The sequence below is a fragment of the Mytilus trossulus genome, chromosome 6, assembly GCF_036588685.1.
Source record: "Mytilus trossulus isolate FHL-02 chromosome 6, PNRI_Mtr1.1.1.hap1, whole genome shotgun sequence".
Classification (NCBI taxonomy): domain Eukaryota; kingdom Metazoa; phylum Mollusca; class Bivalvia; order Mytilida; family Mytilidae; genus Mytilus; species Mytilus trossulus.
This window is the reverse complement of record NC_086378.1, coordinates 31,491,510-31,635,688: the sequence shown is the minus strand read 5'-3', so window position 1 is coordinate 31,635,688 and position 144,179 is coordinate 31,491,510. Positions and strand designations below refer to the sequence as shown.

The 144,179-nt window shown below is 31.5% G+C and overlaps 6 protein-coding genes across 8 annotated transcripts; 2 read left to right on the top strand and 4 right to left on the bottom strand.

Moving 5' to 3' along the window:
* Positions 1-24,582: 24,582 nt before the first annotated feature.
* On the bottom strand, positions 24,583-75,867 carry LOC134722486 (endonuclease/exonuclease/phosphatase family domain-containing protein 1-like). The gene is made up of 17 exons (XM_063586108.1): positions 75,683-75,867; positions 62,041-63,399; positions 58,964-59,015; positions 58,254-58,361; positions 56,475-56,603; positions 55,081-55,216; positions 53,426-53,479; positions 52,085-52,225; positions 50,179-50,356; positions 41,567-41,953; positions 34,715-34,766; positions 33,877-33,984; positions 31,502-31,630; positions 29,982-30,117; positions 29,405-29,458; positions 26,431-26,571; positions 24,583-24,935 (listed from the first exon to the last, which is right to left on the bottom strand). Exons 2-17 carry the CDS (start codon positions 62,973-62,975, stop codon positions 24,766-24,768), a joined length of 2,910 nt encoding a protein of 969 aa, XP_063442178.1. The 5' UTR covers positions 62,976-63,399; positions 75,683-75,867; the 3' UTR covers positions 24,583-24,765.
* Positions 75,868-78,682: 2,815 nt separating this feature from the next.
* LOC134721116 (regulation of nuclear pre-mRNA domain-containing protein 1B-like) lies at positions 78,683-97,488 on the bottom strand. 2 transcript variants are annotated; one of them, XM_063583869.1, is made up of 10 exons: positions 97,266-97,488; positions 95,249-95,378; positions 93,982-94,088; positions 92,641-92,706; positions 92,373-92,462; positions 90,724-90,839; positions 89,821-89,947; positions 85,613-85,788; positions 84,375-84,548; positions 78,683-83,318 (listed from the first exon to the last, which is right to left on the bottom strand). In XM_063583869.1, exons 1-9 carry the CDS (start codon positions 97,414-97,416, stop codon positions 84,387-84,389), a joined length of 1,125 nt encoding a protein of 374 aa, XP_063439939.1. In that variant the 5' UTR covers positions 97,417-97,488; the 3' UTR covers positions 78,683-83,318; positions 84,375-84,386. The 2 variants fall into 2 exon arrangements, with proteins under 2 accessions (XP_063439939.1, XP_063439940.1); XM_063583870.1 differs by lacking the exon at positions 92,641-92,706.
* Positions 97,489-97,666: 178 nt separating this feature from the next.
* LOC134721118 (DNA-directed RNA polymerase II subunit RPB3-like) lies at positions 97,667-116,323 on the top strand. Its single transcript, XM_063583874.1, has 8 exons — positions 97,667-97,825; positions 101,702-101,751; positions 102,830-102,951; positions 103,399-103,527; positions 107,751-107,799; positions 111,521-111,689; positions 114,017-114,054; positions 115,888-116,323. Exons 1-8 carry the CDS (start codon positions 97,740-97,742, stop codon positions 116,064-116,066), a joined length of 822 nt encoding a protein of 273 aa, XP_063439944.1. The 5' UTR covers positions 97,667-97,739; the 3' UTR covers positions 116,067-116,323.
* LOC134721117 (serine/threonine-protein kinase Nek7-like) lies at positions 104,615-120,882 on the bottom strand. Of its 2 annotated transcripts, none has more exons than XM_063583871.1 (4): positions 120,780-120,882; positions 107,111-107,296; positions 105,816-105,990; positions 104,615-105,512 (listed from the first exon to the last, which is right to left on the bottom strand). In XM_063583871.1, the coding sequence occupies exons 2-4, from the start codon at positions 107,237-107,239 to the stop codon at positions 104,908-104,910; spliced, it is 909 nt and encodes a 302-aa protein (XP_063439941.1). In that variant the 5' UTR covers positions 107,240-107,296; positions 120,780-120,882; the 3' UTR covers positions 104,615-104,907. The 2 variants fall into 2 exon arrangements, with proteins under 2 accessions (XP_063439941.1, XP_063439942.1); XM_063583872.1 differs by having other exon boundaries at positions 107,111-107,269; positions 120,780-120,880.
* Positions 120,883-126,134: 5,252 nt separating this feature from the next.
* Positions 126,135-128,703, bottom strand: LOC134723321 (small ribosomal subunit protein uS17m-like). The gene is made up of 2 exons (XM_063586940.1): positions 128,495-128,703; positions 126,135-126,435 (listed from the first exon to the last, which is right to left on the bottom strand). Exons 1-2 carry the CDS (start codon positions 128,612-128,614, stop codon positions 126,172-126,174), a joined length of 384 nt encoding a protein of 127 aa, XP_063443010.1. The 5' UTR covers positions 128,615-128,703; the 3' UTR covers positions 126,135-126,171.
* Positions 128,704-128,802: 99 nt separating this feature from the next.
* On the top strand, positions 128,803-132,598 carry LOC134721114 (cysteine/serine-rich nuclear protein 3-like). The gene is made up of 3 exons (XM_063583868.1): positions 128,803-129,090; positions 130,808-130,924; positions 131,778-132,598. The coding sequence occupies exons 1-3, from the start codon at positions 129,054-129,056 to the stop codon at positions 132,296-132,298; spliced, it is 675 nt and encodes a 224-aa protein (XP_063439938.1). The 5' UTR covers positions 128,803-129,053; the 3' UTR covers positions 132,299-132,598.
* Positions 132,599-144,179: the final 11,581 nt, after the last annotated feature.

Here is a 144,179-nt window from a genome sequence, read left to right as displayed (position 1 = left end):
ATTTTGAATTTTTGGAAATACTAAGGCTTTTCTACCTCAGGCATAGATTACCTTAGCTGTATTTGGCAACACTTTAAGGAATTTTGGCTCTCAATGCTCTTCAACTTCGTACTTTATTTGGCTTTTTTAAACTTTATGGGATTCGAGCGTCACTGATGAGTCTTTTGTAGACGAAACGCGCGTCTGGCGTATATATAAAATGAAGTCCTGGTATTAGTAGCTATGATGAATTTTATACCCTCACGACGATTAGCATTTCAGCAGTGCCTGATTAAAGTGAAATATATTATCCTATAAGACACGATATTCAAGATTTTGCATTTCCATTCATGATGTCCTTGATATAGAGTCATTGCTTACAAGAAAGCTTTCAACCAAAACTTTTCAAAAAAGGTACCTTCAAATCATATCTCCGAAACATTTATTAATGCAAACACGAATTTGTTGACGGTTATAATTGGGGCCTATTAAATTAGACTTATCATTGCTTTTAGAGGTTTGTATTTCTCAATTTTTTGTTTTATATATTTTTGATTTCTGTGTACTGTTGTTTATCTTTTGATGGGTTTTTTTGCCAAGTATTTGTTTATCATGAATCATAAAACTGTAAATCGCAAGATTCAAAATGACCTCTTTTTTGTTGAACGCTAGGTAAACATTGAAGGCAATGAAGCTGTGTTGCCGACATAGATCCCAAGGTATACTTTATTCTGATGAAACTACATTCGGACACATTGAAAGCTGAAATCATTTTATATTAGAGACCGATCATCATGTACGTTACCAATAGATAATTAACGGTTGCTGCTATCTATTTATTTCAGTTTGTCTCATTTCTATAATTACATTTCAATTTTAAAGAATCTTTTGGTTCTATAAGCTATCGTTTTTATGTAGTATAGATTGCTAAATATTTCTTAGAAATTATCATATCTATTTTCTAAATATTCCATGTCCATTCGAACTTGGTAATACTTTATTTATTCTCCTCATCTACATTGTTATCTTCTCAATTTTAAGCACTTGTTTCTGTCTTTATCTTGTTTACTTTGTTTGATTCGAACTTTCTGTTGTAACAAATTACTAGAATTTGTGAAACCTGAAAGAATAAAAGGCATCTTGCAGCTCAACAACAGACATATGGCTATACACTATATCAATCAATTTGTCATTACAAATGATCAAAGCCCTAATTAACAATATAGACATAAATATGTCACATAATTTTTACTAGCGTTATGAACACTACACACTTTTCCTATGATTTTGATCTGATGAATTAAAAAAAGTGTTCATTGTTGAAGGCGGTAAAGTGACATACAGTTGTTAATTTCTGTGTCATTTTGTCTTTAGCAGAGAGTTGCCTCATTATCATGGATACCACTCATTCTCTTCTTCATATCTTAGTAGATAAGATAAAGTCAGGTCTTAGAAAACAGTACGGACACTATCATGATTTTGGTTGTACTTTTAAGAATATGTGTAGCACAAACTACCAGGGATATGTTGCAATTGTCATAACCTCAATTTTGTCCTTTAATATGAGTGTTTTTGTTCTTGTCAGGAGAATCACTATTGATGCAAAATGTAGATCAGAATCTGCTTACCTTTCCGGTTTACCTTATATCATCCGGTTTTGTTTTGGTCATGTTGGTAAATCTTACTTGACATATTCTTAAATTTTAGTACATTCAATTCATTTGAGACATTTTATATTAATCAAACTGTAACGATTAAAGAACTATTTGAAACAATATTTTGTCGTATACTCTTCTTCACAACTTCTTCCTAACCAGGAAAATAGTTCTAATTTCTTATATGTACAACACATATGATTTGATATACATATCGAAAAAAAAACGAATATATAAAAAACTCATATACATATAACAATAATTTTTGTTACCGTTAACATATACCACATTACCTGAATCATACATGTGATTGTCACAAGAGTTAGGACAACAGATTTGTATTTGTCTGCCTTTTCCCAGAACGCTTCTATGCAACCCTGTAATTAAATTAGTTATCTACAGCAAATTGCAATTTCTAATTACAGTACGTTATAAACATATATTATTAAATCATTTGTCCTTAACTTTGTACTTTAGCTTTTATGTTTGTTTGTTTTCCTCACATAGTTTGGTGAATATAATGGAATTTTATGCTATTGTCAAAAAGTGAGAGGTTTCTCTAGCAAATTAAACTGGGTTTGGTCCACTATTTTCTGTATTAGAATATGACAATTGTTTCCCATTCGTTTGTTGTGTTTGAGCTTTTAATATTTAGAGATTTTTTCCAATTTGAATTTATTTGGAGTTAGGTTGCTTTACTCTTCTAAATAGGACTGTATCAAGAAATAGAACAGAAGTTAACACTTTAATATACAAACAGAAGCGTACTTATTTACAGACAAATTATATTCAATGATTTGGAATAAGATTTCTATATTTAAGAAATTGTAATGAGATTTGCTATTGTAACTGTTAGTTTAACGTTACAGTGGTGAAGGAATTTCTAATAGTCATGCTCTTTCAAACTCATAAAATCTTACATAACTTACATATTGCTTTTCATTCCTTTTAACTATTTGAACATTAAAAATGTTTAAAGACGTAACTCAACGCTACATTAGGAACTTCATAACAAAAAAGCTAAAACGACATCTTAGTAAACTTTCCTAGAGGGTAAGGGCTCATCAATTTCGTTGGGGTTAAAAGTAAAATCATAAAGATACTGAACTCAGAGAAAAATTGGCACGTCCCTAATAAAATGGCCAAAAAAAGCGCAAACAATCAAACGAATGGATAATAACTGTCGATTCCTGACTGGGTACAGACGTTTTTAAAGAAGAACGTGGTGGATTAAACATGATTTTAAAGCTAGCTTAACCTCCCACTTGTAAATTTAAATTGATTTGCATTTTGAATGTAGATTTTTCATTATCTTGATAAACAAAGAAAGAAATTAAGATTTGAAAATGTATTGCCATACACAGATTTTGTATTTTAATGTCTTTGAGTTGATAAGAATACACGATGAATGGTTGATGCAATTTTTTTTGTTTTAATTAACGTTTTAAGTATCAAATACCCCCAAGTGGTAGAATGAAGTTAGTTTTACTATGTATATTGTACAGATGCGCATTTCGACAATACATGTCTCTTCAGTGATGCTCGTGGCCAATTTTTTTTCAAACCACAGCTTATATAAAAGGTAAAACCATTAAAAAAAATGTGTATTTCAAAACCTTTCAAACAAAGGAGGATCACATGCAGTTTAGTTTATTTAGCATTGTAAACTTTAATGCAGTGACCTTAGCATGAGTATACTTCTAACATACTGACCCTCTTATGGACATATTCTGTTGCTCTACAAGGTCCCTGAAAACCTCTTGGGTGAATTTCTATTGCATTACAGCAAGCAATCGGAAAATTAATTTCATGTGGCAAAATAAATGAGTGGATTGGTTCTCCCCATCTCTCATCAAAAGAATGCGACAACTCAAAATCTCTGTATCCATATAAACCACAACAGTTGAACTGAAACAGCAAAAGTTATAAAATATTTCAGTGTGTACCAAGTCAGGAATACGGCAGTTGTTTATAATTTTTCTGTTGTTTGAAAGCGTTTGATTTTGTCAGTTCGTATGGATTTCCACTATTTGAATTTGACCTTGGACTATAGTCGTTAAATTTTATTTAAGTATTTCTTAGTATGTTTTGCTTCGAACTTATCGATGAAGATAGTTCTTGTTACTCGGTTTCAATCAAAGAATGAGTTGTTGTCTTTTTTTCTTCTTTTATTTTAACATAAATGAAATTACATACAATTTCCTACAAGCATTCGTTTTAAATGCTCTGGTTATTTGAAATTCACCTTACATCTCCCCATGCAGGGATATTAAACACTTTAGATTGATATTTTAATATTGTATCGCATGACAATTATTTACATTGATTCAACATATTGAAACGGATAAAAGATGATGAAACTAACGAAAAACAGGATGGAACAGAATTGTTATCCAATTATTGAACGTATGCATGTTTGTATCATAATAGTTATCAAAGGTATTGTAATTTAGTTCGCAACAATAAATTCAGTCTTCTGTTTATCAATCTTTACGCATCCATATCTTAAATACTTAAAAATAAAATTATCTCGGTCTGTTATGATATGAAAATATGGCAGCTAATTAATTGGCATGTTTTGAAGCCGTAGTTTACCGGTGATTGTCTCCTTAGTAAACAACCAACAAAGAGGCATGGATATTGAGCACATATATAATAAGATAGTGATTTATTTCAATGACAAATCAATGCGACGGTTTTACGTGAAAATTCACGCTGAATTCACTGCATACGGAACACTTATCGGCAAATTGTTTACTGGAAGAAAATAATTAAACAAAAAGTAAATTTCTTCTGAATTTGGACAAATTATAGAACTTTTTTTAAATATAATTATGTGGACATAAGCTTAAGAATATAAACTAGCCATTTAGTTTTTAAAACATATGCATCATTTTTTTTTAATTTGAAATTTCATATGACTTTAATATAATGATAATTTCACATCACACCAAAATTGCAAAACGTAACTCTACAGTTTTTACTAATTTTACCTGTTGCATGACAAGGTTCCATCCAATGCTTACAGAATCGTGGTACGGAAATCCTCTGTAAGATTCATCTAAGCTTTTAAAGAAGTGCAAATATATAAGTTTATTTGCCTGAAAGTAAAGCGAAGTTAGTTCTAGACCATTGAATATAGACGAAAACTTCAAAAATATGAAGTTTCTACTATAAGGTCATATCCAATCGTTGTTGTTGTTTATATAGTACAATAATAAATTGAAAAATTGTTAACGAAAGAGGGACAACAGATACCAGAGGAACAGTCATACTTATTAATCAAAAATAAACTGAAAACGCCATGGCTTAAAATGAAAAATGCAAACAGACAAATAATGGTGCAAAAGAAACAACGTGGAAAACAAAAGACTGAGCAACACGAAAACACGAAAAAAAATCACAAAAACTATAAACTCCAAGAAAAATTCAAAAAGTCCCTAATCAAATGGCAAAATCAAATGATATATAACATAAAACGGATGGATAACAACTGTCATATTCCTGTCTTAGTACATGCATTTTTAAATGTAGAAATCTACAAAAACTAATGGGTAATCCAGGTGCTCCGGAAGGGTAAGCAAATCCTGTTTCACATGTGGCATCGTCGTGTTGCTCATGTTATTACAAACTATGTAGTCTAATTCGGTAGTTCACATTTATGAAAAGGTAAGGTGATTTTTGTAACGACGTAAGAACCATATCAGAAATCATCTGTGAAATAGTTATTCCATAACGGTCAACCGAATCGTGATGGCGTCCGTGAAATTTACGAAGGGGTGATATGAACTTCACCATTTGGAACTCTTGGTTTATTAGCTTCCTTGTGAGATGCAACCCTTTATCAAGGAAATCATGATTGAAAATACAAGCGCGGAAATATCGTATCAATTGGTATCAATTGGGATATATATACTCCGTGTAATCTAATTACTACCTTTCGAAATTGAAATTGATGTGATAAACAACAGTTGGAGTAAAATAAATGCCAAATATAGTAAAGTCACTTACAGCAAAAGAGTAACAATCTCCTGATAAGTATGCATTACTTTTCAAACAATTCAATAATCAAATTAAGTCAAGAATTTAAAGGTTGACCAAGCAAAATAAGATAATAATATTTGAATCTGCGAAATCTTGGCATACAATGATGACATAATCTTTATAGTTAATTAAATGACTCTGTAATATTGTCAGTTTTAATTTTCAATTTTATATGATTGTGTAGATTGTTGTTATCTATAGGATGAATGTTCAAGACAATAGCTACTGTACGGCTTATATATCATAGTATTGATTAAAAAAGCACACATTATATATATAAATATATATAGCCCCTATAAAAAAACTAATCAAAAATACATACGATGGTTCGATCAGCTGAGTATAAAACAACTGCCGTAATCTGTATTAGAATGAGTATAGATAGAGCAACCACATACTGTAAAAATATTATATAATAATAGCGTGCAGTAAATATTTTGGTTTTGGAAAAACAATTTTAAGTCTGGAATGTTTATACACCATTAACTCAGAATGGCTTTCTTTCAGACTTATCTTATACATATGTATGTCTACATCAATCCTCGTATCACTATCAGAATAACAGATTTTCAGTTTCTCGGCTTTAACATGATGCAAATATGCTTACACTCTTTCTTTGTTGTGATGTTACATTATTGTTTCAGATAAAGGTGAAGGTTTGGTACCACTAAAACGTTGTAACCCACTCCAATTTTTTGCACCTGTCCTTAGTCGGGACCCTGATGTTGAGTAGTGGATCATAAGTGTTTCTCGTTCTTTTATTTGTTTTCCCGTTTGAATTGTTTCACACTACTATTTTTTATTTATTTATTTAATTTTACTCTTTTTTTTTTGGGGGGGGGGGGGGGGGGGGCTTTATAGCTTTCTGTTCGGTTGAGCCAAGTCTCCATGTTAAAGACCGTACCTTGACCCATAATAGTTTACTTTTTTAAGTTGTGACTTGGATGGAGAGTTGTCTCATTGGCACTCATACCACATCTGCCTTTATCTAATAACTGACACATAAATGTAAATAACATGTATAAATAATATATACAACTCGTCTAAACATCAACCCAACAATGTTAGATCTTTCGCAATTTTTTGGTTCTTCCCTCGCCGGGATTCGAACCCATACTACTGTGATATCGTGACACCAAATCGCCTGCACTGCAGCCGTCCCGCTAGACCACACGACCACCTGGGCTCTATAAAAGAGCTTTCGCTGGCCATGTGTTACCTTTCCACGTCAGTGTTAATATCTAGCGGTGTACTACAGTACATGATATATAAGGCATGAAGATGTTATTGTTACAGATCAGCTAAATTATCTATAGTAAAGGATCCTACAAATAAATGTAAGATACAGTCACAGAAAATAATTATATCCATAAGTACGTCTGAGTCAGTGACAACCCTACAACAGATGTATCCATCGGATCGCCATCAATGATGGTGAAACATGGCTGCGTACATAATGAATAATATATATATATACAGACAAACCTCTGCAATCGTATATGATATCGTTTATACTATAGATTTAATATATTTTTAATGCTTTTGTTGCTTGGAACAGTCAACGAAGCTGTTATTCCTGCTGGCTCCCTTGTTTCAATTTTCATTGTTGACATCTCATTCTAATAAATGATTGTAGATATAAGAAGATGTGAATTATCATTGATATGGTTATATTTGTAAATTAACTGTTTACAAAATTTAGATTTTTTTTAAATCTTAGGCTTTTCTACCTCATGCATGGATTACCTTAGCTGTGTTTGGCAAAACTTTTAGGAATTTTGGTTCTTAAGGCTCTTCAACTTCGTACTGTTTTTGGCCTTTTGATTTTATTTTTTTTTATTCGAGTGTCACTGATGAGTCTTTTGAAGACGAAACGCGCGTCTGGCGTATATTCAAAATTGAGTCCTGGTATCTTTATGAGTTTATTTACAACCACTGTGTCGATGCCACTGCTGGTGGAGATTTATTTCTCCGCGGGTATCACCAGCCAAGTAATCAGCACTATTTGTGCTGACATGAATTATCATTGATATGGTTATAATTTATAAATTAACTGTTTACAAAATTTTGAATTTTTGAAAATCTAAGGCTTCTCTACCTCATGCATAGATTACCTTAGCTGTATTTGGCAAAACTTTTAGGAATATTGGTCCTTAATGCTCTTCAATTTCGTACTTTATTTGGCCTTTTGAACTTTTTTTGGATTCGAGCGTCACTGATTAGTATTTTGTAGACGAAACGCGCGTCTTGCGTATATACAAAATTAAGTCCTGATGTCTATGAAGAGTTTATTTTATATACGTACCGTCATTGGTAAACGTCTGGACTTCTGATACGTTGCGACAAATCCAAGTATTGAAACGGCAAAAATCACTGCACCAAACATTAAAAGAAAAATTCCGCATGCTCTAACAAATCCTGTAAAATCCACGTCAGCCAGTGGGTCTGAATGTGTAACATTTGGTGGGTGTATAATTTCTACACCTGGGAAACGGTTGGTAACTTGTAAAAAAAAATGATATAAATAGTTCATGATAATGCAATTGGAATCTTTTTCCTTAAGAAATATTTAACAGCTCACTAAAATAAAAATTGATAATTCAAAAATGAAATGAGATAACATGATTTAAAATGATTGGTATACACTTGACCCCCATTTATTCGTCCTTAAGTTTGTCCTTTCTTTCTGTCTTGCTTTTCTGGATTTACAATGTTGAACAGCTTCATTGAATATTGTACAAAATCACAGAATCTTACTAAAATAATGTAGACTAGAATCTAAATTACATTTTTTATCCGGGCTTTATTGTGGTTAACTTTAGAATTTCATGAACTCATATGCGTAAAGGAATATGCGTGTATTCCTATCTGATTAAATAATAATTATACTGCAATTCACGAGAAATTTTATAAAGTGTAAATTCAAAATTGTTTGACCACTTGTACATTTTGGTTATATGAATATATATATTCTCTCCCTAAACCAAATGTTATAAATGTAAATTGCAGCCATCAGAAAGCTATATATCTTGTCCATTTTGCAAGGAATGTTTTGTTTTACTTTGAATGTAGGAGTAATATGACTGCGTTTACGTTTAGAAGTTTTCAGTTTGAATTAGAAAAAAAAACATTTGCACTTTTCTCGTTTCTCTAAGGATTGGCAATTAATTTTTTTAACGGACAGTTTCAGAATTTGTGAAAATAAATAAACACGTTACATTTCTAGCTGCTTCAAATTATATTTCTTTCTTGTTTGAAAACGCTTTTACAGAATTGTTTTAACTTTACATGTACAAGCATAATTAAACACACAAGTCTAAAAAAAAATAAACACAACTAAATACATATTTTTTTAAATTCAATCGACTTAGTCGATATGTTAGTTTTCTCTGTACTGTGTTCGATTTTTTTTTATCAATATTCATTTTTTGTTCATTTTAGTCGGTCGGTTTAACGTCACTCACAAAAGTTATACTAACATACATAAGTTTTATACAATAAGTCTTTTTAATTGGAAGGTAATTTATTTTTTTGTCTTCTTATGAGTAGAGGAATATGCTGCGCATCCACTCAATATCAAACTGCTGGTTAGATAAAAGGTTACATAGAAACGGACCAAAAGAGGTTAACTTATTGTCTTGAGAGGCAATACTATATTAACGATTACGTTACACTATATCTAACGATTCAACCAAACAGTCTGCTTGTAACTATTGAATTTCTGATTTCGTTCAAAAGAATACTTAACGTTTTATCTTAATCATAGATTATGTCGATGTAAGATAGAGAATGAATATAAACTTGATTGTTATGATAGTTAAATAATCAAAAAAAACATCAGTATTGAGTTATATGCGTTGGTTTGTCGGAAAATGGCATATCCTAAATAAAGGCATTAGTAGAATCCGCAGTTCGAAAGCTATAAATCGATTGGAAGAAAACAAATCCGGGTTACAAATTAAAACTAAGGGAACCACATCAATCATAAGAGGAACACAATGGAACAACAGAAACACTGAAGTGCAACAAACATGAACATGATACTTCAACACACACAGAAACGAGCTATAGTATAACAACTTTTATCTTCCTGACTTGCTGCAAGACAATTTAAGAAAAAACGGTGGGTTGAACCTGGATTTGTGGCTAGCCAAAACTCGCGCTTTGTCAATGTTAAATATAAAACTAAAATGACGACATTACATGACAGGACTACAGTAAAATTAAATGAAAGAACATTCAGAACAGAGAAATACACTAATAAACAAAACAATAGCACATTTCAATATGCTAATAGTTATCAAAGTACCAATCTTGTAATTTAATACGCCAGACACACGTTTCGTCTACACAAGACCCATCAGTGTCGATCAGATCAAAATAGTACGGAAGCCAAACAAGTACAAAGTTAAAGAGCATTGATTGTCCAAAATTCCATAAAATACGGCTATGTTTATTTATTCCTGGGATGAGAATCCCCTTAGTATTTAGAACAATTCATACTTTTGCAAACAGTAAATTTATACAAATGACCATATAATTGTTAGTCATGTCAACATCGAAGTGCTGACTAACCAAAGAAAAAAACGAACACGTAAAACAACCTAGGACAGTACATAAAAACAGAACAAGAGAAGCACGCAACGTCTTGTCATACGACTGGATCGACATCACACAATTAACGTCACAGGTAAATTTAAAAAAATGGATATGGTTCAAGATCAGTTTTGTAATTATGGTATTTGATGTATTTTATAATAATTACAAGTCTATTACTATAAAATTATGTTATTATTTAGATAAATAATTGTATTTTAGCTATGTCTGTATTTCTTCCAGATCAAACTGGAAAACAAATAAATCGTGTAACTTAAAACCTTCAATCAAATCTATCAGAAAGTAAGCTTTCGTTTACAATTCTTTTAAATGAAAACACCAAATGAAAAATGAATATTAATTGCATATCTATAAATCTAAGATACAGGTTATACATTCTCCTGTCTTTAATTGATTTTGTATACTAGATACGTGACAATGTTATATAAAAAAAACTAGTAACTTTAGATAATATTTTTACCCTGTAGAAGAATTACATTTTTTTTAAAGTTGTATTAAAATCACAGCGAGAACGTGAAATTTTGAAAATATTTTATATTTTAATAAAGCATCAAACGAATAACAATAACATTGCCTGTTTAATCCATTTCATTTCGTAAATATATATATAAAAATCAAACTTTAGTATATTGTCACATATTTTTAATCTTCATATAATCTTCTTTTTATATCGATGACACTTATTTAAAAAGTAAAAAAGAAATATTACATTCTTGAATTGAATGAAACAATATTCGTGCTACCGGTCCTTCAATTGGCAGTTCACCTGTACTTGTATAATACATAATTGAAACCATAGCTAGTTGTGGTATTGGATTAGTATTTGGAAACAAACTAAAACGTCAGAATATAATTTGCCTTGTTTTTACATAAGGCTAACTAATATTAGAACTGTTATTAAAATCACATTTATCCGTGACCTAAAATGTATACAAATTAAAAGTGAACTCCCGTCAATAAGTATAAACAATTTATTGAACGAAAATTGGAAAAAACTGTGGAGAGTTTAAGATTGGAAAGTGAAACTTTTTTTTTCAGTTTACTCAACTTTCTAAATTGAGGTACATTTCTCATTGGTTCATCTTTCTCTAAGCATATTACCTAGGGGAAGAAAAGCAATACATCTATATTTAGTTATGATTTTGCATACACCTTTTTGTAAGTACACCAAAATGGAACTAAAACTGTAGGAGATGTAGGTTGTACGTCAATAACACAGCAATCAAACAAAAAAAACAACAACAACTAATGACATTTAGCAGGCAACACAAAGATTTCAACAATACTTGTAGTTATAGGTGTCTACACATTATGTCAAATTCTTAATCATTACTAATTTATCTATATAAAGATTTTCTTATGGATTAATTTATATGAAGTTGGGATCCTGCTAACATATTTAACCCCGCCACATTCTCTATGTATGTGCTTGTCCCAAGTCAGGAGCATGTGAGTCAGAAGTTATCGTCTGTTTATGTGTTACATATTTGTTTTTCGTTCACTATTTGAAAATTAATAGGTTTTCTTGTTTGAATTGATTTACATCGTCATTTCGGGACCTTTCTAGCAATCAAGCTATAATATTAACGAAAGGTGCGACTAATTGACCAATAAGTTATCATTTTGTAGCACATGAGTTCACTTCCAATACTACAAATAAAGGCAACAGTAGTATACCGCTGTTCAAAACTTGTAAATCGATGGACAAAAATCAAAATCGGGGTCACAAACTGAAACTGAGGGAAATGCATTTAATATAAGAGGAGAACAATGACACAACATTAAAATGTAACACACACAGAAACGGACTTACCATTAGACAAAATTCGATGAGAAAAACAAATAACAAACCTTTAATCATTTTTCGAATGTTGTCTTTAGCTTTATCGAATGATGGTTTAATTTTCTCATTCATTTGGTCAAATCCAGCAATTAGAACAATCCCACCGATTACTGTTACAACTCCTGTAAACTAAAACGAATCAAAATAGGTTCTGTCATCATTTAAATCTTTACATTACCCTTCCGGAGCACCTGGTCATCTTTTCGGTTGTGTATTTTTGCACGAACACTATTTTCCTTTAAGCGATTTCTTTTCATTTGTACGGTCCTTTTATTTTGACTTGTATACTTAGTGTTCGAATGTTGATTTTCTCTCTGATATAGACACCTTCAAAAATGTTTCCATGCTAGATTCCTAACTATCTTTATTAATCGGCAAAATGACGGAATCCGCGCTCATTGTTATTTCAAATACCATATGTTTAATAGGACAGACAAGAAACAGCCAATGAAACGCATATGTAATGTATTTAATGATATGGCTAAGGGAAGCTCCGGATGATTGTACAGGAGGGCTCCAAGTGATTTTACTGTAAACTTGCAAGCGATTTTACAGTCAATTCAAATATCCGACGTTTAGAAAATGTATATATTTGGGTTTTTACTTGGAAAATGACTTTCAAACTTTCAGACAGGTAAGACTATATATCAGAAAAGGTACATATGAAAATTCTGAAAGTAACGATGTGTTTTTCGATTATTAAATATCTTTGATCGCTGCTCCGTCACAGTGATGCTCGATTTACTCGGAGCCACACCATTCTAATGAAAACGATTGTATACATATGTCGTTTATGAGACTGTTATTAAAGTGAGAGGGTTAGCGCTATAGAACGAGGTTTAATCTACCATTTTCTACATTTGAAAATGCCTGTACCAAGTCAGGAATATGACAGTTCTTGTCCATTCGTTTTTGATGCGTTTTGTTATTTGATTTTGCCATGTGATTATGGACTTTCCTAATTGATTTTCCTCTGAGTTCAGTATTTTTGTGATTTTACTTTTTATTATTTTATTGGTTAATATAAACGTATAGAATGTTTTGATTATCAAAACTTGAGGCAGGAAGGTTTAAAAGTAACAATTGAGTTCATCAAACTTTCCATCAAGCAGCTTTTTATTGTTACGAATGTCGGAGCCCCGCTTGGCAGTCTTCCGAATGACCAAAACGTTATAAAACTGTACAGTTCCGTTCTCACACTGTGAAAAAGGTTCCAGGATTATAATTTAATACACCCGACGCGCGTTTCGTGAACAAACTTAGTTGGTTTTATAATATAATATAATATAATATGTTATGTTTCAATTCACAAATCTAATCGTATCACTTACTCGTGATTAAAATAAAGCAGTAATTGAAACAATAATCACTTCTTATGTTGCTTGCATTTGGTTATGAGGACAACTCAGGAGCACATATGAATATTGGACAAATTTGACTGTAGCCAAGCATTGAATTAAGAATTTATTTATCTAATTCTATTAGATTCACATGTCAAAACCTAAAAAGGCGGACCATTGCTTCTAAAAAAACTATTGAGATTTAGAATGACTCCTTACTGCGTTAAGATAAATCTTGGAAGTTTGGGAATACATTATTGGAAAAAAATGAAGTTAAAAATGAAGTTCTGAGGTTTTAAGGTAGCACAATACAAAGATTGTATAACTCCAACTCCCAAGTTTTAAAATGCTGTAACTTTCTTAATAATGCTTGAAAATTTATAAAAGAGGTAGTTTTGGATAGCTAACAGATTACTCTTTCAAATAAATGCAATGTTAGCATTATGCAACAATTATGTAACCAATTATAATGTTAACTGTGTCTAAAATATTTTTCACCGAATTTCCACTTTCAAATGAAATTAGCTTCTGCATAGGTATCCCTAAAGGGTTGATTTTATTATATGTTGTTCCTATGGCCATTATCTACAAAAGAGTGTCTCAGATTTCAGATATAATGTATAGAACAAATTTTACACCTAATTAAACATTATCTTCTTTTAAGTGGTTAGGATGTTTACACTAATTAGAGATTTATGAGAGAAGGGAATACCATAGAGACAATCTGAGACACCCTTTTGAAGCCCATGATGTGTTGATTTAGATTTCGTTAAAATTTTCTGTTTAGTTAAAGAGATGATAGAGCTAAATTCATTCAAGTGAACTTACCCAGATTTTGCCACTAATTACATAATAATTTATTACATAACGATTGCATAATAAAAATATTGCATCCATTTAAAAGATTAATCTTTGATCTATCTATATATACCTTTTTTTATTATTGTCTATGCATTCATAAGAAAGTTACAGCATTTCAAAGGTTAGTGATTGGAAGTTAAAAAATCTTTGTATTGTGCTACCTTAAGGCTACGTTATTGGTTGATAAGCTGTACTCAATAGTATGTTTTGTTTATCAAATACAAACCGGTACAGGCAAATGATACTGACTAACTTATAGGAGCAGATATATAGTATGAAGATGGTGAAAGGCATTCAAAACATTGAATTTAGCGTCATATTACTCTATGACAGGGGTATTAAGTAGTCTGTAGAAGTGAAACCAACTTTACATATTTTAGTGTTGATATATACTAATTCATTCCAAGGTTTATCGTTACACACTTAATATATCACTGTTTTCCTAATACAATTGAAAACAGACATTTCTAGGCCATACAATTTTCACTTTAACATGAACAAATAATTCAAAGAAAGTCAAAAGAATGTTTTGCAGTACAAAAAAAATTGCCCCCAAATATATTTTTGTTATAAAACGTTTTTAGAATTTTTAACAGTCATCAAACACTAAATCCAATGTTGTATGTCACTATCTAAATACGACATTTCTGCCAATATAGGCTAATTATTTTTTCTCATGCTTTTCATTAATATTGCATTGAGATTTTATGAATTTCATTTTGTCAAATTAAAATGAAATATTATGACTTTCATGGTTCATTTACATTTATTACTTCAACATTTGTCTTTATTTCTTATCCAGGAATGAAACGAAAACACAATTTCTGCAAAAGTTTGAAAAACAAATGTATTCTTTGAAGAATTTTGCAGTTATTTAATTATTGTAAACAATCTCTAGATATAGGAAATAGCATTTCAGATCTACTTCAAAACATATTTCTACTTTCTATTTCAAAAAGTATAACGATAACATGTACAAAAAAGCACTCAAATATATGGTGGTTCCAAATCTATGGCAGATTTCTAATCTATGGCAAATGTGACGTCATGCAATCCCAAATCTATGGCAGATTTTTTACGATCCTAATCTATGGCAGATTTTTCACAATCTTAATCTATGGCAAGTTTTGTTATATTTTAATCTGTGACGGATTTTTGTTTTTTGGTAATCTATGGAAATTTTTGTGTAAAAAGGAAAACAATGCAGTACTAATATGACCAATGACTTGTCTTAAAAAAAAGGAAAATATACTACAACAGGAGCATTTATACAAACATTTCATAATGGTCAACAAAAACATCTCGTAAATGATGAATTCATATAACTTAATACATACTTCATGATTGGAATGATGCGCCCGTAAAAAAAACACATTTTTTAATATGTGCATGTTACCTGTTTAACCCATTCATCAAATGAACTAGTAAGTTTCTTAGCAAACAAGAAGTCAGGTTTTTATGTATAAGAAAAAGATAAATAAAACTGAACAGTTTAATCTTTCACATAACTTTTTTCATTGTTAATACTTTTTTCTTATTTGATTGCAATTGAAATCAAATTGGTATCTGGTTATTTGATGTTTCACTTATTAATCTTTCCCAGCAGTAAATATTTATTATAACTTCTTTTTCTAAAATATCCAGTAATGAAAACAGCGGTGTCCTTATTCATCACAGGCTTCGGTCGGTACAGCACATTGTAAAGGTCATACCTTCCTTTCAACCACTCACAAATTGTTGTCGAGGGGAATACCTTTATTTGTGATGTTATGAAAAAGGTTTGCCATAGATTTGGAGAAAACCAAAATTTGCCATAGATTTTAGTTGTTTAGCGTTTGTAACGTCACGTTTGCCATAGATTAGGAATCTGCCATAGATTTGGAACCCGCCATAGATTTGAGACCTACACATATGCCTACAATTGTTTTCAAGAATACCCAAAATCTTGTCTTATTCAACATACCCTTAAACAAAAATGCAGCATTGAATTTTAACTAAGATTTTGGCAGATGAAACATGGATTCCTACCCTGGCAATGAAATAAGTATGTTGTGGGTTCTTTAGGCATACCCCTTAATTAATAGTGCTAGATGTTACATGTACAAAAACGCTAATGAAATTGATAAAAACTTTATTCTCTCAAATCAGATATAAAAATTATGTTGTAATTAAATTTCCCCACTTTGAAATATAAATCAACAATATATCTAAACTTTATACTCATACTTACTAGCAATAGTATACTGCATATATAAATGAATATTTTACGTCTTTTTTCCATGATGATAAGTTTGGTGTAAATGATTCAAATGATTAAATTTTATTTTATATATATATTGAACTATATGTAATGAGTGTTTTGCTTGGCCAATAAATATGTAACTTATTTTGATTTATTTAATAAAGATAATTCTAGTTTCTAGATCAACATTTAGCACAAAGAGAACGGATTAATTGTCTAATAAATCAATCTTCCCGTTAATCAAACCTATTTCTTTTATTGATTTTTAACACGATTCCCCCAAAAAAATAATTTAAGTTATTGCTAAGCGCTAATGAAAAATTTTATAGTAAATTTCCTTGGATTTTTTTATTTATTTTACCTTATGCATTTGACATCGAACTACTTCAAGTTGTATTGGAACATATTATAAAATAGACAATGTGGTAAGATTGACAATGAGACAACTGTCCATTAGAGACCACAATGACACATACATGAACAACAATAGGTCACCGTACGGCCTTCAACAATGAGGCAAGCCCATACCGCATAGTCAGCTTTAAAAGGCCCCGAAATGACAATGAAAAATACTTGAAACGAGAAAACTAGCGGCCTTATTTATGTTCAAAAAATGAAACAAAAATAAATAGGTAACCACATTAACAAACGACAACCACTGAATAACAGGCTCCCGACTTGGGACAGGCACAAACATACATAATATAAGTCTTTTTTGGTAGACTTTTAACTGCTATTTAGTATTTTGTTGAAGGATATTTACATTGCATCCTTTTTTTTTAATAAGTTTTAACTGAGGTCATAACTAACAGAGGTTATCAGATTGATGCTGACAGATAACCATTATCTAGCCTTGATTATGTATATACTTATAGTGATACATAAGTTTCGTTTATGCATATTATTGTTCATACACAAATTAGTATCCGTTAAATCAAGTTATACCAAATAGACTTATTATCTATAAAGAGAAAGGAAGGTTAGTACTAAGTTTTATAATAAGTTCTGAGACGTTCGTGGCATATAAATGTTGAAAATATGCCACACAGCCCTATATTTTGACCTTTGAAAAAAAATTGAAGTGCATAAGAGCTTTCAATTCTAGGATATATATTTTTTAAGAAACTTCATTTTCAAAGTGATACGGTTTAGCCGTAAAAGGAGTTTCTACGAGAAATTGCATGGTATTTTTATTGTATGTTTACAAAACTGAAATTGCTTTCCATGAACAATTATGTCAGTGAAACCGTTCTTAAAATTGACGCAAAAGTGTATAGTTTGTGAGTATGTTAAGTCCGTTTAAGGTGGTACCTAACACTACAGGGAGATAACTCTGTAAAGTCAGCTAAACGTTTTAATTACCTTGTTTTGTAAAAGGAATATTAAGATTCTCAAAATTGGTGTTTATCAAACTGCTATATAACCAGTGTAATTTTTCTGACAAAACGGTTGGTTCAAGATTCTTTTAATTTTTATATTTATGTTAAAGGGTCAAAGTAAATACTTTCCCAAAATGTTATGAAAAATTAAACGAGCCAAATTAATTTTAGTGAAAGTGTTGGGTACCACCTTAAATGCAGAATTTGGTTAATTACTGATGTCAATTTTAAAGATTAAAACATTTTTATGATGGTACTGTTTCTATAGTGTTGAAAAAAATTAAACTGTTTAATCCTCGATCATTATTTTAAAGAAATAAATGAACAGGTGCTTCAATAAATTATGAATATGGACACATGTTACCATCTGGCATGGCCGATGTGAGCAAGAAAGTTCACTTACAAATATCACCAAAGTGCGTGGCCCAGTTTAAACATCTAAATCCTTTAGGAAAAGATTACTTTAGCCGTCATTGGCACAACTTTTTGGAATTTGAATCCTCAATGCTCTTCAACTTTGTACTTGTTTGAGCGTCACTGATGAGTCTTATGTAGACGAAACGCGCGTCTGGCGTATTAAAGTATAATCGTGGTATACCGTTGATAACTATTTACAACACTTGGTCGATCCCACTGGTGGTGGACGTTTCGTCCCCGATGGTATCACCAGACCAGTAGTCAACACTTCGGTGTTGACATGAATATCAATAATGTGGTCATTTTAATAAATTTCCTGTTTACAAAACTTTGATTTTTTCGAAAAACTAAGGATTTTCTTATCCCAGGCATAGATTACCTTAGCCGTATTTGGCACAACCTTTTGGAATTTTGAATCATCAATGCTCTTCAACTTTGTACTTGTTTAGCTTTATAAATATTTTGATTTGAGCGTTCCTGATGAGTCTTATGTAGACGAAACGCGCGTCTGGCGTACTAAATTATAATCCTGGTACCTTTTATAACTATTCCTATAATTAAGAAATTAAACAATTTGTTATTACTTTCATCTACGTTTATCTACAAACGAGACGATTTTAATTTTGAAATTAAAAACTTCGTCCACCTTAGTAGCAATATACCAACTTCACCTGCATATGGGATATATATTTCCCAACTTATACGATATTCAAGAGCTTGCAGTTCCTATTCAGACTTTGTTAAACGTCATCAGTGTCTGAGCAGAAAGTTGATGAACCAGGGGTATGTCAAAGAACGTCTCGTCCTTTTTTCTGAAAAAAAAGTTCATTGGAAGGTACCACGACCTTCTTGATAAATATTCCGTATCAACTTCACAAATAATACATAATGGTCTTGATGTATAGATTCTGCGTACTGATGCTGTTTATTATCTTAAAAAGTTGTTATATTGTTCTTTCATTTGTATCTGTTATATTATTAATATTACTTTTACTGTTGGATTGTTTTATGTGATATCCATTTAACGTGGCTCGGTACTTACACATCCTGTCAATGTGTTTGTAGTATCTTTCATTTTTTGCTGAGGTGTTTTGTTTATGCGACTTTTGGTGTTTCTTTGGTTCTTATAACGTGACTCTGTACTTTAACAGATTCCGTCAATATGATTTTGTTCTATTATATGTCATGATATATTTCTATTATGAATTAGAATTAGAAAATACGTAGTCCAAGATTACTCTGACGTCCGACGGCTGTTTAGCCAGACAAGATGGGGCCGTGGGACGTCAGAGCTTGTCCCATATGAAAAAGTGGATATTTGCCCACCCAAAATAGATGCGCTACTTCCTCGCTTCTGGAGCCGACTTTGGGCCTTAGAATTATATAAATCGGGCATCAATCTCTTCAGTTTTCATTTATCTCTTCATTTATGTAAGTTTCACCTACCTGCGAAACCTTTAATTTTCTATATTTTAACATTTTTCACAGAGACCCATGATTTCTCCATTTTTTACTTTCACTTTCAAATGGATGTAAAGTTACGAGAGATTTCATGGCCTCGAGTCTCAAATATGCAAATATTTATATTTTGTTACCTCCTTTATAGGAGATCGATGGATAACATTTAGAAGCAACCACGTTTTTTCACCTCCTTTACAGGAGATCGGTAACTAGCATTTAGTTCCGACCACGATAATAATCGGCAGCTCTCGGACATTTAGGTAACTTACAGCGAAAATGAACGAGGTGTTACATTATGGTCATTTGCACTGTTTTCTCGTGGTCACGTGATAATCTTTGTAAAAATGAAAGGCAACATGGAGAAATCATGGGTCTCTGTGAAAAATGTTAAAATATAGAAAATTAAAGGTTTCGCAGGTAGGTGAAACTTACATAAATGAAGAGATAAATGAAAACTGAAGAGATTGATTCCCGATTTATATAATTCTAAGGCCCTCAGTCGGCTCCAGAAGCGAGGAAGTAGCGCATCTATTGTGGGTGGGCAAATATCCACTTTTTGATATGGGACAAGCTCTGACGTCCCACGACCCCAGCTTGTCTGGCTAAACAGCCGTCGGACGTCAGGGTAATCTCGGACTAGAAAATACGTTGAACCACAAACGTCAAAATCATTCAATGCGTAGTGGAATGAACTATTTGTGGATTCATATAAATTCTATATATCTTTTGGACTATTTTAAATGTCGGTCTATTTTTGTTATTAATTCTTGCATACTTTTGATTTTTTAACCCTCTATGCTTACATTGCCCATGTGAAATTTTTAAATTGTTTGTATAAACATTAAACGACAAAAATATATGACGTATATAATTTTCTGACGTCGGACACGCGAATCAATGAATGTGTTTGTAGATAGATGTGTTTGCGTTCTGTTAAATTGTTCCCTTTAAAATTGTTACACGATGATGACTGCTGTACCCATATTCTGACTATATTATTCATTATGTCTGTTTTGTTTACGCATCATTGTAAATATAACGGAATTTGATGAGACTGTCAACAAAGTGAGAGGTATAGCAGGTTTAATCCACCATTTGTTACATTTTAAAATGACTGTACCAAATATAAAAAAGAAGATGTGGTATGATTGCCAATGAGACAACAATCCACAAAAGACCAAAATGACACAAACATTAACAACTATAGGTCACCGTACGGCCTTCGTCAATGAGCAAAGCCCATACCGCACAGTCAGCTATAAAAGGCCCCGATAAGACAATGTAAAACAATTCAAACGAGAAAACTAACGGCCTCATTTATGTAAAAAAAAATGAACGAAAAACAAATATGTAACACATAAACAAACGACAACCACTGAATTACAGGCTCCTGACTTGGGACAGGCACATACATAAATAATGTGGCGGGGTTAAACATGTTAGCGGGATCCCAATCCTCCCCTAACCTGGGACAGTGGTATAACAGTACAACATAAGAACGAACTATAAAAATCAGTTGAAAAAGGCTTAACTCATCAGATAGACAAAAAATACAAGTGGACGTGGCCGGGTACTTATACATCCCGACACAAAAAGACACAATGAACAGATCTGAGAGTACTCGCAGTTATCTGACAGCTAGTTCAGAGCCACTAACAACTAATAAAAAAAAGCATGCCTCTAAGACTAAACACTCAATCCGTACACATCCAACATACAATGGATTTAGTGTAAAGACGTCATAAACGGCCAGAGAAAAACAAGACCTTGTGCAATGCCAAGTTACAGGTATCGACAGATTGTAGATCAATGAAAATGTATGTGTATATAACATACTAGTAATATTTAGTAAGCTTTTAATCTACTGATAACAAAATCAATATTTATACCAATAAAAACAATAGTCAATGATCTTATTACAGTGTTGAATATGTAACCTTTTAGAATAAGTTTATTTAAAGGAGCAACAAGCTTACATGGATCATTTCTAAATTTCCGGGCACGGTTAACAACATTTCCGTAAAAATGAGGATGTGCTATCCCGTTTGAAATAAGTTTTCTACAGGTACAACCAAACTTCAAAACCAAATCTTTATATCTATGGAAAAATTTAGTAAAAGTTTTAAGTAAGTCAGGAATATGACAGTTCTTATCTATTCGTTTTTGATGTGTTTTTATAAAATTTACTGTTTGCAAAAATATATTTTTTTCTAAATAATAAGGATGTTTTGGTCCCAAACAGAAAACCTGGACGTTTTTAGACTTTTGGTCCTCGATACTGTTAATTTGTATTGTAGTCCTGTAATGTTGTGTTGTCATTTTAATGTTATATTCAACATGGCCATTAAAGCGGGAGGTTTTGCATTCCACAAAACCATTCCACAAAACCAGGTTCAACCGACCATTTTTTCTTTAACAAATGTCCTGTGGTAGCACTCCACAGTTAGAAAATAAAATTAAAAATGAGCCCGAAAATGTTTTATCATCTCCTATTCCTGGATGTCTAATACATTAACCTAACTGTTTGTGTTGTACATGTGCATATGTATGTAATCAGTATCTTCCATAGATTTGATTTTCAAAAGTTAAAAGGGTGAAAATAATTCCTTTCATGTGTATCCATGTCAACATTCTGCATTTATTTACCATAAAATATTGCAAAAAGGGGGATGAACATGTCAATTATCCCCCCAAAATTTGGATCAAACTAGAATTTTAATGCCTTTGAGTGATACCTTTTTAGAAACTGTTTTCATAAATCTTCCTAATGATCAAATGAAATGTCTTTCGCCTAAATTTTTCGTAAAATCCAATCACAAGGTTTGTGCGATAAAAAGTTGGAAAAAACATTAAAATAATTGCCGGACCAATGTATGGTATGGACATGCAAATACGGACTGTCATACAGAAAACAGCATATGTTACATACGTTACATAACCCTGATGTTCATATAAACCCAAAACAAAGGCTATTTTAATACTCAGCTATCCAAAAATGAATTTTATTGCACACTACCTCTTATATTTGAAAAATCCACAGGGGCCAAAATGCGAAACTACACACCTAACTGTGGAGTGCTACCGATACCAAGTCAGGAATATGGTCATTGTTATATTATAGTTTGTTTCTGTGTGTTTTGCATTTTAACGTTGTGATTCTTTTGTGTCGTTTGTTTCCTCTTATATTTTAGTGTGAATTTACATTATTATAAGACTTGTCACGGTACTGTAATTCTCTATCCCAAATTCATGAATTTTGTTTTGATGGTATATTTGTTATTCTCATCGTATTTTGTCTAATGCTTTGTTCGTTTCTGTGTGCGTTACATTTAAATTTTGTGTCGTCATTCTTCTCTTATATTTAATGCGTTTCCTTCGGTTTTGATTAGTGACCCGGATTTGGTTTTTTTCTATCGACTTATGACATGTATGAGTTTTGATCATCGGTATACTACTGTTGTCTTCATTTATTCGTTTAACGTCATTTTCACGTATATAAACGTAAAAACACAAAGATCATTTATATAAAATTTCGCGGATATTTTTATTATTAATATTTGTTCTAAGACTTTAAGCTATAATATGTTATTTCTTTGTGAGATGCATTATCATAGGAAAAACGGTTTCAGTACGATTTTTTTCCTATTTATTTTTATTTTATTGAACCCCAGGATCCAACTAATGTGTAATTCGCAGGAATATACCACAGTGAAATCGACATAGTGTTTATAAAGGTATCGAAGAAAAGTTTAGGCAACATGGGATATTGACTGAAGTGTAAGACTAGAGATATTCAAGCATATGCAAATCACATTAGAATTATACGGAAAATTACAAAAATACCGAACTTCGATGAAAATTCAGAACGGAAAGTTCCTAAGCAAATGGCAAAATCAAACGCTCAAGCACATCAAACAAATTGATAACTACTGAATAAAACAAGGTTTTACATATAGAAATGTCTGTAACAAGTCAGTATTATGACAGTTGTATTCCATTCGTTAGATGAGTCCAAGCTCATGATTAAGAGAAAACAGGTACTTTTGATATCAGGTTGTTTTCGGTACTCATTTAAATAGTTTGTGAAATGTTGCTTTTTGTACTCATTTAGATAGTTTGTGATGTTATTGTTTACCAGCACATTAGTTAATAATTAAATTGTATTCAAACTATTTACTAAGGTTTCAACATCACTGACAAAGATAACTTTAAATAACATGAATAATTTGTGTCTTTGCTTTGATCTTATTCATGCGCAATTTTTCTAAGGTTTTGGATTTTTATCCTTTTCATCTTCGCATTTGATTAGGACTTGCATCATTTTTTATTCGAGAATTACTGATTAGTCTTACGTAGACAAAATATGTGTCTGGTGTATCACACTATAAGCCATTTATCTTTGATAAGTGTTATTTCCTTTCTATAATTATTAATGTTTTGCTTGTATTGTTTTTAATGATGTATAATTACAAAGACCACTTTTCACGCTGAAAATAATGCATATGTCTGAATTGAATTTGAAATCATTTATTTAATAAATTTATCATAAAACAATATATTTCATAATTGCATTTAGACTACAACTGTACTCGAGGTAGAATATTGTCTCTTTTAAGTATTCTTATAGATTATAAATATAGTACTTTATATACATCCTTGATTTTTCATCCTTCTTCTTTATGAAAGACGTTACATGAACAGACCATGATTCAACTTCTCTGTCATCTAGGAGAAACACGATCAATAATAATAAAATATGTATTGCAAAATTCTTAATACATATTCAGATATGAGATATTTAAAATTCATTTACGGTTATCGTTTTCCTACCATATAACACACGTAAAGCGTAGTAATCGAATCAACACTCTATTTCGTAAGATCTTGTTCATCTGATGTCATATCATTTTATGCTTCAAATTAAATATTAAAGAGTAAAATTAGTATCCGGAATAACACTTAGATCTGCTGAGTCATAGTCTTTCCCTGTGTATAGCTCTGTCCAAACCGGGCAGTGGTCACTGACAACACCTCCCCATGACCAGCCGTTAGGTATCAACGGACTTGTCAAATTTCCCCTTATGACTCCGGAATTGCCTGAAAAATATTGATAATACCAACTGTGAATGACGAAGTTATATCAAATTTGAACGTGTAATTGGATAAAATAAATCTATTTTATTTTGAAAATTTACAAGTGACAACAGAAAAGAAAGGCGGAAGATGCAGAAAATGCTTACAACGTCATGGCCAAAAAAATACCATATATACGTCACAACAATTAATTTGTGACGATGATCTAATCATGTGATGCGCAGTTTATATTTCGTTTGTGGTGTCCTTGTTTGCTGTCTTAAGGTGGTATGGGTGCCTTCCTCCATCTTGGATTTTAAAAAACCGAGAACCAAAGGTCCAGATTTTCTATCAAGCTAGCACAATTTGATGCAGGAATACAGATATTTAAAGTGAATTTTCATTTAAAAGAACCAATTTAAAAGAATATAACTTATAAATATTAATATTTTTGCATATATTGATTATTTTTGTGTGTTTTAAAAAAACATTGAATTGGCATTTTAAGGGAAGGTAACTCTAAAACAGTGCATTTTCTGAAGGATTCTACATGGAATTTTCCTAATTTGTATTTTAGCCGGAAAAAACGTACGGTGACCCTATCTTTTCTTTTGATATTCCCAAAGCATTATATGAAAGCTATATTTTCCTTAAGTATTTAACAATTCTATCATTTTGTTTAGTTTCTAATCACAAAATAGTGTTTTTTCCTGTATAATCCATACAAAATGTGTCATTTTGTCACGTCCTGTAGCTTGAGAAAAAGCGCGGTGACCTATCATTTTCATTATAATATTCAACATATATCAATAGATACTACATTTTGGCAAAGTATGAACAAATTCTATCCTTTTTATTTTAGACCATCTTAAATTCATGGGATATGTTCTTTTTTATTCTGTGGATTACATGTTGTATATGTATTTCTCTGAGCTGAGTGTTCTAACGTTAATTTGTACTGTATTCCTGTCACGTAGTGTTGTCATTTGAGCGGTATTTTTAATATTGCCATATAAATGGGAGACCAAAAAAACAAGGTTCAACCCATCATTTTTTTCAATTTGTCCTGTACCAGGTCAGGAATAGAATAATTACGTTATCGGAAACAAATACACTTTTAATAGATAAATGTAGTTGATCATCTGTCTGCCTCTCTCTCTCTATATATATATATACCATATAAAAACAAAATGTTCTATTGAAGTCACTCGTTCTGTAAACAACCTTCCAAATGGAGAAGAATTCTAAAGTATAATGTACTTGTGTCTAGTCTATTTTGCCTTAATTCCACAACTAACATATGTTTAAACTAAACACACTTCTTTTTTATCTGGATATTTATTGATCATAGAATATTTTGATTGCTATTTATACTTATTAAACTCATTAACAGAAGCAAATATTAAGTTTCATACACTTTTATGAATACGTGTTACTGTTGTACCTTTTACAATATGATGCAATACCTGTAAATAAGCAAATCTCAATGTCAAGAGCAAAAAATTATATTCTTCTATACCTGAAAATGCCTTTCTTGTGCCGTTACTTATCCACATATGATCATAAGTTTGACTGCCTTTAGGATTGCTGTTGCTTATGTTTGTAAATTCACCCACTGGAAGGCAGTTGTCATAATCTTTCTTCCGTAAAATGTCAAAATCTGCAAAAAAACCATAACTGTCTTAATCAGTTTCATTTGATTTTATATTATTTTCTAGTTTAAGTTGTTTTCATGTACCTCGTGAGAGTTTAAACTTTTCTTCAATTAATAAGATAAATTTGATATAATCTAAACCTTTATTGAATGTTCAATAAAATTCACCGAGTAAACCACTTTGCTATTGGTGACCTCAAGACTCAAAACTAGTTATTTCAACACATTCTCAGTTTATAATTTATATACAACTGATGTTAAGTAAAGGCAACAGCAGTATACCGCTGTTCAAAATTCAAAAATCGATAGAGAAAAAACTCCGGGTTACAAACTAAAACTGAAGAAAACGTATGAAATATAAGAGAACTACGACACAACAGAAACACAATACCGAAATGTAACACACACACAGAAACGAACTATAATGTAACAATGACCATTTTCCGGACTTTGTACAGGGCATTTTATGAAAAAAAATGGTGGGTTTAACTTGGTTTTGTGGCATGACAAACCTCCCGCTTTAATGGCAGTGTTAATTATAACATTAAAATGACAAGATTACACGACAGGGATACAATACATAAAGTGATAAACAGATAAATCGGAGAAAATAGAGGACAGTGAAACAAACGAATAATAGCCATCAAAAGGTAACAGGTAAAAAAATATTTGTATTCGCCAGACGCGCGATATGTCCATACAAAACTATGCTCAGATGTAAAAAAAAAAACAAAGTTGAAGATCGCCGAGGGCCAAAAGTTCCAAAAATTTGTGAAGCCAGGGTTATCCGCCTGGGACAGAAACATCAATCTGCCTGGGATTAAAACATCATTATTATCAAGAATAATACATAGTTTTGTTAACAGTAAATTTTATGAAATTACTATAAAATAGGTAAACATGATTAAACTGAAGTGGTGACTATAGTGTGTGATAACATTGTGTGAGGGAATTCGACGTTTGCTGAACCACTGTTCAATCCAGTGCAATTTATGACAATACCACTGCATCAATCAGAATTATTTTTTTTGCAGTGTTTTAAGAAATGATTTTGCTTTGTTGTCGCGTATTATTTGTGAAACATTCAATGTTTTAAAAAGGCGAATTTTCTGTATAAAGTCAATGTTTATGTTGACTTTTGAAGGCCAAACTTTCTAAATACGCTAATGCAAGATCCAAAAACTATACCAATACATAACGACATGTTTATGAAATTATAACATATCTATTGGTTAACAAATTTTTATTCGTTATTGCAAAATAATGAACTTAAAATATCTGACAATTTCTCCCTACCCAGTTTACCCCTATACATTTTTATGATGTGTACTGGTCATTGTTATTAAATCGTAGGCAATTTGATTGGATTAAGTTGTTATTAGTTTACCTTCAAACTTGTTTATGCTTTTCATACATGACTATTGATTAATTAGATAGTGCTTGAATGTGTACGGTAATAAAAATGACCTTCAAACTGGACACTGGACGAGTCAATATTATGTTTTATCAATGAAAGTTAAGGTGTGAAAGGTAAGAATTGCAACTTATTCTATTTTCACAAAATTTTCGGAATATAAATTGAAAGGTTGTTTTTTAAAAGCCTATTGTGAAGATTAAAGAGAAAGTTTACAAATGATACGTTTTGTTCCATTAAACAAGTCATTTTCGTAAGAGACATGCCAAAATGTATTTTACGCACGACTACGGCAGGTAAAATTATTATTTATCATAATAAAAAAAAAGCATTTTACAGTCTCATTGGCATATGTTGATAACAATTAATCCCAAACTTAAGAAGTAAGTAAATGAAGTCAAAATATGTCCGATCTGCCTTTTTCTGCACATCAAAAGTCAAAACGACCGTTTTAAAGTCAATTTCGTCTACCTCACAAAATCTTGTAAGGCACTATAGCTATAGAATAAAAACGAATACGTTACAAAATCACAGCCCTGTTAGCCATAGTCAATGCACCGCCCAAAGTGATGTCACATTTAAATTTCTGAAACTTATTCCGAAAATTAAGAAAGAATTTGGATGAAATTCAATATTAGATTTGTTTGACTTATCTAACTTACATTAATAACAGTGAAAATTATAATACTAATTTATATTATATTGTAGTAGTAATAAGATAATTAATTGTATTATCTAGCCTGGTGGGTGTTTTGTTTGATCAAACTGTTAACCAAATATATCGTGTAATATCTTTTACGGTACCAATTTTCCTGTAAATTTCGTTGATCCAAAATGTACATCTACCAAATGAACTGGATGAGTAGTTATCCCCAACACAACACACAAATACAACAGAAAAAATACGATTTACAACTACACACGTTAAGACATTTGATAAAATCCGATGACAATAACATACACAACATCAAAACCCAACAAATTAATTTGGGATGGAAAAGTACCGTGCCACATCTTAAGGCATTACGAATTCACACTCAGCAAAACAGTCACATTCGGTAATAAAGAGATCAGACGACGTAATGGCAAACCACAATCTAACACGTGGTAAAAATGTCCATAGTTAGTTTGGACGAAGATTCATCGTATGGATCAACTAATTCGTGATGGTGTCCGTAACATTTACGGAGTGTCGTTTTTAATTTATCCTTCTCATAACTTTGTTGGAGCAATTTTTGCGTTAGAAGCACACTCCTGTATATGAAGTCGGCATCAATTTGAATATATGGGTTTTGTGCATCAAAACTGAAATTAAACACAAAGAAAAAGACATGAAAAATACTTAGTTTATAAAGTTCCTTCATCAAATTTCTCCTGTTCATTTTACTTATTGATTAAATTGAACTTTACAATTTGTTTACATACCTTCCTTTTGTGGATCTAAATTAAAATCTCCCAGTATGATAATATCTTCCTCTCCTGCAAACAGCAAGCGTTTTTAAATACAAATAAATTAAAGTTAACCAAATGTATTAAAAAAGTTTAGGACAACTGGAAATAATTTTACACTTGATTATTTTATGTTATACAAAGATACAAACAAAAAATACAGAAGTAATTCTCTTCTTGATTCAAATTATTGGCTCTCTCATCAAAGTTCACCTTCTATTTGAGGATTCTAACAGTGGTATAGCTGCTCTTTAAAAGTCTCGGTTCTTATTCATTAATGAGATTATTGCCTAGAAAGTAATGTTTAAAATGAGAAAGAGGCGAAGATGCCTACTAAAGTCAATAAAACGTTGCGAATTCAAGAAAGCATGGTTCCGTTTAGAAATTTAAGTCTGTTTTAAAACAGCCTTAATGGTAGCTTCGTTTATGATCATCTTTCCAAAGTTATCTTCATTCATTGTTATATATATCGGTTATCAAGCGAAACTACGACATGTGTATATGTGCTGTATACCACTTGCATATTAAAAAAAACATATAACCCGGTACTTACCCGGATACCGTTGCTCAATGGCATCAATCAGTTCAGGAACTTTATCTATCTCCTCTTGGAGTCTGCTTAAATCTTCATTACCTAAACCTGTCGCTTTTAGATGTACACTCACTATAACACAGTCAAATTTTTTAATCTATAAAAATTTTAACATGTTACTAATGATAGAAATTCACATAATTCAAGTTACAATGACAATACCATTGCAAAAATCGACAAAAGACGACAAAACGACAAAAAAAACCTTTATAAACACTACATAGAAAAAAACTAGAGACTTAACAACAAGAACTCCATTGAAAGAAAACTTAAAGTGATTTTAGGTTCACGACTAAACATATTCTGCTGCCCAAGTGGTAACCGACAGTATGCTTTGTGGCTTTCAAACTCATTTTGAAGTGAATAAAATAACATTCTTAAACCAGCACTCTCCCAGATTGACGTTAAAGGAACATTAGCTACAAATTAGATGAAACATATAAAAAAAATGTTTGTTTAAAAGATTTATAAAAGCTAAATATAGAAATAATATATCGCTGTCAACAGTCAGTTTGGTTCGATTTCATCGAAATACGCTATGATCTATAATATGTTGTATTTGCTTGCAAGTCAATAATTCAATATCTTTTTAATAGTATGTGTGCAACACGCAAGTTAAACTTTAGTGGGTACAGCCTGTGCATGTTTTCATCATGTCGCAAGTGTTCGTTCAGTAAAAAAACAAGTGTCAACATTGAAATGTATATCAAGCAAGCCCCCTGAAATAGCCATGTCGTTGATTGATCCGGCCTACAGAGATGCATTTCTAAATATAGTATACAGTAAAAACGCTTGTTTACATATATTTCTAATATATAAATCAAAGACCTAGAAAAATCGTCATTTTACGATCGGACTTATGGTACATTATAATTGGCCCATGCATTATAATTTAATTTTAGACTTTCATTGGATAAATGTTCTAGTGTGTTATGAATAAAATTTAAGTTAAATTGGTGAACATCAATTTAACAGTAAATAAACTCATCACAGAAACCAGAACCAAATTTAGCATATACGCCAGACGCAACGTATCTGCATCCATTTATGTGATTCTGTATTTCCTATCAATTGATTATTCTTAATAATATTATATAAACTGAAACACTTCAACTGCAGGAGCAGCAAGTTAATGGAGAAGACATTCTATACTTTAATTTTTGAAGTATCTGCAATTTTAATTTCACTGTATGTAACAGAGCTATCAATGATGTTGAACATTCAAACCCATAATCAAAAGATAGTAGACGGAAAAAAAAATCTACATAGATAGGTAATCTTAGCAACACCAACACAATGATTCTTTGATTACTCTCTGTGTCCAAAACAGGTAAACAGATCGTATCAAATATGAATCATAGGTAAATTATCTTCACAATAAACAATAAAAAGTGCTCTAACTGATTAGCAATTGGACATAGGATAAACCTGCTGATAAAAATATTTGTCTTTATACTAATCCACTAATCCAATTAACTTACCTTAAATGTTCCAATAAATGGCGCCCTTGTGAATGCTTTCGGTCCCTTTTTTGCCTTTTCCAGCAGTTCAGAATGATTAAAGGTTATTCCTTGCGAAGTGTCATAAAGGAAACCATTATATTCATTACTCTACAATAAGTTTAAACACATTGCATTTTGTAGATTCGTTTAAGGATATATCATAGTAAGCTTGATTTAATGTCTATCTTATTGTACCAACTAAATAAACCACAATAACAATAGCTATGCACTTTATTCGGTCAAACTGTGTGATATTTTTTTCCAATTTGTTTTCTCTTTTTTTCGTCGTAACTCGAAAAATATGTATTGAGATGCTAAATATATTTATCGAATGTTTATGAAATTCATATTATATTGAGACATGCTCCAATTGGGTATGGTATGAATTCTTATCACTGATTGTAACTTATCGAATCTATTATAAGTAACGCCTCTGAGACTGAGTCTGGTATTAATAATGGTAATAATAATTAATATTGGTTATCTAGAGCGGAACGTTAACATACTGTTTGGTCACATTTTGCGCTTAGATAACGTATGTTTCTTCGAGAAGAAAGAAAAGAATCCCCCATCCTTTCATTTCGCTTTACTCTTTACTCTTGATATCCCTCACTGAATGGTTGTTATTATCTTACTTTATTCATTGCATATTTCAAATTAAATAAACTGATCATAGATACCAGGACTAAATTTAGTATATACGCTCATCAGTGACGCTCAAATCCAAAAAAGTTAAAAAGGCCAAATAAAGTACGAAGTTGAAGAGCATTGAGGTAATCTATGCCTAAGGTAGAAAAGCCTTAGTTTTTCAAAAAATTCAAAAATTTGTTAACAGTAAATAAATAAATATAATTATATAAATGTCATGACAATTCATGTCAGCACAAAAAGTGCTGACTACTGGGCTTGTGATATACATTGAATGACAGATATCAAAGTTCTAGCTTAGACTGCTCATTAATAGCTATCCCACAATGACGCCGTGATCTTACACTAACACAGCAAGTCCGATTAGAATAACTATTTTACATCCCAGCTGTTTAAGTTTAGACGAAAAACCATTTACAATTCATAAAATCTAGTTTAGAACGCCACACAACATTATAATATACTTTATATATTAGTTTACTATATGATTTATACTCTTCATGACCCCCAAACACGATGTTTATATATCAAACAATGTCAACTCGCCCCACTTGCTAATCGGCCCACATTAAATCGCCACTTGATAAAAAAAATCGCCCCACTCTTTTTAACCGACTCGCCCCACTTTTGAGAAAGTGTAAAATCAAATTGAATAATCAGCCTGACAACTAACTTATTTAAAAAAAAAAAGGTTTAAACCCCACTGATTAAGAAACAGGTTTAAACCCCACTGATTAAGAAAAAGGTTTAAACCCCACTGATTAAGAAAAAGGTTTAAACCCCACTGATTAAGAAAAGGTTTAAACCCCACTGAATAAAGGGGTGTCAACTCGCCCCACTTATAAAAAGATCTTGCTTCCTTTAAGTATGTTAATAACTGTTAGTTAGTATCCAGTCGTCCTTGTGTAGTGGTATATGTCGTGGCTTGGTATGCTAAAGTCTTGAGTTTGAATCCCAGCATATAGACTGGATTTTTTTCTACGTGAATTTTAATAGATAGTTTTATACGTATAATTAATTATAAGTGTTATAGTGAATTTGACATTCCCGCCAAAATGAAACAGAACAAAGGAAAGCATGCATAACAACGAAACTCAAACTGGGGTGATCTGGAAGGGGTGATACAGCTCAGATCACCCCTCTTAGAACAAAGGAGCTGGGATGCAATATATATGATAGTATCGAGAAATCGATAACGAGACAGACAAAAAAGATTATTGAACGTTGGCTTCTTAGTATTACAATAGTCCGTTTTTCAGATGATTGCCATTAAGTCCTCATGGTTTGGTCAAAAATAGCTGATTTTGCATGTCATCGATGACCTAGGACACGTTCCACTTGTAGATTACCCCGCGTTATGTTAACTTTCTATTACCCACAAGACACATCACACTAGCAGGGCATGATTTTGTTTTTCGAAACTCTGAAGTTTTTCTTCATGTAATAGATTTGCAGTGCTCATTCAATAGTTACATGTATAGTTTTTGTTGACTGTTGTCTGTCATATCTTGGTTTCTAATTGGCCATTATTTTGTCATTGAATTAGGGTGCTTTTTGTCTCCCTTTTTTAATACTATTTTACCTTTTCGTTTACAACCTATTGTTTTAATGTACTTTCTGTTAATAGACACTCTAGATATGTCTCAATTCATAATTAACAGGCGCACTGAACAAAACTACTTATCCCCAAACAAAACGATATATACCCGATACATCCTTCCAGTGGCTTCAGACACCACAAACTTCCATTCTCCACGATGTCCATGCCATTTTTTTGTACAAGACAATGATGGAGTATTGAGCTCCTCGCATATCTATAAAAATTACATACATTTGTAATAGGTTAAAAAGAATTAGAAAATACACATATTAAGATCATATATTAGTCATGATTTGAGGCAAGTATTTTAATTCCATGCCTGTAACTATTTCAATTTTCTATTATTTTATTACTTAAACTATTCCTCTTTTTGTTCAAGTCGTGTACGATTGTTTGAATTGTTTTAGTAAGTTGTGTATAATTGTGATGTGTGCTCACAAAATTTTATCTTCTGGATACCACTTTTTGGTATGTTAATAAAGTATGCTAAGGTTGGTCATGTGGGTAGCTATAAAACCAATTTTAAACCATTTTTGCATATGATGTCTGTATGAAGTCAGAAATAAAATAGAGTCTGTTGTTGATTGATATACTCGAGCGTGTGGTTTTATCAGATCTTATCGATTTTTCCCTTTCTTAATTTAATTTCATGTTCGTTATTTTTGTCAGAACTTTTTTTGTTTTGTTGTTGTAATTTTTTTTTTAGTATAACGTACTCTTTCGTGCGTTTAAAACTGAAACGGCAGTATTCAGCTCTTATCGATAGTGAAATTTGCCTTTGTTAATGTTTTACTATAAAATATATAACTGTCCATACTATTTCTTAATTTTCATCTATTCTGAGAATACTACCAAGTACCAGAGTAGTAATTTGTTGTTCGCTGTGTCATTTTAATACTTTCTTCTGATAATTTACTTCAATATTATTATTTTTTTGGATATACCTTTTCTAATGATATTTTATCTGCAAGCTCTTGAAATGCAACCAAACCAAACCTAAAAGTAACAAATAATCTAAACCTATATACGCTTATATAAATGTTTGTCTTTTTTGACAATGATTAATTGGCAGTACTTCGCGTACATTGGAAAATCTTTCTCTTTCGAGCGTCACTGATGAGTCTTTTGTAGACGAAACGAGCATCTGGCGGAAATATAAATTTCAATCCTAGTATATATGATGAATCAGTTTATTCATATCATTTCTTTTCGATAAGTTCGATCGTAAATCATGAAAAGCTAAGTCAATGTTACTGTGACTTGTTTGCAAGTGTTGTTCTACACATTTTGCAGTTCATTAAAAATTCTGTATAGTTAAAAATCAGACATTGATTTGATTTAACATTCAGTAAGCTACAATGGAATGGAGTTTTTAAGGATTGGAAGTAAGCTTTGTTTTACCATTTCGACACTTTGATGACTTGCTTGAACTTGTTCTCTAGCAGTTGATTCACATTTATGACCAGTTAAGTTTGTTTTTTGTAAAATAGAATTAATTTTCATCAGGATTTACATTTACTCTTTTATCCCGGTTTTGTCTTTTCTCAGTCGATTTATGAATTTCGAACAGCGGTTTACTACTGTTGCCTTTATCATGTTTATATAAGTCACTAAAAATAATGAACATGTTATATCTAAAAAACAGAAATATTAAACGTTGTCTTCTTCTCGTTCGTTCTTATATTTTTATCAATTTGTACTTTATTCGAAAAGTGTGTATACGTCATTATCTAATACGACAGTATAATTAACATATCCCTTGTGCAAAGCTTTAATTCTGTCTGGATTGTGCTACACTATAGGGTGTTTTTTTTTTTTGGTTTTTTTTTCATATATCTACAATTCGGTCATAACTGAAAAGACGTGCAGATTTTCTAAATATAGATACCAAAAGATGTAGAAAAATCTGAAGTTTTATTGTTTATTTATGCCCGCGTCACACTGTCACGATTTTTACGCCGATGTAAACACGATTATGGAAATTTTCAAAATCGGGACTAATCATATCCAGATCGAGCTATTCGTTGTGCCGTCTTTAACCATCGTTCACCTTTTCTAGCCTTCGAGGACAACTTCGGGAAGGGTTCTAAATTTTTTAACATGTTAAAAACTCCCCGAAGGTGCGTCCGATGTTGAGGGTTCGTATTGAGTTCGTATCATCATCCTCACCATCGTAATGTCACCGGGAATGCATCTTTGAACATCGTATTGCATTCGTGTTTCCATCGTTTCCATCGGGCAGTTTTGACATTACGATGTCCAAACGAATGAATCACGAAGCTACCCGAAGGTCTTACGATGGCAACACGACTTCGTGACGACCTCGTAATCCCGTCGTGTTGCCATTGAATAAAAGTACGAAGGCGACAAGATGGAACTACGACGGCAATAAATCCAGCTTAATGTAAGTTAATTCTCGCGCTACAATACATTTAAAGTGCCATGCGCGATATGCACTGGTCAGTCTTATACGACAGTTAAAAAAGACGTTCACAAAACATGGAGCTTATATCATTTGATTCTATGAGAACAAGAAAGGCGACAGCGTTGTTTCTATTAATTCAAATGGAACAAGAAGAGCAGCTATTACAGGCTCAGGATTTACTTTGACAAGTAAATTATTATTTTTTGTCAATTTTTCATATCAAGTAACATAATGAAAATCAGAAATGCGCCTCGTACACCAACACTGCAGGTACACGTATATAGGGAACCGACTTTTTCTTCATTATTCTGCTGATTTTTTTATGTATCGTCTGAGTTGTTGTCACACGAATGTTCACTCCATAACCATTTTGTTTTCTACATGTATATATGTCATATTTAGCCGCATTTGTTGCTTTCCCCACATCCTTCCTTTTGTCTATATTTTTATGATATTCTGGAAAGAGCTCTTTTTGAATAAAAGGGATCAACGAACCCATTACTTTACCTTAAAGATAGATCAGTAAACATGGGCATAACTATGGGTGATTATTCAGACTAGTGCACACCTTTTACAGTTCAAACAAGGCAATGCCGAGCATGGCACCCCATGTATGTAACATATTTGGGACAAATATGGACACTATATCTGTATATGACACATGCAGAAAATGGTAAATTGAATATGCATATTTGATACATTAACTATTTTTTTTTACAAATCAACCTAAACATTCAGTAACTGGAAATACCTTTAGTATTGTCTTTAAAACCAGCAGTTCAAAAAATGAGCAACCAATTTCTTGTGTATTATGCTATTTGAAGGAGAAAAAACAAGTCCATCTGCATGACCTTGACTTTTGGCCTTGAACGTAAAAAATGTCAAATCATTACAAGGAGAAACACTATACCAAATGTAGTTAAAATCTTTTGAAGCATATTGGTTTTAGAGTGTCAACAAGGGTGATATTGCCTTGTATTACAACTGCTACCTTGACCTTTGAACTTTAAAGTCAATAGCGCTGAAGATATTCGTAACACCATATCAAGTTTTGAGCATTTCGGTTCTAGAGTGTCCATATCATTGTTTTTCTACACGCAACTTGCATGTAGTAAGCGATGGGATAATAAACTAAGTCTTTTAGACATCGTATGGTCATCGCGCCATCATCGTAATCCGTCGTGTAGCCTTCGTAATCCATCGTGAAGCCTTCGTGATCCATCGTGTAGGCTTCAACTTAGATATGAAGCTTGAATACCCGTCTTCGGTTAACCTTCGCATGTCCATCTTTTGTTATCGTATATCATTTCGGCACCATCGCATAGACTTCGTTATTCATCGTACTTGCTTCGGTCACTTTTTGGTATTTTAACGAGATCGGGACCAACTACGTACGAACTTACAATTTTCGCATTCGGGTGTCCATCGTATATAAAAATCGGGACAGTGTGACGCGGGCATTAAGGAATGACTGTAATATTTTTTCTGTGTATGAAGAAATAACATAAACAAGAGGCTCTCAAGAGCCTGAATCGCTCACCTGAATTTTTTTGGTTAAATCTCTCATCAATGATTATCTTGGCTCTTCAATTTATTTAAATGTTCTGTGATTCATCCTATTTTCTTCAAAAGCAAAAAAAAAAACCTTTTCTCCTATGTTCTATTTTAGCCATAGGAGCTATGTTTCTTAACATACAAGTAAATAAAATATAAAATTTATACTAGATACTCTGAAACTCATTTAGCCTAAGTTTGGCTGAAATTGATACAGCAGTTTCAAAGGAGAAAAGATTTTTTAAAGTAAGTCAACATGATGAACAAATTGTGAAAAAAGTCTTTAAAGGGCAATAACTCCTTAAGGGGTCAATTGACAATTTTGGTCAAATTGACTTATTAGTAGATCTTACTTTGCTCAACATGTTTGCTATTAACAGTTTATCTGTATCTATAATAATATTCAAGATAATAACCCAAAACTGCAAAATTTCTTTAAAATCATCAATTCAGGGGCATTATACCTGCAAAACCAGTTACCCGATTCGGCTGAAAATTTCAGGACAGGTAGACCTTGACCTAATAAATACTTTAACTTCTTGTCTTATTTGCTCTAAATGCTGGAGTTTTTGAGATATAAGCCAAAAACTGCATTTTAACCTGTGTTCTATTTGTAGACATGACGGCCATGTTTTTTGACGAAATAGAAAATAAAACACAAACTTTATGTTATACACCCTACTGATCATTCAGTTGAAGTTTGGTTGAATTTGGTTGAGTAGTTTTAGAGGAGAAGATTTTTTAAAGTTAGCAAATATGATGAACAAATTGTGAAAAATTGACAATTTTGGTCATATTAACTTATTTGTAAATCTTACTTTGCTGATAATTTTTGCTGTTTACAGTTTATCTTTATCTATAATAATATTCAAGATAATGACCAAAAACTGCAAAATTTCCTTAAATTACCAATTAAGTGGCAGCAACCCAACAATGGTTTGTTTGATTCATCTGAAAATTTCAGGGCTGATAGATCTAACCTAATGAACATTTTACCCCCTGTCAGATTTGCTCTAAATGCTTTCATTTTTGAGATATAAGCCAAAAACTGCATTTGACCCCTATGTTCTATTTTTAGAAATGGCGGCCATGTTTGTTGATAGATCAAAATTTCGGATACAATTTATAAACAAGATACCCTAAGAAACATTCAGTTAAAGTTTGGAAGTATTTGGCCTAGTAGTTTCAGAGGAGAAGATTCTTGAAATAGTTTATGACGACGACAGACGACGACGACAGACGACGGACGACGGACGACGACGGACGCCAAGTGATGGCATAAGCTCACATGGCTATGCCAGGTGAGCTAAACATTTGATGCCCACTGAATAAAGCGCGTAGCGGGTTATTTAACAGTGTGCATCACATTTTTTATGTTATTTCGAATAGACGGAAAAAAATATAAAAAGTAAAATCACAAAAATACTGAACTCACAGGAAAATCAATTTGGAAAGTCCATAATCACAGAGCAAAATCAAATAACAAAACGCATCAAAAACGAATGGACAAGAACTGTCAGATTCCTGACTTGGTACAGGCATTTTCAAATTAACAGTCATTTCTTATAATTTAATTCTAAATTCCATTTTAAACCGTACAAAACCACGAAAAAACGTTGATGACGTCACGGTCATATGCCTAAATTATGTCTATGGGCTAATAACAAAACAACGTCACACTATCAGAAGACGCGTTACATCCAAAATTAAATTATTTGGTTATAATAGTATTCATGCTCATTTTAATTTTCTGACGAGATGAACACAAAGAAAAATATTTCTTGAAAAGTTTGCTATTATTCTGACCAAATTAAAATCGTAAAAATTTGCATTTGTTAAACTCAAGAGAATTATGACTAAATAAACAATAAAACTTCAGACATTTTTACATCATTTTGGTATCCATGTTATAAAAATTTAAAAGGGTTCCGCGGAACCCAGTGTCTCGCCTACTTTTGCTGTAACTCCCAGGCTCAACAAAAATGAGGAAAACAATCAATAGAGATATTCCTCTTGATACTATCTTTTGATTGTAAGACGCTTCTGTCCAAGTTTGGTAAAAATTTCAGGATAGTTTATGAATCGAATAAATGTTTTAAAAACTTGCAGACTGTATGTAATGTTAACTGGAAGAAAAACTAAGTCCATTTATAAGTAAAATACAGATACTAAGATACCAAATGTTAACAAAATTTCCTTTCTTGATACTAGCCTTTGATCATAAACAATCTTCTGTCCAAGTTTGGTACAAATTTAAAATAGTATAAGAAAGTTATTATTTTTTTTTTAACATTTAACCACAGAGTGAATGTGTTGTTTCCTGGCAGAAAACCTAAGTCCATTTAAAAGTCAATTATAGAAAAAATGGATTTATTATTTTACAAAATTTACTTCTGGATACTATCTTTTGATCATTAAGAAGCGTCTGTCCAAAATTGATACAAACCCATGATAGTTAATGAAAGTTATTAAATTTTTTTAAACTTTAACCACAGAGTGAATGTAATGTTTCCCCGCAGAAAAACTAAGTCCATTTCTAAATAAAATACAGAACAAATACAGTTTAAGAAAGTTATTAAATGTTCAAAAACTTTAACCACACAGTGAATGTTTGTGGACGCCGCCAACGACGACTACGACAACGACACCGACGACGACGGAATGGAGAATCGCTTAGTCTCGCTTTTTAGACTAAAGTCGAAGGCTCGACAAAAATCGCTCATACAGTTACTTGGTAATATATTTTTGAAAACATCGATTTTGGTTGAAATGATAGGCATTTTTTGATTGAGAGAGAACTCACCTTTGTCTTATGACTGTAGTGTCTGAATGCAAATCCGGTGCAGTAAATGTTAATATTATCTTATGTATAGTATCAATTGAAAAAAGTATAAGTTGTACGTTTACATAATTTTGTCTTCCAGTTAATTTCACGTTATCCAATTATGCCTTTTTGGGTTGCTTATGAGCGTCACTGATGAGTCTATTGTAGACGAAACGCGCGTCTGGCGTATTTACAAATTTTAGTCCTGGTAATAATGATGAGTTTATTTACAACCACTGGGTCGATGCCACTGCTGGTGGAGATTTATTTCCCCGAGGGTATCACAAGCCCAGTAGTCAGCACGTTTTGTGCAGACATGAATTGTCATTTATATGGTTATATTTATACATTTACTGTTTACAAAATTTAGATTTTTTTAAAATACTAAGGCTTTTCTACCTCATGCATAGATTACCTTAGCTGTATTTGGCAACCCTTTTAGGAATTTTGGTCCTCAAAGCTCTTCAACTTCGTTCTTTATTTAGCCTTTTTAACCTTTTTTTGGATTCGAGCGTCACTGATGAGTCTATTGTAAACGAAACGCGTATTTGCAAATTTTAGTCCTGGTATTAATGATGAGTTTATATACAATATAACGAAACTTCAAACTATAAATAAAACATATTCTCGGCATCCGTTAATTTCTTTTTCATCTTCTCATATTTAGACATGCACTAACATTAACTCTAAAATATAAGAATAACCAAAAAAAATCTCAGTTGGAGATTTTGTTTTTTCAAAAAGCTAAAAACAAATCCTTAGAAGTCGTTTTATTTGGCTGTATCTGCACACATGAAAACAAAACCTTATAACTTTCATGCATGAAAAAGAAAGTAAAACCAAAGCGGTATCTCTAATATGGAATATAAAAAAAAAACTAAAAGGTGCCATCAAATAAAAATAAAAACAATCCCAAAGAAAGTCAAATAGCAAAAATATCCAACTCCAAAGGAAAATTCAAAACAGAAAGTCCTTTGTTTTCATTAACCTTACCCATTTTCCAGAATTGTCATACAAACAACTTCTCTCACTCCGGGGTTATTAGCTTTGTCCTCGTCAAATCGTTCCACATTCCAACTAGCTATCCTCACAACACCTTTGTTTTTATGTTTAAAATTAAACTGTGCAACTTGTGGTCTAGAGGAAGATTTTATGATCGTGATTATTGGTTCTAACAAATTTATAATGTTTTCCGTGGATTCAGATAAATGTTTGTTCATACATATAGTGTCAGTAACTTCGTAGTTACGTTTCACCTCCTTCTCTTCAACTTCACCACCCTGACTTTCAGAATCAAAACAACTATTCACTATTCCCATCTTTAAACAATAACATGAATGAAATTTTCCAAAGTAATGCGAAATCCGTCTATTAATATCCCTGTTAAATCAATCATAAAAATCAATAAATATCATAACATTATAAATTCCGTTTTATAACGTTATTTTACTAAACATTATATGCTCTTAAAGCCTCATATACAATTTCATTGTTTATATACGTGTATTTAAAATGCGTACTATCTTAAAGTAAGTCTTACTTTTCATTTAAACAGGAAGGTGTTTAAACGTGTACAAAATTTGTGTACAAACATTGGACATACTTTTGTAAATAATTTAAATGCCGATGTATATAGGCCGTTTATAGACTAAGTACAAACGTAAGCTTAATGGTTTGACCTACGTGTAATAATAAATCATTAGTAAGATTGTAATATTAAATATCTGAGTATAACAGTCATCATATTCATTTTTATTATTACAATTAAAATTTAATGTATTTAGGTCAATAGGATTTATGTGTCCGGGTATGATAGGTCATTATTCATGTTTTGAAGGTTTTTAACAATCCCAAACATTGATACATGTTAATTAAGTATTGAGTGCAATTCGTTTCATTCTAATTTGTTTTTATCCCTGTAGGTATGAAGGAAGCAATAATGAAATAGAAGATAAAAATATTGTCAACACAGATCAATCATGCTACAATTGCCAAAAGATGTCACAATCATATTTTATAATGTTTATTTCTTTTTCTATTAATTGCATATTACACTCGTGTGGTTCGAACAGTGATTAAAAATAATACAATAAAAAACACAAACAGTTCAACAAATTCCAATTATTGAACAGATTCTGTCTAATTACTTGTAACAATTAATATACCAGGCAATTCTTTTCTTGTTGTTTAATTAAGAATGGGGTTTTGGATCAAATCAAAACAAATGAGAGATATTGATAGTAAATCAAAAAATAAATTCAAATTGAAAGTTGTTCAAATTATTCAAGCAAAGTTATACCATTTATTTGATTTAACTTGCTTTCTTTGTCAGTTATCTTGGACCTTAAATTTCAAATACTACATAAGCAGTCTTTTCGATTTGATTTTTCCTTAAAAATCGGTATTTTCGTTTTGTCAATTCTCATCATTTATGTGTTGTAATTTTTCGTACAACGCTTTTTTTTTAACATGTTATGAATTAATACTACAAATTGGTCACTACATCTACATTTAAAATTTCGTTTTCTACATGCCAAGCCAACGATAAGTCACATGTAGATCTAATGCTCAACTAACATTCTCATAGAAAAAGCACTGTTTCTCAAATAATATTGGTTAACTACAATCAAATGCAATTTAAAGAAAGAAGAGTGATCGCGTAGATTTGGGCCTTATTTGAAAATAATTGCTGTACCTTTAATCTTTCAGATCTTATGTCAATGACCACAAACAATTCATTAAAAATGCTACAACTGAAAATATATCATCCTAAATTAATGCCTTTCATGAGTGCATTTGTGCCCTTTTTCAAAAAAAATAATTTGTGAATTGATTTGCGTATACTCAATCCAAGTAGTGTAGAAAACAGCTAACCTTTTCCACAATCTACTGATTGAGTTTTTGTTTATTATTTTAACTGCATTGTCACAAACATTTACCAGCTCAAATATTACTCTATAATAAATCCAACTATGAATGTGAGATAAAAACAAGAATCAAACAGAAACTTTACAAGAATTTGTTAAAGACAGCTAGAGGGAAAACATTAACTACAGGAAAAAAATGCATTAATAGAAAATCAAATCCAAGCTTTGTGAAAAAATGATATTTTAGGTGTCAATTAACTCAATGTATTCATATAACTAGAGCCTACCTCTGTGATACAAAATTTGTCAACTCAAGAATTTCAAGTGTTTAACAAAAAAAAGTTGGTAACTGACATGAGAAGTATTCACATTTGGTCTCTAATAATAATATTTGATGATATTCAAATAAACTAAATCCTTCTTTACAGATCAATTATATGTGAAAAGATGTTCTTACTTACTTCACAAGGAATGGTCCCGTTTTGCATGAGGTCACAATTGAAATTTCAGAGGAAAGCACGTAACCTAATGTCTTAATTGAAATTTTTATCTCAGACAAAGGTCTTCAACAATAGAAATGTGCCTATAAAATAGTTCAAGCTTTCAACTGTCCTGTATCAAGATAAGTTGGCAATAAATTCAGCAGAGACTCATTTGCCAACAACATTTAATTCTAATCAGGTCATGTGTTGTTCATTATTTTAATTTCTGTGTTAGGAGCAATGAATAAGAATCAAAATCCAATTTTCAAAGAGATAACTTTTAAATTATTCACTGCTAAGAGGATTTATTAGTGAAATATCAGGTCAACACATAACACAGTATGAATAATTTCATCAGCTAGATGGAATATTTAAACAAGAAAATCTCATAACTTTTTATTTGAGCAAAAAAATTATAACAAAAATCTATTGCTTCTTCAGCATAAGTAAATAATTATATTCTGATACATATAAAAATTGTTATCAATAACCCAGAATATCAATTCCAATTTATTCATTTTATTTTACTACTTTCCAACAAGCAAAATTTAAACCAATATACCCTGTATGTTACAATTTAGTTATAATTCCTCTTTCATAAGTATTTTATCAAAAAAATAATGTAATGTCCTTTTTTCTTGTGGTCATCGGACAGCAAATATATATCTTTTTACTGTATACCCTATCTAAATGGCCTTATATTTGCATAATAATATGTCAACATCTATATATAACAGAAAGCATAATTTAAGCAAGAAATGTGTATAATCCAGGCATTAACTTATTAATAAATAAGCAATTGCATGTGTCTGGCCCAAAATTTCTTCAAAGCAAAACTATAATTTTCTTAATCCTTCCCATCTTAATGTTGCAATGAAAAGGGCATAAATTTCTGATTCCCAACCCAGCTGTTTTCATTTTATATATCTAGTGGTTGCAATGATATATTATAAAATTTATGATTGTTGCAATTAAAAAGTTTAAATTTCCTATTTTTCTTAATACAATAGAAAAGCATGAACTTCTGATTCACCCACAAAATTTCTGCAATGAAAGCATATAAAGTTTCTTGATCTTTTTTCTCTTCCTGATTTTTGCACATTTTTTATTTCTTCCCTACCTTGACTGATTTTCTTACCATTAGATTTCTGCTATCCTATACTTGTATGAGTACATTTGGTGAAATCTTCAGAATATACTGGCCTTTAATTATGAACAGATGTTTATTATAAAAAAGAAATGATGACAATATTACAACAACCTACAATAAAATATGCAAAAATATAAGATTAACAAGTGTACAGGCAATTGACTAGATGCAAAGAAAGAATTTCAATTGTTACCAAAAGCATATTTTGGCAAATGAACAGTAATTGATAATGTTCAATATTCAAATCGACTTGAAATAAAAATTTCTGCATGTTTAAAGTTTAAGTTACATAATAATGCACTTATCTGTTTTATTTTGTTTTCTGATATACTTCTGAAGGAATATTCTCAACATAAGCAAATGAAATAGTAATACATAATATTTCTTCCATTTTCAGCTTCAGAGTTCAACATGTGCAAACTACTAACTGGACATGAATAGAAATAATTCCACTGTTCATACTGCTTTAATACTAAATATTTCCAAAAAATCTCATTAAAATATCCATTTTAAAATTGTAAGCTGGAAACATATACCTTCCTCAAACAGAAACTTCTGTACATTTATTCTTACCTTAAAATTTAATTTAAAAAATCCTCTTTGCATTGTTAACAGATAAACAATTAATAAAGTTGAAGTTTGCATTGCAAATTGCTACAAAAATATATAAAAATATGAAGAAAAAAATAAAAATACAAATGAGACATTTAAATGATAACATTGTATGAAAAATCAAAATGCATTACTGTCAAAATATCTCAAATATGTAAAAATATGATGTGGCAAAAATAGCAAAACGATTTATACATTATGACCTATATCATGGCAAATCAAATACAACAAGTTAACAACACTTCTTTGACAATTATTACAATGTTATATGGGCTGTTCCATTAAAACATTAAGAGCAGATAGAAAAAAAATAACTCACAAAAATACTGAACTCCTAGGAAATTCAAAATGGAAAGTCTATAATTAAATAGTAAAATCAAAAAGATTCTCTTTACTGGGCACACAGGAAAGGTCCTTTTAAACTGACCATACAGGAAAGACCTTCCTAAACTGATCATGTTATTACCATATTAGTTTTGCAAATTTTGGATTTCATCAGCAAACTTAATTATAAAAATATGGAGAAGCAGAATGAATCCCAGTGAGACAACTATACACCACAGTTCAAATGAAGTGGATGAAACCATTCATTACTTCTTAAAAAGATGTGAAGATATCTTGTTTTGTACAAGATTAAGAGCCACATTACAATAAATAGGGAATGTGTCCATGAGACACAGATGATTCCCCATTCAAGCTTGATCTGTATTTTGTGGTAAAAAGATTTATAACATTTAATTGAGGCAAACTTAAGTTAGAAAATGGAAACCAATTTTGGGACTTATGGACGAGCGTATATAAGAATGTACAGACGGATATATAAACAAGGGTAACATTTATAGCCCCTCTGCTATGGAGGTGGCATAAATATTAAATCAAGCTTAGAAGGTCAGAGCTTGCTTGAAAGCATTAATCTATTCAGAGACATTATTCAGACTCTGAACTGAAAAATCGTCACTCTTAATTTAAAATGGTGCATGTCAGATCTAGAATCAACAAATGCAATTTTAAAGATTGCCTTGACCTATTCAGGAATAAAGTCAAAACCCTCCCACACTCTAGATAGGCATGCTACCATAAATCCATTGGGGTTGTCTTAAACACTTAACAAGAATGTGTCCATAGTACACGGATGCCCCACTCGCATTATCATTTTCTATGTTCAGTGGACTGTGAAATTGGGGTCAAAAGTCTAATTTGGCAATCAAATAAGAAAGATCATATCATAGGGAACATGTGTACTAAGTTTGAAGTTGATTGGACTTCAACTTCATCAAAAACTACCTTGACCAAAAACTTTAACCTGAAACTTGCACTATTATTTTCTATGTTCAGTGGACCGTGAAATTGGGGTCAAAAGTCTAATTTGACAATTAAATTAGAAAGATCATATCATAAGGAACATATATACTAAGTTTGAAGTTGATTGGACTTCAACTTCATCAAAAACTACCTTGACCAAAAACTTTAACCTGAAACTTGCACTATTATTTTCTATGTTCAGTGGACCGTGAAATTGGGGTCAAAAGTCTAATTTGGCAATTAAATAGAAAGATCATATCATAGGGAACATGTGTACTAAGTTTGAAGTTGATTTGACTTCAACTTCATCAAAAACTAACTTGACCAAAAACTTTAACCTGAACGAACGGACGGAAGGACGGAAGGACAGACACACAGACCAGAAAACATAATGCCCCTCTACTATCGTAGGTGGGGCATAAAAATGTGTTTTCTACCTTATCATATGGTTTTATTGAACAGCCCTGATTATATACACTAAATCTAGACCTCATTAATTCTTGTAGACCAACTGATCTTTAGGTTTACGTCATAGCTTTCACTTTGTAGAGGGAAGAACATTCAGCAACCTTAAAGCACTGGTCATCAAGATAAAAAATGAATATGTCAGTTCAATGTAACAAAATCTTAAATTAATATCTTTATTCTAATACATTCAAATTAAAGGTTTGCAACTTAAATTTAATGCATTGATAAACAGCAGTGCCATGATACGCCCGTTGTATTGTGTGGAAGATTATGCAATAATCATAAATAGTTTCTTAGAAAGTTTTAAGCAATAACCATATATTGTTTTTAAGATACAGCGGGACATGTGACCCCCCCCCCCCCTCTTTTTTTCTTAAAAAAATTTAATATCACTAATAAACAATTTGAATCAAAACCAAAAAGTATACAGATCTTAAGATTAATATAACAAAGAAGTGTGTAAAGTTTTAAGCAAAAGTCATAAATCGTTTTTGAGATATGGTGCGCCATATGCATGTAAAAAAAAAAGAAACCCCTGTTTTAGTTACAAAGTGCCGTAACTCAAAAAGTTTTAATCTTAATTTCATTTTACCATCATAAGAAACAACTATATTAAGTTTCATGAAATTTGGATAAGTCGTTCTCAAGTTACGTTAGACATGTTTACGCTAGACAGACAGAGGGACAGGCAGACGGACTGACACAGGACATTTGTTTACCATAATATGTCCCTTCAAAATTTTGACGGTCATATAAAAATAATTTAAGATAATAACCATATATCTTAAATCGAATGCATATAAAAATATGACATGGATACAAGCATTTAAGATGATAATTTGATAACTAGAATCTTTATATGCATATACAAATATGACATGGATACATAATACTCTTGAAATGATATTGTCAAATATACCCACTGCACTGGTCCTTTTTATAATGAATAACATAAAAAAAGTTCACATATTTAAATCATATCCAAAGGAAATTAATTTGTTTACCCTTTTGTACCATGATACAAATCTAAACTCGCAATAGAATTCTAACTTTCAATGAAAATCTAATTTTAATGTTTGACTAGATAAAAAAGTTCTTGAATGCCATCTAAAAGTCATAATATACAAGAAATTCATAATTCAACATGATTTCTAAATAGTAGAAAGCTTATATTTTTTTGCCCATATAAATTATTTTAATTAGAGGAATTTCACTTTGTTTAGTAACAGTTTGTACCAAAAATATGATTTATATGGACCACAGTAAAGAATATTTAACAGCCCAATTGAAAAAACAAAACATAGGAAAAAACAGAAAAGATATAAATTATCATTTTCAATTAAATATCTAACTTTCAATTTAACCTGATCTTTTTTGTAAAAATCTTAACATCAAACATCTTAGTTTTAATATATTTTACTGCCAGCAGCTAGTTTGTTCAGTGTGGTACAATTGCAATTCTTCATATAAAACTTATAAAACATCACAATAAAATACATATAATACTGTTGCTTTACCATGTAGAGTTCTTATTGCAATAACTAATCTCATACATATTAACATGTAAAATGTGGCTTGATCATAATTTCAATAAGTCTAAAATTCATATCTTTAAAAGCACTGATACAAAAAAGTGAGATAAAAATTTAACAAATAGCCTTTCATCTTTCCTCATAATTTACATTTTCTAATTGTTTCCAAAAAGAATCAAATATTTTTAAAAATAATTTTACTATTTATGATTTTTTTTAAAAACAGCTTGCATGCAAAGTTTTTTTTTAAATGAGTTAAATAATACATGTAACAAATTATTGCATTTATAGCTTCTTTTTTAAGCTGTCAGTAGTTTCAACATATAAAAATCCTGTTATTCCAAACAACTATTTGGCAAATATTTGTCCAGATATATAAAATCTTTCTACAAAATTTTCTTTTTCTATGAGTATGTGTTTAGTTTGGCATCTGTGTTCATTAGAAATTCTTGATATATAAATATACTTGTCTCTTTTAAAAAATACTTTATAAATAAAAATCTTCTGTCTGAGGTATAATATCTCCTCTTTGTACAACCCATTTATAATTCTTGTCTATCAATTTACACATGCTTTCCCATAACTTTCTATAATTGATAGTTATAAGGTTAATAAATAACACTTGAATTTCCCAAATTCATCAGCACACTTGGTATTATGATCTGACACTGGGTAGGAATCCGAATTCCCTGGAGCAATTAAACAGTAAGAAGTTACAATGTAAGTAAAATCTTGATCCGATTTGCATTTAAAAATTATGAAAATTTGGCAGAAAATGGTTCTCTCTATATTTTTTTTACATTTAACATTGAAACCTTTTTTCTTTCAAACACTATGAAAAACTAACAAGGATTTTATTAGATTAACAAAAAAGGCTTTTTAAACTATTTGTAATAAAATTATAAAAGAATAGAGGGGTTTAACAGGCAAACTTTTTAATGGATAAAAATAGAAGATTCCAAAATATCTGACAAAAAGAACATCCTTAATTACTCCTCTGGTATGGGATCCCTCAGTGAATTTCAGATCAGGATACTGGTCAGTGGAAAACAAAACAATTATTCTATAATTGAAAGCTGGATTTTGTTTACTGCTGCCTTGTAAGATGAAGGCCTCTTAAAATATATACATGTATTGTATATCAATTGTTCATATGAATCACTATGTGGTTTTTTTTCACAAAATTCAAAATCAACCATCAAGAGTAAATTTGATGGCATCTGGAGTGATGGTTAAATCTGCTGTATCGAAATCTTTCCCTTTGTATAGCTCTGTCCATACTGGACAATGGTCACTGACAACACCTCCCCATCCCCAGCCTTTAGGTATCAGAGGACTTGTCAGACCCTCTCTTACAACACCTGAATAACCTAAAATAAGAAGAAATACAAATGAATTGTTATATAAAGTTCAAGATTATTCAAAATGTAGAGGTAATGTGTACAATCAAAGTGCTTTTAAGCCCTGACGGATAATAATTTTAATTTATTAATGGGAAGTGAAATTCAACATTGTATAAAGCATTGGTTGTAGTTGATTCAACTACAATAATGGACAATTTTAAAGATTACTTTAACAATGATTTCATTGATATTTTTAAAACAGACATTTGATTCCTGCACAACTTATGTAATATTCTTGACAAGAAACTTGAATATCTGTTCATTAACCGGATTTTTGTGACAAAAATGTCGGTTATTGATTTGGGGATGCTCGGCGGCAGGCAGGCAGCAATCAAATGTTTCCGTTCATAAACTCATGAACCGTTCAACCACAGCTTTTAAAATTTTGATATGTTGTTACTGACAATTAAATAAAGGTCAAGTTCAATAATGGCGATTTTGACTTTTACCGTTCAGGAGTTATGGTTCTTGAAAGATTGAAAAATGGTGTTTCCAGTTGTGTCCGTGCATTTACGCATGAACTGTTCTACCAAAGCTTCCCAAATTGTAATATGTTGTTACTGATGACTAAATGGAGGTCAAGTTCAATAATGACGATTTTGACTTTTACCATTCAGGAGTTATGGTTCTTGAAAGATTGAAAAATGATGTTTCCAGTCGTGTCGTGCATTTCCTCATGAACCGTTCAACCAAAGCTTTTCAAATTTTAATATGTTGTTACTGATGACAAAATAGAGGTCAAGTTCATTAATGACGATTTTGACTTTTACCGTTCAGGAGTTATGGTTCTTGAAAGATTGTAAAATGGTGTTTCCATTCACGTTGTTGCATTTACTCATGAACCATTCAATCTAAGCTTTTCAAATTTTAATATGTTGATACTGATGACAAAATAGAGGTCAAATTTGATATTGACGATTTTCACTTTCACCAATCATCAGTAACGGTTCTTGTGATATTGCCAGGACACAAATAAATGCTAATAAATCCTGTTTGCTGTCGTTGTGACAGCCTCTTGTTTTAATATTTCAATGATAGATTTCTAGAAATGTTCATAGATAGGATGTTTCACTGTTGTTTTCAGTGCACTATATTTGTGCATCTCAAAAGCACCTTGGAAGATTCAGACATCAATTCAGTATCAGAGGGTTTTGATTGCATTAAATTCCACTCCTGATATGATGTGCTTCTTGGGCTTTATGAATATACACATGCTCTAAATCCAATATTTTTTTCTGGCACATTATTATAACTATCGCTTGGGCAAAAATTATCACAAATATAATGCCTACCCATGTTAAAACTACAATAAAGTATAGCTTGCATTAATTACTTCCTAATTTAACTGATTGGCAGATGAAAACTCATGAATGTAAATTAAACACACATAAAGAATTTCTAACTTAAGAAGTCTTTATCCTGAATAAAACAACATTTTAATCAATTACCTTACTTCAGTGTTGAAAGTTGCCAGGTATTCTTGATGATAAACTTATGTTATGATAAATGTTGATAGTATGGTCAAATCATATGTTTTGGTACGTTATATGAATTTGTTTTAAGCATGCTTCTTCAATGGATATGGTGACGTCACAATGCATTCTTATTAGCATGAAAACCCATGAGACAAAGATAACTCTGATTCAAACACTCATTGATGAACTCCAAATATTTACAACCATAGCAAGGACATACCTGAAAATGTCTTTTTAGTGCTACTTGTTAACCATATATGGTCATACGTCTGACTCCCTTTAAGGTTGTTATTGCTGATGTTTGTATATTCTCCTACCGGTACACAATTTTCATAACCTTTCTTACGCATCACATCAAAATCTGAAAAACAATAAATATTTATTTCATTTTTTGTGTTTTTAAATTAAAATTAATTCTAAATTTTGTAATAAAAGAATGTTTGTATACCTGAATTTTAACTAATTGATAGTAATATTATTTTTATTACCTAATTTCATTACCTAAATTTCACCCCTACAAAAGTTTAATTATATCAGAATTTGTAAAATCAATAATTTTGTAAAAAGAATATGATCTGGAAAACATTATTTAGACAAACAAAAAAGAAAGAAGGTAACAGGGCTTAAAATTAGGGGACATGAAATGCTCTGTTTAGAATTACAGAATTGGACATTTCATAAAAGATTAATTAACGTATACAAATATAACCCCACAAGAGCAGAAATTTTTGTTAGATTATTCAAATAGATTACAAAAATTTATTTAGAGAGAAATGAATACACCAGAGACTGCTGCAAGTGTGTTTGTTTCATTTCAAATTTTAAAGTGGTAGGTGTTGCATTAGGCATTGTCAATGACAGATTATCAAATATTTTTCTACAAAAATACATTTTGCGGTTGGCTTGTTGACAACTTAGATGGAACAAATGCAGTCTTAATCATATTTCAGTATTTGCTATGGTTATTGTGTGATCTGATAGTTACAACTAACTGATGACATGCTCTGATTACCAAGTAGATGTATGGAATTAATTTTACCACCTAACCAATGCAAGTCTTAACTACTTTAATTGAGACTTGTTGTTTGATTTGATGTTTTCCTAGAGCTATGCATATTTCCCTTTTACCTTCATTTAAGGATGTTTGCTCCTCCATTTTTTTAATATTTTTCAAGATTTTTGGAATCCTCTGGTTTTATCCATGTATTGTCATTAAAAAAAATTGCCCACTAACCCCTACTTTTCTTTTCATAATTATATAACAAAGTTTAAAAAGACATATTTCAAAATTTTATAAAATTCTTGTAATTTTTTTATTGTTTTTGAAACAAATAAGATGTCAATGTCAAATATATGAAAAATCTAGAGAAAATTATTTCCTGTCAAATTTTCAATGGCTTATTTCTCGCAAAACAAGCACACAGACCGGACCCTCCATTTTTTTCTTCTTTTTCAGATTATTTATTTATATACTATCAATTCATAATAGTCTATTAGAAAGCTTGTTATTTTTTAAGAGACTAGCGAACATCCTTAAGAAACTCTGGCTTGCAATACATACCTTCTTTCTGTGGATCTAAGTTGAAATCCCCTAACATAATAATATCTTCTTCCCCTGAAAAATTACATCATCATTAACAGAACTGAAAATTTCATTTGCATATATATATCATCTAATATTATTACTTCAGTACATCAATTTGTAGTCTTGTAAAAGTAAAATCTTTTGTGTCATCCATTAGGCCACGTTTTTTTAATTTGTTGGTTTAAGGATTTCTCAATGAAAAAGTCAGGTCGGTCGGGCAGGAAAAAAATTTAAAAAAAACTTTCGATACAGAAAAATCTCGGATATTATGCAAAATAAATATATAGTTCTACTTTCTAATAATATGTTTCTTATGCTGTTTTGTCATCATCTCTTAAATTTTAGTTGAAATGTTATTGCTAGAGCTGTCATAAACATGGCACAACATTGTCTAATAATTTCCCGTAAAAAAGGGGGATGCACGGACAAAGACGAAATTAAATCGTCATTTCACAAACAAGAATAACAGATTCCCGTAGCTCTTTTAATCAATTCCAGAAAACTTTGTGAATAATGATCTTCAAGCACGAAAAATGATAAAGAAACAGTTGTAAAAACGTCATGCGAAAATAAGTTTCAACACACGTGTCAAAATTGTAATAGACTCGTCCACTGTAAAAACGAGAATATCGGATTAATCTGTTCCCGTTTTTTTATTTATCCAAATGGACGATTTATTTTTTTATTATCTAGGAAACAAGAAAATTGCAAATGATTTGTTAATATTCAGTAATTTAACTTGATGCTTTGAACTTCCACCTGTCCACATTTGGACAAGTCTATTTCTATGAAATGTTGCATCTTACAGACTGATGACAAATAAGCGAAACGAACTTGTTATGTAATTGGTTTTAAGCGCAGGTTTCGTTCCGCAAAATTATTTGCGTAAACGACATTTCAAGGTCAGTTAACATTGATTTGTCTATTTTTAGAAGGTAAACTGGAAGTTGTATTTTTTCCCACAGAAAGTATTATCAATTATGTTGGTGATTAATGCATTTCATTTCATAAAAAAAATAATATTTTAATTATTTTTCAGGGATAATGCGGCGGGAATAAAAAAGCTTGAAAAGTCTATTTTATTTTTATTCTGGAAATCGGCAAAATCGGGTCGGCATATCCGTAAACCAACAAATTAAAAAATCCTGGCCTTATTTGCTTTGTACTTTTATGTTGTACATGTATGTATAAAGTTGTAAAATTAGTGAAGATTAGAACCGTACATCACGAATGTATGACTACTTTTATAACTATCATCATATATGTGTGTTAATGGGAAAATTACAATTCTTTTATTTTTAAGATTTTGATGTCTCTATAAATATAGATAAATATCTTTTTGGAAATATAATGGTTTAGTTGGGTTTATGTTGTCAATTCTAAGTTTTCTTGTTGTGTTTCTTGACTGGGGTTTTAAATTTGAAAATTTAACTCTCTCAAAGGATAAATATCATATCAGTTGATGTAACGGTAGAATCTTTATATATAAGATGAGACCCTTGTTTGAGTTTTGACTGTTCTTTGTTTTTTTCATTGTTTTCATATTTTACAATGGTATTGTAATTTGACTTGTGTTTCTTTGACTTATTAATTTTGATTGCCATATCGTCTCCCTCTATTTTTATATCTACCTGGATATTGTTGTTCAATGGCTTTGATCAGTTGTGGTACTTGATCTATTTCTTTCTGAAGTCTGTCCAAGTCTTCATTAGCTAATCCTGTAGCCTTCATATGTACGCTCACAACTATACAATCAAACTTCTTCATCTGATAAAACGTAATTTTATTTCAGTCACTTATTATTTTCAATTCTAGACACTTTCATGTCAAATTTATTTTTGTTATTTAAAAAATATCTTAAAGTAAAGTATTAAATTTGCCAGAATCAACAATTATTTTATAGCTAAAAAAAACTCAGCTAAGATCATATACATTAGTAGAGCCGAGCCACCCAATAATTATTTGCAACAATTGACCGTTTCAGAATCTAAAGCATCATGGGTAATTTCATTGTTTGCACGTTAAAATGAAAATAACGTCACACCATTGGTCAAATTTCCATTGTTTATGATATTTTAAACCAATCAGGACGTTTTGGTGTACACTTTTGAAAATATTACCCAGGATGCATTAGACTCTGAAACGGCGAATTACAATGATAGATCAAAACTAGCATCTGCTGACTTACAACACATGAGTTATAATACATGTGTAATTTTTAAAATAACAGATTAACTTTGTATTGTATTTTCTATCATCAGAGATAATGCAAAACAAATGATGGAAAAACATTGATGAAACCAACTGTGACATTGATGCTGTGAAATATTTCAATATTATCCAATCATATAAGAAAGAAATCAACAAACAATACTACTCAATGATTAAGAATGAATCCACAACAGGATAGGTTAAACTATTTCACAACCTGTGGGAGAGGCTAAGGGCTATATATTTATCAACGTATTTACACTTTTAATGCCTTGTTCACACATACATTTAATTCGAATTGAATTTGAATCGAATGTGAATCGAATTTGCTAGTCGCGTTCACTCACTCCTCTTATTTAATTCGAATTGATTTGAATTGGCTAATTCGAATTATCGAATTCACATTAGAAATACACTTTCGTCAATACGAATTAAAAGTTTATGTCGTTTGGATAGTAAAGCGAATTTGACGCGCATTGTAATTCGAATTAGAATTGACGTTAGGACGTAAAACGTTTCGAATGTGAATTAAACTAATTCGAATTAATTAATGCAAATCAAATTAGAAATACGTGTGAACTCAGCATTAGTATTGAGCTGACTTTAGTCTCCAAATGACCTTATATCTGCTCCAAAATCACCTTCTGACATCAAGCACAATCACTTTATAATTTTGAAGTTATACTGTCTATGGGAAATTGTGTGATTTTACATAATGGCCTTTATTGTTTTAAGATGTTGTTAAGTTGCTGTATCAGAGTTGACTTAGATTTACAGATGTATATATATTATAAAAATACAACAATAATCATACCTTAAAAGTTCCAATAAATGGTGCTCTGGTGAATGGTTTTGGAGAGTTATCAGGTTTTTCCAGCAATGCCGAATGATTTAATGTTATCCCTTGTGAAACATCATACAGGAAGCCATTATATTCATTACTCTAAAATATAAATATTAGTTATTATTCCAATCTTTTTAAGTGGTGCATTTAAACTTCTCAGAAACAATCTGCCATAATTGAAAGAAAAACTCTTCAATTCATAAAAAGTCTTAACTATTATTAATTTAAAGAATTTCAATCATTGATAATGTTATGAAAATAAAAAACTATGTTACATAAAGCTATCATGACAGTTTTTGAAGTTAAGGTGGTACCCAACACTTTCACTTAAATGAATAAGGCTTGTTTAATTTTCATAAAAATTTGACAATGTATTCACTTTTACCCTTTTTAAACAAAAATGTAAAGAATTCAAAAATTTTGAACCAACCGTTTTGTCAGAAAAATTACACTAGTTATATAGCAGTTTGACAAACACCAATTTTGATCATTGAGAAGCTTGCTATTCCCTTTACAACACAACGTAATTAAAACGTTAAACTGACTTCACAGAGTTATTTCCATGTAGTGTTGGGTACCACCTTAAATGTCCAAGTTACTTATTCTATTGCAAGATACCCATACCATTAAGTGTGATGCTAAATTCATTATCATTATGCTTTCTTAATAAAATTTACAATTGAATGTACATATTCAGATTTGTTATAAATATGATGCTATTATTAGGGAAACAGTCTTATTTCAAATTCCATAATCACCATGCTATCTACAAATACTACTGGATACATAGTAGGGGGAAAGGGGGGGGGGGGGGGTAAAGATAAATTTTAACTGTTAACTGTTTTCAACCCACTTTGTTAACTGTTTATGCCAAAATCAAGGTGTTGTTAACATGTTAACAGACCCCCTTTTGTACCCCCTCATAGGTATAATTTTGTATCTTGAATAATCTCCCTATTCTACTAGAATATTACCAATTCCACAAGGGGGGTTGATTATCAGAAGAAATATAATATGTAATACTTGGATAAGATCTTATCTACAGTAAATATCTGATGAGTGAATTGCATCTACCACCTAAGTACAAAGTAATTAACACTGATATAGTGGTACAATAACACACTTTTGTTAGGTAAACATGAATACCTAGTAACTTTGCTACAACAATCAATTTGTCAGTTCTAATTATACTCCTAATTACTAACTATGAATGCTACAACCAATGTTGTGAAAATACTCTATACTCCTCTATATTCTTTAATAGTACAACTGTCTTTGTTTTAATTGCTTACAGCGATCATGGAAGTATTATATAATACTTCCATGCCGAGATCAACAAACAGAAATCCACTACATTATTCATTGGATGCCAAAGATTGTTGCCACAAGAGGGGAACTTACAACATTAGTATTGGCAGAATACAGCTGACTACTATAAATTAAATACCACACAGCTGAACAGGTCCCCAGCTTTGTTGTTCTTAACAGTCACTATAAGGGCGTATAGCTAACATGGCTAATGATTGAAATATTCAAAATAAAAATTGATATTAGCAGCTTTGTCAATACTTTGTACCTAAATATAAGGTCATTTTTTATTAAAACAATCAGTGATGATCCTTTTTTTATTATTTTGTTTCCTAAAATGAATGAGTTGGTTGTTACCGGTTTGTGTCTTCCCAGTATTTACGGTACTTTTTACATGTATGTAGTATCCATTCTAACCTATATCAGATAAGTTATATATACCTGATACATCCTACCAGTAGCCTCTGATACTACAAACTTCCATTTTCCACCTCGACCTGACCACTTCTTTGTACATGGTAAAGATGGAGTGTTTAGTTCTACACATATCTGTATAGGGGAAAATTTATACAAGAGTTATGAACTTTATAATAAACAAGTGCAGAGTCCCAAAAAAATCAATTTTCTATGTATCATTCCCAATTTTCACATTTTACACTACTTTATAAACTCTTTCATTTTGTTATCTACAGTCATCAACTTTTTTTAATTAATTCAGACCCTATGTTTTCTGTTCTTTGGTTGGGATTACGACGTTGTTGTTTCTTACACATTCTCCAATTTCCATTCTCAATATTATGTTTTTACTGCAAGATAACTTGGGATAAACAAAATTAGGAATGATAACACCTTCAAGACCTCATATTTGGTATTTGTAATAGAATATTTTTGTACTGGTTGATGCTGTTAAAATCCTATTAAACCTATAATCACCTATAATAATTTTAAATAGATATAGGAAGATGTGGTGTGAGTGAATGCTTAGTTAACAGTTTCCCCTCCTCCCCACAATACATCCTGACAAGATCAAGGACCGACCCCCCCCCCCCCCCCCCCAAATCAAGAGACTAAATTGGTTGTGGTAGTACCAGTAAACAAGAGCCATGCTGTGCTACATATAACTTCATTGTCCAATAAAAATTGATACAGACCTTTTCTAATGCTTTCTCATCAGCAAGCTCTTGAAATGCAATTAAACCAAATCTGAAATTAAAAAAAATAAGTAAACTTACAGAAAACATGTTCAATATCAAACCTTACCAAACGATATCTACAATACATTTACTTTAGCATTAATTCCATTCCATTCTTCCAGTCCTCATTTTATAATATGCCATTGATTACAATAACTGACTTACTAATCTGTTAATAACTGATTTAGGATCATGTCCTTACATAACCCATAAAATGTCTACAACAAGAAATCTTGGCAGTTAATCAAACTGTGTGTCTATATAATTATTCCTTGCTAATTATCCTTTCTGAGGTTCATCATGATGATATTACTTCTTGACAATTCATAGCAAGGTTCTGATATACTATCATGGCCTGGTACTGTAATAAATTATTCAAATTCAAATTTACAAAACTATTTTATTAACCTTTATCATATTTAATCATTTCTAGATAAAAATAAAGATGGTTGAGTACATAGGCTGCATTGGTTTGAGAGATTTGTTAAAAAAAAAATTTTTCATTGTTAAATAAAAAAAAAATCAAATTATTTTAAAAAAATCAATTGAGCATTTTCTCAATGTACATCCAAATGTATCATCTACACGTTCCTGACTTTTGTTCATCTTCGAAATTTCCCCTGTGAAAATTTCACAAACTATATATATATAATCATTGTAATCATCACAACACCAGGACAATATTAGAAAATTTATCAAATCTAAAACGGATAATATAATGATTGCATGTACAATTCTTTATCAGTTGACCTTATCTGAATGTAATAAAATATTACAGCTTACATTTGAATAAATTTATAATTTCACAACCTGTCAACTTTCACCTAGACTAGATGTAGCCATAAATATGGTACAGTGATTCAAAAATGATTAATAAATGTATCAAACACCCAGAATGAAACAGACTTCTATTCCCATGTTCATAAAAAAAAGACAAGCAATTGTGGCAGATCCAGGGGGAGGGTTCCAGGGTTGAAACCCCCTTTTCTTTTATGCTGGATCCACCCCCAGCAAACAAATAAAAATATACAATTAAAAGCACTACATAACAATATGAAAACTAAGAATGCAAGGATGACTTCAGATGATTTTTAAAGTGTTTTACATATAGGCTCAAAAATCAGTGCCATTTATACATGTATATTCATATTATATAAAATACCGCTGGATTGACAACAACACTTTTTGTTTTAATAAAAAGTGAACTGCAAGTCAGGAATCCACTTTACTGACTCTACCTTCACTTCACCACAAAGGCCTTGGTTCAGCAGCTCTTTACATATGTATATTATATGTGCATTTAGAGATACTAGCTCTAGCCAATGAAGAATAAAGAAACACATAGCAATATGCTCAGTAAAACTCAATTTAAAAGAAGTCCTGAGTTCTAACACATCTTTTAACTCTTTGTTTCATGGGATTCTTTTTTTTTAGTCATCTACATGTATTGATATAAATTGACAAGTGCATATGATAGTCACCAGACAGTGTAGCCATGTATATGTATAATCTTATTTAAAATAATTCATACAAATACATGTACATGTATAAGATTTCCATCATTGTTCTTTTATTTCACTTAACAATAAGCATCATATATAGAAGTATTAAAAATACCTAAATGTCAAAGGCTATTAAAAAGTATCAAATTATTGAAGTTTAAAGTCAAAATATCAAGGATCAAATTTATTGACTGGATTGATTTATACAGCTTTTTAGCTATTACTTAAAAACAAACAAACAAATGAAATTGAATTCTTTTTCATTTTCATTGACTACATTTGTAATTCATAGGATAAATGTTTAAAATAACATATTATCTGAAATAGATGCACATTAGCACTTGAATATGCATAGCTAAATGACAATTAATTTGATTATAAATATTTACAATATTTATTAAAGGATGAAGTTTGAAAGCACTAGTGTTAAGCAAGTTAGCCCATCAGACCAAATGTCTAGATATTAAATTGTGTTTACTCTATCTCATGATCTAAAAAGCATTATTTGTAACATTTGGTCTCTGGTGGAGAGTTGTGCATTAATTGGCAACCATGCTACTTCTTCACATTTTCATATATATAAACTGTTTCCACATGAATGTATTTTAAATAAAACTTTTTGATTAAGCAATGATAAAAAAAAAAAAGAGTAAAAAGTATGTTATAAAGTATGAAAAAACAATACAATATAAATATGATTAAAGTGATGTCACCAAAATTCAAACCTGATCTGTGTTTTGTGGTAAGAGCATTTTTATGGTCATATGTATATGTTTCATAACATTTGGTTAAGACAAACTGAAGTTAGAGAACGGAAACTAACTTTTGATGTACTTATGTATGTAAGTATGTATGTACGTACGTATGTATGGACATACATACAGAGGGACAACATTAAAACATAATGCCCAATCTGCTACCTATGTAGCATAATATAAAAGATCACTTTGAAAACAAGTTTCCAAAATCTACATGATCTACAGATAGATATTTAAATAAGTTCACAGCTGGATGTAATTTGTTTGTTAACATGTAATGCCAAAAAAAAGATAAAGCTAAAGGGCAACTAGATGTAAATACCAAGTAATTTACCAATGTTTCAATTATCACATGGTATTTCAATCACATTTGGTTGTGAGAGAATTTGTCACGTTTTAAAACTGCTTAGTTGGAAAAGTTTCTGATATGATATACATTGTACAGTATATGCACATAGATATTGAGTAATTATAAACTATACACCTCTCTTGTTGGTGTTCCGTGGAGCATGAGTCCAAGTAAAGTTTTTTGTAAGCCAGTACCAAAGCTTGTCATCTTTGGCCACCATTACTACGGTTCAACAGAGAGAAGGGGGAATTTTATGGTTAATTAGTTTATTATTGAAGTCTTCATCTCAAAAAAAGAAAAAGGAAATGACTAAAATTAAGATGAATTCTAAACTTTTGCTTTAAAATGATGATATGTAGCATGGGCTCAGTTGATGCAATATTGTCTTACAACTAGGCCATGATATAATTTATGTGACAAACTTACCCATTTTCTAGAATTGTCATACAAATGACCTCTTTAACTCCTGGATTATTAGCTTTTTCTTCATCGAATCGTTCCACATTCCAACTAGCTATCCTCACAACACCTTTGTTTTTATGTTTAAAATTAAACGGTGCCACTTTTGGTCTAGAAGAAGATTTAATGATAGGTTCTAAAATATCCAACATATTTTCTGTGGACTCAGATAAATGTCTGTTTGTACATGTAGTTGTGTTTATAGATGATGAGTTTGAATTAGAATCATCTTTATGTGTGATATTGCCATTCATGAATGTTTGGTCCTCAGAATCATCCAAGCAGACTTGATATCTTATTGCACTTAATATACTGTTTCCAATGCCCTTCACTTTCACAAGGTCATCTATAGATTTAAAGGGTCCTTTCTTATCCCTATAGGTTACTATATTCTCCGCAAGACTTTGTCCAACACCATTAATTTTCATTAACTGGAAAACATTGGAAGAATTAATATTCATTTTTGAATTACCATTTTTCTTTTTCACCGAATCATTTGTAAAAACTTCCAAATCTTTATTACTTCCACTTAATGAACTCCCCCCAGAATTCCCCTCAGTTGTGCTTGTCATTCTTTTCACTGAAACACAAACTTCGTTCCTTATTGTGTTCAATTTTGCAGCACCAACACCTGAGACAAGAGCCAAGTCCTCAACTTTCTTAAATCCTCCAATTTGTTTTCTATACTCAATGATGTTCTGTGCCGTTGCACGGTTTATTCCAGGAAGTGTCATCAGTTCTTCTTCAGCTGCATAATTGATGTTGATCATGTTTTGCTGAGTTTCATCCATCATAGACATATTAAAAGTTGCACTTAAGTTCCTTCTGTGTTTTTTAAGTTTTTTGTTGTCGTGATCATAATCCCGATTTTTGGGGATGCAGCAGCTATTGACGGCCCCCATTTTTAAATAAATTTACTGCAAGGTATTGACTTATATTTTTTTTTCAAATAACTAAATCAATTCTTGTTTATATTCTTTTCATTATGGAAACAGACAACTTAAGTATTTGAAAGCGAAATCGAAGTGATATGCACAGGAACTATATCCGTTGAAAAGTGTTTATTATCGGCAAGTTTTCCATGTTAAAAACCTATTCATTCACAGGTATATTATAATCCATATGATACCTTATTCATTATTCAAATTTTTACTCATCAGGTAGATTCTTACTGGTATCTCCTGCTGAAATTAACGATACCTGTCGCGTCTCCCTTGTAATTAGCCTCCATCAAAGTGTTAATATTATGGCAAGTCTCTTTAAAAATTGACCTTGTTTCACATCCAGATAACCTTCTACCATTTAAATCAAGGATTATCAACTGACCTACAAAAAAGAAAATATTTGATTAAATACCAGTGGTCATTTAAGGACAGATAAGACCACATATATATACTTCTACATGGAGCTGTTGATTTAATACATGTTAGTGGTCATAATCTTTCAATGAAGTAGACTTTACTCTAGCCATTTGGTACACAAAACGATATCTTTTGTTGTTTTCTAACATAAAATTAAATTATAATGAGTATATTTTAATTGATTTTAACAGTTCATTTAAACAAACTCAGTGGAATGTGTTATGATTACCGTTCTGACAACTATTGACCAGAGTTGGAATGAGATGTTGATCAAAACAACTGCTCCTGAATAAGGGTACTGAGACTGAATACTTACAAACATATTCAACCCTGTCAAAAGTTATAATGATCCTGTGTCCTGCCAGGAGTGTAATAAAGTGGCTGTCGATAAGTTATAAAAATAAACATGTAATCAGGACAATCCTGCTCCATGACGGATTCAAGTGGGGGATTGTTCATGAGATAGGTGATGAATTTCACTATATTTTAAACTGTACAGCTCTAACAGAAAGTAGAAGAGCTTTTCTTAAACCTTACTATATAAGCCGAGTAAATGTTTTGAAATTCGGCAGTTTATTTATTTCAAAAAATATTCGTGTATTGAAAAATTTGTGTAAATTAATTAGAATTATCAATATAGAAGTATGTTCTCCAGGTTGATCAACAATCTCTCATTCTTGTTGCTCGTTTTTGTGCAAACTTGTCATGCGCAAAATCTGTATGTTATTGTATGTAAAAATATCTTTCTTTGTACCATTTACTTGGTTTTATAAGAAATAAAGAATCTTGAATCTTGAGGGGTTGGAACCCCCCTTTTTTTTTTAACGATCAATGCATTTGAATGGGAAAATAAAATTGGAACTCCCCCTTTACTATAGGTTAGTAACACCCCACCCCCTTTTTTAAATGGCTTGATCTGCCCCTGCTGCTTCTATTGGTACTAAGTGAAAAAAATAAAACACATTGGATGTCCAAGTCAATACAATACTATGGAGCAAATGGCAATATAGCAATATTGTTGTAAGCAAACATTGTTGTGTTGTGGGCAAACAAGAACAAATGCATGTACCTAGATCTCTACAAAAGTCTTACCAATTCTTCAAGTCAGAAAAAAAGACAAGACACTTAATTCATGCAATGATTCTGAAGTACACAAGCACAAGTCATGTATATATATTATATAAAAAAAAACTTACTTTGAAATTTATTTCCTGTCTAGATCAGGACCTTTGTTAATATAATCATGGAAGTATAATATTGAATCTAAATATTACTTCCATGATATAATTAACACAGAAACCTATGTTAATTATTCCATCACTGACTCTCTATGGAAATTTTTTAATTAGAAATTTTGTTACTGTCCAATTAACTTAGTCATGAACTCTGCATTATTATTTACTCATGTGTACTCAACTGACCTCAAGTTACTCATTATTACCTAGTTAACCACAATATAGAGGAATGTTGAGGCTGTTGAGTGAAACAACTGACTTGTTTTCTAGCACATCAAAAGGAACTGATCACGATTCTCCTGTGTTAAAACACTTACATTTCACTGCATGACCTGGTTTTTCAGTCATTATGTTAAAAATAATCTTGTTTCTTCTGACAGTCAAACTTTGACATTTTTAAGTTAAAATAAATAACCACTATGACCTCAATTACAAAAGTGTCTTAAATTTATATGTCAAATATCAATTGTGACTGGGTACTTAACATTTCTTTAAAGTTTTGGATTAAAAAAAATTGTAAGGGTTCCGCGGAACCCAGTGTCTCGCCTATTTTTGCTGTAAATCGGAGGCTCAACAACAATGAGGAAAAAAATCAATAAAAATATTCCTTTGTTACTATTTTATGATTGTAAAAAAATCCAAGTCCATTTAAAAGTAAATTACAGAAAAAACAGAGTAATCTTTTTACAAACTTTACTTCTGGATACAATCTTATGATAATAAATAAGCTTCTGTCCAAGTTTGGTACAAACCCAGGATAGTTTAAGAAAGTTATTAAAATTTTAAAAACTTTAAGCACAGAGTGAATGTAATAGTTCTACGCAGAAAAACTAAGTCTATTTAAAAGTAAAATATGGAAAAAATGGATTTACAAATATACTTCTGGATACTATCTTATGATCATAAACAAGCTTCTGTCCAAGTTTGGTACAAACCCAGGATAGTTTAAGAAAGTTATTAAAATTCTAAAAACTTTAACCACATAGTGAATGTAATGTTTCCCTGCAGAAAAAACTAAGTCCATTTATAAGTAAAATATGGAAAAAATGGAATTTTATTTTTACAAAATTTACTTCTGGATATTATCTTATGATCATAAACAAGCTTATGTCCAAGTTTGGTACAAACCCAGGATAGTTTGAGAAAGTTATTAAAATTATAAAAACTTTAACCACAGAGTGAATGTTTTGTTTCCCCGCAGAAAAAATTAAGTCCATTTATAGTAAAATACGGAAAAAATAGAATTTTATTTTTACAAAATTTACTTCTGGATACTATCTTATGATCATAAACAAGCTTCTGTCCAAGTTTGGTAAGAATCCAGTATAGTTTGAGAAAGTTATTAAAATTTCAAAAACTTTAACCACAGAGTGAATATTTGTTGACGCCGCCCACGACGCCAGAATGTAGGATCGCTTAGTCTCACTTTTTCGACTAAAGTCGAAGGCTCAACAAAAATAATCATTTGTTTAAAGTCTTGGATACACAAATGATGTGTACTTTTTCACAATAGACATGATAAATCATAGGTCTACTGTTGTCAAAAAATAAAAATTAGAACACATATTTACAATAATTAAAGAACATATGTGTAAAATAGAGATGTTTTAATTTATTGGTCTGGCTCCTAAAAGAAAATCCCAAAATCTTTTTTTTTCGTTGGTGGTCCTTGAAGAAAAACTGTTGGTCCTCACTATTCATTCTATTGAAAAGTACTAAAAGTGTGACAGTCCTATTCAAAATTTTGGTGGTAAAATCCTGAGGACTGCCACTTTTCAGGAACTCTGCAAGTTTTTGTATTTGAGGAGTAAAATAACCTTTCAATGGTTGTCACCATCTCAGTGATATTTCCAAAACATCTCCTGAATACCAGAATCAATATTAGTATCTTAATCTTTTCTATGCATGTATTTTGCAAAAAAGAATCATAAGAAAATACTTCACAACTATGCATGGCAAAAAAGTGTTCTGATCAATATTTTAATAATTAATTCAATAACTTTAGTATATAATTTTAGTCTTATGCATGTAATATAAACTATGTACATGTAGTTTATGAGTCCTATATCAAGTCATCTAGGTACTAAACATTTCTTTTAAGTTTTGGATTTACAAATGATGTGTACCTTTTCACCATAGATGATAGGTCCCATGTAAACATAAACTAATTCTACCTAAGTCCATTTTTAATTTAGACAAAGAATACAAGTTTACTTTTATTATTTTTAAGTCTAAAAATTGGTTCAGTATATGACATTGTACTCAAATTTTTAAATATCAGAAAGTATTCAACATACTGTCTCAGTTTTGAAATTAAATACATTAATAGCCTAGCTCATTATACATTCACACTGATTTACTTACATAGACTTGATATAGATGTAATTAGATCTCCAGACACTCTAGAGCTCTCATTCATAACTTATAAGATTTACATACACTCATTGAATTTTATCATATGACTGACAATTGACATTACTGTCTATCAACATTGATTCTTTAAAGTTTATCTTAGAGTGAAACAAATGCAAGTAACTTTCCTGGCATGTGTAAATTATAAAATTAGAGATGTATCAACAACAACAATACTTTATTTTATGAGGGTAACACAGTTAGCTATAAAACTAATCTTCCCTGAGGCCCCCCATCATGAAAAATCAAACAAAATGCAAACATATACATTGCATACATTAATATAAAAAGTCAAGTATGATAATAATGTTCAATACAACTTGAAATATCAAGTGTTTTAAATACAAATGTCCTTATTATGTGATACACATTAACAGACCCTTGAAATTATATATGGATAAATTTATTTATTAAAGTGTCATTATAAAATATATATGTATTGGTAAACATATTGTCCATTCGTAAATATAGCAAAATATAGCAAAATTGCACAAATCAGTAAATACTATTCAAACTTAATTGTTTCAGTCTTATACTTTTACTGGTATGTGTTTTTTCTGTCAGTCATGGCAACTTGTAGTCTTGTAATAGATCTATATTCTTTTATTGAAAAGTTTAGTCTTTGTTTTTTTTAGCAAACATGCTTTAATTTGGAATGACTGAAAATAGTTTTCAGAAAAGCTATATTTCTAAAACTAGTTTTCCTGAGAATTCAAGACTTTCATCTGATTCAAATATACTCTACTGGCTATTTACCTATTAGCTCATGAAATTATTTTCACAAGAAAAGTTAGTGAAATTTAAAACTTGATGTAGACTGGGTGTATTTCAGGTGGTTGTAGGTGTCTTAAACCTATAACTATTGATCACAATAATAACTTTATCAAGAGTTCCTCCTACACCTACTCAAAACAATGTGATTTAAATGAGTCACTCACTTTTTACTTTACAGTTTTCTTTATACACCCATAAAGTATAAATATCAAATACATTTTGCTAACTTTGCCAAAGCAGTCGACACTTTAAATTAAAACCACATCTATCAAAACTGTGGAGGATGTTACTAAGCTGAAAAACTTGTGTTTGTTTCATTTTTTTTTCCAAACAATTAAGCATGTTTTAGCATTCAAAAACTTATTCTTAAGTCATGATAATATCTACCATTTTCATATATATATATGCAATGAATATAGTGGATCAAAAGTTGAAAGGTTCTGCTGCCGTTTCACGTAAAGAAAGCAAATATAAATCAGAAAAACAACTTTTAAAACGGATTGAAAATAATATTTGAAAACTAAAAAGTCATTTCATTTTTAAGTATGACAAATTCCACCTTTAAGTTATTCTTTTACATGTAAAGAGTAAAAGTCCAAATATCAATGAAGTCAAAGCGACAAACAAAATTATATATACTCTTCTATTCATGTCGTAAAGAGATTTTTTTCTTCTTAGATTTTTTTGTGAAATTCAGCTGTTTTTTAAGGATATTTCAACAAATTTTTACATATATAAAAAAAAAAATATTCAAGTTTTTCAGCATTGTTCAGTGCAATACATCAATGATTCATTGATAAAAAATTTGATTGATTTTTTTTTGTCAATTTTTAAATCAAAGGACATCCTGAACCATAATAAATCATTTGAATATAAAACATAGCTTTATCTCCTATAGATTTATTATTTTGGTTAAAAAAGTTTTCCTCATTTCTTTTTTTTAATATAAATTCTCACATTTGTGACATCTTTTTTTCTTTCCTACCAGAATTATAAGTACATGTACCTCTGCTAAAGATTTTTTTATCATTTTTGTACAAGTACTTTAATTAGGTCAGACTGTTTTTGATCTATAAACCAGTCAAAATAACATTTCAAATAAATGGAGAATGAGTCCATAAGGATATAGAGGATGCCCCGCTTGCATCTATAATACTAAAATTACGAGGTCCAATTTGTCAGCCGTCATCACGTGAAAACGACGAATCAAAGCATTCAACTTTATATACAACTTATATAGTACAAAGGTGTAGATTAAAAATTACATCACTCCAGGCCCTTTTGTTTTCCACGTAATTAAAATTGCCAATAATCAAAAAGTTCCGGGTCGAGTCCGATACCGATATCAATAGTATAATCACCTGTTACTTATTACCTTATCTGTACGTTCCGCATCTGACAGGGGCACAACCAAACAGTGTATGCAGGATTAATATGCTATATACACGGGTCATAATCACAGGGTTGACACTACTAAATTGTCAAATTGTTACCTACTGCAGTATTTTAATCAGTAAGATTTTCTAAGATAACAATACGAATACTAAAAATCTGGACTAAAAATAAGGCGTATAGGTATAGTTTTTAATTTGTTAGCGGGCATGAGTGACGTCAAACAGCGAATCAAATAATTCACCTTAATTTATAACTAATATAGGACAATGTTGTTGATAAAAAATACTCCATTCCAGGACCTTTTGTTCTCCAAATAATTAGTATTTATCATGACTAATAATTGATAAGTTTCAGTTCGACGGGTTCAAACAGAAAGATTTGAAAGCAGAGAAAACTGTGTATCTTATAATCGGCATGATTTTATCAGATGACAATACTAATACTAAAGTAAGGCTTGCGCATAGTTATATACTTTAATTCAGTCACGGACCCACGATTTCACGGGTGTGTTCTAGTATCATATAAAGTTATAAACATGTAAAGTAAAATAACTGAAGAATTGAAAGAGTGATTCTACCCAAATTTGTATTTGGATCTAAGTTTTGTGATAATGTGTTATAAGTCTCATAGCATTTTTGTTGAGCCATACTAAAGTTAGAGAGCAGAAATGAGAAATTCAGTATTTTTTTTATTTTTGAAAGGGCATAACTAGAGAATGGTAAAAGTGACGCCCTACCAATTTCAAACTTGGTCTGTATTATGTGGTAATAAGCATTGTGTACAAGTCTCTTTACATTTGGTTGAAGAAAACAAAAGTTACATGGGACATACAGACGTAGTGTTTTATTACATTTTTCTGATGATTTTCTTCTCCTTATTGCCCAAATCAGATACCAATAAAAACCAATCCAACTTCAATGTGAAGGCCACTGAGTATCCTTGGATGATTCATGGTTTGACATTTATGTTTGTGACTTTTCACGCCTCATCAGTCAAACTGTAACACAGGTGTAACAGATGTCTCTCATATACCAATCATGTAAACAAGAGGTCTTTATACACTATCTCACATTTTGAAATATTTCATAATTTAATGTTTATACAGCAAAATTTATTAAGAAATATTTTTCATTACTTTATTTCAGGATTAAAACATTTGGAAAGAGACAGAGAAGAAACAAAAAAACATTTTTTTTTAAATCCTGTTTAAACCCATCAGAAGGACAATAGTTTTAATTATCAATATGTGAATCCAAATTTGAGAATCCAAATTAAATCGTCAACATTCTATTGTCACATTTTACCATATATGCAATGCAATTTCAATGATTAATTGAATGAAAACAGCTATTGTGTTGCTATGACAATACAGCACCGTTTTTAAACAAAAGAGGTTTCAAAATCAAATTTTGAAACCCTTTGCAATTTATTTTTTTATCAAATGTTTTGATAAATTTAGTTTTCTAAATTACAGTACATGCACTAAAAAGAAGTTATACTTACACAGGTAAAACCTACCTCATATAAGTGAATTATACTTTTATAGTGTCTTAATGTTACTATCAGAAAACATTCATTTCAAAGATTGCTGGGAAATAGAAGGTTATCTGCAAGTAATTGGTACATGAAGTAAAAGATGTCATAAAAGCGCACAAGACCCATTGGTGGCCTTTGACAGTTGTCTGCTATTTGATTAGGTTGTTGTCTCTTTAACACATTCCCCATTTCCATTCTCAATTTTTTTACATACATGTATTGCTGAAGAAGTTTTCTGTAAAGTTCTCTGTCTTAGTACTTCCCTTTAACATTAATTACCTATCAGATACAGGTATTACATTCTATAAACTCCCCTATGTTGAATTATAATTTATCAAATGTCTGACAATTCAAATTATTAAAATCAATAAACATTTACATTCTATTTAGTGGACTGACATGTACATCCATATCATGTTGGGAGCATCTCTCTCAAAGGGGAAGCAACTGTCAGATGCATTATCATGAGCATGAAACATTCAAAGATCTTTGACTTTCAGTCTGTACTTTTCCTGACACTGTGTAACACATGGTCTTGCAAAAACATTGACATGTACTTTTCCAATTTCAAGAACAATGCAAAGTTCACAAAGAACAACAGTTGAAAGAACAAACTCAAAATGAATTAGGGACACAGATGTTGCCCAGCTTGCATATAATTTTATAGTGAGACATAACTCAAGAACAGTTAAAGTGATGCTACCCAAATTTGTACCTGACCTGATTTTTGTGGTAAAGGCAAACTTAGTTAGAGAATGGTTACAGAAATTCGGCAATTTTTCCATTTGTAATGGGGCATAACTCTAGAAAGATAACAGTGAAGCCACCAAAATAAGAACTAGATGTGTGTTTTTTTAGTTCTTAGCATTGTGTATAAGTGTTCAGTGGAACGATCCTTAAGTTAAGATTTTTTTTCTATCTAAAAATTGTAAAAAAAAAACACAATGAAAGTTACAATGTAGTACCTTTATACAGATACCAATGGAAATGAGAAAGTCATCTGAACAATAGAGTACAATAAGTATCAGACAGCAACACAACAACAAAAATAAACATAATAAAAATATCAAAATTCCTAATGTTAAGCTCTATCACTAATATTTAAAATTTTCAAAGTAAAATATTAGAAAAATTTACAAAATTTATAAAATCTTTCATTTATTAAGAAATATTTAGACACTTACCACAGAAAAATTTGAGAAATTGATAGCAAACATCAATGGATCTATAGCTATCAACAACTAATATTTACCTCTGATGGAATGACAACTGTTGAATCATATGCATAAGTAATTGCAAGTCAATGACCTTATAATTTGAATGATATAACTTGAACACCTCGTAAATAACACATTCAATTTATCTCAAAATCTAATCTAATGTTCACACTAAATGTTATTTAATGAATGTTGATGCATATAATTTTTCGTGATCCTTGTGTGAAATTGAAATCCTGTAGACATGCACCACATATGTGAACATGTTTGATACACATGGTCATATACATTTAGAACCAGAGGTTATGTACTAGCGTTAACATTTCTTAGAAAAAATCTTATTGGGAACATTGATACATGTACATATACTTTGTATACTCATTTTATAAAGTCAAAGTTTGTACAAATACCTGAAATATTATTTCCTTAAATTATTTCACCACAATCACATGTCTTTCAATTTCTTTAACTCTTTTTTTCTATTCTTCCTGATCATGCTGATGTTCTTTTGTGTTCAATTTAATCATTTCCTTAACATTTGAAAGTAATATTATCAACAATATCAATTAATTGTTTATATTTTGTATACATTTTGTATATTCATTTATCAGAAAAGATTTGTATCTGAATATGTTAACACTTTCTATAAATATCTAAAGGTAAAGTTTGGACTTAGCATCACTGAAGATACATTTATTAAGATAATAAATGTATCTTCAGTGATGCTAAGTCCAAAATGCACATCTGGAGCATTAAACTGGATCATGTTTATGCTATATTATAACATAATACAGGTACAGTAATCCTCTCTCAAACCCCACAATAACAATAAATAAACAATGGTTTGCTTGACAAAACATGAAAAGCAAACACATAAAATAAAGGAGAAGTTGGGAATACGTCATTACTTTACAGACATTAGATATATATATATACAAGACATTACCCCTTAATACAAATAACTAAATATCATGTGGCCTTTTATAATAGAGCGCATCGAACTGTTACAAATCTCCCTGCATCCCTCTAATACTCAGTTGAAATACAACTTTACTAATACAATTATTTTCTGCGAATCTTTACTAATACCTTAAGCTTGCTATAATGAAATTCTTGTTATGAAACTTCCTTTACAATGTACAGGTACATAAATATAAATGTACAATCAATCAAAAGTATATTTTAAACCCATTTCCTGTTGAATTCTCCTAAGATTGTCTAAATGAATTAACTGACAATAAATAGCAGGTTTACTTATCAAAATTTTATTGAAATACTTCTTAATTTTTGAAGTTTAAATAATTTATCAATTGAAACAAATTATCATTATCTGGCCATGTCATTGATTATAATATCATATGGTGAAAGCAATGTGTGACATTAGACATACATTTAGAAAATAAATCTAATATTTTTGTTTCATTTTTTTATTCAATTGTTGATAGTACATTGTAAATACAGAGCAACACTAACTGCCAAACAGTAAAATATTAGGTCAGGGTTTTGACCAAATGTGGATGAATATAATTTGTAAAACACATGCCACCAAATTGTTAATCCTCTCTTTCACAAAAAAGGTTTTAATTACCCATCAATACAGAATTATCAGATGGGTGAAGCTCATATTTTTGTACCCCTGTAAATCTAAATAGTATCTTTTAATTATTCATAATATCTTATAATAAAAGCTGAAATTGATTAAAATTTGTATTACAAATGTGACGATATTAAAGTTTATGTTCTACTTTCAGGTTATTGGTCAAGTGTTTGACTTTCAGGTTTTGTCACGTTTTTGACTTTGAACATCTTATAAAGATCATTATAACAAGAGGATTTAAATAAGATACTTTCATACAAATAATTATACATTATATATATACGATTGCTTCAAGTGTCTATTTTTTAAAGTGAGGAAATAAAAGCTTACAAATCATGAAATGTATTATTTCATAAATTTATATTAAAATTAAAATGCAACAGTTTTTGAAAATTTGTACATAACATTTTCCCTGTGATTTAGCAGTATTTTTTTTATCCAGGATAGTGTACTTGAAAATATTATGCAATGCCATGATGATGTCCTCAATATCAATGCAGCAACATTACTTTGTACATGTGCATCCGGTTCAATTTATCAATGAATTGTACTGCATGTGATATATCATTCCCATTCATTCATACAACAAAAATAAAAAAAACTATGAAACTTTTAATGACAATATGTTATTTTTATGCCCCACCTACGATAGTAGAGGGGCATTATGTTTTCTGGTCTGTGCCTCCGTTCGTCCGTTCGTTAGTCCCGCTTCAGGTTAAAGTTTTTGGTCAAGGTAGTTTTTGATGAAGTTGAAGTCCAATCAATTTGAAACTTAGTACACATGTTCCCTATGATATGATCTTTCTAATTTTAATGTCAAATTAAAGTATTGACCCCAATTTCATGGTCCACTGAACAAAGAAAAAGAAAGTGTGAAGCTCAGGTTAAAGTTTTTGGTCAAGGTAGTTTTTGATGAAGTTGAAGTCCAATCAACTTGAAACTTAGTACACATGTTAACTATGATATGATCTTTCTAATTTTAATGCCAAACTAAAGTATTGACCCCAATTTCAGGGTCTACTGAACAGGTAAAATGATAGTGCAAGTGGGGCATCCGTGTACTATGGACACATTCTTGTTTAATCTATTATATATACCCCAATAAACATATCTTTCAAACAATTTCCTGATATCATAAAAATATACAGAATATTGAGAACTTTATTCCTGATATATGTTCTGCAGGCATATTAGACATTTTTCAATTTGATATCATGCCACAATAGCTTTTGAATTGGAACGTCAAATTTTTACTTTGAAATGTGCAGTATTTTGTAAGATCTTTTGAGGTTTTAAGTAACATGAATAATGGGCATGATGACATAAAAGTGTGCATGCATGTAAGTGTAAATACATGTATGTCATGTATAAAATTAAAATTGAGAATGGAAATGGGGTATATGTCAGAGAGACAAAAACCTGACCAAACAGAAGCGGATTTTTTTTTTTTTTTGGGGGGGGGGGTTGTTTGCTTATATAGGGAATCACTGAAGCCTGACTAGAGCAGGTCCCCTCTTAGGCAGCCAGTGGGCCCCCCTTATGAAAATCAATTTCTGGATCCGCCACTGACATAGAGAAGATAACAGTTGAAGGCCACCAACATGACCAATGACTGTTCAAAACAGTGTGAAAATCCAGAACCCAGAGGTGGTCCTCAGCTGTCCCCTATATAAAACTGTGTACTATTCTGTCAATAATGTCATATGCATGCATGTTTAAAAAAAAATAAAAACTGTAATATCAAAGAAATATAGAAAATCCAAGAAAAATATTATTGATCAAACTTTGGAATAGATAAATAGATGATCATAGACATGATAGATATATATACATTGTAACTCATGTTAAATTTTTATTAAAAAAAGATTCAACTTTACAAAATACAATGCTTAATAATTAAATAATTTTTTTTTTATATTTTGGCAGCTTAAGTTTTTACACCTCAATCATGCACTATGGACAATGATGGATCTAGTTTCAATGCAATGAAAACCTATACATCCCAGTCGGTCGATCTTGGAGATAATGGTTCAAACGCGTAATTTCAATTTGCCGTTAAAGATATTTACTAAGATAACTTACTTGTCGACTCTTTAGCAGCCTTCAGATTCACGGACCTACTGTTTCTTTAATTTGCTTGAAGCATATGAAATAGTCCACTTGATTTGAATGTATAATAAATCTGTTTTGTAAAATGAAACACAGTTCAGCATCAATGCATTGTCCGCCCCTTTTAACTACCTTGACCTTTTTATTTATAAGCGCTTGTCCGATCTCTCTCTCGGATACGTTTTACTATAATTTTGGCATTTACTAAAACACAGAGTAAATATGTGGACTGGAGCGACTTTAGAAGTTTTATTGAGATTACTATATGATATCGGATATGTGTAATGATATAAATTGAACTTTGTTTACAATACCAGATTGTATCAAATACAAATACCACATTTCTTGATTTAACCCATACAAAAAAAAAAAAAAAAAAAAAAAAAAAACTTTTTATATTTTATCATTTTTTTTTCATTACTATTGAACATAACTTTATTACTAACATTAATATATACAATGTACATGTTTGTGTTTTTATTTTCAACAATTTTTGATAATGGTTTTATATGAGTATTCCAGGGAAGAGTGCACATGTTTAATGTCTTGCTTATTGTTTTTTTTTTTGGTCATAATGTAAGGTCATAGGTCAAATGAACCCTGCAAGACAGACATGTACATCTGTAATCATCACCAACGGCAAATATTGCTGACCTATTGCTTATAGTACTTACCACTTGCTAAACAAATGATGTAATGGTGAAATGAAACCAGCATTAGCAAGATAGACAGTTACACCTTTCTGCCATCCATACACCAAATATAGTGACCCTATTATATGTATTTACAGAATATACCAAACCGCACAATCTAAACATTTTTCAATGAACCATGGAATTAAAATCACTGTCAGATGAAACCTGTTACTGTAAATTCAGAAATTATTGCGTGCATTTATTATTGGGATTATGTCATTTTAGGCTTAAATGCGATTTTAATTTTTACGATTTTGAGAAAAATCCTGTTAAATTCAGATAAAATATTTCAAAATGCGAGTTTAAATTATTGCGTTTACAACTCAGTCGCATTTTCGCAATAATAAAAACCTCGCATTAATTTCTGAATTTACAGTAATTAGACTTTCACCAAATTTTATTGACCTTTTTAAAGTACAAGACAGACTGACAAGTTGAACCCTGCCACATCGTTTATGTATGTGTCTGTCCCAAGTCAGGAGCCTGTAATTCAGTGGTTGTCATTGGTTGATGTGTTACATACTTGTTTTTTTGTTCATAAATTAGGCCTTTAGTTTTCTCATTTGAATTGTTTTATATAAGTCATGTCAGGGCCTTTTATAGCCGACTATAAGGAATGGTTTTTTTTTTTTTGTTAATTCATGGAATTTTGTTTTTTGTGGAGAGTTAGTCTCATTGGCAATCATAACACATCTTCTTTTTTATATCAATGAAATGAGGTCAAGGTCAGGTGAAGCCTGTCAGAAATACGACAGTTTTCGATTTCATTAGTATGTTTGATCACCAGTAATAGCTGTTTAATAAGGGACCTTTCGTTCGTTCTGAATTTTTCTTGGGAGGTCCGTATTTTTTTGTTGTACTTTTTACAGACATTGAGACCTTACACAGATCCATATACAAAAATTATGTTTTCCTTTTACTCATAATGAGTGAGTATTTCAGGTGACAAAAAACTTAAAACTTTTTTTCAAGCAGCCACTGAACCATACAAATGAGGTTAAGTACAATGAACATGTAACTGACAGAAAAAAAGTTCCTATAAGGTATGAAGCTTCCAGGTTGTCTAGCTTCTGAAATATAAAGCTCTATACTATAAATATACATCGTTGTAATCACTATACAGCCTTGTGTTCTCTGATTTTCCAATCAGAGGCATGACAAAAACTAAAAGTGTAAACCCCTTAAAAGTATTGGGGTGTTGTTATAGCACTCAGGGGGCAATTATCTGGATTTTCTTTTTAAATTTAAAATGTTGGGGCCCTTTTGTCAAACTGTAGAAATTTTCCTCTTTAGTCATGGCATCAAGGAACTTGTATGGACTGTTTCATCATATTTACTTAACAAATTTCTTACCCTTTTTTTAAACTTTTCTAGGCCACCTATTATGATTTTGCTATTAGTGGACCAGGAACAGCTACTCTTTCACAGAAATCAAGTTCACCCGAAGTTTTTGATAAAAGAAAGGATACCAAAGAATTATTTAAACTGCCAAGTTAATTAAATCTGACAACACCATGACAACAAACTTAAAACAACCAAAGGAAAAACAAGTTTAGGAAATCCAACAGAAAAATAAAGGCTTGATGTTGAAAACGGTACTTTGACCTTTTTGCAATTGTTACTTGGATGGAGTGTAGTCTAACTTGCACTCAAAACACATCTCCTTAATGGCTTATATCAATGAGCAAAATGAACCCCACCAAAAAAACTTGGTGATATCAAGTGCTCTTGAAGGGTAAAATTATATAGTTTCTGTTACTCAATTGTTAATTTTTTATGCAATGGTTTGTGGATAGTCTTTTGAAAACTGAAACCATGGTATTTATTGGCTGTTGTTATCAATTCTGATAATGATTTTGGATAAAGAGCATGCTTGACATTTAGATGACTGCTGAGCTATTACCACTATAAAAGCCAGCCTCTGTATAGATGGTTCATAATTTGTGATCCTCATTCAGTTCAAACAAGAAGAAAACCAATGACAGTGGAATATTGCATATAATATACAAGAGAATGTCCTTTTATCATTTTGTGCAATAGCTTTCAATGTAGTCATCTAAATTGTTTGTTATTCTTTGTTGTAAAATATTTCCACGACAACAAAGAAGTTGTGTCATACATCTTCAAGACAGGTTTCTTGTTTTTTTCTGAATAGGACCCAGCTTTTCCATTTTTTGCTGTGTTAATTTTTCATTTCATAAAATTCTATGATGAAACTTCATGCAATTTATTTTAGTCATTTTTCATTGCTTGGTTGGTATTATTAAATTACCATCTCTACACATAAAAATGATTTTATTATCTAAAATATTGTAATAACATCATACAATACACAGGTGTGACCTCTTTAACAACCAACATCAAGTCAATCTTAGAATCAATTAAGTTATAAACAATTAATCTTTTGAGATTTTAGAAAGACAAATCAGTTCTGATTAAAAATGATGAACAAGGTCAGTTATCTCCCTTAAACTATTTCCCTTAGAAGACATTCTAATTTTATAGTGAATCTTAAATGTACCGGTAAATATCAAATTTTGTTTTCAAAATATGTGGTGAAAAATACAAACTGATGCAAAATGCCAGAGGGTTTTTATTCTATCTGATTTCAGAAATCTACATTTATTACAAAGTTAACCCAATGTTATTTCAAAACACAGTTAGTCTTGGTGGGTGGCAGTATAAGCATCTCTGCAGGCATCATATGCCATGCAAATTCAAACTGAGCAAAAATTGCCCAATAAGAAATAAGACACAAGTAAATTTACTGATCACATGTATATTCTGGTAGCCAATCAATCTCCTGGAAGTAAATTTACTGATCACATGTATATTCTGGTAGCCAATCAATCTCCTGGAAGTAAATTTACTGATCACATGTATATTCTGGTAGCCAATCAATCTCCTGGAAGTAAATTTACTGATCACGTCATGTATATTCTGGTAGCCAATCAATCTCCTGGTAAGATTGAATGCGTTCTGATCAAGCTAGAATCTGTCCATCAAATGATGACAAATGACATGTGTTCAATCTTACAAGTATTAATGTGTAGTAAAATGTACTAGATACTGTTCCTTGCATTAAAACTGACATACCTATGATTATCTTTATGATGTCATACCGTGGATTCATTATAGTTTATGGGATACCAATTTGGGGAAAGGTGAGCCACAAATTTAAAGATCAAAGAAGTACAAATGTTCTATGGGCTTCTATGCAGACTTTTGCAAAACCAGAACATCAAATATCCATCCAGGAAATCAAAAATAATCCACAGTACTACACCTCAAACTACTACCTTAAATCAGAAAATAAAGTCAAAATCTTATCAAGACGCGAAATTGTGTGACATATTCTAACTATAAGTACTCCATATCTCATATTTTGGGGATCATTTTTTTTTAATTCGTTTTTTTATGTTTTTAAAAGTCTATTTTGAGTAAAGTAAACCTTGAAAATGTGTTTTTATACTACAGTGAACAGACCTTTTTAAAATACAAAATTAGCACAGTTGAAAGTACACAATGCTTAAAAATTCCTACTGATTACAGAAAAATAATAAATTCATTTTCAAAAAAACTTAAGGGCTACCATTAACCCATAAAGAGCCAAAGCAACAAAAATATCAGTAGAACATTAACAACATGACTTATTGATGCAAAAATCTTCTTTTTAATCATCTTAGCAAACTAAAATAATACATGTACTTATAATCAGTATAAATCAGGTAAAATGTATTGTTACAAAAAAGTTTTGTGATAAAATTTTGAATTTGAATATTCTATTTATAGGTACTTTCAATTACCAATTTACTTTATGCATCAACAAACAAACTTCAAATCAATTGAACATTTTTTTTTCAACCTATGCAATTATTTCTTCTCCATTGTTTGACAATTTCAATGCTCTCTCGAGAAGACAACATTTCTTGCGTACAGAGCTTGGTGTTTATGAGGAAAGATTATTAACAACCAAGAATGAGCCATATAAAAAAATCAAACATTTTCCGCCATTGTATAATTTAGCATTAAATCTGTTACTCAGTAAACAGTTTGATGTTTTGTTACAAAGACTGACATTTTTTCACAAATCGAATTAAATAATTTTGGAAAATGTGATCAATAATACTGTGAAAGTACTTTTATTTGTGGGGTACCAATTTTCGTGGATGACTTTATCCACAAATTTAAGTGTCTAACGAAATAAAACAACCATTGTTCAAATCAAGACACGGAAAGATCCCCATGAAGGTTTGACTACTGATATGATCTAGAGAATATATTGAATAACCTCGAATCTGAGAATACTTTAATAGCAGTCACAGCACTACAACTGCATGCAGAAAGTATACCCATTTAATCTTTATTAACCTAAACTGTACAACTTTTGATCTTTTAATTTTCATAAAAATATTTTTTATTTATGAAAGTCAGATTTCTGGTATTGATATGCTAGTATGATAAAGTGTTCATTTTATATCCTCATAGTTTTCGTACATATGGGAAATAATAATTTCATGCTGGGCTTGATTTTGATTAGAATTATTTTACAATTTAAGATACTGATTTCTTTAGGTGACATATTTATGGTCTAATTAACACCTTTGATGGTCCTTAATCTGTTGATCACTTTATCTTGGGTTAATTAGTGTTGTCACTACGATTTACACGGGTCAATGTTTACTTTGCAAATTCCTTCAATCCAGACTTGGGTTAATTAGTGTTGTCACTACGATTTACACGGGTCAATGTTTACTTTGCAAATTCCTTCAATCCAGACTATTTGTAACCTTCGTTTCTAAAGGCTTTAATTTTTTATTTTGTTTTAGAAAACTAAAATCCACGAACTTAAAAACCCACAAACATGTAAATATTGCTCAAACCACAAAAATTGATACCCACGAATTAAATTACTTTCACAGTAGTAGAATATACAACAAAACCTTTAAAGTCACCTTGTGCTTTTGTTACACAGATAAGAGTTTATTTTACAAATGTATTTCTTTTGTGAATGAAAATATTTTTGAAAAATTTGAAATTTTTCAAACTATGGGTAGAACAATACAAACTACAAAATATAAAAGGATGCATAGAAATCTCTACACATTAATATTGATGTAATAACAAATACATGTTTTCTTGTAAAACTAACAAAATAAAAAACAAACATTCTTCTCTCTCATAAAAATATACTGCCATTCTGTCTTCAACTTTCATACTACAAGGCATTATGGTTTACTGTGGATTCATTATTATCTGTGGGGTACCAATTTGTAGACCAGGATTTTAATTGTTCAACTAAATACAAATTTCTATAGGCTTATAGGCTGACTTTAGCAGAACCACAAAATCAAATATTCATGGAAATACAGTTTTCCTGAATCCCCCCCTTTTTTTTAAAGTCGGTACTCACAGATCTAAACGAATCCACAGTTATTTAAACATTTCACCAGTATCAATGTAATCTAAGAATTTACACTTGGTTGTATAATGAATTATATATAAACAATACTACCTCATTTAGGTGTTTTGTTATGTCTAAGTCTAAATGTCCAAGTCTAAATGTCCAAATCTAAATGTTCAAGTGTAAATGTCCAAGAATATAAGTGCAGTCAATGCGTCTTCATTATAATCAAATGCTCTAAAATTCTTTTTCAAAATCTCTGTGTTTATAGTTAAACTAATATCTAAATCTAACTCAGGCAAAAATTGCCTTTTAATCAAATTTCTTTTTATAATTGGACAAATCCACAACAAACAAAATAAATCACAAAGTTGACTTTTACTATAACTAATTATATTGTGTACGTGTGCTATATGCAATTTTAAGAAGATTTGATTTTTTTTTCTTTAAAAATTTACCAAAAACCCAAATTTTAAACGACTACAAATAAAAAACTTAAGGAGCTTGTATCCCAATCTATCATCCATACTGGAGTTATTATGCAATGCCTATAGGGTAATCTTAATATACTACAGTTTTAATACAATGTCCACTATCATCTGAGTTAAAAAAATCCATCTTTCTTTCAATTTAATTAACTTTGCGATTGGGTGACCAAATGAGGAGAAATGCATTTGGTAACTCTGAGACTCAGATTAAAATGCCCACAATAAATTGCTAAATTAGTTCAAAAAATAATTCTCCATGACATCACATTTATAGAATTTGAGGGAAAAATTTGTTGTCATGTTGACACCCATTAAGCACTTGGCTGACAAGAAGTCTACAGGAAGGTTTTTTAAATTAATAAATGGAGAATGTTTCCATGGGATACAGATGATTCCCCTGCTTGCAAATAATGTTATAAAGGGGCGTTACACTAGAACGGTAAAAGTGAAGTTACCCAAATTCGATTTTCATCTCCATTTTTTCATAGTTAGCATTGTGTATAGGATCCACAACATTGTAAAAGAATGACCAATTTAAGGAAGAATGTAGGTAGGAATGGACAAGGGTAACACTTAATTCCCTCTCCAGGGCCAGCATAAAAATGCTATTAAATAGCATTCTGATAGCACTTTTATGCTGGAGAGCACAAAACTGCTATTAGGATCATACAAAAAGCTCCAAAATGGTCCATCAATTTCAAAGCATTTTTTAAAAGAATGGATGACAGACAACTTTGCAAAAGTTGACATGTGATCATTACCAGGAATACCAGTAAGATTTATACAATCTGAAATAATTACAGAAATAATTTTTTATAACAACATTTTAAGTATTACACAGCACTACTAGTTTCAGAACAGAGATGACCATTCATTTGAAACATATAAATAGGAGCACTCATCACGGTGATAGATGGAGGATGATGATGGAATAAGACAATATCTGCACATTTACTGACTAGTCACTTCATCTGTACTAACAGGAATGCCTTCTTTATATACGGAGCCATTTTTATCCAAACCTACAAAAAACAAAAATCCGTATAAATTATATTGTTAATTTCTCATTAATTCAGCACACATTGGGGATCTCATTGGGGGGTTCTGATCCCGGTTCCCGCTTACTGTTTTGTCAGATTCCCGTATCCCGCTTACACTATATGCGTAAGCAATTCTCATTTTTTTGTCATTTCCCAGGTACCGCAAGACCTCATTTCCCGTTTTCACGACACAATAATTTTACTTTCACGTGTCACGCTTAAAAATAATCGGCAATCCTGCTTCACGCTCATACCCCAATGAGACCCACCACATTGTCCTTTTTTCCCCGTCTTGTATTCAAAAGATAAATGTTTTTCATTTATATCAGCACATCTGTAGATGTAATGTTCTCAATATTTAGTTGTCTATGCAGATCTGTAGATGTAATGTTCTCAATATTTAGTTGTCTATGCACATCTGTAGATGTAATGTTCTCAATATTTAGTTGTCTATGCAGAGTGTTGTTTATTGTTCCGTCTTTTTGTAGTTTTTTATCTTTCACCATGGTTTTGTCAGTTTTTCTATATGACTTATGAAATTTAAAGTCCTCTTGGTATTGTTGCCTTAAAAAGATACCCATTTTTCACCCTTAAATTAGATTTGTCCTAATAAATTTCAAGTGCTGTTCAAACAACATACATTGATCAATTTCATACAAAACATAATCTACATACTACTAACTGAAGAAAGGGAATGTGGCCATGTGACACAGATACCTCTTGCATATCAAATAAGTTATAAAGGGATATAATTGACAAACAGCAAAAGTGAAGCTACCCAAATTTGTACTTGATTTTATTTTTGTGGTAATAAGTATTGTGTATAAGTTTCACAACATTCAGTTGAGGCAAACTTAAGTAAGAGAATGGATATGTATTATTCAGTAATTTTTCTTCATAGTTATAGTGACACCACAGAAATTCAAACTTGATCAGTATTTTGTGGTCATAAGCATTGTGTATAAATTTTTGGTAGGGGCTTACTTAAATTAGAGATGACAACAATAAGATCAGTGGGGATGTAAAACATAACCATACCCTAATACTGTGTCAATGTCTACCATCTTGCATGTTGAAAAGATCACCAGCTGAAGGCAATGGTGCAAGACCACCAGTTAAACGAGGTAAAAGATCAAAATCAGGTAAATTTTTTATGTGAGATTCCAATTCTCCTCGGACTTCAGTCACTTTATCTAATCGTTTCTTGTATTCCTGAAAGATAAGAAAAATCATACTGTTAGGCCATAGTTATATTTTTAGTTTTACGAAATTTTTTGACAAAACCAATGGGTAGGAGGACGAAAAAAAAAAAAAAAAAAAAACTGCTGCTGCTGATTTTTTTTTAATACCAACCATCAATATCAAAATTTTTTTTTTTTATTTCACCAGGAGATTTTCTACTAGTGTAACAACTATTTTTTTTTCTTGACAAGGTTTGAATTGAAAATCAATGTGCAACAACTTACTAAATCACCAAGAGCATAAATTTAGATTCTTTCATGCAGTTATGAACTAAAAATATATTTTTTTTGCATGAAAAACACTAGGTCGGAGGAGAAAAAATAAATAAAAATCAACATTTTTAATTTTATTTTTTTTCCTATTTGGCAAAAATTAGGGTAGGAGGGTTCGTAAAACTAAAAATAAAAAAACTACGGCCTTAATGAGTTTACAGTAACACTTTTAAAGGCTTAACAGAAACATTTTTTTTTTAAATTTGCTCTAGATGCTGCCTCATGGATATTATACAGAGGTCTCATTGGGAGGTCACATTCAGGATTCCACTTATTGTTTAGTGAGAATCCTGTATCTGGCTTCTCGTTGCCATAATAGCGCATGTAATTTCCAGTGTCCAACTGGACTTGTTTTCCCATTTTCTTGCTTAATTATTGGACTTTCACGTGTCAAGCTTTAAAAAACCAGCCAATCTGCGTTTCACTTACAACCCAATGAAACCAACTATAAAGCTTCTGTCAAATATTTTTTTTTAATTCTTGAAATGTGTGACAATATTTTTTAAGGCCTGAATTCATTTAAACTACAGACTTAAACTTAATGTTTAGTCCACCTATACTGACAATTGAATCTATCTGTATTGCAAAAATAAAGAAAACAAAAGATGTATTTCTCTTTAATATTAGTCAAGGTTCAGCCGAGGTAACTGTGGAAGGGGAGATAACAATACTTTTTAACAAATCCATAAATATCTTAGTGCTCCTGTTAGTAAATTTCATAAAACATTTAAAAAAAAACAATAATAAAAAATCCATTTTTACCTCTATTTTTTTCTCTGCAGACATTAATTGTTCTTTTTGGCAAGCTATAAAATCTTTTAACATTTTCCCAACCATTTTCCTTTCTTCTAACTCTGCATTTAATCGAAAATTATATTCAGACAACAATATACATGCATCTTCTACTTTTCTTGACAATATCACACCAGATTCTTTGTCTGAAATACAAAAACACAAACTATATTAATCATGACTTATATGTATTTTTTAGGGAAGAGTAATAGTATTGATAGACCAGATATGACATGACCACATAATGCACACACTAGAAAATTGAACAATTTGATTGACTGAGGACACACTATTCATTATCCTTCCTGCTTGAAAGTCTACTGTAATCTCCAAGCAGTCATTTAAAACATTTAATTTTTTCCTTTAATCATTGGAGAAAAAGATTCTATCACTTTACCATGTGACCTTTATTTTAACAATATAGAATTGCATTTAAAGTGGCATTGATAATTTGAATATTGCAATAAAGATACAAATTACTACCTGGATTTGTTTATATATGACATGAACCATGTCTTGTTTACGAAAAACCCTAAAATATCATAACGGTGGTCGGTCCAATTAGGAGATGTCTGATGATTTGTTGAAAATGTAATGTGTAAAGTAGATCTTGATTTTCTGAGTAATTGTTAAACAACAAATTTTAACTAGATAAATACTGGCTTACTAATTCTGATATTGGTTGAAAATTTTACCTTGGCAATCAATGACCAGATGCTCTGCAGGGCGCAGCTTTATATGACCGCAGAGGTCGAACCCTGAACAGTTGGGGCAAGTATGGACATAACATTTTGATTGTGATTAAATAGTTGACACAACATAGGTTTCTGACACAGAATGAATGTGGTCTAAGAACTTAAACTTAAAAACTTAAAAATTTTAAATTAGACATTTACCTATTATGGTCCAATATTCAAAATCTAAATACATGGTCAGATTTAGCATATCATAGAACTCCAAGAATTCAATTTTTGATGAAATGGGGTAATGTTCAATTTAAACCCTTTAGACCTCAATGTGGACCAATTTGATAACTGGGGCCAAATATTAAAAATCTAAATACATGGTTAACGTTAGATTCAGCATATTGAAGAAACTCATATACATGTACTGTGGATTCATTAATATTCGTTGGATACCAAATTTCGTGGGTACAGGAGAACCACGAATTCAAATGTTCAACGAAATACAAATTTTGTAAAGGAATGAGTGTAGACTTTGCCAAAACCACGAAATTAAATATCCACGAATATGTAAGTTTTCCTCAAACCATGAAAATTGGTACCCACGAAAATAAATGAATCCACAGTATTCCATTTTTGTTGACATCAAACAAAGTTTACTTTTTGACCCTTTGGACCTTAATGTAGACCAATTTGAAAACAGGACAAAACTGTGTAATTGAATATTTCTTGCTATTCCGCAAAACTGTGCAATTGAAAATTTCTTGCTATTGCGCAATATTGTGCAATTGAAAATTTCTTGCTATTGCGCAATATTGTGCAATTAGATATTTCTTCCTATTGTGCAAAACTGTGCAATTGAAGATTTCTTGCTATTGCACAATACTGTGTACCAACTTAAAAACTGGGCCCATAATCAAAAATCTAAGTACATGTTTAGATTCAGCATATCAAAGAACCCCAAGAATTCAATTTTTGTTAAAATCAAGCTGTTTAATTTTGGACCCTTTGGACCTTAATGTAGACCAATTTGAAAACAGGACCAACAAGTGAAACTGCGAGCTACTGCTCACTGATGATACCCCCGCCGCAAGTGGATAATATTAATAGTGTAAAAATATGCAAGTGTTCGGTAAACAGGAAGTTGTCGAGTGATGAATCTGAAAACGCATCACACGGTATTGCTGACTTATATAAATCCTGAAACCAAATTTCAGAAATCCTTGTATAGTTCCTGAGAAAAATGTGACGAAAATTTTCAACTTGGCTATCATGTGTAAAATCATACAAGTGTTCGGTAAACAGGAAGTTGTCAAGTGATCAATCTGAAAACACATGAAACGGTATAGCTGACTTAGATAAACCCTGAAACCAAATTTCAGAAATCCTTGTATTGTAGTTCCTGAGAAAAATGCGACGAAAAATATTCATGGGACGGACTGACGGACGGACTGACAGACAGAGGTAAAACAGTATACCCCTTCTTTTTTAAAGTGGGGGTATAAAAATTAAGAATCTGAATACATGGTTAGATTTGGCATATCAAAGAACCCCAATAATTCATTTTTTGATGAAATCAAGCAAAGTTTAATTTTTGACCTTTTTGGTCCCTAATTCGGTAGGACCAAAACTCCCAAAATCAATCAAAACCTTCCCTTTGTGATCATAAACTTTGTGTTAAAATTTTGTTAGATTTCTATAAATTTTTACTAAAGTTATTGCGCAAAAACCAAGAAAAATGCTTATTTGGGACCTGTTTTTGGCCCATAATTCCTAAACTGTTGGGACTAAAACTCCCAAAATCAATCCCAACCTTCCTTTTGTGGTCATAGACCTTATGTTAAAAGTTCATAGATTTCTGTTAATCTTTTAACTTATACTAAAGTTATTGTGCGAAAACCAAGAAAAATACTTATTTGGGCCCTTTTTGTCCCCTAATTCCTTAACTGTTTGGACCAAAACACCCAAAATCCATCCCAACCTTCCTTTTATGGTCATTAACCTTGTGCTTAAATTTCATAGATATCTATTTAATTTTACTAAAGTTAGAGTGTGAAAACCAAATGTCTTTGAACGACGACGACGCCGCCGCCAACATGATACCAATATATGACCAAAATTTTTTCGTTTAAATATGTTTGATAAATCTGCCACAATTAATTTTGACCTTTCTATTGACAGTTAGTCTTGGTGTAATACATAGGTCTATTGAATAGGTTGTCTTTCTTCCAAATTTTAAATAGGCAAAACAAATCATGTTAAATTCAGAAAGAGTTTCTTCCCTTATATTTGCCTAATGTTTTAAATTTTAGTGCAGAACAAAAAATTGTTGTTCATAAAAATATTTATGAGTCAATAAATGATTACAAAATATTAAAATGAATTGTTTAAAAAAAAAAAATCAAATCTGCATGTTTACAAAAATAATTCATTGTAAATGAATGATAATATCTCCAGTACTTCTTTTGATTTCTAATCTGTACAATATAAAAAAGATTGTTCATCCTTAAATTAGAGGAAAATTTGATTGATAATCATCTACAGGGTGGGCTTTCCACAGGTATCATCAGTATCAATCAAATTTGAAATTTTTGAAGTTGATAATTATCAACCAACTCTGTCAACATTTAATACTTATTTTTAACATGAAATTTAAATAGTATATGTTAAAAAATAATACTACATTTTGTGTATTAACAAAACATAACATAAATATTTAATTCACTAGAGCTCAGAAAAACAAACAAAATCAAAATATAAATTTTTGTGAAATTTAATTACTGCTTTTTTTACATTAAAAGTCATTTCAAAACATTGCATCATACAAAGCTGAAGGCTTTTCCGTTAAGTGAACCTGCCAATTTCGGATGATATTGCATTAAAATGAAGTTAATTGATTTCAGCATGTCTGAACATGGCAGCTGCTTTAATACAAAAAGTTCAACTGTGAATTTGACGTTAGGACCCTCACTGACCCGAGCTTTCTACATACACTTTAAAATATGCAAATCCTATTTATTATCCTGATCACATATTACACAGAATTTATCAAATAGTTAAAGTGTTGTATAAAATAGAAACTTTAAAAAATGTCCATAAGGAGAGAGGCTAAGGAAAATAAGTCATGATGTGCTGCAAACTAGGTTTGATACATACATCTAACTTGTTGCCATGCTTTCTATGATTCTATCCGAAAATCTTTGGGAAAAAAATAATATACTTTGAATAATTCCACAGGTAAGTAATTCATCAATTTTGCTCAAACATAAAAAGAAATGTCCTAAAAAAAAGTCATTTGTGAATTTATTATTAATTATTCTTGTGACACTAGTTTTCATGGATTTCTTTCATGATAGTGAACCACAAATTTTCAATCAAGGAAGAACAAATTTTCTTTCAGGCTCGAATTCAGACTTTAGAAGAACTCTGAATAAAATATCAAGGAAAATTGGTACACACAAAAAATAAATGAATTCACAGTAGATGAATTTTTACCATGAATTTTGGCAAGGTGGTTAACATCAGACACTTCAGGTGGAAGAGCAGCAATCTTCTCTCTTACAGCAGCATCACTAGACGCTGAATGCTCAAGGTCTGATAAACGTTTCACTAATTCTTCTGCCTGTAAATACAAAACAATGAAAACTAGTAAAAATGCAGCATAGCAAATGTATACAACATAGATGTGAACTATGTCAATACCAGTGAGTATTGCACCAGAAGTACAACATTTGTTGTTTGTTTTTTCTTTGTGGTATTTTTCTGTACCCACATTGCTATTGTGTTGGTATTTTACTTTCTTTGTGGTATTTGTCTGTACCCACAATGCTATTGTGCTGGTATTTTACTTTCTTTGTGGTATTTTTCTGTACCCACAATGCTATTGTGTTGGTATTTTACAAGTCTGCTGCATATACCCTATGCTTCATTTCATACAATTATTAATCTCTTTCACTTGACTTTCTTGTGTTTTATCAACTATCTTATTCTTAAAGATATGTTCAGAAACAAATTACACTTATAGATTAACAAATATTTAATCTAAAACAAAAACTTTTTTTCGTAACCAATCGTTTCATTTTTAATTTTATTAAGAGCTATTAAAAAAATGTTAGGCATCACATTGAAAGCTCAAGCCACTTCAACACAGATCTACATGAGTTCCACATGAGTATTTACAAATTTATGTTATGGTCTCAAATATAAATATGAATATGCAACTGTGAAATTAGATTAATTTCAATATCTTTTTGAAAAAAACCTTTAGAAGCATCAAAAGACAAAATGTAAAAAGTACTGTTTTTTATTCAAAGAGAACACCAAACTTTATTACTAGAATTGTAAATACTTGTAAATATTGAGAGGGAACTTCCAAATGTGTGTATAGTAAGATCTTACATCTGGTGGGCCACTTGTATCATCTTTTGACATAAGCTCTATTTCTTCCCTCAATGACAACATTTCTTCTTTCTTCTTTTTCTTATTAGGAGGTGCTGCTTCAACTGGCTGTGGGTCTAATAAAACAAAATTTAACTGCTCTTAAAAATACTAAATTTCTTGTGACATTCTCAAAAATATGACACCACTATATAAGATAAATGTGTGTTTACCGTTTTCTGCTTAAGAAATATAGGTGTGTAGTTGGAATTTATTTTAGTTAGTTAATTTTTTTTTATTAACCTATAGACATTGGGTACACATGCAAATTTGTCACAAATCACTTCCAAAATTAGACTGCAAGCATTTGCTTTTGATCATGTTGATTTCAGGAATATGTCAATATTTGGAAAAAAAATCAAAAGTTTAGCTTAGTTTCTTGTGTACAATTTGGGAATTAGTATGCAGTCATTATCACTGAACTAGTATATAATTGTTTAGGGGCCAGCTGAAGGACACCTCCGGGTGCGGGAATGTTTCCTACATGGAAGACCCCTGATGGTGACCTTCTGCTGTTGTTTTTATATGGTGGGGTTGTTGTTTCTTTGACACATTCCCCATTTCCATTCTCAATTTTATTTAATCTTTATTCTACAGGTCTTACTTAAAATAAAATTAATGACAGTGTATCATGTTCTTAGAATCCTAAACGTAATCACATAAATACTGCAGATTCATTTATTTTGGTGGGCTCCATTTTTTGGAATTAAAAATTATAATTCTTTTGAAAATCTAATTTTTTGGCTCACTCATATCCATGAAAGAAGCTTCCAACTAATCTTTAATAAAAGCAGAGATAATGATCATGAAAAATCAAAAATTAATGATCGTAAAAAAAAACTGAATTTCCTATAAAATGCTAGAATAGTTTCATATTGAAAGTAAGTTACTTCCCCTGGTGTCTTTTTGAAGTGTATCTTATTGAACAAATTTGTATTGATTGTGTTACTTTATTGCTTTATCCTGAAGAAAATGCCCTACAAACAAACATGTGTCTAATCAAATTACTACCATATTCCCTTGAGTGTTTTTTTCATAGTAGTTTAATCCATGCGTCGTTCGGTCATGCGTTGTGTTATTTTTTTATATTCAAATACGGCAATTAGTTATACTTTTTATTACATTGTCAAATTGTTTTTTTATGAAATTAATGTAGAAAATGTAAGGAACTATATGTTTTTCCTACGCATGTTTTGCTTCGACGTTATCGACGTCTTGACAACGCTTATTGTTGTATGACATCAATGAGTGAAATAACCACCTTTATTTCACATGTGAAATTATCGGTTTTTATCTAACTGGGAAATCAATGTAATTCATTGCAACCAATGTAATAAAACCTCTGATTGTACTTACCTTTATCCGTATTCACAGGTATATATTCCTCTACCTTTTTCTATACTAACCTTTGACCTTATTCACAGGTACATATTCCTCTACCTTTTTCTATACTAACCTTTGACCTTATTCACAGGTACATAGTCATATTCCTCTACTTTTTTCTGTACTAACCTTTGACCTTATTGACAGGTATATTCCTCTACTTTTTTCTGTACTAACCTTTGACCTTATTCACAGGTACACATTCCTCTACTTTTTTCTATACTAACCTTTGACCTTATTGACAGGTACATATTCCTCTACTTTTTTCTTGTCTCTTCCTCTTTTTAAGTTTATTTCAGCAGCTATATCTGATATAGCTGTAAAAATAAAACATTTGTTCTAGAAATCTTCTGAAATTATTTATAATTACCGACAACATATAATATTTAAAATGAATGATGTTGATGTTATTTAAGATGAAAATGACTTATGTATAAATAAGTTATATCAGGTTGCCTCCCCCTTTCCCTTCTCAACACACTACACAAATTTCACCTTTTTTATAGGTAGGTATATATTCTTCAATCTTTTTCTTCCTTCTCTCTGTAATGTCTTGAAGGGCTACAATAGAAAGACACACCACAACATACATCAATTGCAAGCAAGCATGTAAGTGCAAACACCACGCATAGTAACTGTATTTCTCAAATTCAATAGCTAAACGAGTAATATGTTTTTCATACTTAAAATCACACTATTATGTATCTTTTTTTTTTATTATCTAAAATACTTTTTATCTGACTATCATGACTATGGCTATAAAACAAATGAATGTTCAAAGTAATTATAAAATTAAATATAAATAATTTATAACAATAAAGTTACATTTTATCTTAAATAATAAATTTCAAACCAATATTTTTAAGAAATTAGAGATTTTTGATGTTTGATTAGCTATAGATTGCAAATTTGAGAAATACAGTCCAATAACCAGAAATCTGTTTGCCAAGGCAACCAAGTACCACTTCTATTTATTACTTACCCTAAAGAGCACTCAACAGTTTATCAAGTTTCTTACAGAACAATCAATCTTATTGAGTTTTTCAAACAAAAAAAATCAATCTTGAAAAATAATTTTTGAGATGACACATCTTGATTAAGGTGCCTTAACCTTATTTTTTAATCTGAACAATTTGGAAATTTCAAATGTTACCATATAACAACTACAAGATATTTAGTTTACCATAGAGTGCTCTTTTATACAAAACACTGAAACAATAATTTTTCTGCTTAAAACACATACAATATGGATGATGGTCAGATGGTACAAAATGTATATACAGAGTTCCAGACAAGCAAAGTAAAATTGATAGCGTACTCACCACTTTTGTGAACAATTTGGTTTCCTGAAAATTAAATATGTAATAAAGCTTATACTCTTGAGAGAGTGACATATGTTTCTTGATCTTCAAACAATACCTATTTAAAACAAATGATGAAACATAAGTTTTGTGCCATACAAAAAACTTAACAGTAACCAATGATTGTATAAGGTTGCCTAAAGCATCAAATGTAACTTTCAAACATCTATATCCTAGATGAACCACTTATTTTATTCGAATTCATTCAAAAGATGAATCTGTTTTAATAAAGAATAAAATAACAATGATGTTTTATGCTTTAGTCTCCAAGTATAAACCCAAAAATATCTGTGCCAATTGACCTATTGTTGCAAACAGATAACACATACATGTACATGAGTGATCCCCAAAAGTTATGGGAAAATATTTCATTTTTCTTAGATGGCAGGCAAACCCAAAGTTGGTGGTACACATATAAGATAATTCTATGCCTAGGTTTGTTGCATCTAAGTATGACCCATTTGTTTTTTCTCACCTGTTCCACTTTTGATTTTGTCTATTGTGTTTTTACTATAAACACCTCGTTCCTGCCATATATTTAATATTCTATCCACTGATTTCTTCACCTTTTCCTCAGCATCTCTACAAATTAACAGCATTAAAATATTTACTAAAGCTCTTTATTTTCAGAACTATTCCACAAATATTTACAGGATAACTATTTTAGTTAATACAAAAGACGGACGAAAGATACCAGAGGAACAGTCAAACTCATAGATGGAAAACAAACTGACAATGCCGTTGTTCTTTCTACACATGCACACGATCTATATCATCAAAGTGTACTCTCAACTATTTTAAAAACTGTGAAATATTTAAAAGACATAGAATGTACTTAAAATATATGTTAAATTAAAGATACATATTAGTCTATTTATACATTATTCAGATAATTTTTTGTCTGTTTTAATATATATATTTCCTTGGTTTTCATGTACAAAATGTATAATATTAATTTTCAGAAAAGGTATTCCTCTAAAATATTAATTTTCTGTTTAATAATGGAATACATTATTTTATTCTTACAAAATATTTATAGATTATTACATGGCCTTTTCCATATTGGCACTTGCCTCACAGTCATAAAAAATTGGTGTATAATTATTTCCCCAAAAGACTCAAATTTCAATCTATCAAAAGGCTGGATTGAGTGTTTCAAGCACATATTTTGTATTCAAGCACTGAGTCAAGTTTTATGACAGAGGACCTTGATATTATAAAGAGACTCTCAAATGAGCTATAATTTGTAAATTTGCTTAAAACGAGAATGCGTCCCCAGTACACAGATGCCCCACTCCCGCAATCATTTTCTATGTTCATTGGACCGTGAAATTGGGGTCAATACATTAATTTGGCATTAAAATTAGAAAGATCATATCATAAGGAACATATATACTAAGTTTCAGGTTGATTGGACTTCAACTTCATCAAAAACTACCTCGACCAAAAAATTTAAGCTGAAGCGGGACAGACGAAGGAACAAACAGATGGACGGACACACTGACCAGATAAAATAATGCCCCTCTTTTATCGTAGGTGGGGCATACAAATCTAAGTTGCATGTCAATTCAATGCTATAGGCCATTTATATTGTACATGTACTCTTCCCAAACCAAAACTTATTTTCAGACTTTTCAGAGTTGTCTCATTGGCATACATGCCACATCTTCTTATACATGTATCTATCTATGAAAGTTTTTCTGGTATAACAGCTTCTTGCAGTAACTCAGGTTTATATTTACTTTGTAGCTGAAGCAAAAGCATCTGTCATTACAGTAGCAAAATCTCTGGTAAATTCAGGTCCTTTCTTCTTACTGTTCTGTATTACATCATTAGCTAGGTACATATATATCAATCTCATTGAAGGACGGACTGAAAACAATAAAGTAAATAATTATCTGTTCTTTGAATAGTTTACACACATGTAAGGTTAATACATACATCAATCATTCATGTGCATGCAGTTTACAAAATTTACAATGGTCTTAAGATACATGTATGTGGTCAATAATATTTTGTTACCACCAATAGTCTTTAGAGCAAATATGACTTGGCTTTCAGTTTAACAGGATATAAGATCAAATTAATATTCATGTACATGTAAATTAATTATGTTTAGACAAAATGCAGACGAAGTTAATCAAAGATCTACAAAAATGTTTTATTTCTATGTGATGTTATCAGGCATGGTCGCCTCTTCTAAGACGTCACAATAGGAAATTCAGAGGTTAGGTAGAAAATTTAACATCAAAATATCACAAATGAAGAACTGAGATCAGACTGGAACATATGATGACCTATATTCTATTGGATTGCCTCATGTTTCATAAGTTGGGCCAGTTGGCAGGAAAAATTTCCTCAGAATTTTTCTATTTTTCATATATATGTGGGAAGAGTTGGCAGACCTATATTCAGAGGGATTTTAGCCCTTTGGTTTCAAAAGCTGGACGAGTTGTTAGACCTAAAAATGTATATTCAATGGTATTTTACTCATTTCATTAGTGGGTCGTGTTGGTAAACATTCAGTGAATGGAGCGATTAAACGTGGGCCGAGTTGGTAACAAAGTGGGGTGATTTGGTGTGTGGCAATTTGTTATGAATTCCTTTTAACAAGATTAAGCATATGAAAATCATGACTTGTGTCGAGGATTGTGGAAACGTTATGCGTTCGTATGTGTGCCATCGCCACCAATGATGTGACGTCGCGTTTCTACGTATATTGTACTTATGATTCTATGCTTGTTTTGAATGAATATTGAACCACATACTTGTTATTATATTGAGAGTCAAACCTACATGCAGACAAATACAACACTACATTTGTAAGTACTAACACACTCAAAACCCTACAACTTGTTTTAACTTGTCTTGATGTAAATACTGCATGTTGATGTATTTAGCTTGGTAAAACATTTAAGATTTAATAGAAACATGAAAGATAATTGTTTTTAACTTGGCACCTTTTATCTCACTTTATTTTAAAACATGAATGAAGATAATGATTTTTTTTTTTATACATGCTGTAGCAATACACTTTCATGACTTACCATGCTTACCAAAACTTGATTCCAAATTATTAAACACAAAACCAATAAAAAGGATGGGAGCTTGTAGGGTGTGAACAGGCTTTGAAAGCTAATGTGTAGGGTGCGAAGTTGAAAGAGAGTTAAAGAATCTGTAATTGATTTATTTACATCCAAGACCAGTCAGCTCCAGAAGCTATGTAGACATTACAGTGACATGGTAGAACGGTAGACTTGCATTTGTTTTAGAAGGTAAATATCCACTTTTTGATATTGGACGAGCTCTGATGCGCCCTGGCCACGGTCCAGATTGACTGGCAAAACAGCCGTTGGATATCAGAGTAATCTCGGACTAGTATATCCATGAATATAATTTTCAAAAAAAGATCATGGGCTTACTCACATAATTAAATTCATAACATTTAAAATTATTAACATTTAAAATTCATATCCTCATTGACTTTTTTAATATGTTTAACGAACGGATGCATTACATGTATGTGAAACAGTTCAAACTCATTCAGGTACATGTAGCTGGTTCTAACCTGTTTTTGAGACAAATAACTTCTTTTGAGGCTTGCAAGTGCACCTTAACAGACTATGGCATTTACTAGCTAACATTGCAGAATGTCAACTCATTGTTAGAAATGTTATCTTCATCAAATATATACAATATTGACATTTTAGACACGTTACACGTGCTGTTGTGTATTTAGATATTGTAGCCAGGTATAACCTTTTTGCAGTTCTCTCAGCCATACTTGGGTTATGGTTTTTGAATGTTTTCTGTGGTGAATCAGCCATAAAGATAAAGTCTGAATACTCTGCTGTGTGTTGTTCAGTTCGCTTAATTTCTTTACGAAGTTGCTATCTGTAAATGAAGACATGTTTATGCTGTTTGTTTCTGATGACCACAGCTGTCCCGAAACCGGAAGTAAACAAGATGTGCCAAATAAATTGCTGTAGGGTAAGTTTGATATTTATATCACACAAACATAGTTTTTGCCTGGCAATGTCATTCTTGAAGTATGTTATTGCTTAAGGCTGACAGTTTCTTTATTTATAAAGGAGTATTTATTAATATCTCGTCTTTAAACTGATTCCAAAGATTTTTTTGTAACTTGTCCACCCCTACAAATTTTAATGGGACAATACGGTTTTATTTCCGGTTTAAGATTTCGAGGGTTTACTGCAATACACAAGCAAGAAAATGCCATACGCTAATCAACCTACTGTAACTTTAACAGAACTAACAGACGAAAATCTTAAATTCACGCTTGAAGATACTGATTTGAGGTTACAAAAACACTTAATTAACATATCTGCTATGCCTCTTAAATTAGATTGATTCTGATACTGGTGCTGCATGTACAAAAATGTAGTCTGTAAAAAGATGAAAGTGATTTTAAAAATTAAAAAAACTGGATTTCTTTTCCTCTTTAAACTAGATATTTCGAACTCTTATCACTGCCACAACATTGATTTGTTCAAGTTGTACAGAAAGAATGGATTAATGACATTGCTGAAGAAAAAAACGATCAAATAATCAACATTATTGAAATGTGTCTTCTCTATGTTGACTGTTGTAAATTGTTATGTTATAATATATACTGCGTCATGTTGGGGTAATGGTTAAAGTTTTTGTTTGCACCTGTCCAAAGTCGGGAATCTGTTTTTAGATGTGGTTCATAAGGGTATCTTGTTTCTAATGTTTTATGTAGATGAGACTTGGTTTTCCTTTTTAGCTCACCTGGCCCAAAGGACCAAGTGAGCTTTTCCCATCACTTGGCGTCCGTCGTCCTCGTCCGGCGTCTGTCGTTCGGCGTCTGTCGTCCGTTGTCGTCTATCGTCGTTAGCTTTTAGAAAAATCTTCTCCTCTGAAACTATTGGGCCAAATTAAACCAAACTTGGCCACAATCATCATTGGGGTATCTAGTTTAAAAAATGTGTGGCGTGACCAGGTCAACCATCCAAGATGGCCGCCACGGCTAAAAATAGAACATAGGGGTAAAATGCAGTTTTTGGCTTATAACTCAAAAACCAAAGCATTTAGAGCAAATCTGACATGGGATAAAATTGTTTATAAGGTTAAGATCTATCTGCCCTGAAATTTTCAGACGAATCGAACAACCCTTTGTTGGGTTGCTGCCCCTGAATTTGTAATTTTAAGGAAATTTTGATGTTTTTGGTTATTATCTTGAATATTATTATAGATAGAGATAAACTGTAAACAGCATTAATGTTCAGCAAAGTAAGATTTACAAATAAGTCCACATGACTGAAATGGTCAGTTGCCTTCTTCAGGAGTTATTGCCCTTTATAGTCAATTTTTAACCATTTTTCGTAAATCTTAGTGATCTTTTACAAAAATTTTCTCCTCTGAAACTACTTGGCCAAATTAATCTAAACTTGGCAACAATCATCTTTGGGGTATCTAGTTTAAAAAACATGTGGCGTGACCCGGTCAACCAACCAAGATGGCTGCCACGGCTAAAAATAGAACATAGGGGTAAAATGCAGTTTTTGGCTTATAACTCAAAAACCAAAGCATTAAGAGCAAATCTGACAGGGTAAAATTGTTAATTAGATCAAGATCTATCTGCCCTGCAATTTTCAGACAAATTGGACAACCATTTGTTGGGTTGCTGCCCTTGAATTGGTAATTTTAAGGAAATTTTGCTGTTTTTGGTTATTTTGAATATTATTATAGATAAAGATAAACTGTAAACAGCAATAATGTCAATGAATGTTCAGCAAAGTAAGATTTACAAATAAGTCAACGTGACCGAAATGGTCAATTGACCCCCTAAGGAGTTATTGTCCTTTTTTAGTCAATATTTAACAATTTTCATAAAATTTGTAAGTTTTTATTAACATATTCCACTGAAACTACTGGGCCAAGATCATTATAGACAGAGATAATGTTAAGCAGCAAGACTGTTATTAAAGTAAAGTAAGATGTACAAACACATCACCATCACCAAAACACAATATTGTCATGAATCCATCTACTTCCTTTGTTTAATATTCACATAGACCAAGGTGAGCGACACCGGCTCTTTAGAGCCTCTAGTTTAAATTGTCCTACACTAGTTATTTGTGGCCCTTTATAGCTTGTTATTTGGTGTGACCCAATGCTCTGCCTTGAGGGATGTTCTTCGACCTTAAATGGTTTACTTTTTACAAATTGTGACTTGGATGGAGAGTTGTCTCATTGATTGGCACTAATCATACCTACATCTCATACCTGCCAAGTTTTCAAAATTTCCATGGGGGTTTTGTGTGCAAGATGGCTGCCATACTCCTAAAAATCCTTCATGGGGGCCTTCAAATACAGTGTAATGTTGTTTTTTGGCTTCTTCATACTTTAATAAGCCTCAATTCATTGTAAAATTAATTGTTTTGTTAAAATTGTGGACATAATTGCTCTTTAAAAATTTCAATTTGGGAGCCTCCATGGGGGAAATCCCCCATAAATAGTGACAGTTGGCAGGTATGTCATCTTCGTAAATGCAGTGGCCAATCCAGGGGGAGCCAACACCCCCCTTTTTTTGGGCGAACAATGCATTTGAATGGGGACATGTAGTTGGAACCCAACCTTTTTCCTGTGTTTGAAACCCTCCTTTTAAAAAAAGCTGGATCCTCCCTTGTACATGTATATGATCTTATATCTGTTATCTATCTACTTTCCTATTTCTGCACTCCTTCATAATTTTTGACAACTGCCACTACATGCAGTTGCATCCACAACCTACATGTATGTACATTTAAAAAGAGGAAGAAATTATCCTCATCTGGATCTGCAATGATTGGGCCATGGTATTTTAAATCTTTTTGTCTAACATTCTAAAGGAATTTAGTTCTGCATTCAGAGCTCCAGATAAGAATTCACAAATTGAGGTTTTTACCCACCATTTTGTTATATAATTGGGTGATAAAGTTTTTTAATTGCATTATCAATTCCAATTCACCCCTCAGGTTAATATCAAATTGGGTTTTTCACCACCAAGCTCCTTAATGAATTGGGTTTTTTCATCGACACAATATTGAATATTTAGGCAATATCAACCCATTTTTCCCATCTTAAATATGTTTCTTTCTTTGTTTAACTGTTTTATTTGGTTTGGGGTTATGGTTAGGTTATTTGCTAGCTGTTTTATTTGGTTTAATCACTGAGGAGCAATTGTAGGTTTAAATTGTGTCCCGTTTCAAACCTTTTGCCAGTTTTGTATTTTCTCACAAAAACGGATATGTGTATTCACAGGCACTCGTCTTATACCTTAATATAATAAATTCTGAGACCAGTGCCTGTGTGCATGGTATGTGTATTCATTATATAATTAACCGTAAAATGAATAAAAAATAGTATATAAAATCTAATTATACCTGAATACTTTTGTTTTATTCAATTGACATAAATCTGGGTTTAGTTGTATTTTATTTATAACTTTTGGTTTCTGATGCCGTATCATTTCATAATTGATTTGGCCTTTTACATTTTTCAACTGATTTCGATTTTGATGAAACTCCGTGTTTATTAGCAATGTTCTCGTTATGGTACGCACAAACGCCCGTGCATTTGATGGACGCTTCCTAAAAACACTAGCTGAGTCTTGTTATCATCATAACTTTCCCTCAGCTTTTCAAAAGAAGCCGAAAACATGCTTCTATTCAATATTTTTACCGGACATTCACTTTCGTTTTAATTCAATGTATGTTATGATAAATCCCGAGCAGTGCGAAAAAAATATGACTCATAAAACACACTCATTAGATAAACGCCGAGAAGATCGAAATGTTTACAAAAACACGTGTACCTATTGAGCAAGGGAAATCTCAAACAGGGACCCATTTCAGGTACTTGATGCAGGGATCTATTTTTAGAACGACAGGAAATTTCCAATTATAAATATTATAAAAATAGTTTACGCGACGACTTTAAACAGATACATGTAAGGGTAAATAACGCAAACGGTGGTCAATAAAAGGGTTGAAAACTCATGGTTTTGGCATATAATTGGGTTTTCCGTTGAATTAATTGGGTTGTTGAACCCTACAATGGACAATTGCATTGGGTTTTCTAATATTTGTATTGCGTGATCACGCAAATACGCAGCTTATCTGGAGCTCTGGCATTTGATAACGATTATATTTCATTTTATTTGATTACAGTGTTGCAAATGCTGTTAGAAGAGTATGCATAGCTGAAGTTCCAACCATGGGTAACTATGTCAGATATATAATTAAACAAATATTTAACATTAATATGCATGTTATGAATTGTATTTTACTTTTATTGTGTTGATTGTTTATAAAAAAAATCATATCAGCTGAGTCATATATTATAAGTTTTATCTTGCACAAAAACTACAATGAAAAGCTTTATTGAAGTTTCCATAATGACAAATAATAAAATGAAAAAGAAACAATAATTTTAATTTAATTTTGCAGTCTGTTGCAATTGCAAGTCATAGAGAGGGTTGACACAGGTTAAATCCTGCACATACATGACATAGTTTAATGTTTTCGTCTGAAGTTGGAGTTTATACATCTTTTAATTTGTGTACATGTAGTATAGGGGCTTTTACTCATTTGTTATTTACTTAACCCTGTCAACATGGTCAAATATATACTGCATATAACAATGTATTATCTCTCATGGTAAATGGACTAGTCTTACACTATTTATTACACAACTCAATACACAGCTTTAATTTCAAAACACAGTTCTTGAGTTCAATGTTCAATCTTAGATGGTTGGTACATGTATATTATAGAATGATATTAAGATATATAATTACTTTTGATCTATTATGTGAATTATGTGTCAAGAATGAATGAATTAGGGTAAATTACTTGTATTTTTTTCCAAAGAAAATATAAAAAAATAACACTTATTGATATATAATTTGCAGTTTAGACTGTTTGATAAAAAAAAATCATGTATACTACATTGTACATTTTTGGGTTAAAAAAGTAAGGACAGTTACTAGTTACATGACAGCCAAAGAATTTTACGTTTCAATGCTTTGTCTTGCCTCAGCTAGTTTGGAGTAGCGAGACTTATGCATACTGTCTCAATCCCGGAGGGGGGGAGGGGGTTTCAATTTATTAGTTTGTGATCATGGTGATTAGGTTTATGATCAGGTTTATGTTTAACATAATATTTTTACAATAGTCCTTTTATTTGAATATAGTTAAAGTTAGGAATGATGAATTAGATAAATTGATATCATTTGAACTATGTTTATAATGTTTATGTAAGATGATGTTTATCAATGTTTATTTTATTAATTTCAGCAATAGATTGGGTACAGATGGAATCCAACTCTACGGTGTTATTTGATGAGTTTCTAGCCCACAGAATTGGTTTGATACCGCTGACCAGTGATGAAATAGTGGACAGGATGCAGTATTCTAGAGTAAGATTATAATCAATGGAAAAGGATTTTGCAGAGTTGGGAAATCTTTTCCCTCCAGGTGGTCCTTGAAGAAAATCACCTGGTCCTCACTATTAATCTATTGAAAAATACTAAAATTATGTCAGTCCTATTTAAAATTTTGGTGGTGAAATCATGAGGACTGACACTTTTCACAAACTCTGAATGTTTGTGGATGTTCTTGATGAATACCAAACTTTAAAGTATCAGATGCTGATGTTATTTTTTCATCCATTCCTTGAAGGGCAAGAGTAGTTTCATGTTTAATTCATGTAAAATCTTTTCTTATTCATTTCTAGCATGTGATTACTTAAAGAGTAAAGGTTTAAAAGTTGGATATGTAATTCTTCATTTTAAATACAAATGCATGTGTAGATTTGTCAATTTCCTGTATATACTAGTAATTAATATTTTCACATTTGTTTTTAGGATTGTACATGTGAAGAGTTTTGCCCAGAGTGTTCAGTTGAGTTCACATTGGATATGAAATGTAACGATGACCAGACCACCCACGTAACTAGTGCACATCTCATCTCCAGTAATCCTAAATGTGTTCCTGTAAGTAATCCAACTTAGAAATACAAGATACCTCTGCTATCACTAGATGGGAATAATTTTGTGTGGAGTTGGGTGTGTATACGTATATATAGAATAACCATACATTGTTGAAGGCCATATGATGACCTATAGTTGTTAATGTCTGTGTCATTTTGGTCTTTTGTGGATAGTTGTCTCATTGGCAAGCATACCACACCTTCTTTTTTATATCGTCTCGAAATATCAATTTTATTTGTACAAGGATTAGAAACAAGTAGAAAGCGAGGCTGTGACTGTATATCACATATGAATATACGGTCAATGCAATTTGACTTCTCACACTATGTAAATGTGTTCATCTCTTCCATGATAAAATAACACGACCTATGTGGAGTTTTTCTCCAAAGCTATTACAGAAGGGTTGTTAAATGTAGTTTTGACTGTTTTTTTCTTGTAAAAATACAGGAACCTTTCACTAAAACGCTGGACTAGTGAAGTAAATTGTAAACAGCAGTAAAATGAGTATTCCAGTATCATTGAATAACGAAAAAAATCCTTAATCGAGAGGCAATATGGGAAAGCATGCAAAATTATATGAATCTAAAATAGTGGGGTTAAACACATATCCAGTTGTGGTCAAGTGGTCTACATGGTCTTAGTTATTCATCTACAGTAAACATTGGCTTATCAACCCAGGTTGTGAGATTTGAAACCCCACTTACGGCAAGGTGGGTTTGACTTTGATCTTAATTGACTAGGATTTACTGCCAGTAGGTTAATGTTTTTTTCCTAGGTAATCTAGCTTCCTCTGCCTATATAAAAGAGGAGAGAAAGATACCAAAGGGACAGTCAAACTCATAAATCTAAAACAAACTGACAACGCCATGGCTAAAAATGAAAAAGACAAACAGACACACAATAGTACAAATGACACAACATAGAAAACTAAAGAATAAACAACACGAACCCCACCAAAAACAAGGGGTGATCTCAGGTGGAAGGGTAAGCAGAAACTACTCCACATGTGGCACCTGTTGTGTTGCTTATATAAACTGACCACCATGATGTTGCCAAGTTGTTGAATGTTACATTGAATTAAATATATTAATAATTATAATAAAACTTTATTGATAAAACATACAATCTATATAAAACATTGATATGGATTAAAATCAGTCTGTGTATTTTTATATTTAAAAGAAAGATTTCTGAAAAAAAATATTTAAAAGAGGTAGCAATAACATGTATAAGTATCTGGCTAAAATAAATCATCCGTTCTTAAAATTGTTAAGTAACATAACAAATTAATTGTTAATATTTGGAAACAAGTTATCAAATAGAGAATCTTAACAAAATAACCAAGCCGTTTAAGAGCTAAACATTTGACATAAAATAAAAGCTTTATTCTGAATGGGCTATTGCAAATCTAAGCAAATCTTCTGGAGGAATTCTTTTTGCAGGATCTGATTTAAAACAGTGCCACATAATTTCTATTATTTCTGGACTACCCTCTGTAGGTTCAGGGGGTAGTATGCCCTGCATCATGTCCATAAATACTTGAAATGGATTAGTACCAGTTCTATCAAAGAAGGCAGGTTCCAATGCTAACATTTCATAAATGATACATCCAACTGTCCATGAAAATGCTTGGTTAGTTGGTTCTTCCTGTCGTAAAACCTCAGGGGCCTCATAGATTGCTGAATCGGCTCCCATCATTTCAGTCATTGGGTTATCAGTGGCTTCAAGAAAGATTGTTCCTTTTGGACCGTAAAAATGTATCATGGTACTGTTTACTTTTGTAGATAGAGTTATCTTTCCATTTAGTGCAAACTCCAAAAGTGTCTTTGCTAAACGCCATATAAAAACCTCTTGGAATCTGGTGTTTTGGAGTTTGCATTGAACAATTCTATCTTTAAGAGTATCTGTTACTTCATAAACACAACAGACAGAGTTCTTGTCTTCAAACGATGCCATGAAACTTGGGTTGTCCAATTCTGGCTTGCTATCTATAGGATAAAGGCAAAACATTTATAAATGTAAAAATAAAAATATGTGGTATGATTGGCAAGGAGACAAATACTTCAACTGGATGTAGGATATTTTATGACCTTCAAGTTGACCAAAACACAGAACAAAAAGAATGTAATAAAAGGCCCCAGCTTGACAAATTGTGAAACAATTCAAAAGAGAAAAAAACAAAGGCTTGATTTATGATAAAGACATTAAAATAAATATCCATCACCTCAAAAAAATGACAAGACTCAGTGTAAAACAAATTTAAATTAAAAATGTAAATTTGTATGGAATACCTTTAGATTTGACTTTGATGATACATGGGATTCCATCAAAGATACATGTAGCTGGGTAGCTTTCTTTCAGGTGATTACCAGGTTCTAATTTTTCTGCGTCAATGACAAAATCTTTCAAGTTGAGAACACTGACTGTTCTCATCAGAGGTTTAGGTAAGGGAAGCGACTCATCTGCCTAAAAATGGTAATACAAAAATGTACAGAATATTTCATGATTTTCTGTATATTTTAAATTTCTAATAATGTAAGGGAGTACAAAAACAGTATAATTTGTATCTGGATAAAAAATATCAAACTTCTGAGGTTAGGTAAAAAAAAAGTTCTTATTTATATGACAGAACTATGAAATAAGAACATTCAACAAAATATATATCCAACTAGTATCATGTATGCAAATAAGTTGTGGCACACATAATTTGGTATTTATTCTGGTCTTGGTGTACTGCATGTATAGGTCACTTTTTCGCTGTTTTATTGATAAGTATACCCCATGTTTGGCCAAATAAAACCCTTTCATTGTAAGGTAATTTCACAAGCCTATTATTTATTTTTTCAACTCATTTTAAGACTGAAAAGGATTGAATAAAAACAAATCGTTAAAGTATGATAATTCTTATAAATTTCCAACTTGGTTTGTTCCCGATTGTGTTGAGTTCTGAATTCTAGGATAAATATATTCTATAGATTGTGAAATACCTACTAGCTTAATGACTACAACCCATTTTAGAAACATCAATTGATGCCAAACCAAACATGTTTCTTTCTGTAAATAGTTATCAAAGGTACCAGGATCATAATTTAATACGCCATGCCCGTGTTTTGTCTACATAAGACTCATCAGTGAAGCTTAGATCAAAATAGTTTTAAGGCCAAACAAGTATAAAGTCGAAGAGCATTGAGGTTCAAAATTCAAAAAAAGTTGTGCCTAATACCGCTTAAGTAATCTATTCCTGGGATAAGAAAATCCCTTCTTTTTAGAAAAATTTAAAGTTTTGTTACAGGAAATTTATAAAATGACCATATAATTGATATTCATGTCAACACCGAAGTGCTGACTACTGGGCTGGTGAAACGCCCAGGGACGAAACATCCACCAGTGGTGTAGTAGTTATCAAAGGTACCAGGATTATAATTTAATACACCAGACACACATTGTCTACATCAGACTCATCAGTGATGCTCAGATCAAAATAGTTATTTAAAAGCCAAACAAATACAAATTTGTATAAACTTAGAAGAGGAATTTTTGTACTATTTTTTTCATTACCTAAACCTCATGTTACTGTAATATTTACCTGCTTGATTCTTTTGAGTGTTATAGCATGTAAAATTGTATTCCTACATATACTTTGTAAACTTGGTGCATTAGTTACTGGGGCAGTTCTACTGACTGTCTTTGTTAACGGGTTGAATTGTTCAGACATGATGGGTTAGTTCATAGGTTAGCCATTCTTCTGTAAATAGAAAGTAGAAATGTGAAACTGAAAATAGAAAGTAGAAATGTGTAACTATTAATAGAAGCCTTAAATGCCGACCAGCATGAAGAGGATAGGTGAGGTGAGGTGATTAATAGAAAAAAGAAATGTGAAACTGTAACTTAAAAGTAGAAATGCGAAACTGTCATCAACCTTTTTATATGTAACTGTAAAGTAATCTGGGTAGAAGTTCCATGTAGATAATAATAAACTGATTTCTACATTAACATAACTAAAGTTCACAACTTGAAGCATGCTTATAAGACTTCAAAATATTTTTTTCTGAAAAAATTTGGCTATACATGCTCTGAATGCTAGATTTAAAATCATATTTTATCACCCTATAGTTTGCAGTTGTTTCATTTATTCTATTTATATAATATATTGTTTAATGATTTCTAGATAGTTTACAGCAATATGATAATTTTTAACTCATGTTATATTATATTTATATCCCTAGGTTACATCTAAAAGAAAAGAAGAAGCAAGCGAATATGAAGAAACAGATGGTAAGTTAAAGTGCATTAAAACAGTATAACACATAAAAAAAATTATGACTCCCATTCCTATAAATATCACACAGTAATTCTGTATTTCTATAAACCTGTTTGGACAATAACTCAATGCTCAATCTAGCATCTAAATGAGCACCTCCATTCATTAAGTTATCTTTGTTATTTTGTAAACTGTAACACTGATCTATTTTTAAATTTAAGCAAGTTAAGGCTATCATCATAAATTCAAATGCTTAAAATTATGAAACATATAATCATGATAATTTATAAAAGATACAAAATTCAAAATCCCACAAAATTGGAAACATCAGAATAAATCGGCAATTCCTATTTTTTTTTAATTATTATAGCGAACCCTATTGAACCTTTCTATAGATTCACCTGCAAGTTACCTGTCCATTTAAACTTTTGGCAGTTCTATTGTCCCATCTAACAAATACAACAGGTATTGTTTCCTGTATAGTTTATTCACTCAGACCTTTAAATTTCTTCTAGGAGAAATATATCACTCATTGATTAATCTACCTCAGTAGAAAATTTATCTGCTAAATTGATAGAAATTACATGTTTCACATAAAAAAAAATGCCTGTGATTTCATGTTTATTAAACATTTATAATATTTTTTCCAATATGTTCAAAATAAATAATAACTTAATCATAAACAGTTTGTTTTTAAAATAAAAAGTATTGTTCGTATGAAAATTTGCATTTTTTAGTTTTTGTTTAGTTATAGAATACTTTTAAGAAGGCCTTAATATGTAAACATCAACATTTTTAGGTTTTTTTTATCAATTTTTTTTTGGAAATAGGAATAATGTTAATTTTTTTTAGGAATCAACTTTTATTAATGTTTGAATTAGTGTTTACATTCAACAGATTGAAAATATAATACATTCAAACTCATATACAGTTTTTATACGACCGCAAATTTTGAAAAAAATTTCGTCGTATATTGCTATCACGTTGGCGTCGTCGTCGTCGTCCGAATACTTTTAGTTTTCGCACTCTAACTTTAGTAAAAGTAAATAGAAATCTATGAAATTTTAACACAAGGTTTATGACCATAAAAGGAAGGCTGGTATTGATTTTGGGGGTTTTGGTCCCAACATTTTAGGAATTAGGGGCCAAAAAGGGCCCAAATAAGCATTTTCTTGGTTTTCGCACTATAACTTTAGTTTAAGTTAATAGAAATCTATGAAATTTAAACACAAGGTTTATGACTATAAAAGGAAGGTTGGTATTGATTTTGGAAGTTTTGGTCCCAACAGTTAAGGAAAAAGGGGCCCAAAGGGTCCAAAATTAAACTTTGTTTGATTTCATCAAAATTGAATAATTGGGGTTCTTTAATAATATGCCGAATCTAACTGTGTTTGTAGATTCTTAATTTTTGGTCCCGTTTTCAAATTGGTCTACATTAAGGTCCAAAGGGTCCAAAATTAAACTTAGTTTGATTTTAACAAAAATTGAAACTTTGGGGTTCTTTAATATGCTGAATCTAAAAATGTACTTAGATTTTTGATTATTGGCCCAGTTTTCAAGTTGGCCCCAATCGGGGTCCAAAATTAAACATTGTTTGATTTCATAAAAAATTGAATAATTGGGGTTCTTTGATATGCCAAATCTAACTGTGTATGTAGATTCTTAATTTTTGGTCCAGTTTTAAAATTGGTCTCAATTAAAGTGCAAAGGGTCCAAAATTAAACTAAGTTTGATTTTAACAAAAATTAAATTCTTTGATATGCTGAATCTAAACATGTACTTAGATTCAGGATCTAAAATTATTATATTAAGTATTGTGCAATAGCAAGTCTTTTCAATTGCACAGTATTGTGCAATGGCAAGAAATATCTAATTTCACAATATTGTGAAATAGCAATTTTTTTTTTTATTAAGAGTTATCTTTCTTTGTCCAGTATAGTAAGCAAGAAATATCTGCAAGATTTTTTTTTAATTGGAGTTATCTTTCTTTGTCCAGAATCAACTTAAATCTTTGTTATATACAATATACAATGTATATTCACTTTTTACTACCTCTTTGTTATATACAATATACAATGTATATTCACTTTTTACTACCAACTGATAAATTTAAATAATCTTTACCATTCAGTGATAACAAGCAGTTTTTTTACATCATGTATTTAAATGAGTAGTAATTGTTGCAAACTCCATTAGAATATTTTAATTGAAATTAGGTTTGGAATAAGGGAAAGGGGGATGTGAATAAAAAATTGGGTTAAATTTTTCTCATTTGAAATTTCATAAATAAAAAGAAAGTTTCTTCAAACATTTTTTTGAGAGGATTAATATTCAACAGCATAGTGAATTGCTCTAAGAGGAAACAAAAATTTTAAGTTCATTTGAATACATTCATTCTGTGTCAGAAACCTATGCTGTGTCAACTATTTAATCACAATCCAAATTTAGAGCGGAATCCAGCTTGAATGTTGTGTCCATACTTGCCCCAACCGTTCAGGGTTCAATCTGTGCGGTCGTATAAAGCTTCGCCCTGCGGAGCATCTGGTTTATAAATAGTACACATTTTATTTCCATCTAATTTAGCAGATAAATTTTTTACTCAGGTAAATTAATCAATGAGTGATATATTTCTCTTAGAAGAAATTTAAAGGTCCTGGTGAATAAACTATACAGAGAACAATACCTGTTGTATTTGTTAGATGGGACAATAGAACTGCCAAAAGTTTAAATGGACAGGTAACTTGCAGGTGAATCTATAGAAAGGTTCAATAGGGTTCGCTATAATTTCATTTTTAACTTTTAAATAAACTTTTACCCACTCAAAGCTTAGTGAAACATGTAAGTACAAAAAAAAGTATTTGAAAAAGAAGTCTATTCTCAGGTAAAAAACATTATCTTACCTCCAGGAGGAGGAGGCAGGGCTTATTTCATACACGGTTAGTAGTGGTGTTATGTCCCTTTAGAATAACAAAACAGTACTGAGAGAAAATCTTTGACAGACGAAGAAAAAGATGATAAATGGAAATAAATTCATAAAACACATTTAAATCTAATAAGTTGTCATTGTTGGCATCTGTTTTTGTAGGAGAAAAAGGAAGTAGTTTCTAGATCATGTTAATGCTACCTGTATTGAAGACTTGCTCATTTTGATAGGTCACTAGTCTAAATTTTACGCGTTAAGATTGTCGGTAAGATAAATGCATTACATAGTGCACACTATGTAACTAATATTATCTTTTATTTGTACAAAAAATATATGATTCACCTCTAGTGTGTAAAGAGCACACAATATTATTCGTTTAACTAATAGTGATGTAAAGAGGTCTACAAAGTAACTGCAACCAATGATAACTCATGCATATTCAAATTGTCATAAAGAAATTGTGCGTCAGGTTAATCCAAGACAGAAAAGAAACAACTTATGAAAACACAAAATTTATATTGCAGAACTAATGAGATTAAAACTTCTTTAATAAAAAATAATACAAATTCAAGTAAATGCAAAATGGAAATAAAAGATAAAGTAGAAATTTCTCACAGAATTATTCATGTATAAGTTACCTTTTTTCGGCAGATAAGTTTCATGTATTCAACTTGCAGCTTTGTAAACCTGTTTATAGGTATTGAAATAATTATTGCTTTTGAAAAACAACTGTCTTCAATTGACCTTACTCAGATATACATAGTTCACCTGAGCATTTTTTCACCAACTGGAAATGTTTATTAATTTTGTAGATATCTTGATAGTCAAATTAAGAAAAGGACAGGAATTGAAAGTGAGAGCCTTTGCCAGAAAAGGATTTGCCAAGGAGCATGCTAAGTGGAACCCAACATGTGGTGTAGCATTCGAGTATGACCCAGATAATGCATTGAGACACACAATCTATCCCAAGCCAGAAGAATGGTGAGTATATCCAAATAACATGTTATCAGTTCAAATCTTGTGTCAGAAGATTCATAATTACTTCCCTATAATAGTCATATGATTTTTATACGACCGCAAATTTTGAAAAAATTTTCGTCGTATATTGCTATCACGTTGGCGTCGTCGTCGTCGTCCGAATACTTTTAGTTTTCGCACTCTAACTTTAGTAAAAGTGAATAGAAATCTATAAAATTTTAACACAAGGTTTATGACCATAAAAGGAAGGCTGGTATTGATTTTGGGAGTTTTGGTCCCAACATTTTAGGAATTAGGGGCCAAAAAGGGCCCAAATAAGCATTTTCTTGGTTTTCGCACTATAACTTTAGTTTAAGTTAATAGAAATCTATGAAATTTTGACACAAGGTTTATGACCACAAAAGAAAGGTTGGGATTGATTTTGGGAGTTTTGGTTTCAACAGTTTAGGAATTAGGGGCCAAAAAAGGGCCCAAATAAGCATTATTCTTGGTTTTCGCACAATAACTTTAGTTAAAGTAAATAGAAATCAATGAAATTTAAACACAATGTTTATGACCACAAAAGGAAGGTTGGTATTCATTTTGGGAGTTTCAGTCCCAACAGTTTAGGAATTAGGGGCCAAAAAGGGACCCAAATAAGCATTTTTCTTGGTTTTTGCTCCATAGCGTTAGTATAAGTAAATAGAAATCTATGAAATTTAAACACAAGGTTTATGACTATAAAAGGAAGGTTGGTATTGATTTTGGGAGTTTTGGTCCCAACAGTTAAGGAAAAAGGGGCCCAAAGGTTCCAAAATTAAACTTTGTTTGATTTCATCAAAATTGAATAATTGGGGTTCTTTAATATGCCGAATCTAACTGTGTATGTAGATTCTTAATTTTTGGTCCCGTTTTCAAATTGGTCTACATTAAGGTCCAAAGGGTCCAAAATTAAACTTAGTTTGATTTTAACAAAAATTGAAACCTTGGGGTTCTTTGATATGCTGAATCTAAAAATGTACTTAGATTTTTGATTATTGGCCCAGTTTTCAAGTTGGCCCAAATCGAGGTCCAAAATTAAACATTGTTTGATTTCATCAAAAATTGAATAATTGGGGTTCTTTGATATGCCAAATCTAACTGTGTATGTAGATTCTTAATTTTTGGTCCAGTTTTAAAATTGGTCTAAATTAAAGTGCAAAGGGTCCAAAATTAAACTAAGTTTGATTTTTAAAAAATTAAATTCTTGGGCCTCTTTGATATGCTGAATCTAAACATGTACTTAGATTTTTGATTATGAGCCCAGTTTTCAAGTTGGTCCAAATCAGGATCTAAAATTATTATATTAAGTATTGTGCAATAGCAAGTCTTTTCAATTGCACAGTATTATGCAATGGCAAGAAATATCTAATTTCACAATATTGTGAAATAGCAAAATTTTTTTTAATTAAGAGTTATCTTTCTTTGTCCAGTATAGTAAGCAAGAAATATCTGCAAGAATTTTTTTAAATTGGAGTTATCTTTCTTTGTCCAGAATCAACTTAAATCTTTGTTATATACAATATACAATGTATATTCACTTTTTACTACCAACTGATAAATTTAAATAATCTTTACCATCCAGTGATAACAAGCAGTTTTTTTACATCTTAATATTTTATGATGTATTTTAATGAGTAGTAATTGTTGCAAACTCCATTAGAATATTTTAATTGAAATTAGTTTTGGAATAAGGGAAAGGGGGATGTGATTAAAAAATTGGGTTCAATTTTTCTCATTTGAAATTTCATAAATAAAAAGAAAATTTCTTCAAACATTTTTTTGAGAGGATTAATATTCAACAGCATAGTGAATTGCTCTAAGAGAAAACAAAAATTTTAAGTTCATTTGAATACATTCATTCTGTGTCAGAAACCTATGCTGTGTCAACTATTTAATCACAATCAAAATTTAGAGCGGAATCCAGCTTGAATGTTGTGTCCATACTTGCCCCAACCGTTCAGGGTTCAACCTCTGCGGTCGTATAAAGCTACGCCCTGCTGAGCATCTGGTTTTTATTAAATTTTTGTAAAATGACCTTATTTGGTTATTCATGAACCTTGTGTTCTTTAGGATCAAACCCTCCATACAAAATTGTAAGATACTCTAAATCCAAGTAATTTTAAGTTTCAAATTATCTGGAATGTATATTTCCACAAAAATATCATGTACTGAAAATTATAAAACACTGCCAGTCTTTAGGTATAGAATCCAGTTTTATGAAAAGGCTATTCCCTGTTCAAGTAAAAATTCATAGCATAATCACATTATACACTTTTACATAGTTAAATGAATCCCTATGATTATTTCAGGCCAAAGAGTGAGTACACAGAACTTGAAGAAGACGAAAGTATGTATAAGACAAATATTCATTTTCAGTCTATGGAAGAAGCGAATGGTTAAAAACTTTTCTTATATCACATAGCAATATTGTCTTATATCAATTGTAAATATGCAGACATTTAATGCGGAAAATATTTTTTTTCGGCAAGGAAAAATTAAGAAAATACTAACTTTAAAACTTATTGTTCAAATATAAACAACAATTGAGTCTAAATATACATTTAGAAGTTAGTTAGAAGCAAATGTTTATGTCCCTGTAAAATTTGAAGTGCAGTGTTTTTCTTATATACATAAATATACAAATGCTATTAGTTCTAATATCAATGCGATACTTTTAAAACATCATAGCAGTGTTTTTGTTATATCAATATTAGTACTTATTAGTAAGAATATTTGACTGCTGTACCCATACTTTGACAATTTTACCTATTATGTCTGTTTTGTTCACGCATGGTTGTAAATAAATGACAGAATTTGATGAGACTGTCATACACGTGAGAGGTTTAGCGCTATAAAACCAGGTTCAATCCACCATTTTCAAATTTTGAAAATGCCAGTACCGATGGGGTTTTACAAACAATGTCGTAATCAAATAGCTAAGTACCAAAATTATTCTTCACATATACAGGTCATTTTTTTAAAAAATGTTGAATTTTCAGTACACCCATGCTAATTTTTAGCTCACCTGGCCCAAAGGGCCAAGTGAGCTTTTCTCATCACTTGGCGTCCGTTGGTGTCCGGCTTCTGTCGTCCGGCGTCCGTAAACTTTTAGAAAAATCTTCTCCTCTGAAACTACTTGGCTAAATTTAACCAAACTTAGCCAAAATCATCATTGGGGTATCTAGTTTTAAAATTGTGTCCGGTGACCCGGCATACCAACCAAGATGGCCGCCATGGCTAAAAATAGAACATAGAGGTAAAATGCAGTTTTTGGCTTATAACTCAAAAACGAAAGCATTTAGAGCAAATCTGACATGGGGTATAAGTGTTTATCAGGTCAAGATCTATCTGCCCTGAAATTTACAGATGAATCAGACAACCCGTTGTTAGGTTGCTGCCCCTGAATTGATAATTTTAAGGAAATTTTGCTGTTTTGGGATTATTATCTTGAATATTATTATAGAACAGCAAAAATGTTCAGCAAAGTAAGATCTACAAAAAAGTCATCATGACCAAAATGATCAATTGACCCTGTAAGGAGTTATAGCCTTTTTAGTCAATTTTTAACAATTTTCGCAAAATTAGTAAATTTTTACTGACATTTCCACTGAAGCTATTAGGCCAAGTTCATTATAGATAGAGATTATTGTAAGCAGCAAGAATGTTTAAAAAAGTAAGATCTACAAACACATCCCCATCACCAAAACACAATTTTGTCATAACTCCATCAGTCTCCTTTATTTAATATTCACATAGACCAAGGTGAGCGACACAGTCTCTTTGGAGCCTCTAGTTTTATTTCTAATGGAAATTACAGTTGTAATGATTTAAATTAAAGCTTGTCAGATTTATGTCCAATGGGTGTCTTCAAGTATGTATAAAAAGGGGCCTTAAACCCAATATATTTTTCTCTCTCCATATTGGAGGGGGGATAGGACCTTTATCGGGACTCTGGGATTGGGTGTTTTTGCTTGGGATTTCGGGATTGACCCTTTCAGGATCCGGGATTCCTTTTTTTCGGATTTCGGGACATCAGGATTTAATTTATTTAAATTCGGGACCTCAGGATTTCGTTTTTTGAAGTCTGGGATTTCGGGATCAGGACCCCTCCTATCCCCCCTCATATTGATTTAGTACATCTATATTTAAATCTAAATAATTTTGTTTTTTTCTGTTTCAGTACAAGCAGAACCAAATCCTCTTGGAAAAGCAAACAAATTTTTCTACAATGTTGAATCATGTGGTTCACTGAGACCTGAGAATATAATGTTTTCAACATTATCTGTGCTGAAGAAAAAACTAAGTGATCTACAAACCCAACTCAGTCATGAAATACAAAGTGATGCACTGGCTATTTGATACTGTTGGAATAATTATGTAGAGTTATGGTCAACAGTCATTAAAACAAAGAAAATCACTTTTTGTTTATACGTCTGTTTACCTTCAGTAAAGGCAGCTTGGATTTAAAAACAGGAACTGAAAAAATGTAAATGTATACATCTGTTTTTGAAGTTTGTCCGTAAATAAGGACAGATCTGTTTTATTGAACCACAAGTAATGTGAATATAAGATCTACTGTAACTTGTTAATATTGTAATAAAAGGTTAAAGATTTCATTTGACCTTTATTTTTTTTTCCACAATTTCTGGATGAAAAAAAGGGATACATGTATATGTACCAATATATACAATCACTCTAGCCATCCAATGACCATCTTGTTATTGGCTAGGCCAAAATTTAATAGAACTTGCTGTAATATTAGAAATTGTCCATATAATTATTACCAAATGTCCTTAAGTAATATCATGACATTGATTAATAATGATTATGATGATAAAGGTCATTTCTGTAAACTGCATAAAAATATAGTATATATACCAATACTCATAATTAACAGCGCCTGGTGATGTTTTATAGCCTGACCGGTTTCGGTCCATAAAGGCGGTTGGTTTAACCAGCCGTTGAGTTAACCAGCGGTTGAGATTTAACCGGCGGTTCAGAGTGAACCAGCGGCTCAAAGTTATCCAGTGGATAAATGTGTATCTTGTTGATATCTAAAAGGTTCAATTATCCTTTCAGTGGGATTTTCCATGGTTACAAATATCTATATTTAGCTAATGTACATGTTACAGTAAACTTTCTTTACATGTTACGGTAAACTTTCTTTACATGTTACGGTAAACTTTTAGACATTATACGGTAATCATGTGACCTGATGATATAACCATATTTTGGCTTTATAATTGGGTAAAGAGTGTTTTAATAATTTAATTATCTCTGAACCGCCGGTTAAATCTCAACGGCTGGTTAACTCAACCGCTGGTTAAACCAACCGCAGCCGGTTAAATCTAAACGGCCAGTTAAATCTGAACTGCTGGTTAACTCAACCGCCGGTTAACACAACCGCTGGCTTACTCAACCGCCGGTTACCATATCTATATAAATAGGGTGCAAACATTAATCCACCATTCTGCCTCTGATGAAGGTCCTTTATGGACCGAAACCGGTCAGGCTATAAAACATCACCAGGCGCTGTTAATTATGTGTATTGGTATATATACTATATTTTTATGCTTTTACACTTTTCTCACTGATACACATAGTTAATATGGCTTCTACTAACGAAAGCTCCATTGGAGCTAATGTGTTTAGAGACTACTTGTGTCAGTACACCTTTCCTATATTGCCCATTTCTGTAATTTGTATCTCATCAAATTCAATGTACTTAATTTTTGTACTTTACTTGGTTGTTGGCATTGTTCTCTTTGCAGTGTCCTTTTAATACATTTTAGCGGCAGTAAACAATAATATAAAGATAAAAGATGTGGTATAATCAGGCAACTCCACCAGAAACCAAACTGTGTAAAAGTTAACAGATTTAGATCCACACATTGTAAGCTATAAAAAGGCACCAAAATGACAAATGTGAAATAATTCAAACCAGAAAACTAAAGGCTTGAGTTACATGTATGTACAAAGAAACAAAAAAACTAATACAATATAATGCAATAAACAACAACCACTGAATTACAGGCCCCTGACTTGGGACTGGTGAATACTGAATGTGGTAGAGTTGAACATTTTTTGCAAGTGCCATTCCCTGTCCAGAACCTAGGACAGTGTTGTAACAGTATACAGCAAACTTAACATTATACAAGAAAATGATTAGAATAATCACATGCTTTAAATATAGTTTAACTATTGTGTATAGTATCTAAGAAACAAACTTAACCAGGAAAACTTAAGATTTTCCAATGAACCATGAAAATTAGGTCGTGGTCATATGATAATATCCAGAGAGACATATACACCAAATATAGTTGACCTAGTATTGCTTTTAAAAGTACAAGAAAAAACAGACCAAAAACTTAGCATGAGTAATGAACCATGAAAATGAAGTCAAACTCAAATGAAACATGCCAAACTGACATGTAAATAATAAAATATTTGCATACACTAGATATATATAGTTGACCTTTTGCATACAATGTTATAAACCAGATCACAACACACAAACTTTTACTATAAGCATTGAACCATGAAAATGAGATCGAAGTCAGTTAGACATGTTCACCTCACAATTATTCCATACACCAAATGATATTGTAGACCTATTGATTATAGTTTTTACAAATTAACCACGAAAAACGTAACCTTGTTCTCTGATCCATGAAATGTTGTTGAAGTCAATGTAAAACTGTCTGACTGGCATGAGGACCTTCCACATACCAAATATGATTATCCTATTACTCATTAAGAATACTAAAAATCTAAACTTTTTTTTCAAGTAGTCATGGAACATCGGGAATATAAGGTCAAGGACAATGGACATATGACAGACGGAAAATTCGTAAAATAAGGCATCTGTATACAAAAAAGAAAGAATCAAGGTCTTCTACCTTCTGAAATATTTAGCTTTTTGAAGTTGCAGGCTCGACAATGACAAGCTCAAAGGGTTTTAAGTTTACTCATTAACATTTAAATATGCATATCGGTTCTCAACTATCTCTGCTCAGTGACAGATCCAGGGGGCGGGGGTTCCGGGGGATGGACCCCCTTTTTTGGACGATCAGTGCATTTGTATAGGGTCATGTAGTTGGAACCCCCTCCCATTTTTTCCAGGGTTAGGACCCCCTTTTTAAAATGGATGGATCTGTCCCTGCCGCTTTCATAACACTTATTTTTAGCATACTGAATATTATTATGTTCTTACTATTATTTCAGGTCCTGATAGAAAAAAACACATTCAGTACAGAAAGAAGAGTTTCAATGAAAGTTTTCGTGTTTTTCTAGGCGGCAAAAACATATCAAATGTTCAACCTTGCACATACATATGGATAAAATCATTACAGCTTATTTCCCAATGCATGTAGAGCAAAACTTTGGTTAGCTTGCTTGCTTTATTTGTATATTGTACAAAATATAAAATATGCAAGTTTAACTATGCCTATATATATATTGTTTAAATATGTTAATCTTATTTTCAAATCTTGTATATAAACAACTATACAAACAAAGCAAGCAACTCAACCAAAGTTTTACTTTGCAGGTAAAAGAAATCAGCTGTAATGATTTTATTCAGTTTGGCAAATGTCCGAGCCCGTTAAAAAACGAATAAACTGAAATTACAGTTGCTGACTTCACTACCTTCAAAACAAAGGGAACAGTTTGGAAGTCCCATATACTGAAATGTGACCCAAAAAAATACTTATAGATTTTGTTAACACTGACATGTATGTAAATCTTTCTTCGCCTTTTTACGAACCCAAAATTCAAGGTTTCCATATATCCTTTTAATTATCTATACGAATATTGCTGTACTCGTGAATATCAGCACCGGCGTTTATCGACGGATTACTTTACAGTAGTTAGTTTGTCTCATGGGTAATTGTGTTTTTTTTTTGCTGTTGTTTCGTTGCTGTCTGGTGGACAAATACATGAAATCTCTGTGCCATCATCAAACACGTTAATGGCTATATATCGGGTAATTCAAACCCTTTTTTCTTCGCATAGAAACAAATCTTCGTTAATCTGAGCATTAATACTTTATATCACGAACTATAAATGAGGATACACAAAATGAAAAACAAAGCGAAATTGAGAATCCCGCATTGCACGAAATAATGTGTTGTATTTCAGTAAATAACACGTGTTTTTGGTTGATTGTAAACACGTAGTAGTCCATCATGCATTGTAACTCATTTAGTGGATTGGTAAAAAACCTAGCCCGGTAAAAAATAAATTGCGTCACATGTAAATAAACAAGTACATGTGCGAAAACATAAATATGCAAATTTATGCATTTCAATATAAGGTGGTGGTCCCGACCTGTTACACCTTGCAAACAAAAGCCAACCAACCTCAACCCTTTTGAAAAAGAAACAACAAATATCGAAGAGATGCGGTATTGAATGGCTTGACTAGATGATTTCAACATGGATTACTCTACAATTCCTTAATTTCATATACAACGTATACATTTCTGGTCATATCTAATCTTCTTTTCTTTTTTTTCTTTTTTTTTAAGATAAACACATTTTTAAACCATAAGGAAGTAGTTTCTTCGAATCAATCTTTTAAAAATATCGGCAAAAGTTAGACGCTACACTCTTTTAGATATGTAACTTCTATGACATCTTATTAAGACATTAAAAAGGCCCTAGTTAATTATTTTTTAAATAGAACACTAAATTGTGATACATATTAACAAAGGAATCATGATTATAAATCATTGAGACAGTAACCCAACAATGGAAAAAAAGACTAGCTATGAAGAGGCAATTTTATATTTTATACTTTAGCCAAACTTGTATCTTTGTTCTACACTTGTTTATCTACCATCTCTTCAAATCATTTTTTTATATTATCCAAGTAAATCCCAATCATTGTCGAAGTTAGGAAAGGATTTCTTTAATTTGAATTGCTTACAAGTATAAAATCGTAATCTGTATTTGATGTGAGCTCTTTACAAAGTAAGTGATTATCAAAAGTAGAACAAAGAAAGACATTAACCTCTTTAATTAAAGAATTTATTATTAGTAGTAGAATTATTTAGACATTTTAATTACTTACATGTTGAAAAACGTTCGACAGAAGCTCCCTCTCATAAACCATAGAGTCAACGTCAAGGCGACAGTACGACACAATCAAAAAGACGACGACGTCACTACCTGCTACGAAGAATGCCAGTATCGCCGCTTATTTGGGCGTGGAAGTGTTTTTTGTCATTTTAGTGAAATTGATAAATGGTAGAAAGAAAGTGTGTTCTTTCAGTTATCAACTTATGTTACCTTATTTTAAAATGTGTGTGCTCTTTTTCAATTTCATGCTTATTTTATTTTATTATGGTAATGTACTTCCTCTCTTTGATCATTGCTGTATTATATGGACAGTCACGAGTGATACAAATATGAAAAAAGTTAAAACTACAAAAAAGAGTAGCCAGAAACATTCCTAAAAAAGCATACGATACACCATAAAAATATTTATTCAAACTATTAAGATGGTTCACTTTTAAAAAAAGAATCATATATCGCAAACAGGACCGTTAGACGAATAACGCGAAATCGTGCATTCTGAGCGTTTCCCGGACTCTTTCTTATATTGAAACGCAAAAAAAATTTATCTATTTTTTCCACAATATTCTGGTCTCAAATCAAAAATATAGATTTATTGTAATACAAGATTTTTTCGGTTTTAGGGACAAGATTAAAAGACCAATATGTAGGATAAAGCAAAAATCGTAATTCTTATAATCATTAATACCGGTCTGTCAGTTTTTGTCTAATATTGTGCTGATTTTTTATGACTAGATTTAAATATATTGAGAGTGCAGTATTATACTCTAAGTTCTAGTCCTGCATAGGTTGACACTAGGAACTATCTTGATTTTGTTTTACGGTATATTAATGATTCTTTTATTATTGAAGACCCTCCAACAAGTTCACTATCAAGATGTAGAACAGGAATAAAAGCTTTGACCATTGATTTGTATTTTTTTCTATGCAATGACTCTGTGTGCGATTATGTTCCCTGCATGTTTACTCCATATTCCTTTATTTTCTGTTAAAGGGTCTGAACACGACTTAATGCAAGTTTTACCCAATGTAAAATGTCATATGCAAATACATTGGATTTTTTTTCCAAATTATTTAATACCGGGAAATTGGTGGTCTTACTTTGATTTAAACCATGGCAGCTGTCTAGTTTTATCCTTAGGCGCGTGATGGGTATATATCTGTAGATATTTTTTTAATTTTTATTTTGCTGATTAAAATATTCGATATTTACATATCTATCACTTCTGTGCATGTCTCGCCTAGTTTCGAGTGATTTAAACGACTCAGAGAAAATACCCAATTTTTTACAATCCATACCAGGGACGTATATAGGCTTTATAAGTCCTTGTCCATACTAAGAAAAATTGAATTTGATATGTCAGAAGACAATCTTTTGTTTCAGTTTTTTTTTAAATTTTTTTTTTTTTTTTTTAATTTCCAACATGAGGTATTCGCCTCATTTGCCTCAATGTTGTTACGGCACTGGCAGAGAAGTATTAATGTATTTATATATAAGTGTGTAAATATCATTGCAACCGAATGATATGTGTCAATTATTTATCAAAATTATCAAAATGCCAATGCAAGACTATCCTTTGCGTTCATCGGACAACACTTTTCTATTCATATCACGTCCGAGAACAAATAAGAGAAAATAAAATGAAATAATTAAGAAAATTTTATAGAAAAACAAATGAAACCCCAAATGTCAAAGGAGGTTCTATGTTCCAATATTGCCTTTAGTCTGCATAACCAAAATAAACGAAAATGGTATCTCCTGTAGAAAACCTATAGTTTTTTTTCTAAAAATTTCATTACTTTATGTTCGTTGTTCGACCGCCGTAAGAAGCTGATAACGGTTTCCAATTATGTTCTATCATTTCACTTCTTCAAAGCATATAGGTACTTGGGGGGAAAAGACTATTTCATTTAGCCCTCCTTTTTTTTAAATCCGGTTTTTCTTCTTCTTAAGTTTTTCAGTCTGACTGTGTTATACGGTCATAACAATATACTACAAAGCACTTGTATTTTCTATTTACTATCATCTCCAAATTTTCTTAAGTCTATCCATAGCAGTCACTGACATAATTCAAAGTTACAACAACAATTAAATGTGTATAAAATTGTTAACTCAGTGATTTTTCACTACATAAATCAGTGATACATAATACTATTATATGTCTTTGCATAAATGAAGTGGAATTAAAAGTCTTATAGGATTGTTAATATGCAAGTCGATTGAGGTTATCTACAGCAGTTTGTAAAAAAATTCTGACCAGTTGAACAGTTTGTTTTTTTTAAACGAATTGCAATTTCAGTTGGTCATAATTTTAAATACATAAGCTTTTGTGTTGGCTCTTTTGTCAGATATAAAAGTACAAAAAAAGTCTGTTTGTGTCTTCCAATTTAATCATATAACATTTTTTTTTGTTAACGTCTCTGTGAGATTTACTATTAACTGCAATACTTTTTTGTTGGGTTGGTTTCTTCGTGAGATTTCTTTGTATATTGATTTCTTATTGTAGTATGTAAATTCTTGTTTAATGCACTTAATCATAGGACCAAACTGTTATTGGTCAATACTTGATATTTATTTGCTTCTCTGATGTATTATGTCATGTTGTGTTATAGAAATGTATTTGTATTTATTGCACTGATAAGCATAATGTGCTTAAAGTAATTAAGAATTGAATTGAGTGTTTTGCTTGCTCAGCCAAATTATCGACACAACAGAACTACACACATCCGTGGGAAGTTCCGCTAGCTATGAACATAAGGTTCAATCCACTAAAAATGCCTGTACAAGTCAGGAATATGATAGATGTATTCCATTAGTTGATATATTTTAGAGTTTTATTTGGCATTTTTTTACGGGCTTCCCCCTTTTTGTATTTACTTCTTTCGTAAATCTACTAATCGCGACTAAAACGGGGGAAATATATATTTCAAATATGCTGGTTTAACCACACCACATTTTCGCGAGCCAGTCCCAAACTAGGAACTTCGTCAAATAGACATTAATATTTTCGTTATTTGGGGATAGGATGTCGATCAATATATTGACTTGGAAAGATCTAAAAAAAAAACCCAACATATTACAGACACCTCTAAATGTTGTTTGGTCATTTATGTCATTTGGATGCGCTCAGCCTCTTATTAAAGTTTTCCCCAACATTTTCTTTACTATTGTATTCTAATTCTTAATAACAGCTACTTTGCTGAAATGAGTTAAAGCCAAGATTGTGCTTTTGTGTTTTTTAAAGATTTTGTGCATTTGATTCTGATGAAAGGTTTTTAGAAGCGTGTGTCACAAAACCCGACTGGAATTATATTATTGAATGCTGTTGCTTATAATCCAGTGACAAATGTTTCATGCATTTTTAAGACGATGGAATTACATGGTAACACTCTATTTTGACAATCTTCAATGTCTTCCCTGCTCTACTGAGTGTTATCAAATTGATTAAAGATTAAAACTATTAACAGGAACCATCATTAGTTTGCATCAGTTTAGTTGGCACAGAATACAAAAAGGGCATCACCAGAGGCTGATTTAGGAGGGGGCAGGGGGCCCCCCTTTTTGGGAAAAAAATTGGTTGCTTATATAGGGAATCACTGAAGCGTGACTGGAGTGGGCCCCTCTTAGGTCAGTCAGTGGGCCCCCACTTATGAAAATTTCTGGATCCGCCACTGATCACCATTACATTTTTTTAACACTTAAAACAACTGCAGTCAATGTATCTTCTTATCTCAGTTTCCTCCCTTTTGGATGTGGTTTCTACAGGTAGCAGGAATGCTCAATAGTGGCCAAAATTGTTCCACACTGAAATGAAATTCTGAAAACTCTTGTGATATCTTGTATAAGTCAGAATTTTCCAATTTTTTTTCTGATTACAGACAGATTATTTTTATAGTGTGCCATTTTTAATGAATACAGCACTACATTGGACATACTAAAGTTAATATAAACATCATAAAATAAAATAAATTAAATTAGCCTGATTGCAGCAACTTGAGCAAATCCAGATAATTTTTTTTATGGAAAGAGTTCCACTTCCAGTCTAATTTTGTTGATATTTGCACAACTTGGCACAAACTGTAAGAGTACTTCCTCATAGAGCAACACAATAAAGTCTGAAAATGACCACTAAATTCAACGTTCTAAAACTGTTCAAGACAGAACAGGCATCCTTCTGTACTTACGGGAGCTACCATTTGATTTTTATGTGGGGGGGGGGGGGGGGGGGGGGGGGGGGATGAAAAATTTTGTCCTGCATTTTTTTTAGCTGTTATCTCTGTCCAGCCTTTTTATTTTTCACTCTTTTCGGTCCTGTCTTCTTTTTTTTTTATAGTTTATCCTGACTTTTTTTTACCTAAATTGTCGTCCTGACTTTTTTTTTTTTGCAAGTGTCTCATCCTGCCTTTTTTTTTACTCAAAACTCCTGTCCTGCCTATTTTTTTTAAAAATCAAATGGTAGCTCCCTAAGTTAGCAGTAGGGCTAGCTACCTAACAATCTAATTGTAAAGTGCCATTATGGTGTTTCATCCCATTTTAATTCAAAACTACCAGTAAAAGAAATGAGAAAAAAACTTTTTAACTGTAAACAGCTAAAATCTAAAGTTTAAAGAATATTTTTTAGAATGTATATGCTTTATGTTTGACCAGGTCCCATGTCAGGAGCCTCTGGCTATTGTAAGTCTGGTAAATTTAATGTTTGTTTAGTTCATTTATACAGGTATATTTTGGAGTTTATTATGACGTCCATTTTCACTGATGAACTAGTACACAATTTTGTTTAGGAGCCAGCAGAAGTCCACCTGGGGATATGGAATTCTCTTGCTGTGTTGAATACCTATTAGTGGTCGGCCTTCAGCTGTTTTTTTTATTTTTTTGGTAAGGTTGTTGTCACTTTGACACATTCCCAATTTCCATTTTTAATTTAATTAAATCTTGATAGAAATCAAAGTGCAATCATAAAACAAATCATATAACTTCACCAATCCTCATTTTTATATTCCCCTTATTTATAGGACAAAATTATTCCATTGGCGTATCCAGGGGGAGGGGTTCTGGGGGTTGGAACCCTCCCCTTTTGTTTGGCTGATTAACGCATTTGAATGGGGACATATAGTTAGAACCCTCCCTTTGTCCTGGGTTGGGAACCCCCCCCTTTTTGAAATGGCATGATCCGCCCTTGTATGCCCTCAATTACACATGTTATGTCCATGGTCAGTGGATACACATAAGAAAATATAATGCTACTCTACAACATGCATCATAGGCAGAACATAATGGAAATGGTTGGGGCAAGAATATAGTAAACAGAAAACAAAAGATTAGAAGTCATGTCTTTAAAATTATATGTCAGAATTGTGTATGATAATTTTATTTATATTAAAAATCGTCAAGAAAACCATTTTCCAGTTTCATTTTCTAGTTTGGATTGAACAGCATCCCTCCATTCTTCATCTACATATTTCATGCCACGACATCTTTTTCCAGTAACAGGATCTCTTATTTCTCCCGTTTTAAACACATGTTCATGCACTTGATGAGTAATTGTTGGACTAGCTCTTTCTTCAAGTTCTTGTATTTTAACTATATCTCCAACTTTACTTTGTGTTTCTGGTGCTTCAGCTGCCCAGAACTGGTCAGGATGATTGAAATACTGAAAGGATCAAATAAATAATATATTTATACATATAATTTGCAAATTTCAATAGAAAAATTTGGGTCAGCTCTTTTTAGTCTAAAAAAATAAGTGTAATAACAGTATACATGTACATGTAGTGTAAACACTCTACAAGATAAGATAAATAAAGATAAAGATATTTTATTTCCTAATCATAGGGCTCATAACAAGCATGTAATCACATAAAGTAAAAATAAAAAGGATGATTGATTTAACAGTACAACATGTAAATGAAAAAAATAAAATACAAATGCAAATGTTTTTTTGTTTTTTTTTTATGAGGAGAGTCAGTTGCCTACATTGTACATTTGTATATATGGAACGAAGGATAACTCTTACTGCCCAGAAAAGAACAATTCAAGTCTACAGCATTAACATGCATGACTACATGTAAAATGTACATTAAGAAACAAGATAAATCTGAATTTTAATTGTGCTTCATTAAGATTCATTTCATATTTGATATATATATATACTGTTGAGTGTTCCCAGCAGTATTGAAGTACTGGCTACCATGGCTACAGGGCTGTCAGTGTTATTACCCTGGGTCTACATTTGAGAGGTGGGAATATTTGCTACTGCTAATTAGTGCTACACCAAATTTTTTCAGAATGAAACTTAATCCTAATAATTATGACATCTTGAAGGCTATCTAATTTTCTGTGACGCCTTACAACTCATAATTATTTGAACACGATGAAACTCTTTTTCAAAAGCGTGGCAAGTTGGTTAAAAGTGGGGAGTCTAAGCAGAAAATTGGGATGGTTTGTAAAGAGGGTGTATTGTTATCAATTCAGGTTTAGAAGTAATCCAAATAGTCAGTATGACTCATTGGAAGGTTATTTTAAAGTTATTTAAAAGCTTTTTGACGCTTTCTTGTCGATGTAAGGCGTCAAAGAAAAGAGTATAATAGCCTATTCAAGACGTCATAATAATTTAGATTAGCTCAGCAGCTAAATCCCAGGCACTTGTTTCTATCCATAGGAAGGTCGACTATCCATATAAATAGAAGAAGGTGGCTAACAAATTTTTTTTAGGTCACGACAGTCTCCGCTTAGGACGCTTCTTCGACCCTTCAACTTAATGCTAAAAATCCCTACCTTATATGAATCGATTCAGTGAATATTTTCCTTTAACACTAAACTAATTTCATAATCCCCAAAGTGTTCCTCTTCACAGTAATCTACTCTCAATTCACTAAACCATGTCGAAAACTTGAACTATCATTTTTCAATGTAACTACTTCCAATTGACATCGCAGCAAATTTATTTTGTTTTCATTGACTCAGTTTCTTTCCCCTAATTCTTATGAATCTGAATATGTTTTTTACCTCCAAAATAAAAGATCGATGAAAATCTTTAGAATTACCATATACATTAGGAATTCTCTAGTATTATCGAATTCATTCAAATTAGTTACTGACTTTCTGATTTTTTTAATAACAAAGATAAATGTACTTATTTCCGTGAAATTCCCTCTTTAAAAATATATTGATAATGAAAATAATAACCTGGTAATTTTACAGAATCATTTCGTTTTTAAAAAGATAGCATTCTGCCCACAACCAGAAGTAGATACATTGAAAAGATGGTAGTTCGAGTTTTCGACATGGTTTAATAGTAAATTGAGAGTAGATTACCGTGAAGAGGAACACTGTGGGGATAATAAAATTAGTTTAATGTTAAAGGAAAATATTCACTGAATCGATTCATATAGGCACAGGCACTTGGGTATATGATACAATTATTTTTTTTTATTAAAATACTCAATTTTTTATATTTATTATGCATATCTATCTATCACTTCTGTGCATGTCTCACCTAGTTTCGAGTGATTTAAATGACTTAGTGAAAATACCAAATTTTACTATCCATACTAAGGTTTTGTGCATGTCTCACCTAGTTTCGAGTGATTTAAATGACTCACTAAGTCATTTAACTTGTATGACAGCCTTCCAAGATGTCATAATTTAATTATTTGGACTACTAAAAATTATTATACTAGCCTGTATCCAAAAAAAATAAAATATCTTACCATTAACAGATATTTATCTAGAACCATTTTTGGTACACGGACTTGAACTGAGGGTATCCTTTCTGAACCCTTTGCTATTACTTGGCCAATTAAGAATCTCCTAATGTTCGATGATGCCATAATTTGATTTTCAAAGTCACCACATTTTTTTTACTTTTTCTCAGTCAATGTTACTTACATGCTACATTTTCTGATAATTTTTAACGTACTTTCAAACGTTCGTGTGATCACTCAAAATATCTATAAATCAGATACGGAATAGCCACAACAGATTTCCGTAAAATTCCTAAATGCTATCTTACCTATAATTTTTAAAACATCCGGTTGTCTAATCCACGTAAATACAATAACATAACTTGCTTGTCACGACACCTTTTGTCTTAAAAACGAAATTGATATAAACACCCGGCATAAACATCACCATGGCATGACTGGCCTACATTATACGTGACTGGCTTTCGCTCGGCATAGCCCGTAGTATGTAAATGCAACCGTTCTGAGCTGAAACTAGTGTTATACACCCCAGTACAGAGTGAAACTTCCGTATGTGACTTGTCTGATGGACTTGGGAATGGATAATTGTATGGCTTCTTTTGGTAAGTTACACTGGAATTTTAAGAACAATGTAGATGTTTTAAAGCGAATGTAAGAAACATATCAGCCGTCAATGCCATGCTGCTAGACCTACTATAGACGCCCATTAAGGAGTTAACGTTACTGTGACCGCGAGCAGACGACAGTGGTACAGTAACGGCACTGATGTCGCCGGCCTTCTCTTTAAATAACTTACCACAGATTAATGGGCTTGTAAAATTCACCTCTACAACTGAAGCCAACTAAAATCAAAACAAAAATGAGCCGGCGGAGCTTCTGGCTTTTGGGCTCAAAAGTTAAGCTTGAAGGCTGTATATATAAAAGAAAGCGATCACGTGCAGTCGTATTTGTCTAGGTTTGTTTGATTTCACGTTATTGGTCAAACATATGTACTTAGTTTTCGAAAAACTAAGGATTTTCTTATCCCAGGCATATCTGAGATTACCTTAGCCGTCTTTGGCACAACTTTTTAGAATTCAAGTTAGAATCCCAATGCTCTTTAACTTTGTTCTTGTCTGGCTTTATACATATTTTGATATGAGCGTCACTGGTGAGTCTTATGTAGACGAAACGCGAGTCTGGCGTACTAAATTATAATCCTGGGCAGTACCTTTGATAAATATGCAAATCATTGATTTAGCTGCAATAATAATGTCTTTTGTGGATCGTACTAGTCAAATGTGAAGCTTTGTTAACTGCATGTCATGAATCGTAAAATATTTTAAAATGATCAATAGCATAATAGCAACACATTTTATGGATGTGTTACTGACAAGACGGCCAAAAAGAGTAACCCCTGTCTACCATTGTTATTTATAATCCACAAATGTATATGACATAACTACGAAATAAACGGAATATACTTTGTTTTACCATGGATTTACATACTATACAAATCCTTGGTTTTACTATTGAGAATGAAATCTTTAATTCCAATTCAATGATGCAATAGCGATACCAACCATGCAGTCACCTGCATGGCTACAGGCAGTGATATAGTTACGTTGTAAAAAGTCACCGAGTAGCAGAGATAGAGTCTAAGCAGATTCGAAAAGCACATTAATGATTATCCAATCAAATTCAATACAGCAAGATTGGTCGAAGTTTGAGAATCTAAAGACATAATTAAGATGGCAATATTATATTTAGATTCATTATCTGGATTTTTTTTAGTTATTATACCGTCTTTTAAGAGCGCAACATAAATCAATATTTTAACAAGAATGCATTTCACCATACAAAAGTGAAAAAAAATTGGACCGAAGCCCAACTAGAATTTCAAGTATTATTGCATTATACATCATTAAATAAAGATGGATTCGTCGCAGACAAGGAACTTGAGCCATTGTTTAACAGAATAAAGATGTTATAAACTTTACCGTAACGAAAATAAAAAAACTTCATATGATCTCAAGTCTTTAATACACCATCTTGTTGCAATGCGAAATTTAAAAAAATACGTACATAGATGGACATCAAATTCACTTGTTCGCAATTTCTCGTATTTAATACAAAATAAAAAATCTAGAAAACGTGAATCTCTTTGGAAAAAACATTTCCCTCAGACATCGTAAATGTTATATGACATCTATAAACACATATCTTGTAAAATATTTGTTTGTTTGTTTGTTTGTTTGTTTGTTTGTTTGTTTGTTTGTTTGTTTGTTTGTTTGTATCTGTTGCCGTCAAAATGACTATTGAATCTTACTTTTTATTTAGACGACTTGAAAATATCCAAGGATGAAAAGAATGTTCGATTTAAGGATGTCACTGTGTATTATTTCCCGAGAGAACAAGGATTTACATCCGTACCACACGAAGGAGGTTCAACATTAGGTAAAGTATAACTCGTCACGCAGCTTTTGCCATGACACTCTGGAATTTAATAAAAAAAAACACTTCGGAATAATTGTCCATTCTTGCAAGACTTACTCTGCTTCGTTACTTAAGTATTTGTCTCTGAATTTAATTTTATTTCTTCTTATTTTGTTTAAATATGCAAACTTTTTAATTGGATCATCATTAATTTTAAATCGCAACTTCTTGAAATTTATAGAACAGAAAGAACAGAATCGGTCAAGACTAGCCACATACCGACTTGTAGTCTAGATCTTTTTATATGATAGACACATTTTCCCCTTCGAGTAATTTCATAACCGACTATATTTGAATCAGGAATATCTGAATTAGGTTGAGATGCTATTAATAAAATAACGTCTATGTACTATGTCGAAGCAAAGCTATGATAAATTCTTAGTTACTTTTTTTTACAATAAGTTAAAGATAAATGATTCAGTATTATTACCAACATAAGTGATCATAAGTATTGCGGTTGTCTATGCTGTTATGAAAATGACTTGCCTGGTCTTGTTTGTGTGAATTTGCCAACTCTGATACGAGTTTCAACATATTTTGCTCAAAATTTATACCTTAAAAGTCGAAATTCCAAATGATAGTACATGAGACCACAAGATCAAATACTATGATAAAAAGTAAACATAAGCTTCGCAGATGAGATCATAGAACGACCCGAGAGCCTGATAATTTGAAATGATTGAGTCCATGGACAAGGAACATTATAATTTTTTATGATGTATGTAGTTTTTATTAACGGGTAGCAATATGTATAATTATGTGAGGTGTGCTATCCTATTTTTTTATTATTAATTTACTCCTTTAAAACTTGCAGGAATGTCGTATGGTCATACAGACTCCGATACATATTCTTTGGCCGATCATGCTAAAATGAGAAAAAGGTCATACCACGCGGCATTAGGAGATTCGGCGATGGAAGATGAACAAAGTGAGACAAATGCAATAAATAAGCTGGAAGATGAAGATTGGTATTATTCTACAAAACGTTTAAAATCCGAACACAGATTGACACCTGCTCAGCGGCGTTTACTTCTACGACAATCAAGCTTAGTAAACATAGATCGAGGTGAAGCAGACGATTGCAAGGACATTCGAGATTCACGGAGAAAAAGTGGGTGCAACTGTAAGCACATGTGCGACCCAAATACATGTGCGTGTAGTTTGGCAGGTATCGAATGCTTTGTGGAGGACGACTCATTCCCCTGTCGGTGTAGTAAACCCATCTGCAAAAACCCACATGGACATAATGAGTACAACGCAGACAAAGTTCAGGAACACTTTACTAGAACTATGGAAAAACTGAAAAATAATGTTGAAACTTATATGCAAGCGTAAACAACGAAATTTTGTAATTATTGTTTTATTGAAAGACTTTACTTTGGTCTCGTGGCGTTATTAGTCACAGGTGCTTGTTTGCTTTATCAGGGACTTGTTTTTATCATTGACTTCAACGTGTTGTTGAAGAATTGCCGAATATTAGACAAATTCTTTATTTGAGCTTAGTGCAATATGATATACAGCATTGGTGGTTTAAACATCCATATACATGACGTACATATATATGTTTTACAAACACAACTACAAAATCTGTTACTGGATATATTATCTGTTATATATTAAAAAAAAGTGATATCACTTAATTTGTTTATTTATATTTTTAGGATAAAAATCTGAAAAAAAACAACCTTTTTTTAATTATAGATCATGACCAGTCTATTTCGCATGTCTGTAATATGCAGAATTTACTAACCATAATCAATGATTCATGTGACCTGTCGGAATTCCAATGGGAACCAATTGTGTCCCTTTTCTTGCCGACTTGTTTCTTTATTATTTTGAGGCTGACTTCATACGGGAACTTCTTATGAAGAAAGATAAGTTAGCAATATACTTTAATTACTAGGTTTCGCTATATAGATGATGTTTTCTCATTAAATAATACAAAATTTGGTGACTTTGTTGACATATATCCATCGAACTGGGGATAAAAGATACTACAAATACAGTTTAGTCTGCCTCATATCTTGACTTAATGAGGGCCGATTGAAAGCAAAACAATACGACAAAAGAGATGATCTAAGCTTCCCAATTGTGAACTTTCTATCTCTATGTAGCAAATTCCAGCAGCGCCTGCATACGGAGTATATATCTCTCGATTGATACGATATTCCCGGGCTTGTATTTCCTATCATGATTTCATTGATAGACGATTGTTGCTCACAAGGAATGATGAAGTTGAAATCATCCCTTCGTAAATTTTACGGACGCCATCACGAGTTGGTTGACCGTTACGGAGTAACCGTTTCTGACAGATGATATTGGATATGTTCCTTATGTCGTAACTACAATACCCTTCCCTTTTCCTGAATGTGACCTACCGAATTAGAATATTTACCGAATTTGTAAAATAACATAAGCAACACGACGGGTGCCACATGTGTAGCAGGATCTGCTTACCCTTCCGGAGTACATGATATCACCTCCAGTTTTTGGTGGGGTTCGTGTTGCTTAGTCTGTAGTTTTCTATGTTGTGTCTTCTATACTATTATTTGTCTGTTTTTTTCTTTTTAGCCATGGCGTTGTCATTTTATTTTCGATCATTGAGTTTGACTGACGTCCCTCTTCTTGAATGATGCCATACACCAAATATATATTTAAATATACATTGTAGGTAAGATATTGCTTATAGTATGAAATACACCTTATCATTCTAAAATTAAAGATTTTAGCCAATGAACCATGAAAACAAATAAACACAAAAATGAGTCCAAGGTCAAATAAATCTAGCCAGACAATCATGTACACCCTGCAATAATGCCATACACAATTTGACTGTTTCTTATAGTATATTTGAGAAATGGACATGACTATGAAAACTTAAGACTGACTAATAACCGGTGAAAATGAGGACATTGTCAGATAAATCTCAACAGACAGTCATAATTACAACTTAAAAGTTTAAATTTGCCAGACAGACATGTACATAAAAATGAGACCAAGGACAAATAACACATAGCAGCTGGAAACTTCGTATCTGTAAATAAAAATGAAACACCAAGGTATCCTACACTTTGAAATTTAAAAGATCTGCAGAAGATACAAAAGGGATGTTAAAACTCAGTAGTAAACGAACTGTTCATGCAATGTGAAAACAGCAACATAAACCAACCCATCCAAAGAACATAGAATAGACAGGAGAACAAGGCATAAGACAATCAAGACTGAGCAACACGAACCCAAGACAAACAAGAGTGCACACACTGAAATGTCTCGCCTTCTTTACTAATCATTGATATTATGTTGATGGTCCTTAGTATGAAGCTTTATTACAACTGTCACATAAACTTAACATTAACCAAGATAACTAAACAAAGACCAATGAACCATGAAAATGAGGTCAAGGTCAGATAAACCATGCCAGGCAGACAGGTACAGCTAACAAAGCTTCCATATAACAATTATAGTTGACCTATTACTTAAAGTTTAAGAGAAATAGACCAAAACACAAAAACTTAACACTGTGCAATGAACCGTGAAATTGAGGTCATGGTCAAATAAAACCTGCGAGACTGAATTTAGATCATAATATATTTCAGTACACCAAATATAGTTGACCTTTTGCATATAATATTAGATAAAAAGACAAAAACTTAAAAAAATCACTTTGACCACTGAACCATGAAAATGAGGTCAAGGTCAGATGACATGCCCGCTAGACATATACACCTTACAATCATTCCATACAACAAATATAGTAGACCTATTGCATAAAGTATGAGAAAAACAGACCAAAACACAAACACTTAAAACTGAGCACCGGACCGTGGAAATGAGGTCAAGGTCAAATAAAACCTGCGTAACCAACATATAGATCATAAAATATATCCATACACCAAATATAGTTGACCTAATGCATAAAGTATTAGAAAAAATAGACCAAAAATAAAAAAATTAACTTTGACCACTGAACCATGAAAATGAGGTCAAGGTCAGATGACACCTGTCAGCTAGACATGTACACCTTACAATCATTCCATACACCAATTATAGTAGACCTATTGCATATAGTATAATAAAAACAGACCACAACACAAAAACTTCTAAAGTATAAAGCTTTTAAGAAGTGAGCTAACACCGTTGCCGCCGGATCACTATCCCTACGTCGAGCTTTCTGCAACAAAAGTTGCAGGCTCGACAAAAACTGGGGTTATCTGAAAGGTAAACAGATCATGCCCCCGTTAACTCATGTAGGTAAAAACACAGTTATAAATCTAGTTAATTTATAAGGTCGAACTCGAGCTAAAAAGGACGAGATTGCTATTACGATTGTTTGAACATATCCGTCATAACCTGTGAAACCGTTGTTTCGTGTCATCATGGCGTTTGTGAAATTTATGAATTGAAGATTTTAACTTCTCTGTTTAAACTTTTATCTTCGTTTATAGCAACAATTCTTTATCAAGGAAATCTTGACAAGAAATGCAATCTATAGAATATCTACTCAACATTATGTAGGCACTACTGGAATGCTGCTACATGAAAACAGAAATGACACTGTAAAAAATTTGGATCATAAATATTAATGTGAAGCAGTGATTAGGTGCAGCTGAAAAAGATGAACAATTAGCACTTGGGAAGCTCTTAAAAGATTTCAAGACCCTCTTACCATACAATTTTTCCATATTTTCAGTTAAAGCTGATGAAGTTTTCTATAATAATTATTATGATTTAATTTGTCCCAAAAGTAGTACAACACACTGTTAAAATATTATTGAGAAAGCGCAGGTGGAATTTTTTTTAATTTCCATTTATTGTCGAAGAGAAATGCACTATGAAATAACTGTGTACTCGGACCATCTGTTTATTACAAGTTCGATGAGATAGAATTCACCATTCAAGTCATATTCCACTAGAGGATCTCTGCTGGTTGGCAGGATGACATTTGAAAAAACAATTTTAAAATGACAAGTTATTTCAAGTTTTATTTATCTGATCCGGTATAAGAAAAAGTAAAGTTTATGTGAGCTATTGCTATCTCGAAGGGTCCATCGTTGTTGCATACACTTGTATTATTAAGTGAGATGACATCATTCTGTCAATTTGTATTAGGTTTGGAATGGAAAGTACTTGTGTTTAAGAGTAAAATAGTCAAAGGTTTTAATACTATTGCAAGGAGAATGACACTGTACGTTAGTATGTATTCTAACTGATCTTTTCAAATATATTTTTTTTTAAAGTATTCACAGTCTGGTTCACACTGACCCAGGAGTATTAGTTTCACAATAACCAATTACCGAATTAGCTTGCTGATCAAATTGATTTCCATTAATTAGAAAGAGGTTTAGTATAGCACTTGTCATATCCAACAGTAAAAAGTTGTTTGTAAAGACATATAAGCAAATTAAAAATTCAATACAGTGAAAGAAGATCTAGTTATTCATCTTTGATCGACATTCTAAAAGGAACGCAGAATAGACCTATGTTATTGCATATTCAATATGCGTAATGAATATACAACTACATACTTGATTTGTTTCATTTTTTTGCAAGAATAATATAAGCAAGAAAAGAAACAAACAATTAAAATTTGAAATTTGGCTAATTATTTGTCATGGCATTTATTTAGCAATATTCAACACGTTTTAACAATATTTATAAACCAACAATTTGTCAAACAACCAACAAGTCGAATCTTGATGACAATTGGTCACTGAAGGGAAACCAACAGTAAATGCAAAACAATTGCTTGCTGCTGGGAAGATCCATAACAGCCCAATGAACGATATTTGAATACATCACTGCGAGTTGAATCAATGTTCGTTGGATGTCATCAAGTCATCACCAACAACGCACTATCCTGTGATAATAATAATAATAATAATAATAATAATAATAATAATAATAATAGCTTTATTTAAAGAGAGTAACTTCACGGCCGACACTCGGCTAACCGAGAGATAGGTCGGTTAATCTATATTGAGTATGCGGCTATATCGGCGGTGGGTCTGTTAATCGGGTTGGTTATACGTCTGTTAAGAGTAAAACTCACAATTTAATGTTAAACTCTGTGAAATATACAGATTTTTTGGCACATTATGAGAATCACATCAAAAAAAGAAAAGTGTCTGACAAAATGATATCTATCATAGAACATTTTCCACCATTAAAAAACATGCATAGCCTGCGCAATTTTTAGTAAAACGAAAAGGCGTCGCTCAAGTGTGTGGTTTTTATGCTTGTACGCATAGCAATATTTTAGATAAAAGGCCGAAAACCATTTTTAGATATGATTTAAAGGACACAAAGTAGTACTTTGGTTCTTAAAAATCAATTGTCATTTATAAATATTTCATAATTGTTATATAAGTTGAGTTATACCACATTTTAATGAATATTAGGGGAATACAGTCTGTTAATGGGTTGGACAATTTAAATCATGTCAGTTAAGAGTCATTTAGCCACGACAATAGTCTTACTACCTTGAGTTTATATTTTCACATTGAAAAAAATGAGATGTACTTATAACAAAAAAATTACAATACGGTGCAACAGTATCCTTATAGAAAGAGCACTTTTTTTTTCTTTTTTTTCTGCATTTCATTAAAAGGGTGTGTCACTTCAAATTAGCATTATATGGACTGATTGGCCGCTTGAATTTGCATGAATTTATTTTTTACGCCAAGTTATCAATCAGCCTTATTTTTTTGTCTGTTCAAAGTGTTATATATTTAGATATATATGTTTTATATATGTGTAATTCAGTTTTATATGTTTAACGGAATTGTACAAGTGATGTCCGGAAACGCCTTTTTGTTTTACGCTCTCTTTTATTAAATGTCGTCAATGTAAGACGTGTTTTTATTGCTTGAGCTAGTCCCAACCCAAAACCTATAATTACGACGAGGCGATATCGTTACAAAAGTCTATAACATCTATGAATCTGTCATGTGTTGCAATTCAGCTGGTTAAATTCCATGCATTTTCTTTGGAATACTAAGGCTTTTCTACCTCAGGAATAGATTACCTTATGCCGGCGTCACACATTGGTGGATAGACCAGCGTGCACCAAACGTACAGAGAAAACTGACAAAGTCGGTATACGTTAGTTGCACGCCATAGGAACGCTTAGCAATCGTTTAAAGCGCGTTGCATAAGTTTGAAGTACGTCGAAATACAAAGGTAAAATTGAGAAAGGAAATAGGGAATGTGTCAAAGCGACAACAATCCGACCAAAGAAAAGGCAACAGACAAAGGCCACCAATTGGTCTTCAATGTAGAGAGAAACTCCCGCACCCATAGGCATCCTTCAGCTGGCCCCTTAAAATATATGCATATCTACCGGTAGAACCAATTCCGTTAACATTTTGGATATAGTTTCTAAAACTGTTCGTAAAAACCGTTCTCACGGTCGTAGAACAAATCGCAATCAAAGAAAATTTCGGGCCAATCATACCAATATTTCGGACCTAATTTCTATTTCAAAAAACAACGGCAGACATTATCTGTTAACAAAACTCTGTTCGTTACCGATTAATAAGTTAAATAAAATTTTGGAGGATTGCAACACAATTTCATATAGCAGTCCTAAGTATGAAATTGTTCAAATTATTATGGCATATTGTTATTCTAAATTATTTCCCAAAATTGATCGCCCTGAAGATCATAAAAAACATTTTATTAAAATTAAGTATGTCAATAAAGGCTTTGATTTTGTAAATATTGCCGGTATATTTAACGACCATTCTGTTTAAGAACAATTTACTGGTTATTTTGACAATACTGAGCTACCTCTTATTTGTTATATTTACAAGAAATCTACCCGGAAATTTGTGTTTAATTATAGTCAATTGTGTAAAGATATTAATATCAGTGAAAATACACCTACTTCATGTAATTGCAGTAATTCCGCATATATTTATGGACCCATTTCCCATGTTATAACAGGAGATCTTAACATCGTTCAAGACTGAGAGTTAAAATCATTCCTCAGTAAAGGACCTAAATATCTTCCCCCGTCAATTATTAATTGGAATGAGTGTCGTAATATCATCCACGACTCACTCCCATACTTACTGTATGAAATGGATAAAACGGGAAAAAGCTGACAAAAAATCTTTGGACTCTTTTTTTAATTCAGTAATGAAGATAGTTGATATACGTATTCAACATTTTAAAGAACATTTTACTATTAACAATAACCACAATAAACCTATTTCTCGTATCAAACATAAACTAAAAGAACTAGCCAAGGAATTTGTTTTTGTCCCGGCCGATAAAGCTGCTAATAATATTATTATTGTTTGACGTAAATTTTACATTGAGGTTCTGAAAAAGGAAATCACCAATTCACCAACATTCCAACTGACTCCATTTTCAGAAAACGAAATCTGTAACAAACATAAACTTTTAGCCACCGCTTTACAAGCAGAGCCAAATACAATGGAAGTCCCAACTATGTATTGGCTTCAAAGGCTACACAAAACCCCTTACAAATATAGATTTATTTCGTCTTCAAGCCATTGTTCAACTACTAAATTGTCTATTCTTTTTACCAGCACACTTGGTACAATTAAAAACCTTATAATAAATTGTTCAAATAAGGCCTTCGAAAATAGTGGAATAAATTACTTTTGGAGTGTCAAGAACTCGTTGGAAGTACTTGATAAATTGCATGCTCATATTGGTGATTTTGAATCTGTTCAAAGTTTAGATTTTTCTACCCTGTATACCACATTGCCTCACATTCTCATTAAGAAAAAATTCACACACCTAATTAAATGGGCATTCAAAAAATCAGAATTTGAATATATATGTTCAAACTCTTTTAGGTAATTTTTTAGTAGCAATAAACAAAAAAACTATGTTAATTGGACATGCTTTGATACTATATATGCCCTTGAATTTTTACTAGATAACATTTTTGTTCGCTTTGGGGATTCCGTATATCGTCAGATTATCGGAATTCCAATGGGGACTAACTGTGCACCACTTATTGCGGACCTCTTTTTGTATTGTTATGAGTTACAATTTATGACAAAAATAAGCAAAGACCCATCAAAACAACATTTGATAAACAAATTTAATAATACTTTTAGATATTTGGATGATATTTTGGCTCTCAATAATGACGACTTCAGTATGTATATTAATGAAATTTATCCTGCTGAACTTACTTTAAATAAAGCTAATACTAATAATGACCACTGCCCATTCCTCGGTCTTGATATCTATATCACTAACGGAAAGCTGAATACTAAAATTTATGATAAAAGGGATGATTTTTCATTTCCTATCGTTAATTATCCGTTTTTAGATGGTGACGTTCCCTTGTCACCATCTTACGGTGTTTATATATCTCAACTTGTACGATTCGCTCGTGTTTGTAACAATGTTTTAGATTTTAACGAGAGAAATTTATGTATTACTGAAAAAATATTACACCAGGGTTTTCGATATCACAAACTAGTCAAAACTTTTACTAAATTTTATCATCGGTATAAAGACATCACTCGTAAATATAGCTCAACATGCAGACTTTTTATATGTTCAGGTATTTCACATCCAATTTTTATGGAAATATTCTTTATAAAGCACAAAGGTGTCAGTATTCACCTCCGAAACTTACAAAACCTTTAAACAGACTGATTAAGAAGGGATATAATTACGATACTGTTGTCAAGTCATTAAAGATTGCATATTTTGGCGTTAATATTGAGTAACTGATCAGGTCTTTGCGTCGGAACTAAAGACATTTATTCTTAAAACAGTTGTTGTCATGACACGGGTTATGTTCTTCTCATATATGTTATGATGGTATGATACTAAACCCCTAACGGGAAGGATTGTGCCTGAGGTTCATATGATGAAATCATAATCTTTCAGTCAGTTTAATTGAAGTCTGGAGCTGGCATGTCAGTTAACTGCTAGTAGTCTGTTGTTATTTATGTATTATTGTCATTTTGTTTATTTTCTTTGGTTACATCTTCTGACATCAGACTCGGACTTCTCTTGAACTGAATTTTAATGTGCGTATTGTTATGCGTTTATTTTTCTACATTGGTTAGAGGTATAGGGGGAGGGTTGAAATCTCACAAACATGTTTAACCCGCCGCATTTTTGCGCCTGTCCCAAGTCAGGAGCCTCTGGCCTTTGTTAGTCTTGTATTATTTTTATATTAGTTTCTTGTGTACAATTTGGAAATTAGTATGGCATTCATTATCACTGAACTAGTATATATTTGTTTAGGGGCCAGCTGAAGGACGCCTCCGGGTGCGGGAATTTCTCGCTACATTGAAGACCTGTTGGTGACCTTCTGCTATTGTTTTTTATTTTGGTCGGGTTGTTGTCTCTTTGACACATTCCCCATTTCCATTCTCAATTTTATACTAGTACAGTGATAATGGACGTCATAATAAACTCCGAATTATACACAAGAAACTAAAATTAAAAATCATATAGGTCTAACAAAGGCCAGTGTCTCCTGACTTGGGACAGGCGCAAAATTGCGGAGGGGATATACATGTTTATGAGATATCAACCCTCCCCCAATACCTCTAGCCACTGAAGGAATGTAAATACGCTTGATGAACGCTACAACCTGAGGAAATGTTTATGCAGCATCAAAAAAATACAACATACGCCAACATACGTTTCTTGAACGCCGGATACACGCTTAAGCCTTAGGTACGCTTCTGGTACGTCCAATACACGCTTAAAGCATATTTATTGGCAGCGTATATGATTCTTAACACGCCGGAGCTATGCGCTGGTGTGTGACGCCGGTATTAGTTGTATTTCCTCAATGCTTTTCAACTTTGTTTTTGGATTTTTAAACATTTTTTTCGAGCGGCACTGATGAGTTTTTCGTAGACGAAACGCGTGTCTGGCGTAAATATAAGGTGCAAATATCAAATTTCAATCCTGGTATCTATGAGGAGTTTATTTATGGTATGTATTTTCCTTTGTACCGAGTCATCATTCTCATGTTCTGCCGCCTAAGGAAATGTCTGTACCAAGTTCTAAACTGTGGTTCTGAACAAGAAATAGACATTAGTAAGTTTTTTTTTATATAAGGGTTGGGTGCTGATTTAATGTGTAACAACAAGACAATTTTATATTCCTGTAAATCACAATAAATGCATAATATAAATTTTATTTTTCGAGTAATGATGTTTTCCTATGATATCGTAAGTCATTTAGACGACTCGCAGTCCGCAAACGTGCTTGTTTTTCTATCGAGTGATCTTCAAGGTGGTGAAGAGAAAGATTGATGTTGAAAGGTTTGTCTATATTTGTTTGCATTATATACATATTTCAGTTCATTTGATAAAAAAATCAAAACATTAGGAAGTTTATCTCTGATTTATGTACTTGTTAACTATGTAAATGACAAATTGATGCCATTCATATCAATGAAACAGAATCCACATGATATATGCGACCATTCTTTGATGAAATTAATATTACTTTGATTTTACACTTTTTAAAATCATTTCTATCAATTTTTAGATTCCATTGTCTAAACTTATGTTTCATTGTTCATGTGTTGTTTCCATTTATTCTAGTCACTAATCTTGGGCCTATCTCTTTACTCAGATAACACCCCATATAGCAATTAAATTATACTTGTAATGTCATTCATAACCCTTAACAGACCAATTAACAGACCGAGTTTTATACATCCGACCCATTAACAGACCATATTTTTATCAAAAATTGATTTATGTCACCAAATTACAGTTTTTCGTGTAGATTTTTCACATATTGATGTTAATATGATAAACAAACATAATGCCAGTCTTTTTTCAATGTTCAAAAGATTGCATGCAAGTAAACTCAACCAACTTGTCATTTTTGTGTACATTTTGTGTGTGTAAAATGTGTATAAATTTACTGATGAGTAACTCGCCTTTTCATTTTATAGATCGTTTATTGAAGCTAGAAAAAATTAATTACACCACTGGATTCAGTACTCCAAATCATTTTGCCAGACATGAATAGTTTTTATGATATAAATATAATTAAAAAGTTAAACAATGAAACATGCTGACCTTGCACTGATTTTCACGATAACACCTGATTAACAGACTTTAGCCAACCCGATTAACAGACCCACCGCCGATATAGCCGCATACTCAATATAGATTAACCGACCAATCTCTCGTTAGCCGAGTGTCGGCCGTGAAGTTTCGAGTTGATTTGACATCAACTTCATCAAATACTACCTCGACCAAAAACTTTGATCTAAAGCGGGACAGACGGACGGGCGAACGAACGAACGAACGAACGCACGGATGCACTGACTAATAAATATAATGCCCATAAACGGGGCATACAAATTCATAGATGAAAGTAGTGATTTGGCAAAAATGAAAGTAGGGTAGAGATTAGAGGGAGGCAGGACGTCGGGATCGGGTGATTTTAAGCTCGGGATTTGGGGATTGATCCTTTTGGGATCCGGGAATATATTTTTCGATTTCGGGATTTCGGGATATGAATTTCTTTAAATTCTGTCTCTCAGGATTTCATGATTTTAAGCCCGGGATTTCAGGATCAGGACCCCTCCGACCACCCTTCAAATTAGCCTTAGTCGGTCTTAGTCATTTATACAAGATTCATATCCTACCATTGGCATGTTAATAAGGCTCTCAAAAGAAAAGGCACTGATGAGTTGTCCTAGAAGCATACTAGTATCTTATAATGGTCTGTATACATTAAACAGTTACATTTATTTCATGTTAGAAGCGGTGCAAATTCTTAATTTAATTTGACTTTTAACAAAAGATGCATTGTAGGAAAGGAGAATAATAATTGTAGCCTTAAGCCAGAAACACGAAAATAATTGAGTTTAATAGAAAGGAAACAAGTATCGGACTTTGGAAAAAGGGAGAGGGCTTTTGATACTTTTTATGAAATTCTCCATACATAATATCTTTTAAAAAAAAATCATCCTACAACTGTTCACAACCTCTATATGCCCGCGATTTCGCGGGTGTGTTCTAGTGATCATAAAAGAAGGTACATTTCATGGGCACAGCATTTAAAATGACACACACACAAACAAGCATCTAGAGTTTTATATTGCCTTCGATAATAAATATTCTTAATTTTCTATAGTATATTTGATTTCAACTTTGAATAAACAAAGGAACATTACTTGGTATTAAAGTGTTTGAATCCCATTTAACATCTATCATTGACATGACAAAAGGATATA

Excerpts from the sequence above, each read along its gene's own strand:
- LOC134721116 (XM_063583869.1), bottom strand. The coding sequence starts at position 97,416 with ATGTCTTCATTTACAGATAGCAACTTCGTAAAGAAATTAAGCGAACTG. Across the intron at positions 89,948-90,723 it reads ATACAAGTGGCCCACCAGAT|GCAGAAGAATTAGTGAAACG; the intron begins GTAAGATCTTAC and ends TTGTATTTACAG. Across the intron at positions 85,789-89,820 it reads CCACCTTGCCAAAATTCATG|ACAAAGAATCTGGTGTGATA; the intron begins GTAAAAATTCAT and ends TTTGTATTTCAG.
- LOC134721114 (XM_063583868.1), top strand. The coding sequence starts at position 129,054 with ATGGACTTGGGAATGGATAATTGTATGGCTTCTTTTG. Across the intron at positions 129,091-130,807 it reads TAATTGTATGGCTTCTTTTG|ACGACTTGAAAATATCCAAG; the intron begins GTAAGTTACACT and ends CTTTTTATTTAG. Across the intron at positions 130,925-131,777 it reads CGAAGGAGGTTCAACATTAG|GAATGTCGTATGGTCATACA; the intron begins GTAAAGTATAAC and ends TAAAACTTGCAG.
- LOC134722486 (XM_063586108.1), bottom strand. The coding sequence starts at position 62,975 with ATGGGGGCCGTCAATAGCTGCTGCATCCCCAAAAATCGGGATTATGAT. Across the intron at positions 52,226-53,425 it reads CTTAGATCCACAGAAAGAAG|ATTTTGATGTGATGCGTAAG; the intron begins GTATGTATTGCA and ends ATTGTTTTTCAG. Across the intron at positions 31,631-33,876 it reads CCACTGGAAGGATGTATCGG|AGTAATGAATATAATGGTTT; the intron begins GTATATATCGTT and ends AACTTATTGTAG.
- LOC134721117 (XM_063583871.1), bottom strand. The coding sequence starts at position 107,239 with ATGTCTGAACAATTCAACCCGTTAACAAAGACAGTCAGTAGAACTGCC. Across the intron at positions 105,991-107,110 it reads CACTCAAAAGAATCAAGCAG|GCAGATGAGTCGCTTCCCTT; the intron begins GTAAATATTACA and ends TACCATTTTTAG. Across the intron at positions 105,513-105,815 it reads CATCAAAGTCAAATCTAAAG|ATAGCAAGCCAGAATTGGAC; the intron begins GTATTCCATACA and ends TTTATCCTATAG.
- LOC134723321 (XM_063586940.1), bottom strand. The coding sequence starts at position 128,614 with ATGGCATCATCGAACATTAGGAGATTCTTAATTGGCCAAGTAATAGCA. Across the intron at positions 126,436-128,494 it reads TAGATAAATATCTGTTAATG|TATTTCAATCATCCTGACCA; the intron begins GTAAGATATTTT and ends TGATCCTTTCAG.
- LOC134721118 (XM_063583874.1), top strand. The coding sequence starts at position 97,740 with ATGCCATACGCTAATCAACCTACTGTAACTTTAACAGAACTAACAGAC. Across the intron at positions 111,690-114,016 it reads TATCCCAAGCCAGAAGAATG|GCCAAAGAGTGAGTACACAG; the intron begins GTGAGTATATCC and ends TGATTATTTCAG. Across the intron at positions 114,055-115,887 it reads AGAACTTGAAGAAGACGAAA|TACAAGCAGAACCAAATCCT; the intron begins GTATGTATAAGA and ends TTTCTGTTTCAG.